The 144179-nt window shown below is 43.6% G+C and overlaps 1 protein-coding gene and 1 pseudogene across 1 annotated transcript; one reads left to right on the forward strand and one right to left on the reverse strand.

Moving 5' to 3' along the window:
* Positions 1–7424: 7424 nt before the first annotated feature.
* SWA1 (transducin family protein / WD-40 repeat family protein) lies at positions 7425–92367 on the forward strand. The gene is made up of 14 exons (XM_086516307.1): positions 7425–7696; positions 8191–8253; positions 8336–8404; positions 8588–8640; positions 87992–88088; positions 88171–88247; positions 88348–88420; positions 88676–88736; positions 88824–89023; positions 89596–89841; positions 89923–90042; positions 90187–90293; positions 90595–90700; positions 92105–92367. The coding sequence occupies exons 1-14, from the start codon at positions 7502–7504 to the stop codon at positions 92207–92209; spliced, it is 1572 nt and encodes a 523-aa protein (XP_086372433.1). The 5' UTR covers positions 7425–7501; the 3' UTR covers positions 92210–92367.
* Positions 92368–136987: 44620 nt separating this feature from the next.
* Positions 136988–137556, reverse strand: LOC147454276 (uncharacterized; annotated as a pseudogene).
* Positions 137557–144179: the final 6623 nt, after the last annotated feature.

Consider the following 144179-nt stretch of genomic DNA (forward strand, 5'->3'; position numbering starts at 1 on the left):
TGGTTGCTCAAGACTTGAATCTTGAACAAATGGATGTAAACACGATGTTCCCCCATGGTCACTTGGAGTAGGAGATTAGTATGCTTCAACCAAAGGGGTATAAAGAAAAGGGTAAGGAGAAAATGGTGTCCAGGTTGAGAAAGAGCTTCAAGATAGTGGTATCTAAAATTTAACTGATGGATGATAGATCATGGATTCAAACGATGCAACTCAGATCACACTGTATACATGAAGAATATGATTGTGCTCTTATCTAGGATTTACATCAAAAATTGTACATAAGAAGCCCATTTGAGGACTAGGCATTGTCCACTGTTTGGGTAAGACCTTCCTCGCACATCATCGGGGTGCACAATCATGGGGGGGAGATAAAAACATCGACAAATTAAACGGGCATGGCTTCCACACATGGCAAGCAAAAATGAAGGGCTACTTAATGTGAAAGAAATTATGGCATGTCATTAAGACGATAAGTGACGATGACAGAATCGAAACACGACAAAGATTAGCACAATTTGCAGCTAAGGACGAGCAAGCTCTTTGCATTTTACTCACTTCGCTTGACGACAACTTTGTGCATTATTTAGATGATTGCACCACTAGTGGGCGCACGATGCATGGATAACTTTAGAGCAACATTTTGGTCCTATTGGCAAGCATTCCAAAATTGCAACTTTATGGATTGCTTATGGAGCATGGAGAAGATGTGTCATCTCTCGTCAATAGGCTCAAAAGTATCTGCACACAATTGACATATATAAAATGCCCACCAGATGCAGATTTTGGCCAAATTGTAACAATGCTTAAAGAGAAAGACCCAATTCCTAAAATTGAAGATGTAATAAACTCTCTTCAAGAGCACAAAAAGAAACTCAAAGGCAGTCAACAACAATCAAATGGTGCATATGTGGTCTCATCCAACCGCTACAACCGCAATCACAAAAGGAACTTAAAGTGCACACACTGTGGCAGAGCAAATCACCTTTCAAAGGACTGCTATGAAATCAACCCTTGTCGCATTTGTGGCAAGAACAATCATGCTACAAAGTATTGCAGACTCAACAATAAATCTTCATACGTTACCAATCACAAAGAGCATTTCAAAGATAAAACAAAAGCAAAAATCAACCTTGCCACCTCTGGAGATTTTGACAAAGATAACGACAACAATATTGGCTTGGTTTATGACGATGTACTATGAGCATTCTCTCAATTGTACCTTACCCTCTATTTGTGCTAGGGGAGGCTTCACCCTGATGTTTTGTATGCCTACACCCTAATGTTTTGTATGCCTACACCCTTTGTTACAACTTTGTGTTCAAGGGGAGGCTTGTGAATTGTGTGCCTCACCCCTGTGTGTTTTGAGGGGAGGATTGTGTGAGTGATATGCAACCAAAACCCACATAGGGGAGGATTGTTGGGATGCGAGGTTTTGTTGCATCTCTTGTGTGAATAGTCTCTTCCACCTAGAAAAGTGTCACGTGTCAATAACCCATGTGAAGAACCCTTCCAATCCATGTGTAAAGAAAATCCACTTGTGTTTGTGCATGGGTAGCCCTCAACACTAAAGGGCACGGGCCATTTAATGAAGCCCAAGCAGAGGGATCCACGACAGCGAAGCTCGAACACGGAGATCGAGACGCGCGCAGCTCTAGGATGCCGGGGTAAACTAGGACATGGAAAAGTAAACTTGGACAAGCAGGGGGGGCTGTCCAAGTTTATTTATCATTATATGGTTTGCCCATATGTCAACTTCCCCGTCGTGGGCGTCGCGGTTAGTGCATTGGGCTCTCATGGTGGTGGCGAGGGTTCGAGTCTCCGTGCCTGCGATGGGCACCCATTTTTACCACCCTCAATCCTCCTCGAGATCCCCCTTTCAACCTGCACCGTCGATCCCATCTCTTTCTACCCGTGCCCTTTAGTGTTGAGGATAGGCAGCCACATCTTGTGCTCGTGTGTCAAAAGGCTGCCTCTTTTGTATAAGCCTATTTAGAGGCACATTCTGATGAATAAAATGTAAATCTATCATTTTGAAATTATACTCTATATTGTATTGTGCAATAGTTTCTCTCTCAAGTTCTACACTAACTTCTCCAAGCATGAATGGCATACTAACCTATCCCCCACCCATCCACCTTAACCCAATAGCAGGTCTTTGCCACTATTTGCAGCAGGCCTTAGCTTGGTAGTTTGGGGGCGGGGCTATGGCTTAACGCCTCCCCATAGGGCAACCCCTTGCCCAGAGGAGACTTAGGGGAAGAGGGCGACGACGGCGGTTGTGCTAGGGTTACAAAGAGAGAGAGAGAGAGAGAGAGAGAGAGAGAGAGAGAAGGAGAGAAGAAAAAGAGGGAGATTTGTAAATGATGGATGTTTGATTGAGGCGTGTTTGCCAAGGGAAAATTTGTGTGTGTGTGTGTGTGTGTGTGTGTGTGTGAGAGAGAGAGAGAGAGAGAGAGAGAGAGAGAGAGAGAGAGAGAGAGAGAGAGAGAGAGAGAGAACATGTGTATGAGTGTACGCAAGTGATGCAAAATATCCTCTAGTGTAGCATTGTCCGGTTGGTGGTTAAACTTGTTGCTCGACAAAGATTATGATGTTTGAAAGAGTGTGTGTGTGTAATGAACCGGGTCTCTTTATGTGTTCGTATGAGTGTGCACGAGAGAGGCAAAAAAAAGAGGGAGATTTGTAAATTATGGATGTTTGATCAAGATGTGTTCGCCAAGGGAAAATTTCTATGTGTGTGTGTGTGTGTGTGTGTGAGAGAGAGAGAGAGAGAGAGAGAGAGAGAGAGAGAGAGAGAGAGAGAGAGAGAGAGAGAGAGAGAGAGAGAGAGAGAGAGAGAGAGATTATATTAACGTCTTCAAAAGGCCAGAGTGACCTATGAGACAAAAGAGTTCACAACTGGTGAATCTGATACAATGTCTGTGTAAAAGACTGAAAATTTGAAAACTGAACTGAGCTAAAGTGAAATGGAACGAAACAAAATGGAATGAAAACGAAATGAAATGAGAGGCTGAGATGTTGGAATCAAAATTCTATCCTATGATATCCAACATCGGTCTTTAGCGAAGCTCATCAATGTCCTCTGCAGTGAGTAATCTGATTGGCCATCTCCCATGTCGTGCAAAATAGTTCGGACCCTCTAATGCAGCTTCCATTGATGTCTCAATGACCCTTGTGATCGTGGGCATATGGACTTCCCAAGATCAGTGGCCCTGTCATCTAGTGTACATCTGGTACAAGTGGACTCTGAAGTCTCTTGCGATGCCTACTCATCTGAATGTCGCACATGTAGTCTGAAAAAATGTCGCTCATGTAGTCTGAAAAAATCAATGATCTCCCTTTGTGAGTGTCTCCTACTATCTGGTCACCTCAAGAGGCTCTCCCTATGTCTGCGCAACTCCAATAAATATCCCAGGGCATCTCTGATCTTGATATCTCATAACTTTGGCCAGTGGTCCAAAACCGTCTCTAAATAGGCAGTGGAAACTGCCTCGTATCTCATAGTAGACTAGGCAATGACAAATGTGATGTAACTTTGTCTCTGGCTCTATATGGAATAGCTGACAAATCCTGGCCTGTGCTGGTACTCCTCTAAATCTACCTGTCTCATTGTCTAATTGATGTGACGATGTGCACATCTGTCCAATAACACATCGTAATCCATGGGATAGATGAGTGTTCATGTAGGCGGGTCTAATCACAAAACCATCCTCTGTAAGCTCAAGGAGATGTTCTCTATAGAACGCCATCTTCGTGCCAAGCACACACATAGGTTGTATCCATGTCCTCTTAGTGTCTATCTTGATGACCTGAGTGATCTCGGTCCGTGTGAGAGACAAGGAGAGTGCGTCCACAATGAATACTGGAAAGGGGGTAGTCTATCCATGTCAAAACCATGCAGCTTGAACAAAGCTACCATATGTGCATACCAACAACAGGTGTCTCCCTATGAGGCAAGCTATCGAGAAGACTCCAAATCTAGATGGGCATATCTGTCTCTAGGGAGATCCTTGATACTGTGCATGAAAGAAACGGATTTGTCGAGTGCCTTGATGACCAGTGGTGGAGTAGCGAGCTCTGCACGGATAATCTCATGTGGTACAGAGGGCTTGGTTCTAATCATCCAAGAAATCATAGAGACCAGAGGCCTCTCCATGCACTTCCATCCATCAGTACTGCCAGCTTGCCCGCTATGGCGGTCCACTGATGGCCCCCAAATTTGCACCCCATGAAGCATAGCTGACGTGACCAAAGTATCGAAAAGCTATTTTTTGGTTCGAGGTTCCTAAAATTGAACCTGCGAACACATCCTCATTATCTTCCCTAATGCCACATATGATCTCATTAGCCTAGTCTTTGCTACTCTCCTCAAAGAAAACATTGGGCCACTAAAGACCACACCAAGGTAAGTGTATGGATCTGTATACTCTATCGTCTCGTGACCATATGCAAAGGTAGGTGCACATCACCTTACCCACTGTGGTGTGGTGTTGAACACCCTAACCTTGGTCTTGCCAAGGTTCACCGATAAGACGCTATCACTGGCAAATGTGTGCCGTGTATCCAAATGTTGATGCATTCCCTCTGGTGAATCTGAGATCAACACAATATTATCTGCATATAGTAACAATGAGATCCAGATCCCTGTTAATTGTGCTCCTTTGTCGCCTCTCCTCTCGATGTATTCTGAAACCTCATGTACATAAATACCAAATAAAGTAGGGGAGAGTGGTCAACCCTGTTTCACCCCAATAGTGGAGTGAAAAAGGTTAGACATCGCCTCGGGGGTGCAAAACTAAACCACAATTGTCCTGTACATGGTCATAATCCCCCAAATCAGCTCTGTGGGTACACCCGTCTCTTGTAACCTGCGCACCATTTAGCTTTAGGGACCGTGTCAAATGCTTTGCGGAAGTTCACAAAAGTACAATAAATCCTCCTACCATGTGATCTCCCCTCCTCAATAATATCTTTGAGTCAATATGTGATCAAGAGTGGAAAAAACTTTCGTGAAACCTGTGTGTCTTGTTGCTCGTATGCTTGCTCTCTCTATCCATCTACTTGATTGGTGCTCAAGAATAGAAGCATACAACCTGGTCAGTGTGTGCCCAATCATTATGGTGCGATAGTTCCCAGGCATCATTGGATCTCCTGCCTTGAAAATAGGCACAACAACCGACATACTCCAAGTATCAGGAAAACCCTCACACATGGCTCGATTGAACATCAATCCTAGAAGTTCTACAAGCATATCTTGGGCATGCATAAAGTGCTCCGCTACCAATCCATCACGATCATATGCTCTCCTAGTCCTCATCCTGTCAATAGCTTTCTTCACCATCTCAGCGAGAAAGAAAATGCATGTCTCTGGACATGGCATCAGGGGGGTTTGGTAGAGGCGGCTGTCCTCGAGCTGTGTAGATGCTGCATACTCACCCCAAGTCTCAATGGATGTGATTGCTGGTGGAGGGGAGTGCTCATGAAAGAAACTCCATGCTTCACTTGAGTCTTGACTCAAAAATAGCTTATACAACTCCTTCTCTAGCTGAGCGAGATAAGCCCTTTTCTTCCGTCGCTTAAAAGGAAATATGTGATCGTCTATGAGTAATAACTCCCAAAGACACCTCTCTCTCAAGTGTGGCTCTCATTTCTCTACACTCCTCATCATACCAATTGTTCTGAGGTATGCTCCCTGAATGACGTTTGTGCTCAGGCTGACTGTGTGGGTATGCATCTGTTGCATCATGTAATGTCTTTGTCAGTATCTGGGTAAGCTCCTCTAATGGGAGTCCCGGCTCCTTAGCGTCTGTATATGCCATCCACGTAGATAGAACCAGTCTCTGTCGTGAATCTGTATCAGGTATGTGTGCATGTTTGTGTCAATCGAGCTGTGTTGAACTGAAAAGAAACGGTAAATGTGAGAAAGGCATGATCTACTACTATACCGATAGGCATGGGCCCGACTGTAAAATCCTGAATAGAGAGTACAAAATTGAGTTGAGCCAAAACATAATCCACTGTGCTAGCCCCATGTCGGTGAGGAAAACAAGAAATTTATGTATACCATTCAAAATGGCCAGTCTGTGTGTAGTCCCCATGTCTATAAAATATCCCCCATAACCTGTGTTCTCCTCATCCTACGAACGCCTGGCCAAACCCATATCACTGACATCTAGTTCTCTCAACATCGCCTCTGAGGCATCGTAGAAGACTGTCTGAGAGTGGCTCGTCTTGGCGTTGAAGTCCCCCAGAAGGATAACATCCCTATCTCTAGAGAACTTCCATATGTCCTCATCCAAAATCATATAAGGTGACGGTCCCTTGGGGGATTCAGAAAAAGAGAGAGAGAGAGAGAGAGAGAGAGAGAGAGAGAGAGAGAGAGAGAGAGAGAGAGAGAGAGAGAGAGAGAGAGAGAGAGAGAGAGAGAGAGAGAGAGAAGACAAGGCCGAGGGAGGATCAAGAGAGAGAAAAAAGGAAGGTTTGAGAGAGAAAAAGAATCTTTCTAGAATCTACTCGTCGGATTCCAAAAATGCTTGTAAAAAAATGCTCGTCAAAAAATATTCCCCGCTTGCAAAGTAGGTGCATCAATACATTTTTGTTATTCTCCTTATAGTTAATTGGACTGTTGTTCAAAGTGTGTGGTTGTTAGAGCATCAAAAGTTTGTATTCTAGACACAAACTTGGATTAACAAAGCCAACTTTTTCACATTTTATTGCCTATCAATGATGTCGCCAATAACTATTTTGATAATTGGCACTAAGGATGTGTTGCATTGAGAGAAATTTTCGCATTCATCCATCACTATGGAAAGTATCAAAAAGTGTCACACTAGGACAATTTAGAGACATCAATTCACTAAAACTGCATGCATGAGGAAATTGGCTTCCACAATGTGGCCTTTACATTCTCGTGGAAAATGATCGACACATAGGTAAGGAGGATACAACTATGTCTACCAGGAAGTCATGCATGAGGAAATTGGCTTCCACAATGTGGCCTTTACATTCTCTTGGAACATAGGTAAGTAGGATACAACTATGTCTACCAGGAAGTCATCTAACCAACATTGCACTGCCAAGTGTTTTGGGTATCATGTGCCATAAAACTGATGGAAGGATGGTTCTATGATTTGGAATCTATGTGCTGGAAGTCATTCTCATCTAAGATATGAACCATTGCTCGTTGAGATCTGAACATCCCTCGTCCCTTGGAAACATGTCGACAATTGATGAATCTGCATATAGAGCCTGTGTGTAATGTGGAGTTGGAGTGGACATTAAAATAGCAAGCATATGCTCTCTCGATTTGTCGTCATACTCTTCCCTCTCTCACGCAATTTGAACAAAAGCCCCCCCCCCCCCCCCCCCAACGAAAAAAAAAAAAGTAGAAACAACAATGAGCCGTTCATCTAAAATTGATCTTTGGAGTTCTCAGAGTTTCAAGGGTATTTAGGGGATTTCCGTCCATTCGAAGGTTTACGAGTCGAAGAAGTGTGCTGAAATGGAAGGGCAAAGCAGCAGCTACAAGCCCGTGAGGCCCAAGAAGTTTGCGGCCTCCAGGAAGCCATCTGCTGCGGAATCCAAGTACTGGAAGTCATTCTCATCTAAGCTCATTGAGCAGCAGATTGCTGCCGTCACATGCATCAATTTCTGCCCCGAACCCCCTCACGATTTTGCTGTCACTTCATCCACAAGGGTAAGCCTTCATTTGCTTCAGGCAATGACCTTTCCTTTGCTTTAGCTTCGCACTGTAGCCCATGGGCGACCTTATATGTCAATTTTCTTTGTGAGTGCGTGCATACACACTTACCTACGTGTCTGGACGCATGCTTGTGCATGTATGTTGGTGTTATGTTGCCTTTCATAAGAGCAAGAACTTTTCTTCAATGACCTTTGGGTCAAACTCATGTACCTTTTGTTTTGTGAAATCCTATAGTTGAAGCATTTGTAGTATATGAGATTTGTCAGGTCTGCGGCAATTCATTTTTGCTAGGCCTTTGTATGTCTTTGTTTATTATAGAAGGTGACCAAGTTGTTACCTGATTTCTAACCGTTGCCACCTGCAATGATCAAGGACAGAATTTCTGACTCATTTGGCTAGTTTTTTTCAGTATCTTTAGCAAGTTTCGCACTTATGTGGTAATGCCTTCTTGCATGCTTTCCCCTTATCTGACGACTGCTCACATGCAGGTTTCTGTATATGATGGGCAAACATGCAAAGTGAAAAAAACAATTTCACGGTTTTCCGATGTGGTGAGTTGACGCGTTCTGTTTTGAGACCTAAGAGCCTTTTGCCCATCAGTATGTGTGAGAATAACTACTCTCTTTTTTGTAGGCTTACTCTGGTGTCTTCCGTCCCGATGGCCAGCTAGTAGTTGCAGGTGGTGAGATGGGTGTCATACAGGTATTTTCTGCATTAACATTCTAGAGTAATCACTTGTCATACTTCCTTCTTGGTGTAAGTCTCCCATCAAACCAGTGTGGAATTATCTCTATATCATCATAAAGCCTCTTAACAGTCAATGCTTTCCATTTCAATTGTTCAAATCTTATAAGCATGTAATTGTCGGTCATTGTTTATGCACAGGTGTTTGATCTCAACAGTCGCCTTGTCCTTCGCCAACTCAAGGGTCATTCAAGGTAGATTGCCTCCTACAAGAATTTGGAGTTCTGGTGATATGTTTTCATAAAAAAATCTGTTTGTCATGCTTGTATTTTTACATGATTGTGTTGTACGGGGGCTATTGCATTCACAAAATACTCACACTTGCTAAGCATCACACTTAAATGTATATATTTTTGATTCTTAGTAATCTTTTGATTTGGTTCTAGTATATATATACATTTGTCTATGGAAGAGTAGTATACCTGGACACAATGACATTCATCATGGCATCGCCATTGTCATTAACAAGGCGTCCCAACACCAAGATATACTTGCTAACCAACATATGTCTCCATCTATTTTGTACATGTGTACGTACTTATATGTGTGCATGCGTGCATATTCTCACATATGTACATGTATGTATTAGTACGTATAGTACTGTATGCACACAATCATATTTGATGACGTGGCATGATCTTACCATACCAAATCCTATAAAAGAGTCACTTGTCCTTCAATTTTTAGGACATCAGAACCCAATATTCATAGGGGCAAATAGAACCCACATCACCTCAACACATCATCAACCTTTTGCATTAGTTCAGCCCAGCATTTTTGCATCAGTTCAGCCTAGCAGCGTTTTTTGCATGAGTTCAGCCCAACGTGCTGCATCATATCAGCCCAGCGTCATTGCACCAGATCAGCGTAGCGTTTTTGCATCAGATGAGCCTTAGCGTTTTGCAATTCATCTGCATGAAGCATCAACACTCAACATTCATCATTTAGCCATCGTATCAACATTTGTGCAAGTAATCAAAGCAAGTACTTACTCTAGCAAAAAGCAAGGGAGCCCTTGAGAGTGGTTGGGACCCGACCTGCCATGTCGTCTCTTTTCTCTCTCTGCCCTCTCTCTTTTATTGTGTTCGCTCAAGTGAAGTAAAGTAACCTTGTGTTTGTGCGAAGTACTAGATTCGAGCTAAAATCCTTAAACCCTTCCGTTGCACCTACCACAGAAACGGAAGCTTGCACTTAAATACTTTTGAGATTATTCAATATATGTCCCGTAGGAATCCACACAAAATAATATCTAGAAAATAATGTAGAGGGAACACGACACTAGGGACTAGAAGATGGGCTTGTCCCCCCTCCCCCCCTAGGAGGTTTTCTATTATCATTGAACTCTTACAAACACATGAACAAGAAAAGCTTGCACTATTCTCTGATATAGTCGTAGCTAAAAATATTACATCCCTCTGGCTTCTAAATTGTCGTCCTTAATTGTAGGGCTTCATGATACTTGTGCAGGATGTTTGGGTAATCTTTCAATTTTGTTTCTGTCATCCACTGAGTATCTAGAGGAGAGTAATTTTTGAACTGCACTAAGTACTTACGATGAGTCATTCAAGGCTTTATTGGGCTCTCTTGACGGTGTATAATCTGTTTTGGAAGAAGTATCCCTTTACTTTCATCTACTTCAAGGGATCTTCTGTAATAACTGGTTATGTAGGAGGGGTCGTCACAAACCGTTGACATGTCAAGCCATTGAACGGATTAGAGCTCCCCGAATCTAACCCTAGCCAACCAGCAAATCCTGTCACAAAATGATGACGTGGCATGTCCAATTGACAAGACCAAAAGTTATAAGTTGTTCCAACTTATAGGGTCCCGTCTGATGGGGCCCTAGGGACACTAGAGAATTAAAGAGAGAAAATCGTGAAAAACACGTTGACGTGGCAGTTGTACGGACGCTCCGCGTTTTGCCTTGACTGATGACGTGGCAAACGTATGGAATTTCGTATTTTAAGCTGGCAATCATTAGCGCTACCTTGGAGCTTTTGAGTTTGAAGCTTTTTATGTTTTGCTTTTTGAGAAGCCCCAAGGGACCTTTAAATTGAAACCCAAAGCCACTTTGGCACAGTCTTGCTGACGAGCAGCTGAGCAGAGAGGAGCCTCACACTCTGTAAATTTGCTCAGCATTAATATGAAAATAAATACCGAAAGGGGCGCTAGTCTTTGGGGCCAATCTCTCTGGGCACGAAACTATGCCGGGCCGTGTCGACTCAATTTGAACTGTGATTAAAGTTGTAAAGTGATTCTCTCGTGTGTCGTGCCAGATTCTCGACTTGAGGTGTCCAAGTTTGTTACAGTGGTATCAAAGTTGAGTTGATTTTCCTTTCACCAGAAAATCCGATCCCTTTCGTTGTGACACACATGGATTTAGGTGAAGACTCCCGCAAGAATGAGACGAACCCACTTGACAATTGTGGATCGGGTGAAAGCATGGGAAATTCGAATGGAATAGAAGATGTAGAATACGGGCCTTCTCGTCCTACGGAGTACGAACGAATGGAGACACAGCTTCAACAACAAGTTGATGCTTGCACACAGCAGATGCTTCAATTTTTGAAGGATCCCTAGTATGCAAATTTTTTGACGCGGCACCCGATCGATGAGATGCATTCTCGATGGCAAACAATCATTGACAAGAAACCTCATGTTCCACGGATGTTCACTGAAGATGAACTAGACGACGTTGTTGAAAGACGAGTCAACAAACTTCTGGGGGCCAAGAAACATCTGAGGAGACGTAGCAATGGAGCAAACTACCTAGGGTACTTGGGTCGCGAGTCTTCTTTTGCAAATGCACGAAAACCAAAGAAGCATGTATGCTTCGAGGGTTTGCCCAATTCGCCCTCATCTTCTTCTTATAGTTCTGACAGCTCTTGTAATAGACTTGGATACTCCAAGTCAAGAATCTACGGCGACAACACCAAATAACCACTTCAAAACAATTCACAGTTCACAATTTATTCGACACTGGTCCGGCGGAGTTCCGTGCCTAGAGATATTGGCCCCAAAGACTGGCACCCCTTTCGGTATTTCTTTTTGTATTAATCTGTGTTCAAAGTACAATAGTGCGGGCAGGCGCTCACACTCAGACTCTGCGTCCAAATGCTTTGAGTTGTGAGAGGCCTGCTCACATATTTAAAGGTTACAAGGGATGCCAAAAGCAGAGCCCCAAAAGCTACAAATCAAAAGCCTTGATAAAATAAAGCAGAGGCTCTTTCTTTCTCTCTAACTTTGCTTTAATAAAATAAAGCAAATTTAAGCTCTCTTTAAGCTGCCTTGCGTGGAATAAAGCATCGCCCAAAAGTTGACAAAAAAACTACCGTACAACACTGCCACGTCAGCAGTACGGAATTCCGCAATCTGCGTCGCGTTTTGCGTTGACATCCGTGTACAGCCTGCCACGTGTCAGCATTCGGGTTCTCTACAGCTAGCCAGCCACATCACCATTTAGGGTTTCGTGCATGGGGTGTGTGTGGATGTGTAATGGCACACCATGTCACCAGTTTGTGACATACCCCCCTCTTGAAAGCATTGTAATCTCCCTCGATTACGCTTGCAAAACAGACAGAAGCCATAAACTGTCTTAGCGGACACTGACTGTGAGTACCTACGTACTAGGAACACACATCTAGCACATGTACCAATCGACAGTCACATCACATGACATCACATGACATTCAACATTCATTCGGATCTTAGACCATGATTTATCGGCAATGTAGCTAGCAATCGCAGCTAGATTCACTCAAGAATCTCATAGATGTCCGATTGACTAACCCCTATTGCAACCATGTCTATTTGAGATCAATTAGACCAAAATGCTTCAGTCATTTCATCTATCAGTTCCTGCACTTAAAAACAAGTCAAGAACAAATCAGTTTCATATTCTGGAATTCCATTTCATAAAGTCATACAGCAGAATACTGTCAACTCTCAGTATCCTTGAAGCTCAAAGAGACATCAATGACTCCAGTATTCTAAAATCAAGGCATCTGTTGACAAAGGAGCGGAGTAACCATAGTCACAAGGGACGCATTCCGGGACGGGGGAACGGGGGATGGGGGACGGGGCTGAAATGGATTTTTAGTGTAAAAAAGAGAGCGGGACGGCAAGTGGGGACGGAAAAGTGGGGACGGGAAGCCCGAAAAAGAGCGTCCCCTGTTACTATGGGAGTAACTCCTCTCTTGTGCATCCCATTGCACCAGATCTGCGGCCAAGCTGAATTCTAGGTTCCATTTGGAATAGACTATGCTAAACCAAAAGCTTCAAGGTAAAGTTTCACAATCTGAGGAGTATCTGCTAGGTCCTCCTCCTCCATCCACTTTGCATCCAATGCAGGATAATTCTTGAATTTAGCCAAGAACCGCCTTCTTACTTTACCCTTATTCTTTGTGTCCTTATGTGCCAAAATCTGTTCAGGAACAAGGATCTCCTTGTTTTCTTCCACTTCGGGTTGCTCATCGGGCTCCCCATCTTCAGACACATCACCTTTGAAAGGTTTCAAGAGACTCACATGAAATGCATTGTGAATCCTCCAAGTATCAGGCAGTTTCAGTCGGAAGGAGACATCATTGATCTTTTCAGAGATCTGGAAAGGTCCGTAGTATCGCATACTAAGCTTTGGAAAAAGCCTCTCCTTTCCCTTTTTCTTTCTCAGGCGTGCCTTCTCAAAACGTAAGAGCACCCAATCATCCTCCTTCAATTTCAAATCGCGATGATTGCGATTCGCTGCCTTTTTCTGTCGTTCTTGAGATTTTTGCAAAGCCTCGCGAACCTTGGCAAAAGCCGTGTCTAAGTCGCGCGTGTACTCATCAGCTTCAAAAATCTTATCTTTCGTGCTTAGGAAGGGTGAAACCTTCGCAGCACCTTCAACAATCTCAAATGGCGCCTTCGCCGTCGAAGAGTGTATCGTGTTGTTGTAGGCGAATTCCACCAAATGTAGATACTTTTCCCATTGAGTCTTTTGATCCGAGATATAAGACTTCAATAAATCTAAAACCACTGAATTGGCAATCTCAGATTGCCCGCGAGTCTGCGGGTGGAAAGATTTTGAGAATTGCAACCGTGTGGCAATGTTCTCTCAAATTGCCTTCCAAAACAAACTCGTAAATCTAGCGTCCCTGTCGGAGACAATCGTCTTAGGCATGCCATGTAATCTGAAAATCTGGGCCACAAACAGTCTCGCTAAGTGCTTGATTGTTTTCTTCATTGGAATGAAATGAGCTTGTTTGCTAAATCTTTCAATAACAGTCCAGATACCATCGTGACCACTCTGTGTTCTCGGGAGATAAAAAATGAAATCCATTGCAATACTTTCCAAGGGTCGGGTGGGTATGAGCAAAGGTTGTAACAATCCCTGTGCTTTATGCCTGTCAAAATTGACCACCTGGCATACCAAGCAACTGCGCACAAACTCGTCCACATCCTTCCCGAGTCTTGCCCAACAGAAATATCTCTCTACCCCTTTAGAAAGTCATACTGGTTGGCTTTATAGAAATTCTTCTTCTTTGCATAAAAGTTGCTGTCGTCAGAGTCTGAACTATCTGTAGACGAGTCCTCGGTAAAACTGGCACTCACGGGGCGAGATTTAGACTTCTTTGCCTTTTTCTTACCCTTTTCGAAGCGTTGCTTCTTGCTTCGCTTTTTGCCTTTTCGGTCTTCTTTGCTCGAGTCAGATGAGCTAGAAGAACTATAAGAAGAAGAAGAAGAAGAAGAACTGGGTACTCCTGTCACAAGATGGGCACCGCGTGCCAATAGAAAAGAACAGACTTTTAGCACTTAAATAACAATTGAATTGAGAGAGAGAGAGAGAGAGAGAGAGAGAGAGAGAGAGAGAGAGAGAGAGAGAGAGAGAGAGAGAGAGAGAGAGAGAGACGACACGTGACACGGAGTGGCGGAATTCCACCCCAGAGAGTATTGGCCCCAAACCTTGGCACCCCTTTCGGTATTTCTTTATATTGCATCAAAACAGTACAAGCCGGTACTCCAGACTCTGCACCTTCTCCAGGAAGCATGCCAAAGAATGAGCCCTAACCTCATATTTAAAGGCCCTTGGCCTAAAAAGCAATTACAATGAAAAGCCTTCAAACTCAAAAGCATCTCGTCCAAAAGCAAAGCTCAAAAGCTGCCAGCGTAAAATCCAGAATTTCGTACAACTGCCACGTCAGCAGTCAGCGCAAAACGCGGAAATCCGTACAACATGCCACGTCATCAACCAACGTGATTTTCGGAAATCTGTCACGTCATCAGTTAGCTTCGCGATCTCTTGTGTGTGTGCGTGAGTCCTACTTTATTTTAATTCTTTATGTCACTTGGGGCCCCATCGGACGGGGTCTCCATAAGTTGGTAGGACTTCTTCTTCTGTTACTTGTTCTTCTTAGGGTTTAGGCCCCTCGGCCGGCATCTGCAAGTTGACTCCATTCTTCAGGGCTTTGACACGTCAACAGTTTGTTACATCTCCCCTTCTTGAAAGAGAGTAATCGTCCGCGATTATAGCATATCTGCAAAACAACTCAAGTTAGCTCAAAAATTGTCGAGGGACATTCCGAGGGACAATTAGTTTGCTCTTTTTGTTAAGGAGTTAGCTTCTCCTTTCGGCTCTTTTGATCAAGGAGTTGGCTTCTCCTTTCGGCTCTTTTGATCGGAACTCTTGATATTCCAACGTAGTAAAATTAACCATCACACCCAGATCGTACTGATCTTCCACGGGTGTCTTGATGCACTAAAATTACATACCCAGGCAATCTCATCCAATTAGGAATATTCAGTGGTTTGCACATCACAATGCAACACAAATGCTTACATATGCATGTTACAAGACACAACAAATAGCGCTGCTGAGCACTTCCCCGAGACAAATGGTCTGCGGTATGAAGCTACTCAACGACTACCTCGTCACTCCCCCCCGCAAATAACCTAAAAAGGTCCGAGCCATGAGCTCAGAGGACTGTACAACCAAACGCTCCCCAAACCGCAGTCTGCGTCGCTTGGAGGTTCAAGCATACAACCAAACGTTCCCCATGCATCGGCTTGCGTCGTTCGGAGGTTTTCTAGCATACAACAGAACGCTCGCCAAGCATCGGCCTGTGTCGTTCCAAGGTTCAAACAATACCAAAACAGTATTTCTAACTTCCCCACCCAGGAGTAAAATCACCAATCAATGAAACCAATATTAAAACCAGAGTCAAACAATTCAAATCGGCACCAAGACAGCTAGGCTTATCTTGGATTCATCTAGGTATATTTTTTAGTTGTATAGCGGACATGCAGACTTCACATTGTGAAGTTTTCGTTCGAGTTACGACCAATTGATATTGTGCTAATTCTTTCTATCTTTGTGGCGCGTATGCCCTATCAACTATCTCATTTTTTGCGCTAAGTTTTCCGATTTAATGTTTCTTTTAGTGCTAGGCTTCATTATGGCTGAGTCTGCCCTTGATCTCCGGAGTCATGACAGAAACTCAGTACGTTGAATTATGTGTTGATGTATGCTCTTGTGTGTGTGGGTGGTGTGTGTTGTGTTTGGGAGCATATGTTCTACACCCACTATTGGGCACTGATGACGTTAGTGGGGATGTCGTGGTATTTAGTCAATACTATGCATGATGAGCTGATGGTTATATTGTCTTGTGGGTGACTACCATGGGTCTATACCTTGCACTTTCCTTAATAGGTGAATCTAGGCTTATCTTGGATTCATCTAGGTATATTTTTTAGTCGTATAGTGGACATGCAGACTTGACATTGTGAAGTTTTCGTCCGAGTTACGACCAGTTGATATTGTGCTAATTCTTTCTATCTTTGTGGTGCGTATGCCCTATCAACTATCTCATTTTTTGTGCTAAGTTTTTTGATTTAATGTTTCTTTTAGTGCTAGGCTTCATTGTGGCCGAGTCTACCCTTGATCTCCGGAGTCGTGACAGAAACTCAGTATGTTGAATTATGTGTTGATGTATGCTCATGTGTGTGTGTGTGTGTGTGTGTGTGTGTGTGTGTGTGTATGTGTGGTGTGGTGTTTGGGTGCATATGTTAGTACCTAGTTCTACACCCACTATTGGGCACTGATGACGTTAGTGGAGATGTCGTGGTATTTAGTCAATACTATGCATGATGAGCTGATGGTTATATTGTCTTGTGGGTGACTTCCATGGGTCTATACCTTGCACTTTCCTGAATAGGTGAATCTAGGCTTATCTTGGATTCATCTAGGTATATAAAGTTCTCAAACAGATTTCAAACTGAAAAAGCAATCTCGACATTAGTCGAGCTCGAAAAGTCGACTGACTTTCCAACCTGAAACCTGCACCAAAAATTTAGGGTTAGGTTCATTCCATAGGGTCGTAGCCGAGCACAACATGGTCCATCAGCTCTTGGACAAACAATGTTTCTTTGGCGGCGATGGTAGTCCCAAGATAACAACCGCATTGGACCTCCAAGGTCATATAATCGTGAAGAGACATCTATTGGGAGATGTCGAGAAACTTCAAGTTATAATCTGCTAGGGTTTCCATGGCAAGCATTTCAGGATACCCCACTCTGCTAGAAGTTGCACTCCGAAGGAAGATGTCAGAAACCATATAACTTCGGGCAATTTTTTTTTTCTTGAAAGCTTGCCAAGTCCTTGGAGTATGCTGCTTGGTAGCTATCAACATCTTATGGTATTGTCTCTGAGAAAAAGAGCAGCTCGAAACAAATCTTGGATCCTTCTCTTGCAAGTGATCTTAATGGCTTATGCCCTGTAAGACATGAGCGGTGAAGACGGGAGCGCGCCCGATGCGCGATGAAGTAAGGGTGGGTGGTGGCTAATAGGTCCGTGTTGGAAAGCGAAGATACCTCGAATAAATCCAGAGGTTTAGGGTTTGCTGTGTCTGCTCTTTTGTGGGATCGGTATGCTTTCAGAAAAGCACATGCATGATGCTCTGATACCACTGTCATAAGACGGGCACCACGTGCCAATAGAAAAGAACAGACTGAACAGACTTTTAGCACTTCAATAACAATTGAACTGAGAGAGAGAGAGAGAGAGAGAGAGAGAGAGAGAGAGAGAGAGAGAGAGAGAGAGAGAGAGAGAGAGAGAGAGTGGCGGAATTCCACCCTAGAGAGTATTGGCCCCAAACCTTGGCGCCCCTTTCGGTATTTCTTTATATTGCATCAACACAGTACAAGCCGATACTCCAAACTCTGCACCTTCTCCAGGAAGCATGCCAGAGAATGAGCCCTAACCTCATATTTAAAGGCCCTTTGCCTAAAAAGCAATTACAGTGAAAAGCCTTCAAACTCAAAAGCATCTAGTCCAAAAGCAAAGCTCAAAAGCTGCCAGCGTAAAATCCAGAATTTCGTACAGCTTCCACGTCAGCAGTCAACGCAAAACGCGGAAATCCGTACAGCATGCCACGTCATCAGCCAACGTGATTTTCGAAAATCTGCCATATCATCAGCCAGCTTCGCGATTTCTTGTGTGTGTGTGTGAGTCCTACTTTATTTTAATTCTTTATGTCACTTGTTGCCCCATCGGACGGGGTCCTCATAAGTTGGTAGGACTTCTTCTTGTGTTACTTGTTCTTCTTAGGCTTTAGGCCCCTTGGCCGGCATCTGCAAGTTGACTCCATTCTTCAGGGCTTTGACACGTCAGCAGCTTGACACTCAAGTCAAGAATCTACCGCGACAACACCAAATAACCACTTCAAAATAGTTCATAGTTCACAATTTATTCGACACTGGCCAGACAGAGTTCCGTGCCTAGAGATATTGGCCCCAAAGACTGGCGCCCCTTTCGGTATTTCTTTTTGTATTAATCTATGTTCAAAGTACAGGAGTGCGGGCAGGCGCTCACACTCAGACTCTGTGTCCAGATGCTCTGAGTTGTGAGAGGCTTGCTCACATATTTAAAGGTTACAAGGGATGCCAAAAGCAGAGCCCCAAAAGTTGCAAATCAAAAGCCTTGATAAAATAAAGCAGAGGCTCTTTCTTTCTCTCTAACTTTGCTTTAATAAAATAAAGCAAATTTAAGCTCTCTCTCTTAAGCTGCCTTGTGTGGAATAAAGCATCGCCCAAAAGTTGACAAAAAAACTGTCGTACAGCGTTGCGACGTCAGCAGTACGGAATTCCGCAATCTGCGCTGACATCCGTATAGCCTGCCACGTGTCAACATTCGGGTTCTCTGTAGCCAACCAACCACGTCACCATTTAGGGTTTCCTGCAGGGTGTATGTGACAACTCTTCCTCTTTTGAGTCGAGTGATGAGGACAAAAAGGGCAAGAAGCGACGAAAGAATCAGCAGAGACATGGAAAGAACCAAGAGGCAATGAAAAGCAAATCCCATCGGAGATCCTGACAATTTTCTTACACTTTTGACGAGGATTCGTCCTCTTCTGAGAGTTCGGACTTTGAGGACAAGATGTTTTATTTAAAGACACGTGAAACGCATTATGAATCTTCCCAGTGTTAGACAATTTTAGTCCATACGCAACATCGTTGATCTTATCAAGTACTTGAAAAGGCCCATAGTAACGCACACTGAGCTTCGGAAACAACCTTTCCTTGCCCTTCATCTTCTTTAACCTTGCCTTTTCAAACCGTAAAAGTACCCAATCACCATGTGAAAACAACAATTCACGTCGGTGACGATCAGCAACCCTTTTCTGCTTTGCCCGAGTCTTCTCCAAGGCAAGCTTGCTCTTCTTACACATTTCATCCATGTTTTCTACATATCGATCTGCTTCGAAAATTTTGTCCTTTGCGTGCAAAATAGGAGGAACCTTTTTGCCACCCTCAACAATCTCTCAAAGTGCGTGGCCTGTTGACGACTGCACCGTATTGTTGTATGCATACTCAAGCATAGGTAGATACTATTCCCACTCGCCCTTGTTATCTGACATATAACATTTCAGCAGATCTAAGACAGTAGAATTAGCCTCTTCTGACTGCCCATCATTTTGTGGATTAAATGAGGATGAAAACTTGAGCGCGGTGCCCATGTTTTCAAACAAGCCTCTCCAAAACAGGCTCGTCATATGAGGATCACGATCACTGACAATAGAGTGTGGCATACCATGATACTTGTACATAAACAACCGTGCCATCTGGTCAGATTTTATCTTCTTTCTGACAGGAATACAATGGGCCTACTTGTTGAACATGCAAATAATGGTCTGTATACCATCATTCCGTGTCGACGTTCTTGGAAGTTTTTTTTTTTTTTCCTACAACAATGCTTTTGCATGACTTATCTGGAATAGGCAGTGGGTGTAACAACCTTGGTGCCTTTTGCCTGTCAAATTTGACCTTGTGGCAAATCACGCATGCTCGCACAAAGGCATCCACATCTCTCCTCAAAGTAGACCAATAAAAGAATGTCTCGATTGCTTTAGCCTTTTACTGTTGCATCTATACCACGATGCCCTGTATACGGTGGGACATGGCTTTCTACCATAACCTTATATCGCAATTGCCTAGTGACACATAGTCTGCCATGCATCATCATAAAACCGTCCTTGAGAAGGTAGTGCTCATGGCATTGCCCATCTTGCAACTTTTCAAAGATCCTTGCAAAATCTTCATCAATAGCATAGTGTTCCTTCATGTCATCAAGCTCATGATGATAAGAAATGGACACAATTGAAATTTGTGGCTTTCTTGATAAGGCATCAGCCACAACATTCTTCTTGCCTTCTACATGTAGAATCTGAAAGTGGAACATAGAAAGAATGTTTGCTCATCGCATGTGCTTTTCGGATAACTTTGAAGTATCGCAAGTTCTGATGATGTGTCTGGACATTAAAATCAACACCTAACAGGTAGTGCTCCCAACTAGAAAGCACATGAATCACGGCCAGTAGCTCTTTCTCATAGATTTGCATCGTTCATGTCATCAAGCTCATGATAATAAGGAATGGATACAACTGAAATTTGTGGCTTTCTTGATAACGCATCAGTCACAACATTCTTCTTGCCTTCCACATGCAGAATCTGAAAGTGGAACATATAAAGAATGTTTGCCCATCGCATGTGCTTTTCGGATAACTTTGACTGCGTCAAGAAGTATCGCAAGGTGTGACGATCTGTTTGGACATTAAAATCAGCACCTAACAGGTAGTGCTTCCAACTAGAAAGGGCATGAATCACTGCCGGTAGCTCTTTCGCATAGATTTGCATCGTCTTTTCTAGCCTGTGCAAGATTTTGTCCTCGTAAGCTACTACGCAACCATCTTGCATTAACACTGCCCCAATACTATTGCCACACACATCACAGTGGACCACAAATGACTTTCTGAGATGTGGTAAGACAATTACTGGATCCGAAGTCTTCTTGAACGTGACCTCTTTCTTTTGCAAAGCATGTAGGGGTGATGTCACAAAATGGTGACGTGGCATAAACTGTACGAGTAGATGTGCTGACGTGTCACGAGTCTGTGGCAACTAACTTTACTTGTTGATTTCTTTTTGGGGGAAATTTTATTTGACTTGTTTTAAAGCACTCCTCTGGAAATGCCAATGCCCGAGTTGCATGGTGTGAGGCAAGCGGTGAGAGTCTAGGCCGGAGGGCCAGAGAGCACTAAAGTTGGACAAATGGATTAAGGTCAGCCACGGTGGGGCTACGAATGTAAATCACTTGATAGGTGGCCAACATTGCATTTTTCGATGTGGTTCAAGTGGTGATTGATGGTTAGACGACCCGTGTGAGTGCCATGGAAGCATCTCCTAAAATTTAGGGAACTGCTATTTTGGACTAGAAAAAGTGTTCGCGTCATTAGCTCTGGAATGACAAGGGGAACATTTTATTACTCTGCCGTGAAGTCAACTGGGCAACCGGTCGGGAGATTTTTAGGTTGCAACCCCGAAACGGGAAAATGCGTGTAATTGTGCCAAGTGGCACATTTGTGTGCACTTTCCTCATGCAAGAGAAGGTAGCGCTGAATTTATAGCTGGGAGGCTCATTTTGGAGTTCTCTGTCACAGGTTAAGAGCTATGGAGTGCTTTCTTTCCCTCTTATGTACAGTGCGGTGCCAGGAGTGATGCCTTGCACGCTATGCACTGCTCTCTCTCTCTCCTCGACGAGCAATTATGTTATGCCCCTCGAGTGGGCTTCTCATTTGACCAATGTACGGCTGTGGGGATTTATGCTTCTGTGCCGAGGCAAGAGCCTCTTTGAACAGGAACGGGTGTAGCTAACTGCTACACCAAAGCAGGCACCGGTGAGGGTGATAACCTCACCACACAGGTGCATTTTCAGCGTTGCGTATTCGCTGAAATTGGACCGTTTTGCAGCCATCATGATGCCGGGAGCATTGGGAACAGTGCCCCACTGTTAGACGACAGTTTGGGGGCTGTTTAGGGCTGAAAACAGAGGAAAAAGCAATAATTACAGCGTGCTGAAATTACTGTTTTTGCACAAGAAACTGGATGCACATGAAAGTCTCAAGGACTTGGGTTTTGTAGCTTATTCCTCATTCTTGAAGAGTAATAAAGAAATACCGAAAGAGGCGCCAACCTTTGGGGCCTACAAGTGTCACTGTTTGCTTGGGAGCATTCTAGCTTCCTGGCCGTGCTTTTGTTTTGAAGTGTAATTTTAGTCTCAGTTATAGGTTCCTTTTAAGTCATTGCTTTGTGTCGTAAAGTCAAGTGTTAAAGAATCGGATGAAAGCTAACGTCTACCGCCCTACGGGCCGGTTTCATGGTTCTGTTGCTGGGACAAGATCACTTTTTCATTAGCAGTGAGCCTTGGTTGGTTTGCGGCGAAGACACAAAGCACAGGAACTTGCAATTACACTATGGCTAACAGACAAACGATGCTAGAGAAGAGGGTTCCTCTTCCCAGGGTAGACACGCTATTCCTTTACAGCATGAAGTTGGCGAGAGTTCACGACCGCCACTGCCTACGCCTTTTGTTCGTGTGAATACACAGCGAGAACAGGTTCATGACTGGGCACTTTGAATAGGATGCATTCAGGACACAATTAGTTGCTGCTGTGAATGTCTTCACTCAGTTGGTGCAGAATCCCAGGTTTATGGATTATCTGCAAGCACCATCAAAGTCACAACAAGCAAGGGAATGCCCTCAGCGTACAAAGCCCGTTGAGGCTCAAGCCCAGGACTATCATGCGACTCAGCAGGATAGGGAACACTAGCATGTTGCGGAGTCAGGGGCTCCAAAACAGGTTCCTCCTGTGCTTGAACAGGTGGCTAGAACGCCTATTCCACAGGTTATGCCAGTTCAGCCCGCCACCTTTCAAAGCTCGCATGCTGTCTTGAATGGACAGGGAACTGGTTACCGGGCAATGCACCCAGTTTTTCCACCACCCACGGTACATCTTGGGTATTTTGGGGGTGGTTCAGTGTTCCAAAGTATGGCTGGTTATGTGCTTGGAAGTCAACCGTACATGCCAGGAACAGTGTTTGGGGGTATGCAAGGCATCATGCCAAACCCCATGTATGGTAGTATCGGCATGCAACAGGGTTTTCAGTGCAACCAGGGCCAATTTGGGGTGCCACAGGGTCATTTTGGCATGGCTGGTTTTTTTGGACAGTAGCCAGATATTGCACCTCTGACGCAAAATGTGAATGGCCAAGATGTGCAGATCATGCCTACTACAATGCCCATGTTGTAGACTATTCCTTATGACAATTTGGGGGCACTGGAAAAGCCGAAAGCTTACAAAGAAGGTGGTGCAACTGTGAAGTTCAGCACCTTTAGTGGCTTCGAGGATAAAGCAAAGGCTCTCACCTTCCTCCAGCAGTTTGATATAGCTTATGCAGGAGGGAATTTTATAGAGGCCTCTAAAGTAAGAAAAGCTACCACTTTCTTAAAGGACAATGCGCTTACATGGTGGACGACACTACTAATGCAAGGACAGGCACCCGCCACTTGGGTTTACTTCAAGCAAATGTTTGCATCTGCTTGGTTGTCAAACGAATTTGAAGCCGATGTCATGACAGATTGGCACCAGCTTACTTAGGCTACATGCAAGAGCTTGCTGGAGTACAATAGGAGGTTTTGTAAAGCGTTACTCTCAGTGACCTCCTATAGATTTGTGCCATTGACAGAGCAGATAGAGAAGTACTGTTCTGGGCTACCAAAAGGGCTTTGGGATTACTGTACCAAGAACAGAGTGGCTACCCTCACTTAGCTTATGGAAGTTGCTAACACTGGTTTTGCCTTGTTGGAAGGAGAGGACAGTGGGTTTCCGAGCAACGAGAAAGGAGGGCAGCAAAATAAAAATTCAGCAAAGCAGCCCTTTGTGAAAGCGGCTCCTGAAGCGTCCCAGGGGCCAGCGAAGTTCAATAAAGGCAAGGGTTCATCCGAGACTTCTGGAGCGCAGGCAAAGAAGCAGAAAAGGAAGCCTTTTATGCGTAAGACGCCCGAGGAAAAGAAGGTCTTGATGGCTGAAAACAAGTGCTTTATATGCGAGCAGATTGGTCATTTTGCAACCAACTGTCCACAAAAGAAAAGGCTAGCTGACTCAGATGACAAAGAGGACAGGAAAGGAAAGAAGCCTATGTCCTCGACAGGTTTAGTGCCAGACATGTTGGACGACATGCCTAGTACAGATGCCAGTGAGTTATGTAGAGCGTGGGGTAAAGTTAGAGACCAGATGGCACTTATCTTCTTTGATCTAGGTGCCAAAGCGAACTTTATCACGCCAGAATTAGCTATGAAGCTGGGCATCAGAGCTGAAGAGATGGGGTATACTGCAGAGGCAGGATTTGCATGTCCTGGCCGCTCAGAGTGCGTTATTCCCATCATTGGAAAGCTGCGTCTGCATATTCAGTCGTATGTGGACACAAGAGAGTTCTACATCATGCCGCTGGAAGGATGTGATGTCTTGTTGGGGATCCTGTGGATGTTCTGAGTGCATGGAGTCTTGGATGCCTACAACAAAAAGATCATTGTACAACATAGGGGCAAAACTCATGTCACAAAGTGATGACGTGGCTACAGACAACAGAAACCCTAAAATTCTTGCAAACCCTAATTTTTGTCCAAAACCCTAATTTCTGGTAATCGTGGAGGTGGAATTTTTTTTTTGAAATTTTGAGCGAGGCAAATCTTAGCTTTTTGCTATGATTTGGGAGAAAGAGAGAGAAAAAGAGAACTTGCTTTTTACTGGCTCTCATTGAGAGAGAGAGAGAAAGAATTTGCTTTTGCTTTCAAGCTTTTTGGGGCTCTGCTTTTGGGCATCCCTTGTAACCTTTATATAAGTGGTGAGGGTCTCACTTCTCAGAGCATCTGGACGCAGAGTCTGAGAGCGAAACCCTAACCGCTCTCTTGTACTTTGATGATTGATTAATACAAAAAGAAATACCGAAAGGGGCGCCAATCTCTGGGGCCAATATCTCTAGGCACGGAACTCCGCCGGGCCAGTGCAAATCTATTGTGATCTGTGAATTGTTTGAAGTGGTTATTTGGTGCTGTTGCGATTGATTCTTGACTTGGAGTGTCCAAGTCTGTTACAGTGGTATCAGAGCACGGCCGATTTCTCTTCTATGGGAAATCCGATCCCCAATTTTTTTTCCCGCGGCACCTATGGCTTCACGCATGGATCACTCGACTCCCTCTGCATCTGGAGATGCGGGTTAGGATCGCAACGAAGATTCAGGCAGAGAGTATGGCTCGCCTTGGCCTACCCAGGTGGAGAGACAAGAGATGGAGCGTCGTCAATTAATCGGCGATGCAACGAAGATGATGCTCAATTTTGTGAAGGATCCCAAATTTGTAAAATATATGAGCGAGACTTCTTTTTAGGAAGTGCATGAGCAGTGGCAAAAAACCACTACACCACCCCTGAAATCTGCTTTTAAGAAACCTTCTGATCCCAAACGATATTCAGAGAAGGAACCAGAAGAGGTGGTTGATGCACAGATTGCTCAGCTTTTTGGCGCACAGAAGAGAGCCAAAAAGCATGACAAAAAGCAAAAGAAAAGCACTGAATTTCTAGGTTATTTGGGTCGTCAGTCGACTTTTGACAAGGCAAAGAAACAGAAGAAGCGTGTTCGATTTGAAGGAGTACCCAGCTCTTCTTCTTCTTCTTCTTCTTCTGATAGTTCTTCTAGCTCCTCGCATTTGAGCGAAGAAGACAGAAAAGGTAAAAAGCGAAGCAAGAAGCAACGCTTCGGAAAGGGCAAGAGAAAGGCAAAGAAGTCTAAATCTCGCCCAGAGACTGACAATTCTATTGAGGACTCGTCTACAGACAGCTCAGATTCTGATGACGGAAACTTTTATGTGAACAAGAAGAATTTTTATAAAGCCAACCAGTATGACTTTCTGGAAGATAGAAGCAAGAAAGTCCGAGAGTTTAAGGAAGGTGGACAGTCAATTAAATTTGACACCTTTTCAGGATACTTAGATGCTTCGAAGGCTTTGTCTTTTATACATTAGTTTGACATCGCTTTCGCGGGAGGACGCTATTCAGAGCACTCCAAGATTCGGAGAGCAGCCTCTTACTTTAAGGGGAATGCTCGTCCTTGGTGGTCCACGCTTCTTTTAAACAACACTGCGCCAGTTAAATGGCTGAAATTTAAGAAGCTTTTTATTTCTTCTTGGTTGACGCAAGAATATGAACGAGATGTACGAGCTGCTTGGAACCATCTTCGGATGACCAAGAAAGACACTCAATGCTTATTGTGAAAGATTCTGGAGCTCTTTTCTACCCGCCTCTTCATTCAAGAAGATCTCGTTCAGAGAACAGATTGAGCGGTTTACCTTGGGTCTACCTACAGAGATCCGAGATCATTGCTTGGAACAGAAGTCAGCTTCTATTCAGGAGTTGATGAGTCATGCGAAGCGGGGCTTTGCCATTCACTCTGGCAGTCTGACCTACCCCACAGATGAGGCCATGACACAACGAGCCGAACAGACTTCTGGGAATGAAAGTAGAAAGAACAAGTGATAAAATCACAAGGCCTGCTTATACAGGAAACAAATAAAGAACATGAAAGTGAAATAGAAAACTGTAAGGATGGTAATCATATTGATTCATAGAGAAAGTGATTTGCAGATTACATCCCAAAATGTTGACCGCGATGAAGGATAGAAGAGTATCAAAGTGGTATTTTGATAGGATAAAGGCAAGCATAATGTATGGAATGATGGTTTCTTTTTGTGGAGAGGATGAGGGAAGGGAGAGATAAAGGGAGGAAGAGAAGGAGGGGAGGGGGGGTAGGGAGGGAGGAAGGGAGTGATTAGAACGATTTAGGAATCATAAGATGAGTGGATGAATGATCCGACCAAAAGCAAAATCGTGTGCCCACTATGAATGATGCAGGGGGATTTTTAATCCAAATGTGATCGAGTTTTGAGTTGTACACAGTGGTCACATCATGAATTTGTTGTGTGTAGCCATGTGATTGGAGCTCTGTTTCCAAGTAATGATATTGATTGTTTGTCGGGTCATTGTCTACATTAAAGTCCCTCATAATAAGAGTCATTCGTCCAGGATGTGATTGTTATATCAAGGTACAGAGTTGTGACACCAACAAGGCTGATGAGGTTTTTGGAGACGCATATGATTTCCCATTCAAGGTGTTCATGGATGCCTAAGACAACTTGAATGATCTCTATTCTTGGAGCAAGCAGTGTGTTTACAGATCGCAACTTCATGCAAGTCTTGTAGTAGATTGAAATACCTATTTTGTTGTGGTGATGGACATTATTAAACTCTGGTGCAAGATCATTGGAAGGATTTTTTTGCTTTGTTTCTTGTAGGCACAAAATGTCAGAACTTGCAAAATTCAAATCCTGTTTGATATGGCAGAGATATTTTTGACTAGAAACGATGTTCAATGATTGAATGATATGATGTGTGTGCTTGTATGCGAATGGAAATTTTGTGAAGTATTCCCATTTGGCTTCATTGCTAAGGCGATTAAGCTCATCAAGGACATTCTTGTCGACTTTGATTTGAGATCGCTGGATTGGATTGAGAATGTGGAGGTTTGATGGATCTTTGATGCGAGACAGAGCTGTGTAGACTAATCCATGTGAGTTTATTGATGTTGGGGCCACTATGCTCATTGTTAAGCCTTGCGATCTATGTATAGTGCGTGCATTCGCTGCTTGGATTGGAAACTGGGTTCGAGACACAGTGTTCAATGCATTTCCCAACCTGAAATTCTTTTGTTGTTTGGAAAATTGGTGTCCATTGGGGGTTAATGGAAAACGTGTTAAGGTGTTGGTGCGCATGTCGTTGTTTGAAGCCTGTTGAGCGATCAAAAAACTCTATCCATGCAATAGGGGATGGAGGTTTTCTTTCCACTAGTTTTAGAATTCCATCTGCACCATTCACAAGACCATCTGAGATATCGATATTCCCAGCACAAATCTCTACAATCATTCCCGCTTTAAGCTCCAAGGTCGAGGCTAAACCTGCAGTGTTTTGTGGGTTGTTTGGCACTACAAGGTTTTTTGAGCAAGTTTTATAATGGTTGTCCCTTGCGTGGATAATGTATGCGTGACCATGCAATTTGTCAAAAACAAGTCGGTTATGTGAGTCTTTCAAGTTATTGGTGAAGTACAAATGGGGTGTTGTCAATTTGTTAAAGACCTTATTGCAATGGTTGGTATTCAAGAGTAACAAATCCTCGCTTGTATGTTCTGCTTTGCGTACTCTGTTGAGCACGTCAATGAAGTCATTGTCTGATTGACGCATTGTTTTTGTTAGCTCATAGCATTTTATATGGGTGTGCCAAAACGAAGGCGAGAGCAATTGCAAAGAATCTTGTGGCTCGGTAAATATCCAGCGGTCTCGAACTGGGTTTGCTTGGCATAAGTCACCGCAGAAAATGACATCTAGCCCGCCGAATGGGTTTACGTGGTTGTGCTTGATTGATCGCAGTCTTGTGTCTATGATCCGCAAGAGCCTATTTCCAATCAAAGATGCTTCATCAAACACAACAAGCTGGAGGTTTTTATAGAGTTGCGAGAGCTCGGCAAGACTTTCAGAAGAAAGAGAAGTGGTTGGTTGGAAGACAAGGGGCAAGCGCAATGCTGAGTGAATTGTTGTGCCTCCAAAGTTGAAAGCTGCTTTTCCTATATATGCCATCAGTAATGTTGAGGGTAGTTCAACATCTAATTCAAGAGAGTTATTGTAGTGGCGGATCAAGCCTTGAATGATTGCTTGCAAAGTGAAATTTTTTCCTGTCCCTGCATCCCAAGTCAAAAAGAGATGGATTGGTTGAGTTGGTCGCAAGCGTTTTCTAGTATATGTCATAAAAAAGGGAGCGTTGCTCAATGTTCAACTTGGAGATCAGCGAGTGGTATTCCTCATTGCACAATGCCAATTTTCGAAACGTTGGCAAGGATCTTGTGGTGGGCTTTCTTGTTTGAATATCGAGGGTCAACTCATATTTGTAACGCTCATTATGCTCAGATCTTGAGGATGAGGGCAATGAAAGTGTTTTAGTGCTTGTTGCCTCAAGTTCCAACTTACTATACTTCTGACGATTCCCATCTATAATTGTAAATTTTGTGGCATATTTGTCTTTCCAACATTCAACACTTGTCTCAAAGATTTTCTCATCGCCAATAAATGGGAGGAACAACAAGCATAGTTCATGGTAATGTTGTTCTTGGTCCTTCTCTACATTGAAACTAGCATACCGAATGATTCGAGGTTTCTTGGATTCATGAGTGGAGCCATGCACGTATTGGTAGTTGCTTGCGTAATCAGCCAAGTATATGTGTGCTAGCTTATCCGAGTGTAGAGTGTATTTGGTGACAAGGTTGTAAAAAAAAAATGCTTGTATCATCAGGATTCAAAGTGTTCAAAGTGGCTCTTCGTTTTAAGAGCAATGTGCGTTGGCTTTCTAAGTCTGCATTGATAAACACAAATTGTCTACTTGCACTATGTAAAGGCAATGAAAGAGAAATATATTGTTGTGATGTCATCTCTTGTATATTGATCAAAGCGTTCCCAATTTTTTTCAATCGTTCTAATGTTTGCACATTTACTTTTTTGCAATCTTGCAGTATGGTTTTGATGGTTTTGCTTGCGGTTGAGTCATTCTTAGTCATATATGATGTGCAATATGCAGCAGCGCCATGTCCATTGAAAATAAATTGAATGTCGATGTTTGCATCCCATTGAAAACACAACTCTTTGTTGAAGTTGTTTGTGTAAATGTCCTTTGGATCTCTTTTCAAGAGCAGTGTTGGCTCTGTGATGGTTACAGAAAGGGATTGGTTGTATACTTGTTCAATCATACCCAAAGAGGTCAACCATTCATCATATGACGTAGTTGAATTATGTCCAAGAGCAAGCAATTGTTCTTCAATGCATTTTTTGTTGACCAAGAGTGTTTCTTTTTCTGTTTGGGATAATGTGGGTAGATATAGCACCAATGTTTCTCGAGAGGGAGGAGGTGGGAAACCAAAGTGACACATGCTTTTGCGTTTTTTGTTGATATGTGTGTCAACAAAATGTATTGTATCATTATCCGATGCACTACCAAAGAGAGGTGCATTTTTTACCCAAAGCAATCCATGATCATGTTGACTCCCCCTATTTTGAAATTCAGTCACAAAAAAGTAATCTACTAATTCACCAAGGATTGTATTGTTGCGCTTTAACTCTTGCTTCATTGCTTGAAATCTATGCACATAGTATCGAGCTGTTGTGACAAGATCGCACCGGACAAGTGCAAGAATGAATGAAGCTTTGTTTGGGTAGTCTGACTCTTTCATACGAGGATTCAATCGACACAAACAATCTTTCAAAAGGTTCCATCTTTGCTCCGCACATGAAAATGTAACAAAGAAAGTTGGTTGGCCTAATTGACGGATCATTGCAAAGACATTTTGCTTAAGTTTCACCTTGTAATCGATTGATGTGCGCAGTGATTGAAAGTCATGGTAGCCTAGTTCAGACGAAAGTAGTTGTTCAATGTTAGTGCTCGCTTGAACATCTTTTGCCTGCAATTGTCTGCCGCGCAATTTTTCTTTGCGTAGGCGCACCCAAATGGAACCAAGGACTTTGGCAATAATAATTTTCATTGTTTTGAAGAAAAGATTTTCAATGTTGCTTGCAAACCGTCTATCTACATTCTTAAGCTCCCATTGTGCTACTTTTTGATATTTTTTCTTTGCCAATACATGATACTTTCCTCTTTGACCAAAAAACAATGTTGGGAATGACAACTCTTCACAAGATTCATCATCGAAAATTCTTAGAGGACTAAATCCCTCACAAGGGGCTATACTTGCAACTTGTGAATTATGGTCCACAACTTGTTGTGCAGAGTAGATGATTACTTTCATCGTCAACATCTTCTTGGTGTGGACTAAAAGCAAGATCAGCATTGAGAGTGAAAGAAGATGACCAAGACATATCAATTGTAACACCATGATCAATGTACAATGGAGTGGCCAAAAGGTCGGCCAAAGCCTGAAGAACATAGTTTGGACGCACAATGCCACTCAAATAAGCATGATCATATTCAAGTTTACGTTTGATCTCTACAAGGATAGAAGCTTGATCATCAGAAAAACGTGGTAACACTCTTTGAACTCGTGACAGATCTGCCATTACATTCACAGTGCTCCCACGCAAACCAAATTGACCTTCAAAGTTTAGTTCTCGAATTTGTGCGAAAGGTATGCACAAGGATACAAGACGACTCTCTATTGAATTCAATTTTTCCACAGTAGATATTTTGCTATTAAACTGAACCTCCCTTCTAAAACAGAGTAATGGTTCCTCTTGTTGCTTGAACGTAGTCTTGCACGAGTAACACACTTGCAACACTTTATTTTCACCAATGACCATTGATTTTATTTGCTTGAGAAGCAAAAATTTCACCTTCGACATGCTATGCAAACTATGGCGAAACATGAGAGAACCACACGAGGCACAAGCGAAAGCAGGGATATCTTCAATCGTCTTAACATACAGAAGAGTTCTGCTAGATGAAATAGTAGACCTTTGGTGAATTCGCGATGATTTGGACATGTTGTAAATTTTAGTCTTGACTTGTTTGGAACTAAAGGAGTTTGGAAATAATTGCAAAAACATAGAGGCAATTTCTTGGACAGCAACATCATGAGTTTCGACAAGTGTTGTTAGACATAAGGTAGCTTCTTTACTCCATATACAGCGTTTGCGTTTGGGTGACTGAACTCCACAAGGATACCATAAAAAACAGCCACGTAAATTCAACACAGCAAGAGTTGGACAAGTGGACGAAGATGCAAAATCATGCGCACCAAAAGAACGGACTTCTCTCAAAACATCACCTTGGTAAAAGTTGAGTTTGCACATTGCAAAGAACATCTTGCAAACCACACTCACCAAGTGCACACTTAGCATCATTGATGAATGTCGACTACGTAAAAGCGACGTTAAAAATTCTTTTTGATTAAAAGAGGGTGATTGTACATCTACAATCCAAGGCTCAACCCATACTTTTAGAATGTCATCATTTTTTAATTCTATTTGTTCTAGAATTTCATCCACAATTTTGGATTCAAGACATTGCAAAGAGAGGGCCAAGTGAAAAACATGTGGCAAACTTAGCAAAACATCTTTGTTCTCTAGAAAATTACAAGTAAATATAGGATCAACATATAGATTTTTACCATCTGTGTGTAAAATGAGATCATATGCCATAGCCCCTAAAAGCAAAACCTTGATATCAAGAAGACAAACTATGCGCCTTTGAATGCAGTAACCTGTCCTGCCTTGTCAATAGTGAACCAACCAGCCTTTTTGAAGTTCAAGAGTGAAGATTTTAACTCTACCAAGCTTTGATCAAAGAGATGCAGGAACGGACGAGAAAATCCAAGAACAGAATCAACTACAGCTCCTTGCAAAGTAACAGAAACAGCCTCTCCGTCCTGGGGATATAATTTAGCGGGCAACACGGGCTGCTTAGTGATTGTAGATTGTCTACCGCAAGAGTAGCAAAATGGGTTGCTGGCTTGCCGACTCACATTTACACCTGTGCACACACCGCATGAATACTCAACATCCAAGCTATTCACACTCACAATCTCCAGCGTTCCAAATACTTACGAATTTAAAAATGACCATGAAGTGAACATAAATGCATTTTTGATCAATATATGCACACACAACAATTACCTTCTTCCCAAAGCCTAAGTTCGAGACTTGTTTTAGCAAGTATTCTTGGAAGACAGCAGCCAAAGAGAGAGGAAGTAGACACAAGATAGTAGCGTCAACAACACTAAGGGTGTTTGACAGATGCTTGAAGACATTGATGTTATGAGCAACACACGAGTAGTATCCAAGTTCTTTCACTTCGCCCACCATAAGTTGATAGTCAACCCGTCGTGTTGGGACAAAAATAAGCTGCCATCAACATGCAAACATGAGCAAAGATACATTTGTCTTGCAAAAAAAACTTTGTCAACACTCACACTAGCTCGGTCGCTTGTTGAAGGTCCATCTGCTACGGTCAAACGAAAGCTAGGAGTGCCATCGCTTCTAACAGCGTTCTCTATTTTGACAACAATAAAAGCAACTGTTGAAACAAATTCAGCAGTATTTGTGCTTTGAGAGAACAACTCTTTGATTTTCTACTCAGGATAAAGTTGTAGACAGCATTCAAAAGCCTCAGCTTTGACAACCAAAGTAGTAGCATCTGCATACAAAGCCCACAAGCAAGTTCCACCGTCCTTGGCAACAGCCCTTTTTACACATGCACCCTCAAGGCGAACAAAGTCATTGACAGCAAAGGCCTCAATAAACTCTGAAAGGTAGATCTCAGTCACAACAAAAGTTATCGTATGACGAGATTGTCTGCCAGAAGATCCGCGCGTAGATATCTGCCATAGTTGGACTCGGGAATTTTGTAAGTGCCATACTTACATAGGACTTTTCCTTCTAGAGCAAACCTAAAATTTGCAGTCTCAGACAATTCAGAAATTGCCAAATTTCTCAAAGCAGGGGTTATGGTCAATTGCGAGTTGAAAGATTCAACATTAAGCTCCTCTTTCCCTTCTGAAGTATTCTTAATCAAAGAAGATGAGAATGATGAATCTGCCAAGCATCTAGAAGCTTTACCTAACAAAAAGCATTAGATAAGTAAGGGAGTGAAGTCTAACCATATAAACAAGCTGTGAATTTTACCTCTAACAGAGATCAAAGCCTTTTTTATAGCCAAAGATGAAGCTTTGTTTAGTTTTGCTCTAGGACCGAGTTTCTTGCCAAGCGGAGATTCGGATGAGTGTTTTTTATTTTGAGATAAGGGTGACGACAGTAGTTGTATTGTTCTGACCACCAAGGTTTTTGTTAATCACAGCAGGCGATTCTAAGTCGGGTGGCTGACCCAAAGTAAAATCATCAAAGTTTACATCTACATAAAATAGCTCATGTCAATGCTCTGAGTCATATGCTCATCACAGCTCATAAAACAACGAAAGAAATGCATATACTAACCATCCATAGGAATATCCATTGAGGTAGGTGAAAGCAATCTTACTTATACAGAGCTTTCAGCAAAGAAACTCAGAGCTTCAAGAACATCACAGCTAGCGTAGATAAGAGTGCCTGTTAAATAGGAGGAGGAGAAGAGAATAGATAAAGTGTGTATCTTTCTATGATGAGGAGAGTAAATGTCTCACGCTGAACATGGACAACTTTAGTAAAGAGTAATAATGATGGTAAGTAGTATACAGTTATCAAGAAAAGTGGAGCAAGTAATAACTTCACGTATCCTTTTCATTATTAGTATACAATTATCAAAGAAAGAAGAGATAACTTCACGTTTATTTTTCATGATTACGAATTTTAAATGATTTTCTCTTACTTTTTTTTAAGCTTGAAAATATTGAAAAATTGAAAACTCAAAATTTAATTATGATAATTTTTAACAATACGAGAATTATTTTCTATATTCAATTCTACTTTTAAAAAATTTCAACAATTATTAAGCTGCATTTCAGATTTTTATAAATTCTCTTACTTTTTTTCAACTTGGAAAAAATGAAAATTTGAAAACTCAAATTTTAATTATGGTAATTTTTAAAAATGAATAATGTTTTAAATTCAACACTGCTTTTAAACATTTTCAATAATTATTAAGATATTATAAATAAATCAAAATAGTTTAATCACTTACTAGCATTTTTTTGAAAATCTAATTATTATCAAAGATTTTTTTCTATCACACTCCATTCAAAAAGAGTGATATTAACACAATATACATTTTTACGTTGCCGAATGATAGAAAGAAAAAAATTCAACATCGACACAGTTTTTAACATTGCTCGACACAGTTTTTAACTCTGCTTGCAAGGCACCAAAGCGAAACACTAGTCATTTCAGTAACACAACAAAAAATCATCAAATCTTAAACATGAAAATTTTTTTAATTGCCGAAAAAAAATCGAACCTTTTTTAAACCATAAGCTCAGAGAAAATAACCAAATAATGGCATGAATTCATAATTAGCATGTATTCATCATCATAGCTTATCTTGCATACCAAATCCCATCCGTATCTAAAGCCTGCTCAGTCTACTCTATTTCTATCTGAAACATCTCAAGATGTCCAAGCAGCAAATGAGACATCATCGCAAATTTCCCATCACGAAAGAAGAACAAGCACACAAGCTTGATTTGTTTAATTGCAGTCATCAAGCATAACAGAAATCCTAAGCACTTGATAAAACTTGAGAACAATCTGAAATTTAAACCAACCCTATGCCACATCGACAAGTATACACAAAAGCAACCATTATGGTGCTCATTCTCAACTATGGGATACTCCTGCATGAAGTCTACAATCCGGATGAAGTAGAGCTGAACTAAGTTTGCAACAGTTACTGTCAAACGCACTCTTGACCCATCCCGAGCTACAACGACCACATCTGCAAAAATACCACTCCAATGTCGATGATGCTCATGAAAGAAGAACCCCACAGAAAATCAACATAACACATAGCCAAACACCGACATAACACATAGTCAAACACCTCCCAACATGTGAAAGCACTGTGGAAGCACTACAAAACCCAACTTGGCACACCCAACTTTTTACAAGTGAAGTTTTTGCCGCCATAGCCGTGGCGGTTGTAGTGTCAGCAGATGGGACGTCGCCTCTTGGAATGCACTAAATGCAGGATACCATGCCCAACAAGAGCTCTTGGAATGCACTAAATGTAGGATACCATGCCCAACAGGGGCAGGGGCAGGGGCAGGGCGCGGACAGTTCGGCAGGGGGTAGGGTCGCAGATGCAGGGCGAGGACAACCGCAGGTGTAGCAAGCCCGCAGGTGCAGGGCGCGAACACTTCGGCAAGCGGTGCTGCAGCAAGCCCGCAGGTGCAGGGCTTGAACAATCCGGCAGGGACTGGGCGCGAACAGTCCGGCAGGGACAAGGCGCAGATGGTGCTGCATCGGCAGGGCCGCAAGTGCAACTCGGCACCTGCTAAGAGGCATTAGTTGGCGGCTCTCGACGTTCTTCATCCTCCACGAAGAGCTTTGATGCAGAGCATCCCAGCCATGGCAGCTCGCTCACTCCCCCCTGCCCCTACCCGACAGTAGCTTGGAAGCTAACGACTTGAAGCCCTAAAGAATTTAATGATGGGACTCTCAACCCTAAAAGTCTTATTGACACTCCCTTTACACGGTGGCCAATCTTTATCCCTACCTCCACCAACCCTCATAGGATACCCCAACCACTGTAATCATATCACATAGTGGTGTTTGATATAAAGTCACAAAATGAACAAAATAAATAGAAAATATTTTAGTCAGCAAAAAGACATTGCATCGCTATAGCCTTTGCCCTTTGGACAGGCCAAAAAGAGCAATCCAGAGAAAAAGGATGCACGACCCAAGCTTACTCCTGAGGAGAGAGCTCGCTTCATCAGAGAGGGGAAGTGCTTTGGATGCAGGGAACATGGACATATCTCCGCAAAGTGCCCTAAACAGGCACCGAAAGAACATAATAATAAGAACGACGACAGGCTTGAGAGTTCGAGAGCAGCCAAGGAACGTGGCAGAAAAGGGAGATAAAAAGCATAACTGGTACCACATGGCGTGGGACCTGAACCGAATTAAATGAATGAAAGTACAAACTTTGTTGCTTTTTGGGGCAAAGTGAAGGATCAGGAAGCTCTTTTGAAGGAGCCAAGGCCAACTTCTTTTCAATTGGAAATGGCGGCTCGATTTGGAATTACGCTCGACAGACTGACGCCACAGGCGGAGGTAGTTTGACTGGCACCCGGATGGGATGTTGCCATTACACCAAGCATTGGCAAACTTCGTTTGCAATGACAGGGGTGTTTAGGGCACGCGAGTGATGTTCTACTCGGAATTCCTTGGTACCACCAGAACTACGCCGTGGTTGACTACCGGGCAGAGAAAGCGATTTTGACAAATGAAGGGCTCAGAGAACTGATTCTTTTGGGAGAGAATTGAACGATGGATAAAGGTTGAATATGTTTTGACCTGAACAAAAGAACGCCAAGATTTTTTGTCCACACTCATGCTGGTTGCTTTTTAGAGGGCCTGAAGATCAGACCATTGACCTGATACCTGGAAGCACGTCACCGAACCGGCCACCTTACCGTGTGAGCCGAGTACAGATTGAAAAGATTATGAACCAAGTGAAAATCCTCTTGGAAAAGGGTCTTGTCCAGCCTAGTACTTCACCGTACTGCCCTCCACTGTTGTTGGATTTGAAGAAAGACGGATCTTGGAGAATGTGCATCGATTATAGAGTTCTCAACAAAATCACCATCAAGAACAGATTTCCGATTTCTAGGATCGATGATATACTCGACAGGTTACAGGGATCCTCGTGCTTTACCAGGATTGACGTGAAGAGTGGATATCATCAGATCCGAATTGCGCCGGAAGACGTCTACAAGACAGCTTTTCGGACGACTTTTGGGTTATTTGAGTTTTTGGTGATGCCTTTTGGTTTAACCAATGTTCCTGCGACTTTTAACCGGATGATGGACATGATTTTTCAAGAGCACAGGCTATTTGTTGACACTTTCTTTGATGATATCATTCTTTTCTCCAAGAATGAGGCAGAACACAGAGATCATCTGCTTCAGAGATACACTTTTTGGGACACTTTGTCTCAGCAGCAGGAGTGCAAGTGGATTCGGCCAAGATAGAGACTATACGTGATTGGCCTGATTGGAAGAATGTCCATGAAGTTGGAAGCTTCTTGGGACTGTGTTCGTACTACAGGCGGTTCATACGAAAGTTTGCAGAGGTTGCTTCCCCTTTGCATATCTTGACACAAAAAGGAGTTCCTTTCTCGTGGGGATCCACAGAGGTGACTGGCTTTCAGACATTGAAAGAGAAATTGACTACGGGACCAGTTTTGACTTTGTCGGACTTGCAAAAGTCATTTGAAGTATATTGTGATGCTTGTGGTCGTAGTCTGGGTGCGGTCTTGATGCAAGAAGGTCATGTCATTGCTTACGAGAGGCGATTGTTCTCTAGGCCGGAGATGACAGCACATATATATGAGAAAGAGCTTTTGGCAGTGATCCATGCTCTTACTCAGTGGCGACATTACCTACTCGGAGCGGATTTTACGGTCTTTACAGACCATCAGAGTTTGTGCTACTTCTTGTCACAGAAGCAGCTTTCGGAAAAGCAGATGCGGTGGGCGAACATCTTGTCACAATTTCACTTCCAGATTGTCCATGTGCAGGGACAGAAGAATGTGGTGGCAGATGCTTTGTCTCGGAAGCCATTGGTTCTGGCTATTTCTGCGATACATCATAGGAGCTTCGAGGATATGGTCGATCAGTATGCCACAGATACAGATTTTGCAGATATTTTCACACGGATACAGGATGGGGAGACAATAGCTGGATACTCCCTTCGGGAAGGCTACTTGATTAAAAGACTATGTTGTGCGTTACACAACCGTTGAGGGAAAAGGTTATGACTGAATGCCACTGTCCACCTTTTACAAGTCACCGCGGCATTGCTACCACCATGAAGGGGGTAGAGAGATACTTCTATGGGCCGCGACTCAAAAAGGATGTAGAAGAGTTTGTGCGCAGTTGCTTAGTATGCCAGAAGGTCAATTTTGACAGGCATAAGACACAGGGATTGTTAAAGCCTTTACACATACCCACCCGCCCCTGGGAAAGTATTGAAATGGATTTCATTTTTGATCTCCCAAGAACACAGAATGATCACGATGATTTTCCGATTACATGGGACATTTGAGAGGATTGTCTCCCGACAGAGACCCCATATTTATGAGTTTGTTTTGGAAGGCAATTTGGGAGAACATTGGCACGCGGTTGCAGTTCTCGTCATCGTTCCACTTGCACACTGACGGGCAATCTCATATTGCCAATTCAGTGATTTTAGATTTATTGAAGTCTTGTATCTCAGATCAGAAGACTCAATGGGAAAAGAACTTACCTTTGGTGGAATTTGCCTACAATAACACGATACACTCTTCGACGGGGAAGACGCCATGTGAGATTGTTGAAAGTGTTGCGAAGGTTCCATCCTTCCTGACCACGAAAGATTAGATATTTGAAGCGGATGAATATTCGCGAGATTTGGATACGGCTTTTGCCAAGGTTCGCGAGACTTTGCAGGAGTCTCAAGAATGACAGAAAAAGGCAGCAGATCGCCATCGTCGCGACTTGAAATTGAAGGAGGATGATTGGGTGCTCTTACGTTTTGAGAAGGCACACCTACGAAAGAAAAAGGGAAAGGAGTTGCTTGTTTTTTTCCCAAAGCTTAGTATGCGATACTACGGAACTTTCTAGATCATTGACAAGATAAATGATGTCTCCTTCCGATTGAAACTGCTAGATACTTGGAGGATTCACAATGCATTGCATGTGAGTCTCTTGAAACCTGCTAAGGGTGATGTGCCTGATGATGGGGAGCCTGATGAGCAACCTGAAGTGGAAGAAAACAAGGAGATCCTTGTTCGTGAACAGATTTTGGCACATAACGATACGAAGAAAGGTAAAGTCCGAAGGCGGTTCTTGGTTAACTTCAAGAACTTTCCTGCATTTGATGCGAAGTGGATGGAGGAGGAGGACCTAGCAGATACTCCTCAGATTGTGAAACTTTACCTTGAAGCTTTTGGTTTAGCATAGTCTATTCCAAATGGAACCCAGAATTCAGCTTGGCCGCAGATCTGGTGCAGTGGGATGCACAAGAGGGGAGTCACTCCGCTCCTTTGTCAACAAATGCCTCGATTTTGATACTAAAGTCACTGATGTCTCTTTGAGCTTCAGGGATACTGATAGCTGACAGTATTTTGCCGGATGAGTTTATGAAATGGAATTCCTGATAATGATACTGATTTGTTTCTTCACTTCTTTTGAGTGCAGGAATTGATAGACGAAATGACTGCAGCATTTTGGTCTACTTGATCTTGAACAGACATGGTTGCAATAGGGGTTAGTCAATCGGACATCGATGAGGTCCCGATTGGACCTAGATGTGATTGCTAGCTACATTGCCAATAGATCATGGTCTAAGATCCGAATGAATGTTGAATGTCATGTGATGTCTAGTGATGTCGTGAGATGTGACTGTCGATTTTGTACATGTGCTAGACGTGTGTTCCTAGTACGTAGGTACTAACAGTCGGTGTCGCGGTTGATTCTTGACTTGGAGTGTCCAAGTCTGTTACAGTGGTATCCGATTTCTCTGCTACGGGAAATCCGATCCCAAATTTTTTTCCGCGGCACCTATGACTTTAGGCAAGGATCTGTCGACTCCCTCTGCATCCGGAGATGCAGAAAGGGATCACAACGAAGATTCACGCGCTGAGTATGACCCCTGACTTCCGCGACACCTATGACTTCAGGCAAGGATCAATCGACTCCCTTTGCATCCGGAGAGAGGGAAGGGATCACAACGAAGATTCACGCGATGAGTATGGCCCGCCTCGGCCTACTCAGGCGGAGCGTCAAGAAATGGAGCGTCGACAATTGATCGGCGATGCAACAACGACGATGCTTAATTTTGCCAAGGACCCGAAATTGGCAAAATATATGAGAAAGACCTCTTTAGAGGAGGTGCATACGGAGACGCAGAAACCTTCTGCTCACAAGAAATATACAAAGGAAGGAATTAGAAGAGGTGGTTGATGCACGAATTGCTCAGCTTTTTGACGCGCAGAACAAAGCTCAAAAACACGGCAAAAAGCAGAAGAAAGGCATTGACTTCCCGGGCTATTTGGGTCGTTAGACAACTTTTGAAAAGGCAAAGAAACAGAAGAAGCGTGTTCGATTTGAAGGAGTACCCAGTTCTTCTTCTTCTGACAGTTCTTCTAGCTCATCTGACTCGAGCTGTTAGGTGCAGCGGAATGAATGTTTGAACTTTGCTCAAGATGAGTGCTCCGAACTGTGCTCAAGGTTCCTGGGAGAGCCTTCCGTTCCTTTAGTGAGAGAGTGCAATGGACACAAACAAAGTGAATGGACATTGTGCGTGAAAGTGTATAAGACTGAGAGATAGAGAGAAGAGAATACGACACCAGAGACGTAAAACCCTCCTCCGAAGGCCCCTCTCTCTATGGCGAGAGCGGTCTACTTATGATTGCACAAATCTCTACAATGCTTGGACTTGCCGACGATGTCGACGACGACGCAGCTGAAATCTGAAAGTGCTAGGGGCTGAAATTTGCAAATCTTTATCTGCTGAATTCTGACTCTACGTCGATGACGACAATGCAACGACGACGCACTGAAAACGTAGATGCTGAAATCTGCGTTTTCCAAGCTGAATCTGCAAACTTTGCGGGATCTGACCGTGTGGCGAGGATCTGCTGCGGGAAGGTGACATCTGCGAGGTTCGGGGGGTTCTACTGCGGGTACTGAATGCTGAAAACTGAAAACGCTGGTCTAGGGCTGATTCTGTCGCGAAGATCTGCAAAAACGTTGAGGTGACTGGCAAATGAGGGCTGAAAATCTTCTGTCGTCGCCAGATGGCCTGCAATTTCAAAAACGCTATGCTGATCTGGTGTCTGCAAAAACGCCAGGCTGATCTGGGAATTCTTCAAACCCTAGATGATCTGGTGCAAAAACGCCAAAGCCTATTTGCTGCAGAAAACGCTAGCTTGGTCTTGATAGCTGAAAACGCTAAGGAGTCCTGCCGGTCTTGCTGAGAAGGTGCCTGTTGAGCCAAGCTCCTGCTGCCTCTTCTGCCATTGAGTGCTAACTTTGGTTCGCTTATATATTAACTTACCCAATTTGCTCTACTCAGTTTCTAACAAAAGTCACTTAAAATAATAAGTGAAAAATGTCAAAAATAGGGAAAATAGGCTAAAATTACTGGAAAATTCCCTTGAAGGATTCTGATGGGAATGCTTATGATCATGCTGTGTGCAACCAAGGGATATGCATCTACACTAGGTGACTGGGCATGCACGGTTTGCGAACAGACTCACAAAAGTGCCAGATCACTTATAATCTAGACCGACTCGACTAACGGAACCCTTGTTATGAAGTAGCTTGTCCATGGACACATAGGGTTGGATGTGTCACATGACATCCCCTCCTTTTCAAAGTGAGGTATTGGTACCAAACTGTATGGCGTCGAGGGAGATCGCCAATAGCATCCAGAATCCTGGAAGGGACTCTTCGTCAGCCCACTCTGAGGTGTGGGTCGTGCGATACTTGAACTTCATAAATGTCTGCAACGCTTGCTTCTTTGGGCCGTGCCGAAAGCGACACAAAGTCTGTTGTGGCTCCTTCGATGCTAACTAAAATACAAGTGTTTCATTCGTGATCACAAAAGGGATCACATAAAGACGCTGACTAAAATACAGGAAATGATCACGAATGAAACACTTGATCACTGCGTGCGTACTAATCATGCGAACACATAATACTTCCTGTAAGGGTTCTTGAGATCTAGGCTTGAGAGCCAAGATCGGTTCTTCCTGAGTGGTCGAATCTCCCTTTGTGGGTTCTTTGGACCTCGACTCGAGAGCCAAGATTGATTCTTCGTGATAGATCGAGTCTGCAATGAGGTTAGCTTCACTAGAGAAAGTATCAACTAACACATCATCCTTGTGAACAATCACATCATCTTCATGTAATTCATCATGCTTGTGAGAAATCACATCTTGATCATGCAAATCATCATGCTTATCAGTGTCATCCAAATCATCATGCTTATCATTATCATTCAATTCATCATGCAAATCTTGCGTATCATGCTTTGGAGAAGAAGAGATTGAGAGAGTCTCCTTTTCTCAAATCTCTTGCATCTATGCTTGCACTTGAGAAAAGAGTCGCAACATCTCTTTCATGTGTCGGTCGCTCTGTTCTTGTTTTGCTTTGGCTGCCTTTCTTTCTGCTTCTCTTTCTGCGTGTCTGCGTTCCATTTCTGCTTTTCTTTCTTTGCATTCACGATCAAATTCTGCCATTCTTTCTGCTTGTCGTGCTTCGTGTTCTAACTTCATGTCCATCACCATCTTGTCGAAAAACGTCATAGGATCTGGTGCAATCTTTGGTGGAGATGGGGAAGGGGGAGGGTTGGAAAAACCTCCTGGTGGGGAAAATTCTTTGTCGCCTCTCTCATGCTCATCACCTCCAAGCGAAGTATCCATTCCGCTTCGAGTGATGACCATACACTGTGATCTTGGATTCTGAAGTTCATGAGGAACTTGGGTTCTTGCAGGTCTTGGGTTCTTGGGTTCTTGAGGGTTTTGAGTTCTTGAGGTTCTTGAGGGTCTTCTTTCGCTTGCAATCTGTGTTTGAGAAGGATCTTCTCTTCACCCGAGGTCTACTCTTTTCCGCGGGTGCATCCCTTGACGGCCTTGTGTTCACACCAAGGTTGCTTTTTCCCACCTCACGTCGATTGGCAGGCCGCTAAGTGCACGGTCCGCTCTCAATGAGTGAAAAGAGACACAAGGGGAGGCTGAACAAGCCCTTCTTTCCTGGGATTCCTGTCACTCTTCAAAAACATGATTAGAAATCGACACGCCCAAGCGAACTTGGGTTCGTGCGATCTCATCAAGCAAAAAAAATTTCTTGTGATTCTTGTGGTTCTTTCCTTGAGTGATACAGAACACTGCCAAAGCTCTGATACCAATGTTAGGTGGAGTGGAGTGAATGTTTGAACTTCTTTCTTGCCCTTCTCTCCTGGGATTCCTATCACTCTTCAAAAACACGACTAGAAATCGACACGCCCAAGGGAACTTGGGTTCGTGCGTCCTCAACAAGCAAAAAAAATTTCTTGTGATTCTGGGGGTCTTTCCTTGAGTGATACAGAACACTGCCAAAGCTCTGATACCAATGTTAGGTGCAGCGGAATGAATGTTTGAACTTTGCTCAAGATGAGTGCTCCGAACTGTGCTCAAGGTTCCTTTTACTTACGAAAGGGAGAGCCTTCCATTCCTTTAGTGAGAGAGTGCAATGGACACAAACAAAGTGAATGGACACTGTGCGTGAAAGTGTATGAGATTGAGAGATAGAGAGAGAAGAGAATACTACACTAGAGACGTTGTAAAACCCTCCTCCGAAGGCCCCACTCTCTATGGCGAGAGCGGTCTACTTATGATTGCACAAATCTCTAAAATGCTTGGACTTGCCGACGATGAGGACGACGACGAGACGGCTGATGTCACGGGGACGTGGCAGCTGTTAACTACGTCACGAGGACGTGGGAACTGCTAACTTTAGTTGTTGGTTTCTTTCCAATGGGTTTTGTTTTATTTTTGAGACCCTCTTCTTGAAGTAGCAAACGGTCGGACATTGTATGGTCAATGTGAACGGTAGTTTCACCCGCAGATGGGTAGTGGTCGGCACTGGAATTCGTATGGTAAGAGGATGTCTAGGCTCAGAGCAAGAGCATATAGGTCCCCCCGTCGCACTTAGCAAGTTGGTGGATACTAGGAAGTGAACTCAGTAAAGGCCTGAAGTCAAGGTGTGACTACCAACAGAAAGTACCCGACAGCTGGGCCTCATTGCACTTTTGGATGTGGTCCCAATGAGGATAGATGGTTAGATAGTGGGAGCCCAACGGAAGCATCTCCTAAAATTTAAGGAACTGCTATTTTGGGCCGAGAAATGTGTTCGCATCATTACCTCCGGTATGATTAGGGGAACATTTTATAACTCTGTCGTGAAGTCAACCGAGCAACCAGTTGGGAGATTTTAAGGCGGCAAACCCGAAACAAGAAAATGCTTGTAAATGCGCCAAGTGTCACATTTTTGTGCACTTTCCAATGCAAAGAAGAGGTAGCGCTGAATTTATAGCTGGGAGGCTCATTTTGAAGCTCTCTGCCCACAAGTTAAGAGCTATGGAGTGCTTCCTTTTCCTCTTATGTACAGTGCAGTGCCAGGAGAGAGCTCACGGCCACGTCAGTCTGTACCTCCTGTCAAGTGAATGTCTCTCCAGTAGTACATTGCTTTATGATTGGGCAACTTGAAGATGATGTGTTCAAGACTCAATTAGTTGCCGCGGTGAATGTCTTTTCGCAACTGGTGCAGAATCCAAGGTTTATGGAGTTCTTGCAAGCGCCACCAGTGCAATAGCAAAATAGGCAACCTACGCCACGTACGGAGCTTGTTGGGGCTCAAACCCAGGTACTTCATGTGGCGCAGGAGGAAAGGGAACACTCGCATGTTGCGGAGTCGGGGGCTCCAAAACAGGTTCCTCCCGTGCTTGAACAGGTGGCTAGAACGCCAGTCCACAAGTTATGCCAGTTCAGCCCGCCACCTTTCAGAGCCAGCATGTTGTCTTGAATGGACAGGGAACTGGATATCAGGCTATGCACCCAATTTTTCCACCACCCACGGTGCATCTTGGGTATTTCGGGGGTGGATCAATGTTCCAAAGTATGGCTGGTTATGCGCCTGGAAGTGAGCCGTACATGCCAGGAACAGTGTTTGGGGGTATGCAAGGCATCATCCCAAACCCCATGTATGGTAGTATCGGCATGGAGCAGGGTTTTCAGAGCAACCACGGCCAGTTTGGGGTGCCACAGGGTCATTTTGGCATGGCTGGTTTTTCTGGACAGCAGCCAGATATCGACGCAAAATGTGAATGGCCAAGATGTGCCGATCATGCCTACTACAGTGCCCATGTTACAGACCATTCCTTATGACAACTTGGGGGCACTGGAGAAGCCGAAAGCTTACAAAGAGGGTGGTGCAACTGTGAAGTTTAGTACTTTCAGTGACTTTGAAGATAAAGCAAAGGCTCTTACCTTCCTCCAGCAGTTTGATACAGCTTATGCAGGAGGGAATTTTACAGAGGCCTCGAAGGTTAGGAAATCTGCCACTTTCTTAAAGGACAACGTACTTACATGGTGGACGACATTGTTAATGCAAGGACAGGCACCCGCCACTTGGGTTTACTTCAAGCAAATGTTTGCATCTTCTTGGCTGTCTAATGAATTTGACGCCGACGTCATGAGAGATTGGCACCAGCTTACTTAGCTTCATGCAAGAGCTTGCTGGAATACGATAGGAGGTTTTGTAAAGCGTTACTCTCAGTGACCTCCTACAGATTTGTGCCATTGACAGAGCAGATAGAGAAGTAGTGTTGTGGGCTGCCTAAAGGGCTTCGTGATTATTGTACCAAGAACAGAGTGGCTACCCTCACTCAGCTTATGGAAGTTGCGAACATTGGTCTTGCCTTGTTGAAAGGAGAAGACAGTCGGTTTCCTAGCAATGACAAAGGAGGGCAGCAAAAGAAAAATTCAGCGAAGAAGCCCTTTGTGAAAACGGCTCCTGAAGCGTCACAGGGGTCGGAAAAGGCCACCAAAGACAAGGATTCAGCCGGGACTTCTGGAGCGCACGCAAAGAAACAGAAAAGGAAGCCTTTTGTGCGTAAGTCGCTCGAGGAAAAGAAGGTCCTATGGCTGAAAACAAATGCTTTATATGCGAGCAGCCTGGTCATTTTGCTATCAATTGTCCACAAAGGAAAAGACCAGCTGACTCAGAGGATAAAGAAGACCAGGAAGGCAAGAAGCCTAAACCCACGGCAGGTTTGGTGCTAGACATGGTGAGTGACAGGCCTAGTAAAGATGCCAGTGAGTTATGCAGGACATGGGGTAAAGTTAGGGATCAGATGACACTTATCTTCTTTGATCCAGGTGCGAAAGCCAACTTTATCTCACCAGAGTTAGCTATGAAGCTGGGCATCAGAGCTGAAGAGATGGGGTACAAAGCACAGGCAGGGTTGGCATGTCCTGGCCACTCATACTGTGTTACACCCATTATTGGAAAGCTGCGTCTGCATATTCAATCGTATGTGGACACAGAAGAGTTCTATCTATATCATGCCGCTGGAAGGTTGTGACGCCTTGTTGGGGATCCCATGGATGTTCCGAGTGCATGGAGTCTTGGATGCCTACAACAAAAAGATCACTGTACAACATAGGGGCAAAACTCACATCTTGGATGTAAAGCTTAAAGGAGAGTCAGTCCCTATTGTATCTGCTTCTGCTATCACGTCTGTAATAAAGAATCATCTTTCTGTGTACTGGATTTTTGCACGTGATGTCTTAGATAGTGATCAGTCAAATTTATCTGTGTTAGATAAAGAAAGGCTAGCATTTTTGCAAAAGTTTAGTGACTGTTTTTCTGATTCATTACCGTTGCAATTGCCGCCAGAGAGACCTGAGGACCATCAGATATATTTGGTGCTCGGGTGTAGCCCACCAAATAGACCTCCCTACAGGGTTAGTGTGGCGCAGCAGAAAGAGATTATGGGCCAGGTTGAGGAGTTATTAGAGAAGGGGCTGTTTTAGCCTAGTTCTTCGCCCTTTTGCTCCCCAGTGCTCCTAGTGCAGAAGAAGGATGGCTCATGGCGTATGTGTATTGATTACCGTTCGTTGAATAAGAATACCATCAAGAATAGGTTTCCTATTCCTCGAATTGATGATATTCTAGATCGTTTAGAGGGTGATGTAATTATCAGCAGGATAGACCTTAAGAGTGGGGACCATCAGATTCGTATAAGGCAAGAGGATGTGCACAAGACTGCGTTTAGAACGACATTTGGTCTTTATGAGTTCCTAGTGATGCCGTTTGGGCTAACAAATGCTCCTGCCACGTTCAACAAAGATAGCATAGCCTCTTCACGCTTTGCAAAAGAAAGAGGTCACTTTCAGATGGACCCAAAAAGAGATTTCAGCTTTTAGTCTCTTAAAGAAAAAGTTGACTTCAGATCCAGTAATTGTTTTGCCAGATCTCAGGAAGTCATTTGTGGTCTAGTATGACGTGTGTGGCAGTAGCATCGGAGCAGTGCTAATGCAAGACGGACGGGTAGTAGCTTATGAAAGCCGAATTTTGCAAGGGCCAGAGAGGACTATGCAAGTCTATGAGAAAGAGCTCTTGGCCGTGATTCATGCGCTTTCTAGCTGGAAGCACTACCTTTTAGGTGTTGATTTTGTTGTCCAAATAGATCATCAGACCTTGCGATACTTCTTGACAGAGTCAAAGTTATCTGAAAAACATATGCGATGGGCAAACATTCTTTCCATGTTCCACTTCTAGATTATGCATGTGGAAGACAAGAAGAATGTTGTGGCTGATGCGTTATCAAGGAAGCCTCAAATTTCAGCTGTGTCAATTCCTTATCATCATGAGTTAGATGACATGAAGGAACAATATGCTACTGATGAAGATTTTGCAAGGATCTTTGAACAGTTACAAGAGGGGCAACATCACGAGCACTATCTAGACAGAGATGGTTTTATGATGATGCATGGCAGACTTTGTGTCACAAGGCCACTGCGACATAAGGTCATGGAAGAGAGTCATGTCCCACCGTATGCAGGGCATCGTGGCATTGATGCGAGAGTTAAAGCGGTAGAGACATTCTTCTATTGGCCTACCTTGAGGAGAGATGTGGATGCCTTTGTGCGAGCATGCATAGTTTGCCAAAAGGTCAAATTTGACAGGCAAAAGGCACCAGGGTTGTTACAACCATTGCCGATTCCGGATAAGCCATGGGAAAGCATTGCTATGGACTTCATCTTTGATCTTCCAAGAATGCCAACAGAGAATGATGGTATATGGACCATTATCTGCAGGTTCAGCAAGCAGGCCCATTTTATCCCTGTCAGGAAGAAGATAAAATCTGATCAGATGGCACGCTTGTTCATGTACAATGTGTTTAAGTACCATGGTATGCCACAATCGATTATCAGTGATCGTGATCCTCGCACGACCAGTTTGTTCAGGAGAGGATTGTTTGAGAACATGGGCACTACGCTCAAGTTCTCGTCTTCGTTTCATCCACAAACTGATGGACGGTCAAAAGAGGCTAATTCTACTCTCTTAGATCTGCTCAAATGCTATGTGTCAGATAATAAGGGCAAGTGGGAACAATATTTGCCTATGCTTGAGTATGCGTACAATAATACGGTGCATTCGTCTACTGGCAAAGCATTTTTTGAAGTTGTTGAAGGGGGCAAAAAGGTTCCTCCCATTTTGCATACAAAGGACAAGATCTTTGAGGCAGATCGATATGTTGAGAACATGGATGAGATGTATAAGAAAATTAAAGTTGCCTTGGAGAAGATTTAGGCAAAACAGAAAAAGGTTGCTGATCGCCACCGTCGTGAATTGCTGTTATCAGCTGGTGACTGGGTTCTGTTAAGGTTCGAAAAGGCAAGATTAAAGAAGATGAAGGGCAAGGAACGACTGTTTCCTAAGCTCAGCATGCGTTATTATGGGCCTTTTCAAGTGCTTGACAAGATCAACGATGTGGCTTACAATCTGAAATTGCATGATGTGTGAAAGATTCATAATGCGTTTCACGTGAGTCTTCTAAGACCCTTCGTGGGTGATGTGCCAGAAGATATGCCAGATGAGGATCAGCCAGAAGTTGAGGAACTTGATGAGATCCTGGTACCTGAGCAAGTTTTGGCGCATAAGGACAAAAAAGTTGAAGGACAAGTTGCAAGACGTATTTGGTGAAGTTCAAAAACTATCCGCGTATGGATGCTAAGTGGATGGAAGAGTATGAATTGTCAGAGTCACCAAATGTATTGCAGCTTTACCTTGAAGCCTTTGGGTTACAGCCTACTTATGCCCCAACCCAACGTGTGCAAAGGAGGGGTAATGATAAAGCTAGTACATCAAATGTACATATGAATTCAGTGTAATAGATGGAAATGACAAAAGTATGAAGGTCTCATTAAGTCATTTGTATCTATGCGTTACGACCTTTCTTGCGGATACATGCGATGATAAAAGAGTGTTAATAGCACAAGATCATCAGTGGCGTGTATTTATGGTATGCAACGGAGGACGTTTGCGATTTCAAGAGGGGGGTATGTCACGAGGACGTGGCAGCTGTTAACTACGTCACGAGGACGTTGCAATTGCTAACTTTAGTTGTTGGTTTCTTTCCAATGGGTTTTGTTTTATTTTTGAGACCCTCTTCTTGAAGCAGCAAACGGTCGAACATTGTATGGCAATGTGAACGGTAGTTTCACCCGCAGATGGGTAGTGGTCGGCACTGGAATTCGTATGGTAAGAGGATGTCTAGGCTCAGAGCAAGAGCATATAGGTCCCCCCGTCGCACTTAGCAAGTTGGTGGATACTAGGAAGTGAACTCAGTAAAGGCCTGAAGTCAAGGTGTGACTACCAACAGAAAGTATCCGACAGTTGGGCCACATTGCACTTTTGGATGTGGTCCCAATGAGGATAGATGGTCAGATGACCAGTGGGAGCCCAACGGAAGCATCTCCTAAAATTTAGAGAACTACTATTTTGGGCTGAGAAATGTGTTCGCGTCATTACCTCCGGTATGACTAGGGGAACATTTTATAACTCTGTCGTGAAGTCAACCGAGCAACCAGTCGGGAGATTTTTAGGCGGCAAACCCGAAACGGGAAAATGCTTGTAAATGCGCCAAGTGTCACATTTTTGTGCACTTTCCAATGCAAAGAAGAGGTAGCGCTGAGTTTATAGCTGGGAGGCTCATTTTGAAGCTCTCTGCCACAGGTTAAGATCTATGGAGTGCTTCCTTTCCCTCTTATGTACAGTGCGGTGCCAGGAGTGATGCCCTGCACGCTACGCACTGCTCTTTCTCTCCCCTATGAGCAGTATGTTATGCCCCTCTAGTGGGCTTTTCATTTGACCAATGTACAATTGTGTGGGTTCATGCGCGATTGCCGAGGCAAGAGCCTCTTGCACAGGTATTGGATTAGCTAGTGGCTAATCCCCCGCAGGTACAGGTGAATTCCGAGAGGTTTCACGTGAGAAATCTCGTCCGATTCAAAGGGCAAGTAGCCCTGCAGGTGCGGAAGCTCGAGGTCTTGCTACAAATGCGACCGGCACGCGAAACGGAGCCCAAAACAGGGAATTAGAGCCTGTTGTGTATTTTTGCAGGTTTAGGGTTTCAGCGCTTAACGGACCCTAATACCCTAGGAGGTTCGGGGATGCGAGGGGACCGTTGTGTAGGTGATATGGCGCATTTTCGGGGCAGAAAATAGAGAATTCAGTGTGCTGCAGATTCTCGCCAGGTTTTGCAAAGTGTCCGTATGCTTCGGGAAAGTCATCTATTGCGCGGGGATACTGACTGTGAAGCCTCCTAGTATAGTTATGTTGTCGAAATCGGGCCAGAATAGGTGTTTCTTAGCTTGGATTGTGCGAGGCAGCTCGTAGGAGATCACAGGTTTTATTCCCTTTGTTAATGAATAAAGAAATACCGAAAGGGGCGCCAATTTTGGGGCCTACAGGTTGTCGGCGTCTGCCCGGAGCATTCTAGCTTCCGACCCGTGTGTGTACTTAGGTTAGGTGTTAATTCCTGTTACAGGTTACCTTTGCAAAGTGCTCTGTGTGTGTCTAAATAAAGAATTTCGGGTGAAAGCCAATGCCGACTGCCCTACGGGCCGGTTTCAGCTGAAATCTGAAAGGGCTAAGGGCTGAAATCTGCAAATCTTTATCTGCTGAATTTTGACTCTACGTCGATGATGACAATGCAACGACGATGCGCTGAAAACGCAGATGCTGAAACGCAGCGGGCTGAATCTGCAAACTTTGCGAGATCTGACCGTGCGGGGAGGATCTGCTGCGGGAAGGTGAGATATGCGAGCTTCAAGGGTTCTAATGCGGGTACTGAATGCTGAAAACTCAAAACGCTGGTCTAGGGATAAATCTGTCGCGAAGATCTGCAAAAACGCTGAGGTGACTGGCAGATGCAAAAACGCTAGGGCTGAAAATCTTCTGTCATCGCCGGATGGCCTGCAATTTCAAAAATGCTATGCTGATCTACTGTCTGCAAAAACGCTAGGCTGATCTGGGAATTCTGCAAACGCTAGATGATCTGCTGCAAATACGCCAAGGCCTATTTGCTGCAGTAAACGCTAGCTTGGTCTTGATGGCTGAAAACGCTAAGGAGTCCTGCCGGTCTTGCTGAGAAGGTGCCTGTTGAGCCCAGCTCCTGTTGCCTCTTTTGCCATTTAGTGCTAACTTTGGTTCGCTTATATATTAACTTACCCAATTTGTCCTACTCAGTTTCCAACAAAAGTCACTTAAAATAATAAGTGAAAAATGTCAGAAGTAGGGAAAATAGGCTAAAATGACTGGAAAATTCCCCTGATGGGAATGCTTATGATCATGCTGTGTGCAACCAGAGGATATGCATCTACACTAAGTGACTGGGCATGCACGGTCTGCGAACCGACTCACAAAAGTGCCAGATCACTTCTAATCTTGATTGACTCGATTGACGGAACCCTTGTTATGAAGTAGCTTGTCCACGGACACATAGGGTTGGATGTGTCACGTGACACGAGTGAAGAAGATCGAAAAGGCAAAAAGCGAAGCAAGAAGCAACGCTTCCGGAAGGGCAAGAAAAAGGCAAAGAAGTCAAAATCTCGCCCAGTGAGTGACAGTTCTACAGAGGACTCGTCTACAGATAGTTCAAACTCTGATGTGAGCAACTTTTATGCAAAGAAGAAGAATTTTTATAAAGCCAACCAGTATGGCTTTCTAGAAGATAAAAGCAAGAAAGTCCGAGAGTTGAAGGAAGGTGGACAATCAATTAAATTTGACACTTTTTCAGGATATAGAGATGCTTCGAAGGCTTTGTCTTTTGTACAACAGTTTGACATTGCTTTCGCGGGAGGACGTTACTGAGAGCACGATTCGGAGATTGCGTGAGTTAAATGGTTGAAATTTAAACAAGGTGGAACCAAACGTAAAATACTGTACGTATTCAGTACATAAGGTACGCAGTCCTGTATGGATTGAGGTTTAAGGTACGTAAAAATACACACTATTGGTAAAAAACCCTTAAAAATTAGAAAAAACATTTGAAATTTCACAAAAGAAGCCTACAAATATGTAAACTATCAATCTATATGGCTAAATGAAAAGGCCTACCTGCATTAAACATCAATCAAGTGACCTACCATGGTCCATGATATGAACATGGGACACAATACTAGATTTCAGTAATAGTATGACAGACTCGATACCATAATCTTAAAAGCAACTTAGCATTGTAAGGTAAGAGACAATGTACATCAATGATCATACAAGAGTGAAGATCCAAAGATTGACTAATGATGATCAAAATACTGCAAATACAAAACTCAACACTACAATAATCCCGGCATGAAAATGACATATCAATCATGACCAATGAGAATGACATAGCAATCATGACCAATGTTTGATGCCAACTACAAAAGCTCATAGACTAGCAAGGTGCAAATGCCAAAAGTTAAAACTAATACATAGCATGAATAATACTAGAAAAAACCCAATGGAGTCCTCAGTCAAGAGACTCAAGTCTCTCTCTCTCCCAAGACAACTAGCCTAGAACTCATCACCGGATGAAGATGAGCTCTCTGCAGAGGAGAGAATATCTCCATGTGACGACATTGCCCTCGTCGTCATACTTTGGCTCCACAACCATAGACACCCGTGGTTGCTCTGCAACATCCTCAAGATCCTCGTCCTCTGTAGCGTGAATGAGACGAACAGCCTCATTTGCACGGCCTCGTGCTTTGCGGACAGGAAGCTTTCCTTTGCGGATGCTCTCACGTCGTGCAATATCTGAATCTGGAACTCGCTCTAGGAGTGGAATGCTGTATGCCCGTGCTCGCGATCCGGTCACACGCCGATCCACACTCTCCAACTCTCTATGAAGTAGTCGAAGAATCTCCTCGTGCTCATCTCTCGTCTGCTGCTCAATGTTCTCTATAGTGGGATCATGCACCATCTTAACCTGTGTGGGATCTACGTGCTCATAGAAAAAACCGAACGTACGTTACAAAGAGCTCGATCATATCATCATAGAGTAAAATCGACGAGTTAACAAAACCACATATTCAATATTACCTGCTTTGGTGCCCCCAAAGCATGGTAGTCTCGCACAAGCTTCATGTTGGCTCTATAGTAAACCAACTTCTCTAGTTGTCCAATGCTTAGCGTATTGCGTATTTTGGTGTGGATCAATGAGTAGGCACTCCAGTTGCGCTTACAAGCACCCGTAGAGCAATCCTTCAGTTGGGAAATTACAATGATTTAGGGTTTAGTAGTTACCTGCAAAAGTGGAAATGGTTTAGGTTTAGTATTTACCTGCGAAAGTAGGCGTAATGCAAGATCTGTAAGCTTTGGAAGACCTTGTCTTCCATAGCTCTGCCACCAAGTCAAAGGAAACTTGGTGGCCTCCTGTCTCAGTGCCACTGGCTGCACAAAGAAAGGGCCTAAGCTGTTGATGAAGCTCGTCATCTCAGCATCAATCTCCAGTTGTGTGTCCTCGTCATACCTCAACGAGATGTATGAATCGCGCAGTGCAAGCAAATCTCTATCATGGAATAGTTCTGGCTTTTTGTAGAGAGGATGGAGACATGCAGCCATTCCATGTATAGGACGGCTCATGAACGTCCACCGACTCTCCACAATAGCCAGTATGTCATCTCGTTTGCACAGAGCCTTAAAAAAAGAAGCATCTCAGTGTAGCAGCTCCGAGCTACCTAAAAAAAATAATTGCCAACAATTGTGAATGATGCAATCAAGGAAACATACCGCTGCTGAGACAAAGAAGGACACTCTGCAATGTGGCTCTTCATTTGCAAGAACAGATGGTAAACCAGCCCCAGTGTGGACCCCTCCATATCCGTGACACGCAACAACACGTGAACAGGCTGCAACACCACTGTGAGAGACTGCACCTCTGAGCTCTCATCAAGAACACGCCTCTGGATGTACTTAGTGTTCTCCTGCTGGGAATTGTGCATGTCTCTCCATTTGGGATTCACCACTGTTTGCATCAGGGAATCCCTTAGCTTGAAGAGCCTATGGAGCACCAAATACATATAGGCAAACCTGGTTTTTGAAGGCCGTACCATATCCAACTGGCTGTGGCTCCTGAAGATGCCAAGTGCTTGGTGCTTCTTGCAGAAGAAAGTGGTGATTTTGCTGCATCAAACACAATAGGCAGCACCCAAGGGAGTTTTCCTATCCCCTCCATGAGTAAATCAAGGCAATGTGCAGCACAGGGGGTCCAAACTATGGATGGAAACTCTGTTGAAATCAAGTCACCCATTGCTTTGCAATTTGATGCATTATCAGTGACAACCTGTACCACATTCTCTGCGCCAACGTCTTTAATGGCTTGTCGAATGTGCGTGTAAATGAATTGACCTGTGATATGTTTCCTTGCCTTCCTTGCATCCACGGCTCGCAAAAAATAAGTGCAAAGGCAAGATGACACAAGAATGTTGATGATGTGTCATCTACGTATGTCACTCCAACCATCTGAAATGATTGTGCACCCAAATTGTTTCCATCCTGCCTTCACTCGAACCAAAGCCCTGGCAATCAAAGCCTTTTGCTCATCAAGCATTGTCGTGCGCATTTTCTTGTACTCTAAGCCAGTCCATGTATCTGTGGGACCAACTTGAGCAATAGCCTTCACCATCCTTTTCCATTGGTCAATCCTCAATACATTGAAGGAGATTTTGCACTCAATAAGAGTGCGAGCAATCTCCATCTCCGCCACCTTTTGTCGCTCCCTGATCCAAGATTGAGTAGGCATACGCGAGGGCAAGGTGGTCTGTCGAGGCCTTGTGACATCCTCCGTATCATTAACATCCTCAGAAAATACATCCTCAACATCTTGCATGACATGAGCCCTCTTCCTGTGAGACTGAGCCTGTGCACTAGGTTCACCACTTCCCACCGTTTGATCTTGAGTGTCCGTGTCCCCAAGGTCTCCGAGAAGGGCATCATGAAGAGCGTCTTGCGTAAATTGTTTTCCCCTACCTTTGTTTCCTCTTGCCATTGCTTGAAATTTTTCTGCAATCAATTGATCTTTTACAGCAAGCGACACCTTCTTGCATGCTCCACAATTGGCTGTACATCCTATTCCCGTGAGGTGCGTGACGACATGAGTGACCTGCTTGTCTTCTGCATAGCCAACGTCGTGTACCTGATCCGGCTTGCCTCGGAGTCTTCACAATCTCGATGACATTAGTGTGAATGTTCCAGAGGGGGTTGGCTTCGTGAGGCATGGTGTTTTCTTCGCAAGAAAGGCGCTCACAGACCTGCTCTGCAACTTTTGCAGAGACACAAAACTCTCTATAGTGAATACAAAGAGTTTTGCCCAAAAACTAAAACACTACCCTATCGTACCATCGGACGTCGCATGTGCTGCTAATTTTTTTTTATAAAAAATATTGCACTGTATGGATGCAATCCGTACGGTGCGGATCTGTTCTGTACGGACGTACCGTACGAATGTCATCCGTACGTACGTACGGTACAACCTTGAATTTAAAAGGCCTTTTATTTCTTCTTGGCTGACTCGAGAGTATGAACGCGATATACGAATTGCTTGGAACCATCTTCGGATGACCAAGAAAGATACAGCGGACGCTTATTGCGAGAGATTCTGGAGCTCTTTTCTACCCGCCTCTTCATTTAAGAAGATCTCGTTCAAGGAACAGATTGAGCGGTTTACCTTGGGTCTACCTACAAAGATCCGAGATCACTGCTTGGAATAGAAGTCAGCTTCCATTCAGGAGTTGATGAGTCATGCGAAATGGGGTTTTGCCATTCACTCTGGCAGTTTGACCTACCCCACCGATGAGATCATGACACAAAGAGCTGAACAGACTTTGACAAATGAAAGTAGAAAGAGAAAGAGCAACCCAGAAAAGAAGGATGCACGACCCAAGCTTACTCCTCAGGAGAGAGCTCGCTACATAAAGGAGGGGAAGTGCTTTGAATGCGGGGAAACTGGGTATATCTCCGCGAAGTGCCCTAACAAGGCACCGAATGAACAAGATAAGAAAGGCCAGAAAGTTCTAAAGCAGTTGAGAGACGTGGCAGAAAAGGCAGATAAAAAGCAGAACTGGTACCACATTGCGTGGGGCTTGAACCGAATCAAATGAATGAAAGATCAGGGAGCTCTTTTGAAGGAGCCAAGGCCAACTTCTTTTCACTTGGCATTGGCGGCTTGATTTGAAATTACGCCTGACAGGTTGAGGCCAGAGACGGAGGTAGTTTGAGTGGCACCCGGACGGGATGTTGCCATTACATCGAGTATTGGCAAACTTCGTTTGCAATGACAGGGGTGTTCAGGGCACGCGAGTGACGTTCTACTCGAAATCCCTTCGTACCACAAGAACTACGCCGTGGTTGACTACCGGGCCTAGAAAGCGACTTTTACAAATGAATGGGTCAACGACTGTACTTGATGAACTTCAGTTTCTTTACTCACTTTTTGGAAGAGAACTGAACGATGGATGAAGGTCGAATATGTTTTGACCTGAACAAAAGAATGCCAAGATTTTTCTCCACACTCACGCCGATTGCTTTTTCAAAGGGCCTGCCAGGCGAGTTATGACATCAAGCAAAGAGCATAAGAGATTACTACTCATATTTCAATAGCAACTTCCAATGATACACATGCAAAGACACTTCATGAACTTATCCTCAAAAAGCGAGTGCATGGCTATCGCCATGCATATCATGCACACAACATCAATGAGAAGTGCAAGTATGGATTTGCATATAATATTCAACTAAACCTTGTTTCAATTCTATATCCTTATTGCTTTAAGTGGATGAACTATCGACCTATTACTCAACCATTCTTCTCCTTGGGGGAGCTTATATAAATACCCAACGCATCACAAACTCATCACCATGAAATTACTTTTCCAAATACATAATGAAGTCTAAAACAATTAACACATTAAATATACTTATAGAAGCGACCATAAAAATTGACGTAAAAAGATAGGACAAGAATAAACTTCACATACTATCGAGCTCTCAACAACATCACCATCAAGAACAGATTTCTGATTCCTAGGATCGATGATATACTCGACAGATTACAGGGATCCTCGTGTTTTAGCAGGATTGATCTAAAGAGTGGATATCATCAGATCAGAATCACGCCGGGATACGTCTACAAGACAGTCTTTTTGACGACTTTTGGGTTATTTGAGTTTTTGGTGATGCCTTTTGGGTTAACCAATGCTCCTGCGACATTTAACCGGATGATGGACAGGATTTTTCGAGAGAACAGGCTATTTCTTGGCACTTTCTTTGACGATATCATTGTTTTCTCCAGGAATGAGGCAGAACATAAAGATCATCTGCTTCAGGTCTTTCAGGCATTACAAGATCACAAGTTAGTGATTAATGCAAAGAAAAGTGAATTTTTCCTACTAGAGGTACACTTTTTGGGACATATTGTCTCAGCAGCGGGAGTGCAAATGGATCCGGCCAAGATAGAGACTATCCGTGATTGGCCCGATTTGAAGAATGTCCATGAAGTTAGAAGCTTCTTGGGATTGTGTTCATACTATAGGCGGTTCATTTGAAAGTTTGCAGAGGTTGCTTCCCCTTTGCATATCTTGACACACAAAGGAGTCTTTTTCTCGTGGAGACCCACATAAGTGACTGCCTTTCAGGAATTGAAGCAGAGACTACAGAACCAGTTTTTGACGTTTTTGACTTTGCCAGATTTGCAGAAGTCGTTTGAAGTATATTGTGATACTTGTGGTCGTAGTCTGGATGCGGTCTTACTGCAAGAAGGCCAATGTCATTGCCTATGAGAGCCGATTGTTTTCAAGGCCGAAATTGACAGTACAAATATGTGAGAAAGAGCTTTTGGTGGCTATCCAAGCTCTTATTGAGTGGCGATATTACCTACTCGGAGCCGATTTTACGGTTTTTCATAGATGATGGGAGTTTATGCTGCTACTTGTCATGGAAGCAGCTTTCGGAATAAGCAGATGCGGTGGGCAAACATCTTGTCACGGTTTTTACTTCCGGAGTGTTCATTTGCAGGGACAAAAGTAATTGGTGGCAGATACTTTACCCCGAAAGCCGTTGGTTCTGGCTATTTTCCGCGATACATCATAGGAACTTCGAGGATATGGTCGGTCAGAACGCCACAACACAGATTTTGCAGATGTATTCAGTTGAATACAGAGAGGGGAGATAGTAGCGGACTATTCCATTCGGATTGGCTACTTGATGAAGAAAACCATGTTATGCGTTACACAACCGTTGAGGGAAAAGGTTATGACCGAATGCCACTGTCCACCGTTTACGGGTCACCGCGGCATTGCTACCACCTTGAAAGGGGTAGAGAAATACTCCTTTTGGCCGAGACTCAAGAAGGATGTGGACGAGATTGTGCACAGTTGCTTGGTATGCCAGAAGGTCAAGTTTGACAGGCATAAAGCACAGGGATTGTTACAGCCTTTAACCCATATCCACCCGTCCTTGGGAAAGTATTGCAATGGATTTCATCTCCCGAGAACACAGCGTGGACACGATTGTTTATTGCCCAGATCTTCAAATTACATGGCATGCTTGAGACGATTGTCTCCGACAGGGACCCCAGGTTCACGAGTTCGTTTCGGACGGCTATGTGGGAGAACATACGCACGTGGTTGCAGTTCTCGTTCTACCTGCAGACTGACGAGCAATCGGAGATTGCTAATTCAGTGGTACTGACTTTGTTGAAGTCTTCTTGGTTGGATCAGAAGACTACTTGGGAAAGGTTTTTACCTTGGGTGGAATATGCCTACAGAAACACGTTTGACTCTTTGATGGGAAAGATGCCATTTGAGCCTTTTGAATTCGCTACAAAGGTTCTACCCTTCCTTAGCGCGAAAGATAAGATTTTTCTTTGAAGCCGACCAATTCACGAGGGACTTGGTCCGGAAGGCTTTGCAGAGATTTCAGAAAAGACAGAAAAAGGCAGCAGATCGCCATTGTCGCGATTTGAAATAGAAGGAGAATGATTGGGTGCTCTTACATTATGGGAAGGCACTACCAAAAAAGACAAAAAAAGGAAAAGGAGCGGCTTCTTTGAAAGCTTAGCATGAGATAGTGTTGACCTTTCCAGATTTTCCGAAAAGATGAATGATATCTCCTTTGGACTGAAGCTGCCAAAATACTTGGAGGATTCACAATGTTTTTCATGTGAGTCTCTTGAAGCCTTTTGAAGGCGATGTGCCCGATGATGGGAAGCCAGAGGTGCAACCCGAATTGGACAAAAACGAGTATATACTTGCTCCAAAACAGAAATTGGCACAGAAAGAAAGAAAGAAGGTGAAGCGAACTAAGCGAACTGATGGTTCTTGGTTAAATTCAAGACCTGCTTCGCATTGGATGCGAAGCGAATGGAGGAGGAACACCTAGCAGATATTCCCTGGAATGTGAAACTTTACCTCGAAACTTTTGGTTTAGCATAGTCTATTCCAAATGGATCCCAGAATTCAGCTTGGCCGGGGATCTGGTGTAGTGGGATGCACAAGAGGGGAGTTACTCCGCTCCTTTGTCAAGAGATGCCTGGATTTTGATACTAGAGTCATTGATGTCTCTTTGAGCTTCAGGGATAATGAGAGTTGACAGGATTTTGCTAGATGACTATATGAAATGGAATTCTTGACTATGAAACTGATTTGTTGTTGACATGATTTTAACACTAAAATCAAAAACCCTAATTCTGCCTAAAACCCTAATTTTGCCCTAGCCCTAACTCTAATCCTAACCCTAATTTGCTGACGTGGCGCGCTGACACGTGGTAGAGCTTTACGGATCCCCGCGTTTCATGGAAAAAGCAGCTAGGCTTTTTGCTTTATTCTATGTTGGGAAAAGCAGAGAGAGAGAGAGAGAGAGAGAGAGAGAGAGAGAGAGAGAGAGAGAGAGAGAGAGAGAGAGAGAGAGAGAGAGAGCTTTTCTGCTTTATTTTAAAAGGGACAGCTTTTTGGGACTTGCTTTATTTTTACAAGCAAGAGAGAGAGAGAGCCTTTGCTTTATTTTTAGGCTTTTGAGCCGGAACGATAACGGGGTCGGAACGGTCGACTAAAGTAAGGCTTGAATTACCTCCATTCAGCTTAGTGCCAAATGAACTCCAACATTGTCCCCAAATCTGCCCGCAAACCTGCCCTCAAACTGCCCCAAATATGTCTCCTAAATAGTCTCAAATCCGTCCCCAAATGCCTACTTTTTTTGCCCCGAAACACCTACTTTTGCCCGTTTCGCCCCGTTTCGGAACACTGTTTCGGTTACACCGCGTTCCGGAATGGTGTTCCGTCGTGACTCCGTTTCGGGAACGGGACTCGTCCGGAACACCGTTCCGCCTGTTCCCTGTTACACTGGTCCAAACACTTAGAATAGATGCATATCCTCTGGTTGCACACAACATGACCATCAAATTCCAGTCAGATCCCATCAGTAGCATTTTTACAGTGCGTAGACCTATTTTTCGTATTTTTGACATTTTGCACTAATTATTTTTAAGTGACTTTTGTTGGAAAGTAGGTAGGGCAAATTTACTAAGTTTGTATAAATAGAAACCTAACGCTAGCACTTTCTGGCAGAAGAGACAACAAGAGCAATCGCTCGACAGGCAACTTCTCAACAGAACCCCGAGATGCTCTAGCGTTTTTGTATCACAGCAGAAGGCTAGCGTTTTAGGACCAGATCAGCCAGCGTTTTGCATTGGCAACAACAAGAAGTAGAAGACTCCCAGCGTTAGCAGATTCTCCACAACAAGACCATTTTCAGCCCTAGCATTTTTGCATCTGCAAGACACTTCAGCGTTTTTGCAGAGCTTCGCGAAGGAATCACCACAAGCATCAGTGTTTTCAGTTTTCAACAGTCAGTACCCGCAGTAGAACCCCCAAACCTCGCAGATCTCACCTTCCCGCATCAAATCCTCGCCACACGATCAGATCCCGCGAAGTTTGTAGATTCAGCCCGGAAAACGCAGATTTCAGCATCTGCGTTTTCAGCGCGTCGTCGTCGCATCGTCACCGACATAAAGTTTGAATTCAGCATATAAAGATTTGCAGATTTCAGCCCTTAGCATTTTCAGATTTCAGCCGTCTCGTCGTCGTCCTCATCGTCGTCGACATCGTCGGAAAGTCCAAGCATTGTAGAGATTTGTGCAATCAATAGTAGATCGCTCTCGCCATAGAGAGTGGGGCCTTTGGAGGAGGGTTTCACAACATTCTGGTGTCGTATTCTCTTCTCTGTCTATCTCTCAGTCTTAGCACCTTCACTCACAGTGTTCACCACTTTGTTTGTGTCCATTGCACTGTCTCACCAAAGGAACGGAAGGCTCTCCCTTCTGTAAGTAAAAAGGAACCTTTAGCACAGTTTGGAGCACTCATCTTGAGCAAAGTTCAATATTCACTTCTGCTGCACCTTACAATATTCTTGACCGCCTAGAGGGTGCAACAATTTTCAGCAGGATCGACCTTAAAAGTGGGTACCATCAGATTCGAATTAGGCCTGAGGATGTGCACAAGACTGCGTTTAGAACGACATTTGGTCTCTACGAGTTCTTAGTGATGCCATTTGGTCTTACGAATGCTCCTGCTACGTTCAATAGGATGATGGATAGGATCTTCCCTCCATATCAGAACTTTGTTGGTACATTCTTTGATGACATGATAGTCTACTCGAAGAATGAAGAGGAGCATAGGCATCGCTTGACCATTGTGTTCGAAGAGTTGCGCAGGAACAGATCGCTCATCAATGGCAAGAAAAGCGAGTTATTCTTGGAAGAGATCCACTTTCTCGGACACAATGTGTCAAAGGATGGTGGGATGGTGTCCGAATGGATCCTACGAAGCTAGAAGCAATCAAGACATGGCCAGCTTTAAGGACTGTGCACAATGTCCGTAGCGTCTTAGGGCTATATTCTTACTACAGAAGATTCATTCGCAACTTTGCAGAGATTGCTTCACCTTTACATGCTTTGCAAAAGAAAGAGGTCACTTTCGAATGGACCCAAAAAGAGATTTCAGCTTTTAACCTCTTAAAGGAAAAGATGACTTCAGATCCAGTCATTGTTTTGCAGATCTCAGGAAGTCATTTGTGGTCCAGTGTGATGCTTGTGGCATTAGCATTGGTGCAGTAGCATTGGTGCAGTGCTAATGCAAGATGACAGGGTAGTAGCCTATGAGAGCAGAATCTTGCAAGGACCAGAGATGACCATGCAAGTCTATGAAAAAGAGATACTGGCTGTGATTCATGCGCTCTTAAGTTGGAAACACTACCTGCTAGGTGCTGATTTTGTTGTCCAAACGGATCATCAGACCTTGCTATACTTTTTGACATAGTCAAAGCTATCGGAAAAGCATATGCGATGGGCAAACATTCTTTCCATGTTGCACTTCCAGATTGTGCATGTGGAAGGCAAGAAGAATGTTGTGGCTGATGCATTATCAAGAAAGCCACAAATTTCAGCTGTGTCAATTCCTTATCATCATGAGCTTGATGACATGAAGGAACAATATGCGAATGACGAAGATTTTGCAAGGATCTTGGAACAGTTATAGGAAGGACAACGTCATGAGCACTACCTCCTCAGAGATGGTTTTATGATGATGCATGGCCGACTCTATGCCACTAGGCCATTGCGACATAAGGTTATGGTACAGAGTTATGTCTCACCGTATGCGGGGCATCGTGGTATATATGCTACAGTGAAAGTGGTTGAGACATTCTTTTATTGGCCTACCTTGAGGAGAGATGTATCCCGGATGCCTTTGTGTGAGCATGCGTGATTTGCCGAAAGGTCAAATTTGACAGGCAAAAGGCACCATGGCTGTTACAACCATTGCCGATTCCAGATAAACCATGGGAAAGCATAGCTATGGATTTTATCTTTGACGTTCCAAGAACACAGACAGGGAATGATGGAATCTGGACCATTATTTGCAGATTCAGCAAGCAAGCCCATTTCATTCCTGTTAGGAAGAAGATAAAACCAGATCAGATGGCACGCCTCTTTATGTGCAATATTTTTAAGTACCATGGTATGCCACAGTCAATTGTCAGTGACCGTGATCCACGGATGACAAGTCTATTCTGGAGAGGCATATTTGAGAATATGGGCACTACGCTTAAGTTCTCATCGTCGTTTCATCCACAGACAGATGGGCAGTCAGAAGAGGCAAATTCTACTATCTTGGAACTGCTTAAGTGCTATGTGTCAGAGCACAAGGCGAAGTGGGAGCAATATTTGCTGTTGGTTGAGTATGCGTACAATAATATAGTGCATTCTTCAACAGGCAAAGCACCTTTTGAAATTGTCGAAGGTCATGTGAAAGTTCCTCCCATTTTGCATACTAAGGAAAAGATCTTTCAGGCAGATCAATATGTACAGAATACGGATGAAATGTACCAGAAGATAAAGCATGCCCTTGAAAGGACAGATGCGAAGCAAAAGAAAGCTGCTGATCTCCATCGTCGTGAATTGCTGTTTTCACTTGGTGATTGGGTACTGTTGCGGTTTGAAAAGGCACACTTAAAGAAGCGAAAAGGTAAAGAAAGTCTCTTTACAAAGCTTAGTATTCGTTACTAAGGGCCTTTTCAAGTAACAAAGAAGATCAGTGACGTCAATTGTAGGTTGAAATTGCCTAAGAACTGGAAGATTCACAATGCTTTTCACGTGAGTCTTCTCAGATGCTTTTCTCCTGCAGAGGCTCATGCCTTCATCTGCTCCTACTCCCTCACGAAGAGGAAGTACACTTGCAATCAAATATTCAGAGATCATAACATGAAAATCGTTACCTTCAAAGTCTCGACGCTCGAAACGCAACTCGGTTCTCGAAAAGCAATTCCCCGGAAGAGATCTCTACATAGAAAATCCTCTCTTCCAATCCTACACACAAAAAAGGTGTGTTCTCTGGTTCCTTCTCGTAAATCAGCCCCATCTACGGCGTGTATGGGCTGAAAACAGAGAAAAACAGCAGCTTGTCGCGATGGAAACACGCTTCGTAGGCACTTCTTCGCGAGGGAACTCGCGCACTGGGTCTTGGCGACATCGGGTACACTTGGGACAGTCATGTGCATCATCGGCAAACGTCTGGTGAACTCTGAAGCAACATCTCGTTCTTGCAAAAACTGATCCCTTCCTCTGAGTGAGGGCATGTGATGCTTTTATAGCTCCTGGCCACAGGCACGAATAGCTGCTCGCGTAGAGATCGCGGCCGTTTTTTTTTTCTCCCATTGTTCTACCTGAAAAAGAGAGATAGAAAACATTGGCTGATCTCTTGCCTTATTTATGAGATGGCTGCCCACTTATTAAGTGGGTGGCCGGCGTATTTTAAAAATAGTTTGAATCTGCCCAAAAACTCAATAAAGCCTTATAAGTTAAAACCAATGCTTTCTCAGCACTTCCCAGGCGTTCCTGGATGCAATCACACGCACAGTTGCAATGCAGACATAGACTTCCTCGCGGGAAAGCATCTGCTTTCCGGAAAAGCAATCCCGCTTTTCTCGGAAAGCATCTGTTTTTCCTCAAAGTTTCCTCTGAACCCATCTTCATTCAAGTGCTTGCTTTCGAAACCTTGTGCACAATTCTAACACAGTTTGGAATTTCCTCTTGACTATGGATATCCCCTTTCCGATGCACCCGTCCACCTTGTGACACATCAGGAATACCCATCACCTAGTCCCTCCTACCGAACTTACGATACAATCTCCTTTGCGATGCTCTATGTTGTCACCCATCCTATGACGCATCAGAGATGTCCGTTCCCGGATGGTCGGATACTTCTTCCCGATGCTCCCTGTCACCCATCCGATGTGACGCATCAGAAGTACCCGTTCCTGGTGGACTTACATATATTCCCGTTCATTGTGCTCCCGTCATTACTTTGAATGAGGCATTAGGAATACTCTGTACTCGGATGTCTTTAGTTAGAAAAACCCTCACTTAAAATTCCAATAATTCATTTAGAATTATTTTTCCTGGTGTTCCAAGTGAGAAAATCCTCTCACTTATTAATCCAATAAATCATTTAGGATTATTTTCTTGTCAGCTAAAGCCAATTTAGCAACAATATCTATGGATTTACTGCAATAGTACTTGGCAATTGCCTTTGGGGAATAAAAGTTTTGTCCAAAAGTTTGTTCAGTGCTATAGAAGTAAGTATGTCTTGTCAGTTGTCAAGAGTACAATAATTGCTTCTAATGAGTACATGTCGACGCATTTTTAAACTGCTGGTTTACTATGCTTGAAAGGATTCAAGGTTATGGACTCTATTAAAGTCAGTGGCACAATGTGAAAGCTATCCTCTATGTCAATGGAACAGTCTCACAGGTAGACCATACATGAGTCTCACAGGTAGACCATACATGAGTTGTTGAAACCGCGGAACCGCCAACGTCAAGGCGAGATTACATTGGTCCAGTCTCCGCCCAGTGGAAGCATCTACTCAGATAGCATGGAGAGGTCGGATGACTGCGGCCACGTCAATTCGCCGCTAGCAATTGAACAAGTGTTGAATACACGAGTGTTAATTATGAGCATGTATGTCTCGTATCATGTTGACTAGGTGTGTACACACGAAAAGGTTGACAGCCGTGATACGGTGTCCTTGAAGTGCTAGCAGTACACACTAATGGATTGATATTCATGCAAACGAGGGCGTTCGCGATTTCAAGATGGGGGTATGTTACGAGTCTGTGGCAAATTTTATTTGACTTGTTTTAAAGCACTCCTCTGGGAATGCCAATGCTCGAGTTGCATGGTGTGAGGCGGACAGTGAGAGTATAGGCCGGAGGGCTAGTGAGCACTAAAGTTGGACAAATGGATTAAGGTTAGGGCTACGAATGTAAATCACTTGATAGCTGGCCGACGTTGCATTTTTCGATGTGGTTCAAGTGGTGATTGATGGTCAGACGACCTGTGTGAGTGCCATGGAAGCATCTCCTAAAATTTAGAGAACTGCTATTTTGGACCAGAAAAAGTGTTCACGTCATTAGCTCTGGAATGACAAGGGGAACATTTTATTACTCTGCCGCAAAGTCAACTAGGGAACCGATCGGGAGATTTTTAGGCGGCAACCCCGAAACGAGAAAATGCGTGTCATTGTGCCAAGTGGCACATTTGTGTGCACTTTCCTCATGCAAGAGAAGGTAGCGCTGAATTTATAGCTGGGAGGCTCATTTTGGAGTTCTTTGTCACAGTTTAAGAGCTATGGAGTGCTTTCTTTCCCTCTTATGTACAATGCGGTGCTAGGAGTGATGCCCTGCACGCTACGCATTGCTCTCTCTCCCCCCTACGAGCAGTTATGTTTTGCCCCTCGAGTGGGCTTCTCATTTGACCAATGTACAGTTGTGGGGATTTATGCTTCTGTGCCGAGGCAAGAGCCTCTCTAAATAGGAATGTGTGTAGCTAACTGCTACACCAAAGCAGGCACCGGTGAGGGTGATAACCTCACCACACAGGTGCATTTTGAGCGCTGCGTATTTGCTGAAATTTGACTGTTCTGCAGTCGTCATGATGCCGGGAGCATTGGGAAGAATGCCCCACTGTTAGACGACAGTTTGGGGGTTGTTTAGGGCTGAAAACAGAGGAAAAACCAGTAATTACAGCGTGCTGAAATTATTGTTTTTGCGCAGGAAACAGGGGGTCTATGCTATTGGAAACGAGTCGGAGCTTGGGAAACTGTTCAGGGCATGTTTTGGCGCCGTTATGTTGCCAAAATTTTACCTGCACAGTTGCCATGTAGCTGGATGCACATGAAAGTCTCAAGGACTTGGGTTTTGTAGGTTCTTCCTCATTCATGAAGAGTAATAAAAAATACCGAAAGGGGTGCCAACCTTTGGGACCTACAAGTGTCACTGTCTGCTTGGGAGCATTCTAGCTTCCTTGCCGTGCTTTTGTTTTGAAGTGTAATTCCAGTCTCAGTTACAGGTTCCTCTTAAGTCATTGCTTTGTGTCGTAAAGTCAAGTGTTAAAGAATCAGTTGAAAGCTAACGTCTACCGCCCTACGGGCCGGTTTCATGACGTGGCATTACGGACAGGTGCTGACGTGGTAGAAACTGTACGGATAGCATTACGGATCTCCACATATCGCGTTGACATGTTGACGTGGTTGCTGTACGGATTTCCGCAAATTGTGCCGATGCTTGTTTCTGGCCAAATTTTTGGGATTTTTGGAACAAATTGCTTTAGGGACTCTTTGCTTTTGAGTTTAATAGCTTTTGGGGCTCTGCTTTTGGCATCCCTTGAAAGAATAAAAGAGCCCTAAGGGCCTCACTTCTCAGGGCATCTGGATGGAGAGTCTGAGAGCAGAAGACCCTGCGGGAGTTGTACTTAAGTCATTGCTTTGTGTTGTAAAGTCAAGTGTTAAAGAATCGGGTGAAAGCTAACGTCTACAACCCTACGGGCCGGTTTCATGACGTGGCATTACGGACAGGTGCTGATGTGGCAGAAACTGTACGGATAGCAGTATGGATCTCCGCATATCGCGTTGACATGTTGACGTGGTTGTTGTACGGATTTTCGCAAATTGTGCTGATGCTTGTTTTTGGGCAGATTTTTGGGATCAATTGCTTTTTGAACAATTGCTTTAGGAACTCTTTGCTTTTGAGTTTAATAGCTTTTGGGACTCTGCTTTTGGCATCCCTTGAAAGAATAAAAGAGCCCTAAGGGCCTTACTTCTCGGGCATCTGGATGCAGAGTCTGAGAACAAAGGACCCTACGGGAGTTGTACTTTGCTCAAAGATTAATATCAAAGAAATTTTGAAAGGGGCGTGAGTCTTTGGGGCCAATCTCTCTTGGCACGGAAATACGCCGGGCCGTGTCGACCAAATTGAACTGTGATTTTAAAGTTGTGAAGTATTTGAAGTGATTCTCTCTTGTGTCGTGACAAAATCTAGACTTGGGGTGCCCAAGTTTGTTACAGTGGTATTAGAGCATGACGACGAAGAGATAGATGACCTTCTCTCACAGAAGACCAAAGAGATGAATATTTCAAAGCAGGAATGTGTTTTGAATGTGGAGAACAAGGACATATCGCTACACGGTGCCCCAAAAGGGCACTAGAATCAGGATGACTGGTAGATTGAAAGAACAACAGGACGAGGCGATACTCGTTCCAGAACAAATTTTTGAATTAGCATTATTTTGCTTTATGAATTTATGAAACTTGGAAGATGATTTTAAATTTTGAATAAAACTAATGTTTTATGAAAGAATCTGATAATTCTGGAAAAAGAGCAGAATTACGAATGAGATGGAGCAGTGGCAGCTCCTGAATGAACCAAATAACGAATCATGAATCACGACTGATTCAATGGAATGAATGACTGGACCACTCTGTTCAGTATGAACTTAGTGATAAATTGGGATCCCTGGAAACGATTCTTGCACATGACAGTGCTTGAGGCGACAGATTCTCGCACACGACAGTGCTTGAGGTGAAAGATTTATCGCACACGACAATGCTCGAGGTGAATGACAGCTTGCACATGACAATGCTTGAGTCGGGAAAAAATCTCTATAGACATGATCGCAATATGGGATTAGTTGACCCAACATCAATGAGGTCGGGAATGGATCTAGATGTGGTTACTAAATACGTTGCTGGCAGTCATTGTCTGAGATTTGAATTGAATGTTTCTGTGATTGATTGTGTAACAGATTTGGACACGCCAAGTCAAGAATCAATCACGACAACACCAAGTAACCACTTCAAACAACTCACAGATCACAATAGATTTGCACTGGCCCGGCGGAGTTCCGTGCCTAGAGATAATTGGCCCCAAAGATTGGCGCCCCTTTTCGTATTTCTTTATGTATTAAAATCAATGTCAGAGTACAAAGAGCGGTTAGGGTTTCACTCTCAGACTCTACGTCGAGATGCTCTGCAGAGTGAGCCCAAAAGTGCGTATTTAAAGTTTTACAAGGGTTGCCAAAAGCAGAGCCCCAAAAGCTTCAAATCAAAAGCAAAATCCCTCTCTCTCAAGCTCTCTTGGGCTTTAATAAAATAAAGCAGATATTCTTTCTCTTTCTATCTCAAATTGCGTAGAGTCCAAAAAGCAACCCACGCCCGCTTGCTTTTAGGGTTTCCAGGCATTTTAGGGTTTCAGCCAGCAGTTAGGGTTAGGGTTTCTAGAAATTAGGATATCTGCAAAAATAGGGTTTTTGTCAAAAATTAGGGTTTGCAAGATTTTTAGGGTTTATGGCAGAAATTAGGGTTTTTGCTGTACGTAGCCACGTCATCACTTTGTGACATACCCCCTCTTGAAAGCATTGTAATCGACCGCGATTACGCCTGCAAAACCAACAAAAGCCATAAACCGTCTTAGCAGACACTGACAGTTAGTACCTACGTACTAGGAACACACATCTAGCACATGTACCAAATCGACAGTTACATCACACGACATCACATGATATTCAATATTCATTCAGATCTTAGACCATGATTTATCGGCAATGTAGCTAGCAATCACATCTAGGTCCAATCGAGACCTCATCGATGTCCGATTGACTAACCCCTATTGCAACCATGTCTGTTCGAGATCAATCAGACCAAAATGTTGCAGTCATTTCGTCGATCAGTTCCTGCACTTAAAAAGAAGTGAAGAACAAATCAGTATCATAATCAGGAATTCCATTTCATAAAGTCATATAGCAGAATACTGTCAGCTTTCAGTATCCCTGAAGCTCAAAGAGACATCAATGACTTTAGTATCTAAATCAAGGCATCTGTTGACAAAGGAGCGGAGTGACTCCCCTCTTGTGCGTAGAGTATATCATCGATCCTAGGAATCGGAAATCTGTTCTTCATGGTGATTTATTGAGAGCTCTATAATCGATGCACATTCTCCAAGATCCGTCTTTCTTCAAAACCAACAACACTGGAGAGCAAAACGGTGAAGTAGTAGGTTGGATAAGACCCTTTTCCAAAAGGTCTTTCACTTGGTTCATAATCTCTTCATTCTGTGCGCGGCTCACACGGTAAGGTTGCCGGTTCGGTGGTGTGCTTCCTGGTCAAAGGTATGATCTTCTGGACGAGCAGGTGGTTACTCTCCTGGTAGGCCTTCTGAGAAGCAATCGGCGTGAGAGTGGAGGAAATCTTGGCGTTCTTTATCAAGTTTAGACATATTTGTCCTATCCTTATCGCTCAATTCTTTCATAAAGATCCAGTAAACAAACAGACTGGATTTCATTAATTTGAAATGGCTGAAGCCGATACAATAGGGACAGGCTCATTCTTCAGTTTAATATCAAGTACAATTGTTTTGCCCTTCTCTATAGTCAAAGTCGCTTTATTCGCCCGATAATCGACCACGGCGTTGTTCTTGTGCTACCTGGGAATCCCTAAGAGAACATCACAACCTTCTAAAGGCCATATGTAAAAGTCCTCATGCCCCAAATACCCTTGACAATGCAACCGAAGTTTGCCAATGACAAGTGTAATGGCTACGTCCCTGTCGGGTGCCGCTGCAACTGCCTCTGCAAGTGGTCCCGTCCGATTGGGAGCGATCTCGAGCCGTGCCACCAATTCAGGTGAAATGAAGTTGGCCTTGGCTCCCCCATCAAAGAAGATCAGGGCCTATTGATCTTTCACTTTGCCCCAAGCTCGGCAAAGTTTTGTACTTTCGTCCATAGTGTCGGGATCGATACCCACACAATCTGGAACCAGTCCTGTTTTCATCTTGCCTTTTCGTCCACGTTCCTCAGCTGCTCTCGAACTCTCAGGCCTGTCGTCGTCCTTATCATTCTGTTCTTTCTATGCCTTTTTAGGGCACTTCACGGAGATGTGTCCATGTTCCCCGCATCCAAAGCACTTTCCCTCCTTGATGAATTGAGGTCGCTCTTGAGGAGTAAGCTTGGGTCGTGCGTCCTTTTTCTCTGGGTTGCTCTTTTTCTTTCTACTTTCATTCCCAGAAGTCTGTTCGGCTCGTTGTGTGATGTTCTCGTCTGTGGGGTAGGTTAGACTGCCAGAGGGAATGGCAAAGCCCCACTTCGCATGACTCATCAACTTCTGAATAGAAGCTGACTTTTGCTCCAAGCAATGATCTCGGATCTCTGTAGGTAGACCCAAGGTGAACCGATCAATGTGTTCTTTGAACGAGATCTTCTTTAATGAAGAGGCGGGTAGAAAAGAGCTCCAGAATCTCCACCTTCCTTAAACTCTCGGACTTTCTTGCTTTTATCTTCCAGAAAGTCATACTGGTTGGCTTTATAAAAATTCTTCTTGTTCGCATAAAAGTGTTTCCGTCATCGGAATCTGAGCTGTCTGTAGACGAGTCCTCAGCAGAACTGTCAGTCTTTGGGTGAGATTTAGACTTCTTTGCCTTTCTCTTTCGCAAAACCGCGTATTTAAAGTTTTACAAGGGTTGCCAAAAGCAAAGCCCCAAAAGCTTCAAATCAAAAGCAAAATCCCTCTCTCAAGCTCTCTTGGGCTTTAATAAAATAAAGTAGATATTCTCTCTCTCTTTCTATCTCAAATTGCATAGAGTACAAAAAGCAACCCACGCAATTCAGTTGCTTTTCTCAGCGCTTTTTCCGCCGCCATTTTCGGAAGCGCCGTACACTGCTGCCACGTGGCATGGCCACGTGCTTTTAGGATTTCCAGCCATTTTAGGGGTTCAGCCAGCAGCTAAGGTTAGGGTTTCCAGAAATTATGGTTTTTGTAGAATCAGGGTTTGCAGGATTTTTAGGGTTTCTGGCAGAAATTAGGGTTTCTGTTGTTGGTAGCTACGTCATCACTTTGTGACAGATTGTCATGTGATGTCTTGTGATGTCATGTGCAGTTATGTGACTGTTGTCTTTATACATGTGCTGCTTGTGTCTAGTGCGTCGATACTAACAGTCAGTGTCTATTAAGACAATTTACGGCCTTTGTCTGTTTTGCATGCGTAATAGAGGGCGATTATTATTCTTTCAAGAGGAGGGTATGTCACAAAATGGTGATGTGGCAAAAATTGTACAAGCAGATGTGCTGATGTGGCAGTACAGACAGGTGCTGACGTGGCAGAAACAATACGGACAACCGCATATCGCGCTGACATGCTGGCGTGGTTGCTGTATGGATTTCCGCGAAATTGCGTTGATTCTTTTTTCTGGGAAGATTTTTTGGGATCAGTAACAAATTGCTTTAGGGACTATTTGCTTTTGAGTTTAATAGCTTTTGGGGCTCTGCTCTTGGCATTCCTTGTAAGAATAAAAGAGTCCTAAGGTCCTCACTTCTCAGGGCATCTAGACGCAGAGGACCCTGCGGGAACTTTGCTCAAAGATTGATATAAAAGAAATACCGAAAGGGGCGCTAGTCTTGTAGGCTTGAGGCCTATGCTCCTCTTCATTAGACTATGATGTTGTCAAAGAATGGTTTTGACCCTAATTGATCCCTAATACCCCGAGGAGCTTTGAGGAAGTGATGTGATCATTGTACAGGTGATTTGGTGCATTTGCAGGGCAGAAAACAGAGAATTCCGCGTGCTGCAGATTCTTGCCAGGTTTGGGAAAGTGTTCGTATGCGCCGGTAGAGTCACCCTTGGCATGGGGATTTTGTCTGTGAAGCATCCTACTGCGGTTATGCTGTCGAAATTGGGCTAGAGTAGGCCATTTTCGACTCGGTAAAAGTGGGACAGCTCGTAGGAATTTGCAGGTTAAGAAATACTGAAAGGGACGCCAGTCTTTGGGGCCTACAGGGTGTCATTGTCTGCTTGGTAGCATTCTAGTTGCCAAGCCGTGGTTTGTTTGAAGTGTTAATTCTAGTCTCAGATTTATTTGTGAAGTTCCTCTATGTCATAAAGTCAAGTAAAGTTTATAAAGTAAAGATTCGGGTGAAAGCTAAAGTCTACTGCCCTACAAGCCGGTTCCAGATACACTGTCGATTGGGCTAGTTACACACAACGGTCATCCTGGGGTGACATTAAAAGCTTGTGCATATGGATACACTGATCGGCGAAATGGCGTTCAAAGCTTGGGTGAGAATTGGCGAGTTGGGCATCTCTGATGGCGGAGTCAGTCTAACGGATGTGCCGTGGCATTCTACCTCACATTTAAATTTTGCCCACCACCGATTGTGACACAAAAGCAGATGGGAAAGGTTTGATCAGTCCCGCTATGTTTTGTCTAGATTAATACGATTGAGGCATTATGTCACAAAATGATGACGTGACAGGATTACCGGGACAACAGTACGGACAAATGGCGTGGTAGCATGGTGATGTGGCAGGCTCTATAGCGTGATGACGTGGCAGAACCATACAGACACCTAGATTTCGCGTTGACATGATGACGTGGGAGAACTGTACGGACACCCGGATTTCGCGTTGGCATGATGACCTGGTAGAATCGTACGGATTTTCGCGTTTTGCGTTGACTGCTGACGTGGCAGTTATATCGATTTTCGTAAATCACGTTGGTGCTTTTTGTTGACAGATTTTGGGATTTGTTGCTTTTGGAACAGTTTTCTTTTGAGTTTAATTTCTTTTGGGCATCGCTTGTAAGAATAAATAAGCCCTAAGGGCCTTACTCTACAGAGCATATGGACGTAGAGTCTGAGAGCGAGGACCTTGCGGGAGTTGTACTTTGCTCAAAGATTAATATAAAAGAAATACCGAAAGGGGCGCCAGTCTTTGGGGCCAATCTCTCTGGGCACGGAACTACGCCGAGCCGTGTCGACCAAATTGAACCGTGATTTTAAAGTTGTGAAGTATTTTAAGTGATTCTCTCTCGTGTTGCAACAGATTCTAGACTTGGGGTGTTCAAGTTTGTTATAGTGGTATCAGAGCACAAAAAGATTCTTCTTCTACGGAGGATTCGATCCTTTTTGGAGCACACAGAGCCTTTTGTGAAAGAATCTTCGTGCCCCGACCTCGGACTGATTAGCAAATGCCACCCTTCATACATCGCGCATCTGGCGCGCTCCCGTGTTCCTCGCTGTCTTACAGGGCATAAAGCCATTAAGAATTCCAGATTACACATGGGTTCTCGTGGAGAATGTGACAGAGATAACACCTCCCAATTGAAATCAAGCGCGGGAGCTGAAGAAAAGAATGAAGATTTGGGCAAATTTTTGGTGGAGAAGTTTGTCAAAGCAAAATAGAAGTGTCAACTACAGGTTGACATGTGCGAAAAGATTGATAAAAAACCCTAGAAACCCGAGATTTACAAAACACGTGAAGATTACCCGATTGATGTGATTCACTCGAGATGGCGTGGGGCCGTTGAATTTCCTCTAAGGACGAGACGAAAACTGAAAGGACAGACGATTGCAGAAAAGCGGAAGCTTTACTCGCAGGAAGAGTTGGAAGATGAACCAGATACTAGAAGGACACTGAAAGGGATACTGTTGAACAAAATTGTGATGAACCAGATATTGGAAAGGACATTGAAAGGGATACTGTTGTCCTGACAATCTGGTTGTTGGTGACAGATAACTGGAAATAGGAGCGAGGAACTCGTATCTGTATGGATTGGGAAGCATGGAGTTGGACATCCACTCTTTTGCAACGAGGTAAGCCATCTCCTTGCCTGTTTTGCAAGTGAAATCGAGGATGAGATGGTGACATCGAAAGCGACGGAAGCTCATGAACGAATCGAATATCCTTTCGATTTGAGATAAGAATGATGAATTTGAATGAACGAATGATGATGCATGTTGAATGATTCTAGTATATCAAGATTGCCATATGAATGAGATGATTGGATACTGTGGCGAGGGCATCAAGAGTTTCTGGGGGATATGGCTACACAAGGATCTAGGTGCATCAAGACTTCTGGATGGATGAGATGACTAGATGATTCAAATACTGTGTTCAATATGAACTAAGTGTGTGAATGAAGAACTTTGAAATAGGAATTTTCGAAGATGATTTTGATTTATGTATGAGATTATGTCACAAAGTGATGACGTGGCTATCGAGAGCAGAAACTGCCAAAAACCCTAATTTTTGCCAGAAATCCTAATCTGTAGAAACCCTAATATTTGGAAACCCTAACCCTAAACGCTCGCTGAAACCCTAACGTGACTTGAAACCCTAAAACAGGCGGCAAAAATGCCACGTGGCAGCAGTACGGATTTCCGTGATTCGCGCCGAAAATTGCGGGGGTGGGCAGCTTTTGCTTTATTTGTCTCTACGCAAATTGAGTTAAAGAGAGAGAGAGAGAGAGAATTGGAATGCTTTATTTTATTGAAAGCTCTAGAGAGCTTGTGAGAGAGAGATTTAGCTTTTGATTTAGAAGCTTTTGGGGCTTTGCTTTTGGACATCCCTTGTAATCTTTAAATTGGCGGTTTAGGGCTCACTCTGCGGAGCATCTGGACGCAGAGTCTGAGAGTGAAACCCTAACCGCTCTCTTGTACTTTGAACTGATTAATACAAAAAGAAATACCGAAAGGGGCGCCAGTCTTTGGGGCCAATATCTCTAGGCACGGAACTCCGCCGGGCCAGTGTCGAATCTATTGTGTACTGTGAATTGTTTTGAAGTGGTTATTTGGTGCTGTCGCGATTGATTCTTGACTTGGAGTGTCCAAGTCTGTTAGAGTGGTATCAGAGCACGGCCGATTTCTCTTCTACGGGAAATCTGATCCCCACTTTTTTTTCCACGGCACCTATGGCTTCACGCAAGGATCAGTCGACTCCCTTTGCATGTGGAGATGCGGGCTGGGATCACAACGAAGATTCCGGCAGAGAGTATGGCCCGCCTCGGCCTACTCAGGCGGAGAGACAAGAGATGGAGCATCGTCAATTGATCGGCGATGCAACACAGATGATACTAAAATTTGCAAAGGACCCAAACTTTGCAAAATATATGAGCGAGAAGTGCATGAGCAGTGGCAGAAAATCACAACCCCACTCTCGAAACCCGCTCTCAAGAAATCTTCTGATCACAAGCAATATTCAGAGAAGGAATTAGAAGAAGTGGTTGATGCACGGATTGCTCAGCTTTTTGATGCGCAGAAGAAAGCCTAAAAGCACGGCAAAAAGCAGAAGAAAGGCACTGACTTCCTGGGTTATTTGGGTCGTCAGTCAACATTTTATAAGGCAAAGAAACAGAAGAAGCGTGTTCGATTTGAAGGAGTGCCCAGTTCTTCTTCTTCTTCTGATAGTTCTTCTAGCTCTTCTGATTCGAGCGAATAAGACAGAAAGGTAAAAAGCGAAGCAAGAAACAATGCTTCGGAAAGGGCAAGAAAAAGGCAAAGAAGTCTAAATCTCACCCAGTGAGTGACAGTTATACAGAGGACTCGTCTACAGACAATTTAGACTCTGATGACGGCAACTTTTATGCGAACAAGAAGAATTTTTATAAAGCCAACGAGTATGACTTTCTAGAAGATAAAAGCAAGATAGTCCGAGAGTTTAAGGAAGGTGGACAATCAATTAAATTTGACACTTTTTCAGGATACAAAGATGCTTGGAAGGCTTTGTCTTTTATACAGCAGTTTGGCATCGCTTTCGCGGGAGGACGCTACTAAGAGCACTCCAAGATTCGGAGAGCTGCCTCTTATTTTAAGGGGAATGCTCCAACTTGGTGGTCCACACTTCTTTTGAACAAGACTGCGCCAGTTAAATGGTTGAAATTTAAGAAGCTTTTTATTTCTTCTTGGTTGACGCAAGAGTATGAACGGGATATACGAGCTGCTTGGAATCATCTTCGGATGACCAAGAGAGATACAATGGATGCTTACTGTGAGAGATTTTGGAGCTCTTTTCTACCCGCCTCTTCATTCACAAAGATCTCGTTCAAAGAACAGATTGAGCGGTTCACCTTGGGTCTACCTACAGAGATCCGAGATCACTGCTTGAAACAGAAGTCAGCTTCTATTCAGGAGTTGATGAGTCATGCAAAGCGGGGCTTTGCCATTCACTCTGGTAGTCTGACCTACCCCACCGATGAGGTCATGACACAACGAGCCGAACAGACTCTTGGGAATGAAAGTAGAAAGAGAAAGAGCAACCGAGAGAAGAAGGATGCACGACCCAAGCTTACTCCTTAGGAGAGAGCTCGCTTCATCAGAGAGGGGAAGTGTTATTGGTTTTAAAGAAAGACGGATCTTGGAGAATCTGCATCGATTATAGAGCTCTCAACAAAATCACCATCAAGAACAGATTTTCGATTCCTAGGATCGATGATATACTCGACAGGTTACATGGATCCTCGTGCTTTAGCAGGATTGATCTGAAGACTGGATATTATCAGATCAGAATTGCGCCGGGAGACGTCTACAAGACAACTTTTCGGACGACTTTTGGGTTATTTGAGTTTTTGGTGATGCCTTTTGGCTTAACCAATGCTCCTGCGACATTTAATCGGATGATGGATAGGATTTTTCGAGAGCACAGGCTATTTGTTGGCACTTTGTTTGATGATAGTTTTCTATAAGAATGATGCAGAATAGAGAGATCACCTGTTTCAGGTCTTATAGGCATTACGAGATCACAAGTTAGTGATTAATGCAAAGAAAAGTGAATTTTTCCTACCAGAGATACACTTTTTGGGACACATTGTCTCAGCAGCAGGAGTGCAAATGGATCCGGCCAAGATAGAGACTATCCGTGATTGGCCCGATTTGAAGAATGTCCATGAAGTTAGAAGCTTCTTGGGACTGTGTTCGTACTACAGGCGGTTCATTCAAAAGTTTGCAGAGGTCGCCTCCCCTTTGCATATCTTGACACAAAAAGGAGTCCCTTTGCCTTTCAGACATTGAAAGAGAAATTGACTACGGGACCAGTTTTGACTTTGCTGGACTTGTAGAAGTCATTTGAAGTATATTGTGATGCTTGTGGTCATAGTCTGGGTGTGGTCTTAATGCAAGAAGGCCATGTCATTGCTTATGAGAGCCGATTGTTCTCAAGGTCGGAAATGATAGCATAAATTTATGAGAAAGAGCTTTTGGTAGTGATCCATGCTCTTACTCAGTGGCGACATTACCTACTCGGAGTGGATTTTACTGTCTTTACGGACCATCAGAATTTGCGCTACTTCTTGTCACAGAAGCAACTTTCGGAAAAGCAGATGCGGTGGGCGAACATCTTGTCACAGTTTCACTTCCAGATTGTCCATGTGCAGGGACAGAAGAATGTGGTGGCAGATGCTTTGTCTCGGAAGACGTTGGTTCTGGCTATTTTCGCGATACATCATAGGAGCTTTGAGGATATGGTCGATCAGTATGCCACAGATATAGATTTTGCAGATATTTTCACACGGATACGGGATGGGGAGATAGTAGCAGGATATTCCATTTGGGATGGCTACTTGACTCATTTCATTCTAGTGAAGAAAAGAGTCAAGCCGGATCACTTAGCGAGACTGTTTGTGGCCTAGATTTTCAGATTACATGGCATGCCTAAGACGATTGTCTGTGACAGAGACCCCCGATTTACGAGTTTGTTTTGGAAGGCATGCGGTTGCAGTTCTCGTCATCGTTCTACCCGCAGATTGACGGGAAATCTGAGATTGCCAATTTTAGATTTATTGAAGTCTTATATCTCGGATGAGAAGACTCAATGGGAAAAGTACTTACCTTTGGTGGAATTTGCCTACAATAACACGATACACTCTTCGACGGGAAAGGCGCCATTTGAGATTGTTGAAGGTCCTGCGAAGGTTCCACCCTTCCTAAGCACGAAAGATAAGATTTTCGAAGCGGATGAATATACGCGAGACTTAGATACGGCTTTTGCCAAGGTTTGCGAGACTTTGCTGAAGTCTCGAGAACGACAGAAAAAGGCAGCGGATCGCCATCGTCGCGACTTGAAATTGAAGGAGGATGATTGGGTGCTCTTACGTTTTGAGAAGGCACGCCTGAGAAAGAAAAAGTGAAAGGAGAGGCTTTTTCCAAAGCTTAGTATGCGATACTATGGCCCTACTGAAAAGATAAATGATGTCTCCTTCCGATTGAAACTGCCAGATACTTAGAGGATTCAAAATGCATTTCATGTGAGTCTTTTGAAAACTTTTAAAGGGGATGTGCCTGATGATGGGGAGCTTGATAAGCAACCCGAAGTGGAAGAAAACGAGGAGAGCCTTGTTCCTGACAGATTTTGGCACATAAGGATACGAAGAATAAAGGTAAAGTCCGAAGGCGGTTCTTGGTTAAGTTCAAGAACTATCCTGCATTAGATGCGAAGTGGATGGGGGAGGACCTGGCAAATACCCCTCAGATTGTGAAACTTTACCTCGATGCTTTTGGTTTAGCATAGTCTATTCCAAACAGAACCCAGAATTCAGCTTGATCTCGTGCAGTGGGATGCAGAAGAGGGGAGTAACTCCGCTCCATTGCCAACAGATGCCTTGATTTAGAACTAAAGTCACTGATGTCTCTTTGAGCTTCAGGGATACTGAAAGCTGACAGTATTCTGCTGTATGACTTTATGAAATGGAATTCTTGATTATGATACTGATTTGTTCTTCACTTATTTTGAAGTGCGTGTCTAGTGTCTAGTGCGTCGGTACTTAGAGGCGTGTCTAGTGAATTGGTTTATGGCCTCTGTTTGTTTTGCAAGTGTAATCGAGGGCGATTACAATTCTTTCAAGAGGGGGGTATGTCACAAAATGATGATGTGGTAGGACTACCCGAACATCAATACGGACATATGGTGTGGCAGCATGGTGACCGGGTAGGTTGTACAGCGTGATGACATGACAAAACTGTACGGACACCTGGATTTCACGCTTACATGATGATGTGGCATAACTGTACGGATTCCACGTTTTGCGCTGATTGCTGACGTGGCAGTTGTACGGATTTTCGTAAATCACGTTGGTGCTTTTTGCTGGCAGATTTTGGGAACAGTTGCTTTTGGAACAATTTGCTTTTGAGTTTAGCTGCTTTTGGGGCTTTGCTTTTGGGCATCCCTTGTAAGAATAAATAAGCCCTAAGGGCCTCACTCTATAGAGCATTTGGACGCAGAGTGAGCGAGGACCCTGCTCAAAGATTAATATAAAAGAAATACCGAAAGGGGTGCAAGTCTTTGGGGCCAATCTCTCTGGGCACGGAACTACACTGCTCCGTGTCGACCAAATTGAACGGTGATTTTAAAGTTGTGAAGTATTTTAAAGTACTAGAGGTGTCGTGTCTAGTGCGTCGGTACTTAGAGTGAGTGTCTACTAAATTGGTTTATGGTCTCTGTTTGTTTTGCAAGTGTAATCGAGGGCGATTACAATTCTTTCAAGAGGGGGGTATGTCACAAAATGATGATGTGGCAGGACTACCCGAACATCAATACGGACATATGGTGTGGCAGCATGGTGACCGGGTAGGTTGTACAGCGTGATGACATGACAAAACTGTACGGACACGTGGATTTCACGCTGACATGATGATGTGGCATAACTGTACGGATTCCACGTTTTGCGCTGATTGCTGATGTGGCAGTTGTACGGATTTCCGTAAATCACGTTGGTGCTTTTTGCTGGCAGATTTTGGGAACAGTTGCTTCTGGAACAATTTGCTTTTGAGTTTAGTTGCTTTTGGGGCTCTGCTTTTGGGCATCCCTTGTAAGAATAAATAAGCCCTAAGGGCCTCATTCTATAGAGCATTTGGACGCAGAGTGAGAGCGAGGACCCTTCTCAAAGATTAATATAAAAGAAATACCGAAAGGGGTGTAACAAAATTTGGACACTCCAAGTCAAGAATCAACCGCGACAGCACCAAATAACCACTTCAAAACAATTCACAGATCACAATAGATTTGCACTGGCCCGGCGGAGTTCCGTGCCTAGAGATATTGGCCCCAAAGACTGGCGCCCCTTTCGGTATTTCTTTTTGTATTAATCAATCATCAAAGTACAAGAGAGCGGTTAGGGTTTCACTCTCAGACTTTGCGTCGAGATGCTCTGAGAAGTGAGGCCCTCACCACTAATTTAAAGGTTACAAGGGATGCCCAAAAGCAGAGCCCCAAAAGCTTTTAAAATCAAAAGCATCAGTTCTCTCTCTCTCTTAGAGAGTCTTTTCTCTTTTTTTTTAATAAAAAAAAAGCAAAAGCAAAATTCGCGTCGCTCATCATTTTCCAAAAAAAAAAAAAAATTTTTTTTTTTAATAATAATCCGCCTCCGCGATTTCCGGAATTTAGGGTTTTTGGCAAAAATTAGGGTTTGCAGGAATTTTAGGGTTTCTGCTGTCCGCCACGTCATCACTTTGTGACATACCCCCCTCTTGAAAGCATTGTAATCGACCGCGATTACGTCTGCAAAACCGACAAAAAGCCATAAACCGTCTTAGCAGACACTGACTGTTAGTACCTACGTACTAGGAACACACATCTAGCACATGTACAAAATCGACAGTCACATCACATGACATCACAGGACATCACCAGACATCACAGGACATCACATGACATTCAACATTCATTCGGATCTTAGACCATGATTTATCGGCAATGTAGCTAGCAATCACATCTAGGTCCAATCGGGACCTCATCGATGTCCGATTGACTAACCCCTATTGCAACCATGTCTATTCGAGATCAATCAGACCAAAATGCTGCAGTCATTTCGGCTATCAGTTCCTGCACTCACAAGAAGTCAAGAACAAATCAGTATCATAATCAGGAATTCCATTTCATAAAGTCATCCAGCAGAATACTGTCAGCTCTCAGTATCCCTGAAGCTCAAAGAGACATCAGTGACTTTAGTATCAAAATCGAGGCATCTGTTGACAAAGGAGTGGAGCGACTCCCCTCTTGTGCATCCCACTGCACCAGATCTTCGGCCAAGCTGAGTTTCTGGGTTCCGTTTGGAGTAGACTATGCTAAACCAAAACATCGAGGTAAAGTTTCACAATCCGAGGAGTATCTGCTAGGTCCTCCTCCTCCATCCACTTCGCATCAAATGTAGGAAAGTTCTTGAACTTAACCAAGAACCGCCTTCGGACTTTACCTTTCTTCGTATCATTATGTGCCAAAATCTGTTCAGGAACAAGGATCTCCTCGTTTTCTTCCACTTCGGGTTGCTCATCAGGCTCCCCATCATCAGGCACATCACCCTTAACAGGGTTCAAGAGACTCACATGCAATGCATTATGAATCCTCCAAGTATCTGGCAGGTCCAATCGGAAGGAGACATCATTTATCTTGTCAGTAATCTGGAAAGGTCCGTAGTATCACATACTAAGCTTTGGAAAAAGCCTCTCCTTTCCCTTTTTTTTTTCTTAGGCGTGCCTTCTCAAAAGTAAGAGCACCCAATCATCCTCCTTCAGTTTCCAGTCGCGACGATGGCGATCCGCTGCCTTTTTCTGTCGTTCTTGAGACTTCTGTAAAGTCTCGTGAACCTTGGCAAAAGCCGTATCCAAATCTCGCGAATATTCATCCGCTTCAAATTTCTAATCTTTCGTACTCAGGAAGGATGGAACCTTCGCAGCAGTTTCAACAATCTCTCATGGCGTCTTCCCCGTCGAAGAGTGTATCGTGTTATTGTAGGCAAATTCCACCAAAGATAAGTTCTTTTCCCATTGAGTCTTCTGATGCGAGATACAAGACTTCAATAAATCTAAAATCACTGAATTGGCAATCTCAAATTGCCCGTCAGTCTGCAAGTGGAACGATGACGAGAACTGCAACCGCGTCCCAATGTTCTCCCAAATTGCCTTCCAAAACAAACTCATAAATCTGGGGTCTCTGTCGGAGACAATCGTCTCAGGCGTGCCATGTAATCGGAAAATCATCGTGATCATTCTGTATTCTCGGGAGATAAAAAAAAATGAAATCCATTTCAATATTTTCCCAGGGTCGGGTGGGTGGGTATGGGTAAAGGCTGTAACAATCCCTGTGCCTTATGCCTGTCAAACTTGACCTTCTAGCATACCAAGCAACTGCGCACAAACTCTTCCACATCCTTCTTCAGTCTCCGCCAAAAGAAATCTCTCTCTACCCCTTTCATGGTGGTAGCAATGCTGCGGTGACCCGTAAAAGGTGGACAGTGGCAATCAGTCATAACCTTTTCCCTCAACGGCTGTGTAACGCACAACATAGTCTTTTTCATCAAGTAGCCTTCCCGAAGGGAGTATCCAGCTACTGTCTCCCCATCCCGTATCCGTGTGAAAATATCTGCAAAATCTGCTGTGGCACACTGATCGACCATATCCTCGAAGCTCCTATGATGTATCGCGGAAATAGCCAGAACCAACGGTTTCCGAGACAAAGCATCTGCCACCACATTCTTCTGTCCCTGCACATGGACAATCTGGAAGTGAAATTGTGACAAGATGTTCGCCCACCGCATCTGCTTTTCCGAAAGCTGCTTCTGTGACAAGAAGTAGCACAAACTCTGATGGTCTGTAAAGACCGTAAAATCCGCTCCGAGTAGGTAATGTCGCCACTGAGTAAGAGCATGGATCACTGCCAAAAGCTCTTTCTCATATATATGTGCTGTCATCTCCGGCCTAGAGAACAATCGCCTCTCGTAAGCTATGACATGGCCTTCTTGCATCAAGACCGCACCCAGACTACGACCACAAGCATCACAATATACTTCGAATGACTTCTGCAAGTCCGTCAAAGTCAAAATAGGTCCCGTAGTCAATTTCTCTTTCAATGTCTGAAAGGCAGTCACCTCTGTGGGTCCCCACGAAAAAGGTACTCCTTTCTGTGTCAAGATATGCAAAGGGGAAGCAACCTCTGCAAACTTTCGTATGAACCGCCTGTAGTATGAACATAGTCCCAAGAAGCTTCTAACTTCATGGACATTCCTCAAATCGGGCCAATCACGGATAGTCTCTATCTTGGCCGGGTCCATTTGCACTCCTGCTGCTGACACAAAGTGTCCCAAAAAGTGTATCTTTGGTAGGAAAAATTCACTTTTCTTTGCATTAATTACTAACTTGTGATCTCGTAATGCCTGAAAGACTTGAAGCAGATGATCTCTGTGTTCTGCCTCATTCTTGGAGAAAACAATGATGTCGTCAAAGAAAGTGCCAACAAATAGCCTGTACTCTCGAAAAATCCTGTCCATCATCCGGTTAAATGTCGCACGAGCATTGGTTAAGCCAAAAGGCATCACCAAAAACTCAAATAACCCAAAAGTCATCCGAAAAGCTGTCTTGTAGACATCTCCTGGCGCTATCCTGATCTGATGATATCCACTCTTCAAGTCAATCCTGCTAAAGCACGAGGATCCCTGTAACCTGTCGAGTATATCATCGATCGTAGGAATCGGAAATCTGTTCTTGATGGTGATTTCGTTGAGAGTGCTATAATCGATGCACATTCTCCAAGATCTGTCTTTCTTCAAAATCAACAACACTGGAGAGCAATACGGTGAAGTACTAAGCTGGACAAGACCCTTTTCCAAGGGGTCTTTCACTGAGTTCATAATCTTTTCATTCTGTACTTGGCTCACACAATAAGGTGGCCGATTCCGTGGTGTGCTTCCAGATATCAGATCAATGGTATGATCTTCAGGCCCTCTCAAAAGCAATCGGCATGAGTGTGGAGAAAAAAAAATCTTGGCGTTCTTTTCTTCAGGTCAAAACATATTCAACTTTTATCCATGGTTCAGTTCTCCCAAAAGAATGAGTAAGAAAACTGAAGTTCATCAAGTACAATCTCTAAGCCCTTCATTTATCAAAGTCGCTTTCTCGGCCCGGTAGTCAACCACGGCGTAGTTCTTGTGGTACCAAGGGATCCCGAGTAGAACGTCACTCACGTGCCCTGAACACCCTTGTCATTGCAAACGAAGTTTGCCAATGCTCGGTGTAATGGCAACATCCCATCCGGGTGCCAGTCGAACTACCTCCGCCAGTGGCGTCAGTCTGTCGGGCGCAGTTCCAAATCGAGCCGCCAATTCCAAGTGAAAAGAAGTTGGCCTTGGCTCCTTCAAAAGAGCTTCTACATCCTTCACTTTGCCCCAAAAAAAAAACGGCAAAGTTTGTACTTTCATTCATTTGATTCGGTGCAAGTCCCACGCCATGTGGTACCAGTTCTGCTTTTCTATCTGCCTTTTCTGCCACATTCCTCAGCTGCTCTCGAACTCTCAGACCTGTCGTCGTCTTTATCATTCTGTTCTTTCTGTGCCTTATCAGGGCACTTTGCGGAAATATGTCCATGTTTCCCGCATCCAAAGCACTTCCCCTCTCTGATGAAGCGAGCTCTCTCCTCAGGAGTAAGCTTGGGTCGTGCATCCTTTTTTTTTCTCTGGGTTGCTCTTTTTTATTCTACTTTCATTCCCAGAAGTCTGTTTGGCTCGTTGTGTCATGGCCTCATCTGTGGGGTAAGTCAGACTGCCAGAGTGAATGGCAAAGCCCCGCTTCGCATTACTCATCAACTCCTGAATAGAAGCTGACTTCTGTTTCAAGCAGTGATCTCTGATCTCTGTAGGTAGACCCAAGGTAAACCGCTCAATTTGTTCTCTGAACGAGATCTTCTTGAATGAAGAGGCGGGTAGAAAAGAGCTCCAGAATCTTTCACAATAAGAATTCACTGTATCGCTCTTGGTCATCCGGAGATGGTTCCAAGCAGCTCGTATATCTCGCTCAAACTCTTGAGTCAACCAAGAAGAAATAAAAAGCCTCTTGAATTTCAGCCATGTAACTGGCACAGTCTTGCTTAATAGAAGCGTGGACCACCAAGTAGGAGCATTCCCCTCAGAGTAAGAGGCAGCTCTCCGAATCTTGGAGTGCTCTGAATAGCGTCCTCCCGCGAAAGCGATGTCAAACTGTTGTATAAGAGACAAAGCCATCGAAGCATCTGAGTATCCTGAAAAGTATCAAACTTGATCGAGTGGCCACCTTCCTTAAACTCTCGGACTTTCTTGCTGTTATCTTCGAGAAAGTCATACTGGTTGGCTTTGTAAAAATTCTTCTTGTTCGCATAAAACTTTTCGTCATCGGAATCTGAGCTGTCTGTAGACGAGTCCTCAGTAGAACTGTCAGTCTCTGGGCGAGATGTAGCCTTCTTTGCCTTTTTCTTGCCCGTTCCGAAGCTTTGTGTCTTGCTTCGCTTTTTGCTTTTCTTTTGCACGTCGAAAAGCTGAGCAATCCGTGCATCAACCACGTTCTCCAGTTCCTTCTCCGTATATTTCTTGGAGGTAGAAGGTTTCTTGAGAGCGGGTTTCGGGAGTGGTGTTGTGGTTCTCTGCCACTCCATCTGTACCTCTTTCAAAGAGGTCTGGTTCATATATTTTACCATCTTCGGGTCCTTGGCAAAATTGAGCATCATCTTTGTTGCATCGCCAATCAATTGACGACGCTCCATCTCTGTTTGCTCCGCCTGAGTAGGCCGAGGCGGGCCATACTCTCTGTCTGAATCTTCGTTGTGATCCCAGCCCGCATCTCCAGATGCAGAGGGAGTCGATTGATCATTGCCTGAAGCCATAGGTGCCGCGGAAAAAAAAAATTCGGGGATCGGATTTCCTGTAGAAGAGAAATCGGCCGTGCTCTGATACCACTGTAACAAAATTTGGACACTCCAAGTCAAGAATCAACCGCGACAGCACCAAATAACCACTTCAAAACAATTCACAGATCACAATAGATTTGCACTGGCCCGGCGGAGTTCCGTGCCTAGAGATATTGGCCCCAAAGACTGGCGCCCCTTTCGGTATTTCTTTTTGTATTAATCAATCATCAAAGTACAAGAGAGCGGTTAGGGTTTCACTCTCAGACTCTGCGTCCAGATGCTCTGAGAAGTGAGGCCCTCACCACTAATTTAAAGGTTACAAGGGATGCCCAAAAGCAGAGCCCCAAAAGCTTTTAAAATCAAAAGCATCAGTTCTCTCTTTTCTTAGAGAGTCTTTTCTCTTTTTTTTTTAATAAAAAAAAAAGCAAAAGCAAAATTCGCGTCGCTCATCATTTTCCCAAATTTTTTTTTTTTTTTTTTTTTTAATAATCCGTCTCCGCGATTTCCGGAATTTAGGGTTTTTGGCAAAAATTAGGGTTTGCAGGAATTTTAGGGTTTCTGCTGTCCGCCACGTCATCAGTTTGTGACAAGGGGTGCTAGTCTTTGGGGCCAATCTCTCTGGGCACGGAACTACACTACTCCGTGTCGACCAAATTGAACGGTGATTTTAAAGTTGTGAAGTATTTTAAAGTGACTCTCTCGTGTCGCGACAGATTCTAGACTTGGGTTGTCCAAGTTTGTTACACATTACATTGCTTGTTTCTGCCAAAGAGACCATAGGGCAATGTATCTTTTTGTAAAAAATGTGTCCCTTATGCCAGCCAAGTGTGTTTATGCATGCATTGGGCCTGTTGACATGATGCAAGTCAAATGTGCTTCAAATTAGTCTTACCACTTGAAGATCTCTTTATCGAATACAGGTGTCTTTGTTAAACTCTTTTCTTATGATATTGTCAAAAATGCATTTAGGGCAGCGCTTGTGTACATTCTTTTCTTTCAAATCTCATCGAGTGCTGCCTGACAAGTTCTCGTGTTGATAATTGTTTCAATGTGAAAAACAGAGCCGTCCATTGGGTTAGATACTCTCCTTCAGACAAGCTGCAAGTACTTTCTGGAAGCGATGACACTACGGTCCGATGGTGGGATGTTCCGACAGAGGTGATATGTGGCATGCATGTCGGTCCTGGCATGATTGTAGTGCTTAGACGCTGTGTTATACGCAAAATGTGTTTTTTGACAGTCTGAGGTTTTGAGGCTGGAGGGCCATGCTGATTATGTCCGAAGTGGATCTGCAAACCCTTCTTCTGGAGATGTTTGGTATGCTTTTCTGCAGCTTGAGAACTATTTATTTGCAAAACATGATAACTTGAGGATGGTTGTTGAATTGTGCATGTACCTTCATATTTGTGTCATCCAGGGCCACAGGCTCGTATGATCATACAGTAAATTTGTGGGATCTTCGAACATCAAATGTGGTCCTAAAGCTGCAGGTTTTAGGCTCTCTTTATGTGTCTTTATATTCGTAGGGTTGTGTATGTATACGGGTGTTTTAATATATTGCTAACATGTGTTTGTGCATGTCTTTTTATATTTTGTCTACACGTGTTCGTGCCTTCGCCCTCTTGTACTCTTTGCCTTGATGTGCTCTCATTCTCTACTGCTTGTTATTTTCAGTTAAGCAGTGAGCTTAACATTGTAACAAAAAAGTACTTACAGGTATATGTTTTGGGTCATTGGCACGTCAGCATGGGAAGCCTTTGGAAGATGTTCTGTTTTTTCCCTCTGGAGGGCTGTTGGCAACAGCTGGTATAGTGAAATGGATACTATGCTTTGCTAATCATTCCTCAATTTTCGGAGTTGTTGAAAGTAGCTACTTGTTTTTCGATTGTTCAGGTGGCAATGTTGTGAAGATCTGGGATATATTAGGAGGTGGACGGTTGCTGCATGCGCTTGGCAGCCACCAGAAAACAGTAACTTCCCTTTGCATAACACCACCGATCAGAGTGAACTCTAATGACCTTGTTACTTCCAAACGGCTTTTAACAGGGTCCTTGGATGGCCATGTCAGGGTCTTTGATATCAGTGACTTCAAGGTGGGTGCTTGTTCCTTGATCATATATATATATATATATATATTTTGTACTTACTCTTGCTCATTTGAATTGAACCTGCCACTTTTACCTTCAATTTTTTAGTTTCAATAGAACTTTGTCATAGGTTTGCTAGTGCGTATGCCTCATTTTTGTGCTAATTTCTCCGATTTAATGCTTCTTTTAGTGCTAGGCTTCATTATGGCTGAGTCTGCCGTTGATCTCCGGAGGCATGATAGAAACTCAGTATGCTGAACTTTGTGTTGATGCATGCTCATGTATGCGTGCGTGTGGTGTGTGTTGTGTTTGGGAGCTTATGTGAGTACCTCGTTCTACACCCACTATTGGAAATAGTCCACAGTCGATTCTCATTTATTATAATCATAAGAGTGTTTGTTGTAAAGTCGGCTTTATGTTTAGAATTTCATACATTGTGGTATCAAGCTTGGTTCATGGTTAACAAATTGAGACCTGTGTTGTCGTAGTAAGAGCAAAGGAGGAGAGTTAACGGTTTTATATAACAGTTTTGAAGTTGAGGATTGTAGTTTCCATTGGTTCCTTATGTATTGTTGCAGGTTGTCCATGCATCAAAATATGACTCTCCAATAATGTCAATGGACCTTTCACAGTCAATGTCCACTATGGCTGTTGGGACATCAGAAGGAAAACTTTTCATTCGTCAGAAAAAGAAGGTTGCTGCAGCTGAAGGAGCCAATAAAAAAAGTATTTCTAATGTAATATACGAAGAGCCAAAAATAGAGACTGTCCTGCGACCCAGCAATTATCGGTACTTTTTACGAGGTCGCTCTGAGAAGGCCACGGTATAGAATTATTGAAATTGCTCTTGAGATTCAACATTTGATTTTATGTTTAGTCGACCTGGTTGATGTGAATCCTCACAGGAGGAGGATTTTTATGTGGCCCAACAACGAAGGCTGAAGCTTGCAGAATACGACAGACACCTTCGCAAGTTTCGATACAAAGAGGCGCTTGTGTCATCACTCAAGACTTTCAATCCAACAGTGGGTGCTCTAAATACATGATCGTAATTTTGGTCTATGGCTTGTACACCAGCACATTTAAAGTTCCTTAACATTTCTATCGCATTTGGCAGAATGTCTCTATTACGCTGATACTTTTTTTTGTTCTGTGTACTATTGTATCAGGTTGTTCTAGCTGTCATGGAAGAATTGATCTGCCGGCGGGGTTTGATCTCAGCAGTATCTAATCTTGATACTACATCGCTGGAGCTCCTCTTAGACTTTTTGAGAAGGTAAAATTATACTCTTGGAAATAGCCTGGAGGGAAGAGGGGGTAAGGAGTACGCACTGGCAGCATACAATGTGGGCAGTTCAGTTGCTTCTTGAAATTGTATTTCTTGATCATTGAAGTCTATGTTTCATATCTTTTGATATGTATTTAAGCTTCTGGAAGTCTTACTTGGCGGAAACAAATTACTGTCAGTTGTTCTCTTGCGATGGTTTTTATGGTTTGAGAAAGAGTTGGGAGGGGCAAATTTTGTATGTGATTTGGGTTTGGGTTGCTCAAAAATAAATTTGACAACTTGTATGCAGAAATGTGACGCTCCCCCAATATTCAAGGATATTAATTCCTTTTGCTCATAAGGTGCTTGACAAATGTGCTGGCGATTTTTGTCTCTCTCCATCAATTCTACATCAGGTATCGAGCCATACATTAGTTAGTTATTCTACTCTTACAAATTTTTTAGGGCGAGCTCCTGCTTATTTTTTGCTGCACTTAACGGCATCAGTGTTATGACAAGATCCAGCTTGCCAAAGCCTTAGTTCAGTTAAAGTTGAGATGTCTTATCAGTTCAGCTATAATAGAATGCCTTTTCTCTATGAGGCTGTGGCTCGTGTAAGTTTGTAGCTATACACAAAATTAAGGAATGCTTTGTAAGAGTCGAGAGCTGATAGCATCATCAGTAATAGGGAAGTCCATCGCACAGAGCAGTCTCTGTCAATTATTAGAAGCCTTTATATTTCAGATCAATATGGTGTAGAAATAAGTCAAGGATAGATTCAGGTAGAACTCATTTTCCAAGGTTTCTGGTTTTCATTGAACCATCAGGCAGCTTTTGAGGAGGTCCATCCACTTATACCCAAGAGTGGGCATGAGTCGTCCTTTTATAGGCTTGAAAGAGAGGATTAGAGAGACTGATTTGGCCCAAACATATTTAACTTTTTCAATGCATAAGGGCCCAAGCACATGGCCATGATCCCACTGTCTTGACCCTTGCTTTGGCTTATTGCTTGTGAATGATGGGAGGCTCAGATGCTCCCTAGCCCATGGGAGGCTACAATGGCTAGAGAAATGAAAATGAAATGAAATGTTATATTAACGTCTTCAAAAGGCCATAGGAACCTATGAGACCAGAAAGTTACAAGGTGGTGGATCTGATACGAAGTCAGAGTAACAAAATAACAACAATACAAAACAAAGATATATACTACGGGATCCTAGACTGGTCGATGTGAACTAAGCAAAAATGGGCAGCTTGCTGGGATAGCTGAATCACAGGAGATCTAGCATTGGTCGTTGGCGGATCTCATCAATCTCCTCCATGGATAGTAGTCTGACTGGGCGTCGTGTATGCCTGGCCAGAGTGCTCCGAATCTTCTGACGCAGCCTCTGTCGATGCTGTGTAGTCCTCCGCAGTCGTGGGCGCCTGGATTTCCCCAGCTCAGTCGCTCGGTCGATCAGTGTGCCTCTGGTGTGAGACGAGGGGGAGCTCTGCTGTGGGAGTGGCTCTTGCGGCTATACACTTTGTTTACAAACAAGCTTGTGTGAGTGAACTTATTCTTGCAGTGAGATGTCTTTCATTAACGATGATCTTTCAACCGAGCCTTTCTTTGTAGAAAGCATTAGCGAGAGTACTCTTCTTTTAATTTAAACTAAGGAGCCTAGCTCTTTTATTCTTCATGGATACGAGACCTTTCTTACCATTTCAGTGAATATGAGGTGCTAAATTTGCTCTCCTGATAGGCTCCATTGTGCAGCACTCCAGCATTTCAGTTACTCTTATGTACAAATTTCGCCGTGATTTACTCTTTTTATATGCAGGTAGCAATATTGAGGGATAAAGTTGAGGACGAAGTTCGGCTGCAGGAATCTTTACAGTCATTGCAAGGCTTGATTCAGCCGTTGATTCAGGCATCTATTCGGTAGTGCAAGTAGGTACCTGAATTGTGAAAGCTGCTCACTTGGTATCCAGCCCGTTGGGTTGCTGCTTTCTTAGTGGCTGGGTAGCAGAAGAGACCATCCAAGTCTTTATAAAGAGGGAGCAAAAGCTGTTGCAGAGTGGCGTTCTTGATCTTGTTTGTCACATAGAGTCTCTGTGGAGAAGGCGAGGTCGAGGTCGAGGTCTGGGCCTAAACAAACTTCAAATGATTGACATTTGATGAAAGTGCAGGACGCATTAGTGACACTAATGATGATGCTTGGTTAGTGAAATTGATCATAACCAGCAAGTTTTGTGCTCTGTAGTGAGTTAGTTTTTGAAGTGTGCAGTCATCAAGCTTAGTTTTTGATGCGCGAGAAGAGGTTTTTGGTGGAAAAGGATGCTCCTCAAGCGAACCGGAGTGCAGTTTATACGAAGGATTAGCATGATATTCAAGGCAAAATGGGAACATTTAAGCATTAGAGATGCAGCTGCGTCAGAACAGCTTTAACAATTCACCAGGATTGAACACTGGGTCTAGCCAATCAGAGCTCAACACTCCAGCTCCCATCAGCCATCTACTCACGGATGCTTGTGTGATTAGAAGGGGTTAGTGTTTCTTGTTACTGGAGCATGTCTCATTACTGGCTACTCTACCTTACGTATGTTCACTTTGTTGTGTTTGCATGACCAAGAGTCTCTTGTCCTCCAAACATTTTGAGCATTTAATCTAATTTGGCTGAATCTCCTTGCACTATGGGTGAGTGCGACAACCTGTTATTCAGAAGCTGCACTTTGACATTGCATTAAACAGAAGATTGGAATTTGAAGCTTGCACGAGACTACCAGAAGTGGGCAGTCTCTTTTATCAGTGAAGATGTATGAAGGAAAGAAAGAATGGTAGATGCTGCATTGACAATAAGGCCAGTGGGTCTTGGCAGCGAAGTGATGGATGATTCGGTGCCATGGATTATGCATGGTTACGTGGAGAATTTTAACGTCATAGGAGCAATCCCAAAAGACGACAATTCAAATAAGTAATCAATTAGGCACAAATAAAGTAGGAGACAATAGGAGGTTTGGAACTTGCTCAGTTCTAAGTGCTCATGTTTAAAATCTTGAGATTGACCTCTACCTCAAGTGGATGATGTTCATATGAATGGCATGGTTGTGTGCAAGAGACTTGTCATTTCATCTCCCTAAGCTCCAAGTAGAGGTCATGGAATGTATGTTGCGCTTGTGGTTTCCAATCATTGTTGACACTTAAGGGTGGTGATTGAAAGCTTTCATGCTCAGCTATTTGTAAGAGTGTAGTTAACAAATGCTTGGTTAGCATTGAGCCAATTGTTGATCGATGAAGACTCGTTATGAGCGTGTCGAGCTAGGGAACAACAAGAGAATGTACTCACAATATACAAGAGCTTGGAACACTTGATCTCAATTACAAGACCTAAATACTCGAGTAAGAGAACTTGATACAAGACTAGAGTACAAGGCAAGACTTGATTACAAGAACATCGTTAGATAACAAGACAAGAACTACAAGATGGACTTCACATGAACCTCACAAGTGGTGTTGGCAAGATTGAGGTCTTTATTTATACTAGTGCTTAGGGAGGTTAAGAGGGACACATGTCAATACAAGAATGTGCCACACATGCATGTTAATACATGGCGCACATGCATGGTGACAAATGACACGACACATGGATGTTGACATAAGTGATGATGTTGATATAAGCGATGACATAAGTGATGATGTAGACAATCCTCTAGAGGCTTCTAGTACGAACTTCTAAAATCTTCCAAGATCTTGCTTTTAGAACCTTCCAAATTTTCTTTGGGAGCTTGCATTTGTGACAATACTCCCTCCTCTAGCAACGAGTTCCACAAAGAGCGGTTTTGTCTCTTGAGGTCGGGGTTGGCTTCAATGTATGTTGTTGATGAAACCCACGAACCTTGGGCAATGCTCTGTGGAGGTCAGATGTAGGCTCCATGTTCGTTTGCTTGCATCATAACCTTTCCAATGTACAAGGTACACAAGTCTTCTAGGATAGATTTTGGAGTCCATGATTTTCTCGACATCATGTTCTTCACGCCCATCGACCTCTATGGGTGGTGGTCGTTGTGAGCCTCTCAAGAATCTTGGACTCATGTTAAAGCTCTCACAGTAAAACATGGAAGATGGTTTGATTATGGCCATGGTTAACTTCACCTAGCTCTTGGATTTGGCATTGGAGCTCTTGCACAAAAGGAGTTAAGGAGTGTGATGGCTCTTCTTGTAATCGTGCATTGCTCTCATGTAGCTCTTGAATTTGTTGCTACAAGTTTTGTAAGGTGGACACTACACCTTCCAATATAGACTCCATGTCTACAAGAATGTTATGAATGCATCTTGAGCTAGTGAAGAGCGAGAGAAAGCGCTCACAACGTGGCTAGATAACAAGACAAGAACTAGAAGAGGAATTACCTCGCACAACCCTCACAATTGGTGTTGGCAAGAGTGAGGATCTTGTAGCCCAAGACCTCTATTTATAGTAGTGCTTGCGGAATTTAAGAGAGACACATGTCAATACAAGAGTGTGCCAGATGGCATGATATGCATGTCAACATATGATGCACGTGCATGTGACAAATGGCATGACACATGGATGTTGACATAATTAACGACAAGCGTGATAATTGTGAGACCGTAGGAACTAAGGAATTTTGTTCTTCTCCCAACCTCTCTGTATATAGCCCTTGGCCTAGAGACCACTGAATCACATGCTTAGCTTCGGCCGTGTCCATTGGTCCTACCATTGCCCTTATATTACTCCCCCCTTGGAGAAGCGTTTTCGTCCTCGAAAACCAAAAGTGACATATCTCAAGAAAGAGGTTGAGTGGCAGGTTGAAGGAAATCAACAAGAACATCTTGAGTGATTAGATCGTTGTCCCTACATAGTGTTTATGTAATCATTTGGATGAATACGAGTGTTCAGTAATCGACTAGCCTATAAAGTCCGGGCAGGTTGGGTGGAGTATTGAGTTCCCGTCTCCCTTGGGTATTATGATGATGTTGATATAAACGATGATGTAGACAATCGTCTAAAAGCTTCTAGTATGATTAATAAACTACAAAATGAGAGGCATCTACCTCTTCAAGAATGTTCATTTCCACGCTTTGGAGCGGGGAGTAATGGTGAGCAAAAGGCTCCCACCAAAAGAGAGGCTTCACAAGGGATCCCCTAATCCAACATGGGGTGAAAGCAAAGGTTGTACCCCTTTGGTCATTGCAGTTGGATGAGTACTTTGGTGGAGGTCCAATTTTGGAGGTAATCTTCTCTCTTGTGTTGTTCATTACAGATCATGGCTTTATATTAACACTCATGAATAGTTTGGACTTTGAACAAGGCTTTGCCTATTTTGGAGTTGGTATTTTTTCTTTTTGATGTCTACACAACAAGAATAGAACACAAACCCAGTCATGAGTAGAAAGTTAGAGCAATTGAGGCACACACAGATGCTAGAGGCACATTGTAAAACATAATGTCTCATGGACATATTTGTCGATATCATGAATCAATAAGCACCTCATTCTCTGGGTTCATTAGGGATGTAGGTGGAAAGAGTTAAGGCTCAAGGGGTAGCTCTCTTAGGGCAAGCCATCCAAGCGGTAGATTCTTACATGAGATGGATATGTTGCCAGTCTCTTGATGCAAAAGGTGTGGCAAAATTTTCTTAATTCCTCTTAAATAGACTTCTCTCTTGGTGCAGATCTTGTTCTTGATCTCAAATTTTGACTTAATGCAAAATTTAAATGTGCACTATAGCAATAGGATATTGTTCTAAAGTGACCTTCACTGCCTCTCTAAAACATTGGCAACCTAAAACTGGTATCAACATTGTAAGAATTCTCTAGCTTGACTCGATGCATAGTTGATTCCAAATGACCACCAATTCCTTCTTTGTTTTTGTGGGACTTTTTGTTTAATCTTTTGTAGTATCTCTAGTACTACAAGATCTAGGAGGAACTCATTTAAAAAGTGCTCCTCTTTCTCTCTTCAGTTTTATATTTATAAAACTCCCAAACCCACATGCTCATATATAACTATTATAAAATCAGCTCCATCCATCTATTTTTTACCCTTGTTAGATGTGGTTGGTGAGACATAGATGCTCAACATGGTTGGCTATTTGTTTTCGTTTACGAATCCGGTAGGAATCCTTCTCACTTTCTTGGAGTTCTGGATTTGAACTTTTACTAGGGCATAACACCTAGGAAAGGGAGGGAAGTTTCTTTGACACCAATGCAATCAGAAACGATCATGATCAACCCATTGTCGGCAAGCAGGATCTGACGGGCTTGCAAGGCCAACGACGGATGCCTCTCTTGTTGGAACCACCTAATGCCAAATCACTCCACGAGTATTGATGGTCATCGATTGGCCTCCTCATGTTGGTGGTCATAGCACAGCGCACAACCCACCGACATAATGTCAATCCGGTGGATTGGAACCCGGCTAGTGCATGGAGGCATGGATGCACCTAATGTGATGGAATGAGGACTCTAGGAAGAGGGGTAAAGCAAGAGAAGAGAAGAGCGAAAGCCGATGAAGCAAGATCTATGCACACACTCAATCTACACTCTAACTCTCTAATCATGCAGACAATGGTGTATCCCTTTGCTATAATCTCAAGCACACACACTCTAATGACACATTAAGCATACACAAAGAAGCCTAATGAGAGAAATGTATGCAACCCACGTACACACACACTCTAATCTAGCACACATGTGAAGCAAGAATGCTCAAACCAGAGGGAAAACTTGAGAGAGAAGAGAAGATTAACACTAATCATACACCATTAACACACATAAGCTTGAAAGACAAGAGAAAGTAGAGAGAACTTAGCTTCCATTAATCCCAATGACTACTACATATGATGTGCAAGATCCAAGCTCCATAGCCACTCCTTTTGTTCTTCTCCACACTCCCTCACACTCTCTTCTCTAAGAATGCCCTTTCACATCTTGTGAATTGACTTATATACAAGGGCTTTTAAAAATGGACGGACGGCCAAAAAATGTATAACATGCTGCAGGTATCTAGGCTCATCTAATCATCAATGTACAACTTGGAACCCACTGTGGAACCCATAAATACAAAAAATATATGCATACACATATGTGTACACACCAATGGATGCATAATGCATGTTGTTGACGCTCTCCCGTCAACACTCTCCCCTTCCAAAGCTTTGTCGTCCCTAACAAAGCCATGTCGTGGTAGATGCTTGAGAAAGAATGTGCCTGCAAAAAGGAAAAAGGTGGATGAGGTAGCAAGCTCAAATATATGTATAAGGAAAAGGCAAAGCACATGTAGTAATGAGTAAATGCAAAGAATTATAAAATGTTACACTGCCATTAAGGAAAAATAAATTGCACTTGCTAAAATTAATTAATCAAGAGTTTTGGGCTTATGAATGAGTCTATCAATTAGTTAGCTACAACTAAGGGTTAAAACATTTACTCTAGTACTAGCTAAGTTAGTAAATTTATCCCAATGCAAGATTCCCTAATTATGTATGTCATAGATTAGCTAACTAACTCTCACAAATTGAAACAAAAGCTTGAATTTTGTTTACTTGAAGCTCAATGGAAGTCTTTCTCATTTCATTTTTCTTGCTTTTCATTTATTATTTTTTACATTTTGCAAAATCATTTGACGTGTGTGCTTATTTGTATACCCGGGGTTTTTTGCTTCTCAAAGAAAAGCATCCACACTGGGAACCTCTAGGGCTCTAGTACCATAGGCAATACATGTGCGTGAAGTACCAAATCAAGCCAGGATTTTTCTTCCAGCTTAAGCTTTTACACTTGTGGCACTTTTGTTTTTCTTCCATTTCTTTTGTATTTTCACTAGTTTTCTTTGTTGTTTGGGTGAGAAAGCCTCTATATGCTTAAAACACTCATAAGGTTTCAAACACTCAAATAATTTTACCAACTAGTAGTAGTAGTCAAGTAAATGAGTTAACCTAAAGTCACGGCCTCCTAAGCTCAAGGCTCATCAATAAAACTAAACTCTAAGTCAATTAACTAAAGAAAGGACAAGTTTATACATCTTTAATGGTAAATAACAAAACATAATTGAATGCACTTAATCAAACCAAGAAGAAGCCACAATCAACAAATATAAATGTACAAAACCATATAGCATAGGAAGGAGTATACCTGTGCATGGGCTCGATGAAGAGGTCGATGTCATGGAAGCTCCTCGTGTCTGGAGATACATCATGTCTACATGGTCGTCCAATCTCCATGGGCAAGCTAATGTCTGTCTATGTGCTGCATCAAAAGATCAACAAAAGCACTGTACCTCCAAGAGGTATGTCAACAGCAAGATAAAATAACAAAAGTAACAGAATAATAAAATAAAACATCTAAGCTAGGGTCTAAAACCTGGATCCAGAGGGAAAAAATCCAAAAGGGAAAAAAGTGCCTCTGGTATATGCACATAAATCTAGTGCACATATCAATGTGTACAAATCTCAAATCTCGTGCAACTAGGAGTCAAGAGAGAGCTCTCACCATGAAGCATGATCTGCAATCTCTTAGCTCGATCTCTAATAGTCAAGGGCCGGGTAACACCTAGCTCCATATGTAAAGTCTCCTCAACAGCACAAGGAATGGGCGTAGGGGGGGCATCAGCCTCTACTCGAATAGTCTGTGGAAGGCTCTTCAATAGCCAAATCTGCAATGCTCGCGCTCTCGTAGGGATGTCAGTATGAGCTCTCCTAGCGTGTCTACGTGTGCATCTAGCTCTAGGACATACTATCTGCTGTGAAGGTACCGACCTCTCTAGGGGTAGTCTCATCTCTCGAAATCTGGCTCGTGGAGGTCTCGCTCTAGGGTATGATCTTGTATGCGCTGGGTGTGCTACCGCTCATGGCCTAGGTACCCAAACATGTCTTTGTCCCTCAAAGTAATCATGTGCCTCAAGTGACCGTCTAGATGTGCGCCAACCATGTGAAAGTCCGTCGTCGATCATATGGCTCTTTAGAAATATGATCGTGTCATCACAAGGTAAAAATCTAGCATGTATCTCGTCACGGGGAACAAATACCTGTGGGGTTGTCCTGGAAGCTCTGCGTGGAGAGCTACGTGCTTGATCTATCGTGTGTCGCTCCTCAGTGGCACTACTCATCGTCACAGAGCCTCTGCCTAGAGAAGGCTCTACACATGGCTGAGATGCTTGTGTACGTGGTCTCCAAACAAGTCTAGCAGGCGCTATCATATCCCTACATAGGGTGTTAGTAGAGGTCACTCTAGTCCGTGTACGTCCATGTATCTGTGGTGTAACCTCTATCTCTGTGGTGTCAGTAATGTGGTCTCTAGGATCCTGATCTAGAAAAGTACGGCTCGTGGCTGGTCTCCGCTCAATCGGGTGATCCGATCATGAATCCGCACTCGTAGATGGCACTAGGGCAACATCTATATGGGGTGGCTGCTCTCTTTGTGACTCACTGGCTATGACATCGCTATGCAAGCTAAAAGAGTGGGATAGCGATGCTGTCGGCTTTGCATCTTCTCTCATAGGGGGATCTACTCTCGTAGATGGCTCTAGCTCGACAGCTATCTCTAAGGGCCTCTGTGAGGTCAGCAGATCTAAACAAGGATGCTCAAGGGCAGCTAGAATGTGTGGAGTGGTCTCATCTTTAAGAAAGCCATCGGAGTCATTCACTCTATGACTCTATGAGATCTCTCGCTGTGTGCTGGAAGTCTCGTGGATAAGTGTGGTAGGTGGTGTAGGCTCCCTAACAATACTTTGACTGGGCACTAGTCTCAGGGGCTCTACCTATGGCAGGCTAGGTGCTGGAGCTATCTCTCGTGGCACACTATCATCCTCATCTGGTATCTCCCAAGGTGGTAGAATACGACGTGACAAAAGAAGCCTAGGAGGTGATCTCTCTAGAGGTGTCTCTCGAGGACTTGGAGCTCTCGGTAGCTGTGGAGCTAGCGTGGTCGTCGTGGGTAAACATAAATCATCATGTCTAAGTCGAGGGGAGTAGGGTAGACCTATAGTCAAAACATATACTGCATGATCGACATCCCTATAAAATTGCTCACGTGGATCTCCTATCAAATGTGCAAGAAGGCGGGCTGAAGGATCTTTGGATCCACCACTCGTCAGACGTCTGTACCTACGACCAAGCTCATCTAGATAGGTCACGGTCTGCTCAACTCTCTGAAGCTCCACTAGCCTAGGATGTGTCTGTGTGTCTAGGCTGTTATCTGGGTGTGCTCGCTCAATGTCATCAAAATCAAGGGTCTCAATCAAGAGATACTGCTCTCCGAGCTCATCAATAAAAACTGCTCTATCGGCCTCTGGGTAGGCTCTCACAATCTGCCTAGGTGTAGACATCATGCGCTGCGGGGTGGATAGGCTCACAAAGGGGTGATCATAGGTGTCAACATAATATGCAACCCCTCGTGGAGATCGGCCTACTATATGTTAGATCTGACCGTCTATATCTCTCATGCTATCCCTAGTCTCTCTGGTTTCGGACAGTGTCTGAAGGGTGGGGGTCATTGGTCTAGGGGCACTCATATCTACAATGGGTGATCTACCGGGCCCTACCTCTGGTGCTCTCAAATGGGGTGATGTGGTCGTCACATAGACTCTCTCGTATGCTCTCTAATCTGTGTCATCAAAGGCTGGCATGGGTCTCTAGATGGTGCAAGGTGTCGAGGTTGAGACTCTCTAAAGTACGTGTCTCGAAGGCTCTGGGTCTCTATCTGTGGCTCACTCTTAGTGGTACGCAAAGTGCTAGAAATCGCCGTGTACATCGCTCTAGACTCGTGATAGCTCGAAACGCTTGGCGGAAAATCAAGTCTAGGTGAGGAGAATCCTGGCGGTGGTTTCGTGAGTGATGTGGGTGGTGACACTGTGTCTAAAGGAGGTGAGACACTCCTACTCAAAGTAGGGCGCTGGGTCGGTCGAGGATCGTATGGCAATCCACAAGTCAAAAAGTAAAGCTCAGTGCCTGTGGTGCTCATGTAGCATCTGTCTTTAGGCTCGCCAACTAGTGTCACAACATCTGTGGATAGGCGTCTACTAGAAGTGCGACACTCTAATCGATATATGCGCTAGGCACTATCTATATAGATCACTCGAGGACCTACCCGCTGTAATGTAACCTGCACGGGAATGTGAAAGGCCTCAAGGCAATCATCTGCGTGTACTAGCTCTATCTCATCTAGCCTAATCAAATGGTCGACCACATACGTGGCGAGATAGTCATCTCTAAATGTACCATCCCGCGTGTCGTCGGGAAGGACTCGCACCACCTGAAGGGTCTGTGTGGGGCCAAAGGAGGTGCGGCACTGGACAAAGAAATGTCCATATGTGTCCGTGTAAATGGGCCGGCCTCTGTGCTCGCCTACAAGTGAGCATAATCAATCAATGGTTTTGCATCGAACACATTAGCATCAAAATTGCCAAAAAACAAGCACCAATTTGTACACATTTGCCCTCTCGTTGGCATACACTAGTCCACATAGATTTGCACCGATTAAGTGCACCTAATCAATTCTCAAACCTGCAATTTAATTTCAGATTTTAAAGTGGGTTAATGCACTCACATTACAACAAGAATCGCGTCGATTTCTCCACTCCAATTGACGATTACACACGTATGTGTGTAGGTAACCGCTTCACCGCATCTACACCTACAAGCACCAATCACAAAGCATCATGTGTAGCATCATTTTACTTCAAATCAAACACATAATCATGAAGGCAAAACATCCAATTCGAGATTCATTCATGTGTAGCACCAAAAACACACAAGATTAGTGAGTAATTAGACATCAAAATTAGCATAAATCACACATAATTACACACTTTCTAATCACTCAAATCATGAAAAATTGATGAAATTTCAACCCATAAGAGTGATGCACAAGCCTCTAATTAGGCACATAAACATGTAAAACACTCCAATTGTTAGCGGATTAGTAGTAAATTAGTGATCAATTAGTGAAAATGAAGAGAAAACATGAAAATTACACAACTTTTTTTAACAAAATCTCATCACAAATCAACCATTCACCATCACCAATATCTAATCCTAATGAAAATTAGAAAATCAAACCATCACATGAGTGATACTCTAGCTTAGGCGCTCGATCCCCGGCAACGGCGCCAATGTCGGTGGTCATAGCACATTGCACAACTCACCGACATAATGTCAATCTGGTGGATCGGAATCCGGCTAGTGCATGAAGGCATGGATGCACCTAATGTGACGGAATGAGGACTCTAGGAAGAGGGGTAAAGCAAGAGAGGAAAAGAGGGAAAGCCGATGAAGCAAGATCTATGCACACACACTCTCAATCTACACTCTAACTCCTAATCATGCAGACAATGGTGTATCCCTTTGCTCTAATCTCAAGCACACACACTCTAATCACACATTAAGCATACACAAAGAAGCCTAATGAGAGAAATGTATGTAGCCCATGTATACACATACTCTAATCTAGCACACATGTGAAGCAAGAATGCTCAAACAAGAGGGAAAACTTGAGAGAGAAGAGAAGATTAACACTAATCATACACCATTAACACACATAAGCTTGAAAGACAAGAGAAAATAGAGAGAACTTAGCTTCCATTAATCCCAATGACTACGACATATGATGTGGAAGACCATTTCCATTACATTGGTATCAAAGCATTTGGTTTCTCTTTTCTTGCTTAAGAAGAGAGGTCCTAAAGTAGGCTATTAATGGTTGATTTTGTTAATTATATTAGGGTAAGTGCGGTTGGGATCTATTGTCGGTTTTGTTGAGCCCACTATGTGGGATATGGTGCACACCTCGGGAGCTTTGGTCTTAATAATGGGGTCTTTTTAGACTTGCCTACAGATTTACCATTATTGAGCCATAAGAAGTCCAAAAGGAGCTATCCCTCGACGATTCTACTATGCTAGACCCACCCCACTACTCTCTATAATTAACCAATTTGAATCGTGGGTGTAGATACTTAAGTGCAAAGGCTAAGAGGAGTAGCAACTAAGGTTTTGAATTGCCAAAGAATACACTAAGTAAACACATAAGTATAATTAGTCTGGTTGACAAAAACCAAGAGAGTAGAATGAACATTGATAACTTTGATTTTTCACATAAAGGTGCTAATGATGATGCCCCCATGTTTATCAATTATCTTGTTACTAGGTTGCATCAAGCTATGGGAAACCCTACTTTGCAAGCCGAAGTTAGTCAACAAATTCATACTTATGGGATTTTCCTTCCTCTCCAAGAGGAGAGAGAGCTTAGGAGGCGTCTTGATGAGACTCCCAAAAGAAGACTCTCTCCCATACGAGAGGAGGAATCCAAAGAACAAGAAAGCAATGAATCACTAAGTTCCTTTGATGGTGTGGCTCCACGAAGACGATGGTCTAGACGATCGCCAACTCCTCCCATGAGGAAATGGTCAACACACAATCCTTCTCATTGTCGCTCCAAAAGGGAAGAGAGGAAACAAAGGAAGAAAAGTTCAATAAAGAGGTCATCCTCTTCTCCTTCTTCTTCAGCTTCCTCCTCTCACGACGATAGCTATGGCTATTCTCCTTGAGAATACAAGAGGAGAGGACATCGCAAATCATACCCTGCATGGAGAAGATCACAAAATCTCAAGAAGTTCAAAGAGGGAGGAAAGAGTATCTCTTTTGTCACCTATGATGGCACCTTCGGTGCCACTGACAAAGTATTGGACTTCATCCAACAATTTGATGCGGCCTTTGGAGACGAGGGGTTCACGGAGTCCTCCATGCTACACCATGTAGATATGCACTTCCAAAAATCGGCTCGTCAATGGTCGGCTAGCCTTTGTGGCAATGGTGAATCCCCAAACACATGGAAACCTCTACGAGTTTCCATCATGAAGCAATTCCTTGCAAGCGATGCAAAGGACAAAGTACTTACCGAAAGACGCAGTTTGAAGCTTCTTTCACATGAGTCTATTCACAAGTATGTAAACAAGTTTTAGGATTTACATCTCAAGGCTATTGTCTTCGAAAATATAGACTTTTTCAAGCAAAAGCAACAATTGTGTGTGGGATTACCTGAAGAAATGGCCGAGTATGTCAACTCCCAATGGCCTGGTTCTATCACCGAAGTAATCCACCACACCATGGCTGCTTCCCGCATCAATTTCCAACAAGGTGCTAGACGAAATGTCAAACCCATGGAAAACAAAGACAAAAATGATGCAAAGGAGAAACCAATGTCCAAAATTCTTTTGAAGGCACTTCCTACAACAACAACTACAATAACAATAGGTCCAAGGGGAAGGGAGTTCACAAAGGTAAAAACAAACTCTCTCATGAAGAGCTTGAATCTTTTCGCAAGGACCATAAGTGTTTTAAGTGTGGGGAGCAAGGACATGGTTATCATTCTTGCCCCAATAAAAATTCTCGCAATGAGACTCCTAGGGCATTGCGAAGAGGATGCTCATTGCAAAGGATCATCTCTCTCCTAGGCTTGGGGAAAGGTAAGGGAGCATGATGCCTTCATCTTGTTTGACCCTGGTGTAGCAGGCTACAATGTCACTTCCATAGGACACAGTTACAGTTAGTACAGTTGGTCTGGTCTGCTCACACTGGACAAACACTCTAGGCAGTGACACGTGGCAGGGATACGGATGGTGGCCTAGTGGACATGTGGCCAGGTCACACTTAGCTGGTTGGCATTTATGAGCCGTTGGTGGCTCTTTATGATTGTATCTATGAGTAGTAGCCGTTGGTTCATTATCATTATCTTTTATGGTTGGTCTAGTAGTCGTGGTCTAGTAGCGTGTCCTACACAAAGCATAGTATCACCATCCCTGCACATCTGAGCCTCGACACCCCCATTGTACCTGTGAGTCCTGGGCTGGAGCTGAGTGTGCTGCCACGCCAGAGTCTGTACACGGTTCTTTGAGCTAGTCGAGTCCACATGTTCGAGTCCACTGTTGTGTCTCTATTGTTATCCATTGTTTCTGTGCTTCATTCTATTTGAGAGAGTTTCCATTTGTTTGAGTGAGATTGTCTCGCACATTGCACTGAGGGGCACCCACACTGTAGAGAGAACGACACATTATCCGCGCTACAGGTGCTCTCATTTTGGCGATCACGGTGGGACCTCAATTGAAATCTCACTCGGTGAGGTGCAAATCTTGAAGCTTCGCCTACTTTGCCTAGCTTCGCCGACCTTGCCTAGCACTGTTCTCCTCTCGCTTGGTCCAGATGGTCTAGTCCTCTCTCGCCCTGGTCCAACCTGTCTTCGTCTTGGTCTAGACCTCCTCGACCTTGGTCTAGTCCTCCTCGTCCCTGGTCTCGTCCCTGGTCCAGTCGGGTCTAGTCACTTACCTGGTCTGGTCTGGTGGAGTCTAGACCATTACAAGTTTTCTTGCCCAAGCTTGGTTGGACTGGTGGTCACTGCATGACACACACAAGGCGGTTAGTCGAGCGTCAAAGCGCACTACTGAGCCCTCTGAAGTACTATCACAAAAGACGACCTTTGACACCTTGTAGAAATCCTTCAACCTCATCACCTATACCTCCACATACCACATCACCCAGTCCTTCATCCGGTTCCCCATCTTCCTGATCACCCTCTCTAGTAAAGCTCTCTCCTATTCTGTTACAAGCTACTGGGCAACAGGCTCAGCAAGGAATCATGGAGCCACTACCTAGTGTTTTGGCCAAGGTAAACATCAAGTTCCCTACCTTCAAAGGGCTTTCTTCAGAATATGCTGACGACCATGCAAGAAGGTTTGTATCTCTCTGTAGGGGCCGTGGTCTGAACAGAGAAGATGCTTATTTGGTACTATTTCCATCCACCTTGGATGGCCTAGCAGATAAATGGTACAGCCAATTTGTAGAGAACCATTTTGCAACCTGGGCAGCCTTAAGACAACAGTTCTGTGCAGCTTTTAGGCTGGGTGACTACCAGGAGAAGGTGTTGGATGAGTTGGCCAACATGGTGCTCAAGCCAGAGGAGACTTTTGCAGAGCTTATGACTAAAACTAAGTCACTGGTGGCCAAGCTTCCCCAACAACCCGATGAATTCATGGTTAAAAAGTGGGTGGAGAAGGCGCTTCCCAAAACTTCTCAGCAAAAACTCCGAGAGAGTCTGCGACCCGACGCCACTCTCGAGGAGTTTATCGCAGGTGCTACAAGGATAGAGGGGGCTAGGAAGCTGTTCAACAACTCTCCTCGAATAGATACTCACTCTGTGTTCTCGGAAGGTAGTCCTGATGATCCTTTAACTTCTTTACGCAGGGAACTGGAAGCCCTAAAGTTACAGCGAGCTCTTCAAGAGGAGAGGTCCTTCTCTCTTAGACAAGAGAAGCCTCCACATCATGAGGCATTGGAACAGATTAAGCGCAAGCTAGAAGAGCTCAAGTGTCAGCAAGAGACTAAGGCTACGGTTTGGTGTAGCTCATGCCGCTCTCCAGGGCACCCTCCACAGGAATGCCCCTTTCGGGTTTACTGCCACTTCTGTGAAAAATCTGGACATGAGGACAAGGATTGTTACTACCTCAAGGGATTGCGATAAATACAACAAAGTCTTGGTCCTTCTCTCCAACAAGGGCTAACACCTGCATCCAACATGGTATGACCCTACGGCCATCAAAACCAGTTGCCTCCTCTGCTGACAACACCCCCTATGCAGCAAGGTATGCACCCCATAGCTTTTATCATGCCGGTACTACCTCAGTTCCCCAAAGTTTCTACACCTCAGCCTCCAACTCCATGCAGCAACCACCTCGTCCCCCATTTCGTCTTTCCAATCGGCCCATACTCTGCTACAGATGTGGAGAATATGGGCATTATCAGAGCAAGTGTCCTTTACCTGAGGGATCCCCCCCTTGTCGTCATTGCCCTGATTCAAAGGATCACTACAGTAAGGATTGTCCCACTCAAAGGGCATCCACGTCTTTAGGCTCGACTCGTAACAAGCAAGATTTCACCTTCCCGAAGATAAACTTGATTATTGTGAACATCGTGCCTCAACCATCACCTGCTACTCATGTGGTTAAGCCACCACAAGTAGAGGAGCCTGCTGGTGTCCTTACTGGGGCACAAAGAGCAGCTCTTGGTCTCAGTCTACCTACACGTCCACCTCGCCAGTCCCCACTTCCTCAATCTGGTCTACCTGACCCAAAGGACAAGTCCTTCACAATTGCTCAGAGCGAACCAACTTCCTTGTTATCTGACATTGATGGAGCCTTCTTAGAAGCAATGGCTAACTTGGAACAGATTAAGGTCCCAAAGGGAGCCCAGTTCGAAGGCGCCAAGCCCACAGCAGAAGCCATCTTGAAAAATACTTTTCAGCAGGTGTCACTATACGACATGCTAAAGCTCGACGCAACACTTAGAAGTGACACCCTGAGAGTCATTCAGTCTCTGTACCCGAGGGCTGGGCCTAGTGGCGGGCACCTCCCTGTACAACCCTCAGAGTCTTATTTGATTTCCTATCCAGCTGCTCCCCTCACCGATTATAAAAGTCCTCGTCTCACTGTATCTATTCTTGGCCACTATCTTTCCGGCGTCATCGTCGATGGTGGATCTGGAATCAATTTGATGCCTGAATTCACTATGATGGCCTTAGGTCTACAGCCTACCCGATCTGCTCCTTTCACTGTTACATTGGCAGAGCAGAGAACAGTCTACCCAGTGGGCATAGTCGAATAAGGTGCCTCTGAAGGTACAAGATTTCAACTTTAACTTGGATTTTGTGGTAGTTAATCTTCCCCAGGTAAAGGGAGGTTATCCCTTGCTGATTGGTAGGCCATGGTTGCGACATACGAAAGCACTTCACGACTGGGGCAACGACGCCATGTGGATACATACTCCTGGCTCTCCAATGCAACAAATTCGTCTCGAAGGCGGCATGGATCCGGTTGTTCAGCATAGCTCTTTGTCAGTAGAGTCCCACCCTGACTTGGAGCAGCCGGTCCCTCTTGATGGGTCTGATGAAGACTTACTGCAGTGGTTAGAAGCTACATCTTCGATGCCATGCTATGTAGTATCCTTCAACCCTTTCCAACACAGTCAACCTCTTCCCCTGATCCTACACCTGAAGCCAGTAACCCCAGTCAGCCAAGTGAGCCAGAACCAAGTGCACCAGTCTCTGATGACCATCTTTCAGAGGGTCCTTTGATAGAAACAATCGGCTTGGGAGAGCCTATAACCCACCATAGAAGGGAGAAAAAGTCTCCCTTGCAAGAGTTGGCCAACACCTCAGCTCCTTCCTTAGCCTCCACTCCATCTGACTCTCCACCCATGCCGGAGCACTTTGGGGTATCTGAGGATTTAACATTCGCAGAGCTTCTGTCAGGATGGTTGAAGGAAGAGTATGATGATTTCAACATTGATCAGACGCCAGCTCATAATGTCCAGAAGCTCACAGAGGCGGCACGGTCTTCTATCCCTGATGCAGCCTCGCCCACTGCACCGCCTGACCCAGTCAGAGAGGTCAACCTAGGTGGGCCTGACAACCATCAACCCATCTTGTTAGCCGCTTGGTTATGGGATCATCCCGCTATACTCGACCAAGTAATCTCTTTTATGCACTCTTTCAAGGATGTGTTTGCCTGGTCTTACCACAATTTGGAGGGAATTCCAGCAGAGCTAGGAGTCCACACAATTCCTCTGGTTGAGGGGGCTAAGCCAATCAGAGGAAGGGCTTACAAACTGAATCCCAAGTATGCAGAAGCAATCAAAATTGAGTTGGAAAAAATGCAAGAAGCAGGTATTATTGTACCAGTAGAGCACTCAAAATGGTTGTCCCCTATGGTTATTGCCCCAAAGAAGCAGTCCAACAAAATTCGAGTTTGCGTCGACTACCGGGCTCTGAATAAGGTCACAATACCGAATGGATTTCCAACCCCTTTCACTGAGAGAGTCCTTGAAGATGTCGCTGGCCATGTACTGTATAGTTTTATGGACGGGTTCAGTGGCTACAATCAGTTAGGAATACATCCTGACAACCAAGTCATAACAGCTTTTGTGACTCCCTGGGGTATTTTCATCTATACTAGAATGTCTTTTGGGCTTAAAAATGCACCGCCTTCTTTCAATCGCATAATATATCTCATCTTTTGTCCTCTGCTTACTGATCACCTTCGCATATTCATGGACGACTTTTCCACCTTCTCGGGTGCTCAATGTTCAACCCCAGTAGAAAATCTAAAGGAGCATCTTGCTCAGCACTCTGCAATCTTCCTCAGGTGCAGAGAGGCACGTTTGAAGCTCAATCCGAACAAGTGTCATTTTTGGTCACCGAGGGCACACTGTTGGGCCATGTGGTGTCTGCTCAAGGTTTAGCACATGTTGGGGTATGGGCTCGATGTTCTCAAAATTTCATTATGAGGTCATCTCGGCCACCGTTCGGCTTCGACAAAGTTCTGCGCATGCCATTTTCGACTACGTGGTCTCGGCGGGTGCAGATCCAACTCTACAAATTTGGGGTTTCGGCCTACGACTGCAGGTGCTGAGGATATCGGCACTCCCAGAGTGCTGATTTGTGGCTATCTACACATCGAAGGACGGCTCACAGTTCTTGGAGGCGTGTCACATACGACACTGGCGCATCTACACACAGACTGTAGGCGACATCCACTAGTTCATCAAGTAGCTTGTGTTTGCTGCTTGATATTCCAGATTTCATCCTGACATTGCAGGTACTTCCACATGGGATGTATTGTCAGAGATGATGTATGTCTGTTGAGGGTTTGCTAGCTGTGAGTCACGCAGCAAACAACCGCCGCAGCGATTACAACATATAGTGGGAAATTTGTGGATGTATGACTTTGTGGGAAGTCTATGTACTGTCAGATTTACTGCAGCCATTGTTGAGCGTCGAGTGAGGTTTTATTGAGCTGGGGGATTCTCGAATGTTGAGATCCTTTCGGTGATACAAGTCTTGGAGCGATCCCTCGAGCACCCTTAGATAGGCAGCTAGGATGTATTGACTGTAAGTTAAATAGTTGGGATTGCATCTTTTCTTTATTGCCGTTGAGGCATTTTCGCAGTCTATGCTTACAGGACAGTGACAAGAGAGTGAGAGACAGTATAGGTGCAGGACAGGTTTACCCACAGCTTACAGTGTTAGAGAGACAGTGTTTTTTGAGCTGTTTTTTGTTCTGTTTTTGAGTACACCAGAGCCATTTTACAAAGGAGACTGTCAAAATTTCTGCAGAATATGAAGCTTTCTTGGTTCATTTGACAGGTTGATATTGGTTCAGAGGTCAGTTTATAGGGGAAACTCTGCCGAATTTTTCTCAGGAAAGTAAACTACTGTGAAGCGTAGCTATGGCTGGATCACAGAACACTGCTCTTTACAATATCAAGAAGCTGGATGGAACCAATTTCCCATTGTGGAAGAAGCAGATTTGGCATGTGTTGGTACAAAAGAAGCAGATAAAAACTATAAAGCTCAAGGGGATAAAACCACAAGATATGGACGAAGATGAATGGAGTGAAATGGATGGATTGGCACTTTCTACCATTATGCTGACTTTGGCAGAAAGCGTTTACTTCAATGTAGTAGACGAGATGTTGGCTTATGAAGCATGGACAAAGCTGAGTGATCTTTATGAGAAGCAGAGTGTAGCTTCACATGTATATTGGCTTAAGAAGCTTGTTGACTTGAAGATGAAAGAAGGGACACCTATGTCCAATCATCTAAATGAATTCAACACCATCTATAGTCAGTTGTGAGCCCAAGGTGTCAATTCTGATGAACCTGTTAGAGCTATGTTCCTGTTGATCACATTGCCGAAAAGTTGGGACACTTTTCGCACAGCTTTGAGTAATTCTGCACCTCCAGATGGTTTGAACATAGCAGGTGTAGAAGGAAGTCTGCTTATTGAAGAAACCAATAGAAAGACAATGGACAAAGGCAAAGGAACAACCTTAGTTGTCAGGGGAAGGACCAAAGAAAAGTACAAAGGTGGAAAGAGGAATCAGTCTCGTAGCAAGTCCCGCAGTGCTAAAGGCAAGAGTGACATAGAATGCTACCATTGTGGCAAGAAGGGTCACATGAAAAGAGACTGCAGAGAATGGAAAGCAGAAAAAGGCAAAGAGAAAGATGAAGACCATGGTGAGAAGAACAAGTCCTCAGTGAAGATTCAAGAAATAAATGTGACAAACAGTGTTGCAGTGGATGAGAGTCTAGTGTCAGGAGACATCTACTTCTTGAAGAATACAATGGACTCAGCTCTTCTTACAGCATCTGATGGAAATGCACTGAGTGACTGGATTATAGACTCAGGGGCATCACTTCATGTGTCTCCAAACAAGGAGTGGTTCACCTCTTATGTGACCACTAAAGATCATGTTCGGCTAGGCAATGGGCAGACATGTGAGATCTTAGGTGTTGGAAATGTTCAATTGAAGTTTCAGAATGGATCTTCTTTCACGGTGAAGAATGTGAGACATGTTCCCGCAATTACAAAGAGCTTGATAAGCATAGGTTTACTTGATGATGTTGGCTACGTCACCACTTTTGGACAGAACATGTGGAAGATATCCAAGGGTTCTATGACAGTAGCACATGGAGTAAAGTCTGGAGGACTTTACATGATTTATGTATCAAATGTCTCTAAAAATGTAATCAATGTAACCGAGCAGCCGAACGTTTCTTTGTGGCATAGCCGGTTAGGACATATGTCCAAGAAGGGAATGCAAATCTTGTCTGGTTCTGGTTATTTGCCTGGCTTTTCATTTAATGATTTTGAACTTTTCTGTAAGCATTGTCTGTATGGTAAGCAAACACAGCAACCACATAAGCATAGAAGCAGTAGAAGAGATACACAGTTGGCACTTGTTCATAGTGATTTGTGTGGACCTATGCCTAACCTATCTGTAGGGGGAGCTTCTTACTTTATGACATTTATAGATGATTACTCGAGGAAAGTATGGGTTTACTTTCTCAAGCACAAGGATGAAGCGTTTAGTGTTTTCAAAACGTTTGTGACACATGTGGAGAATCAGAGTGGCAAGAAGCTTAAATGCTTACGCACTGACAATGGTGGAGTGTATGTTTCAAAGGCCTTTCATGACTTTTGTGAGTCAAAACGTATAAAACGTGAACTTACTGATCCTTACAATCCTCCTCAAAATGGTGTTGCTGAGAGGATGAATAGGACCATACAAGAGAAGGTTAGAAGTATGTTGTCTAATGCACAGCTGCCAAATGGGTTTTGGGCTGAAGCTGTATGAACAGCTGTTCATCTTGTAAATAGATCTCCTAGCAAGGTTTTACAGAAGGATTCAGTGCCAGAGATGGTATGGTCAGGCAAAATGCCCTCATACAAGCATCTCAGAGTCTTTGGCTGTGAGGCATATACTCACGTTCCAAAGGAATTTAGGAACAAACTTGAGCCAAAGAGTAGAAAGTGCATCTTTCTAGGCTATGGTAATTCTGGTGAGATGGGGTACAGACTTTGGGATCCCGAATCCAGAAAGGTTGTCCGCAGCAATGATGTTCACTTTAATGAATCCAAATATCATTCTAAACCAGAAAGGGTTGAGGAGATTAGAAGAGTTGTCTTCCAAGAAGATGGACCTGCACGTGCAAGACAAAATGTCAGGGCTCAAGAGGAGCAAGGACAGGATAGAGTGGAACCACAGGTTGTGGCTGAGCCTGAGCCACCTATTGTGCATAGATCTGGACGTGTCACGCGACCTGCTGATAGGTTTGTTCCATCTATGAACTATGTCATGTTGACTGATTGCAATGAGCCTTCATGTTACAAGGAAGCAGTGCAAATGAAGGACTCCGGAAATTGCCAATTGGCCATGCAGTCAGAGACGACAGCTCTGCATAAAAACCAGAAATGGAAGCTAGTTAAATTACCACAGGGAAAAAAGGCTCTACCTTGTAAATGGGTTTATAGGTATAAGATCACCGCTCATGATAGTCAGCCAAAGTACAAAGCAAGGCTTGTTGCCAAGGGCTTTAAGCAAGAACAAGAAGGCATTGACTTTGATGAAGTCTTCTCTCCGGTGGTCAAGATGACTACATTGAGATGCTTTTTTGCATTGGTTGCCATATTAGATTTGGTGTTGCACCAAATGGATGTCAAGACAGCGCTCTTGCATGGTGATTTAGATGTGGAAATTTACATGCATTAGCTAGAAGGGTTTGTTGAGAAAGGCAAGGAAGATTTTGTATGCCAGTTGTTAAAGAGTCTTTATGGCTTAAAACAATCACCGAGGGCATGGTACCATAAGTTCCACAAGTTTATGCTTTCTCAAGGCTACAAACGTAGTGAGTTCGATTACTGTCTATATACAAAGAAGGCTAAGGATGGCAGTTGGCTGATCCTTATTTTGTATGTGGATGACATGTTGATTGTTGGCAAGCACTTGGAAGAAATTTCAGCTTTGAAGTCAAAGATGGCAAAATCGTTTGACATGAAAGACATGGGTGAGGCAAGTCATATACTTGGTATGCGCATTGAGAGAGACAGATCAAAGAAGCTGATTTGGTTATCTCAAACAGAGTATATTGACAAGGTTTTGCAACGTTTCAATATGGAGAAGGGAAAGGCATTGAGTGTTCCATTGCCACCATATGTGAAACTTAGCAAACAAGATTGTCCTGTGTCTGAGGAAGAACAGGCTGAAATGGATAAGATTCCATATGCGTCTGCAGTGGGTAGTTTGATGTATGCAATGATTGCTACTCGCCCAGACATTGCATTTGCAGTGGGAGTAGTAAGTCGATACATGTCAAACCCAGGCAAGAAACATTGGGAGGCAGTGAAAGGAATATTGAGATACCTGAAAGCTACAAAGACCGAGCATTGGAGCTAGGGAGATCTAGACCGAGCATTGGAGCTAGGGAGATCTAGACGACCCCGATGGAGAAGAGGAGCTACACAGTTTCGAAGGAGGCTACGGCAAAGGATTCAAGCCATACTCTTTCGTCGTCCACAGTGCATATGAAGATGGATCTCTACTCCCCTCCCATATTGTCTCCACATTGTACTGCTTAGTTTAGGATCCCACAGTATTTATATTTTGTTATCCTAGTTTAAATTATTTTGTTAATCTGACTTTGTATCAGATACACCGCATTGTAACTTTTGGGTCTCATAGGTCACTTTGGCCTTTTGAAGACGTTAATATAACATTTCATTTCTCTCTCTCTCTCTCTCTCTCTCTCTCTCTCTACTATCATTAATTAGACACTAGAGGAGGAGCAAAGAAGACGGGTGTGCGCTTTACATGTGAGAATTTGCGGTCTTAAAGACAAAGGCAATGTGGACGAAGAAGTAAAAGAACTCACAGCCTTGATGGGGGTTCATGAGCTGACGCACACAAGGGCATGGAGAGTGGGCAACATAAAGAAAAATGGAAGCAGTGGAGAAACCTCAAAAGAAAGAGCACTCATCCTCCGTTTTCCCTCCATGGAAGCGAAGAAGTCCTTCTTGAAGAAAAGACCTACTCTTAAAGAGACTGGCATCTTTCTCGCGGATGATCTCACCCTCTCGCAGATCGCTCATATGCAGGAAATAATGCCGGAGATTAGAGCGGCAAGGGGAAAAGGCAAGATTGCCTTTTAGCGAGATGGAAAAGTGGTAATACTAGAGCGACCACATAACGGTGCGAAACTTATGGGACCACACTCAAAGTGGCTGCCTGGAACTGTAATGGATCTATGCGTCTTGATGTGGGTGCTTTTGAGGATAGCTTTAATGGAAGAGACATCATCTTTTACTCTGAGACACACCACGCCCCTGGGCAATCCATGCCTCACATCAGTGGATACAGGTGGGAGACAGCTTACAGACAGGAGACGCTCAGAGCACAGAGGGCGGGGCTCGGGGGGAGTGGCAGTGTTATTTAGAGAGGATCTGCAACCACTGATACATATAGCCTGCAGGGATGAGCAGGCTAGGTACATGTGGGTGAGATTGAAAGCAGAGACAGGCAGATATCTCTACCTAGCTATTTGCTACTTTCCCCCAAGTACATCAGTTTATGCATCACCTAGAGGACAGTCCCCTTTCCCTATTTTGGATGATGACATATGGCAGTTCTCTAGGGATGGTGACATTATCATCCTAGGGGACTTCAATGCTAGGACTGCCCATCACCAGGCAGTGTTTTATGATACTTCAGAGGAGATGCTAAGAGAGCTAGATGTTGTAGAGAGGGGCCTGTCCAGACTATCACACGATGTGGAATATACTGAGTATGGGCGACACCTGATAGACATGGGCACCGCACATGGATTAGCCATCTTGAACGGCCTACAGATATTTCTTGTTGCGGGAGATTTTACATGCTTCCCACACAGACATGGAGCAGCACAGTGGACTATGTCATGGCACATCCGAATCTCATCTCTAGTATCCAGGATCTCACAGTTGGGACCAGACCGGTCCGGGTGGCAGTGGATCATGCTCTGGTGTCGATGACTATCTCCTTCCAATTCAGTGTAGCACAAAGGCCACGGGTAGCAGCCCCTACTCGCTACACATTCACACGGGAGACGGATTCTGTTTACATGGACGGGATCTACAAACGCCTATGCACTGAGGACCCGGGGCGACCTCCGGAGGAGCTAACTACTATACTAACACAGACATTACATGATGCAGCAGCAGAAGCATACCCACACACCCAGCCTGAGCAGAGCCGCCGATCAAGGAGCATGCCTCAGAACAGCTGGTACGATGAGGAGTGCCGCCAAACTAGAGCCGACTTCAAAGGGAGGTGCTTTTTGGGGACGTCACTCACAAACAGTCACAGATTGACTTCCAATGCCTGCTGCAGCGAAAGAAGAGGGCTTTTTTGGCTCAACTCGAGCAAGATCTATATCAGCTATTCTTGAGTCAGGACTCGCGTGAGGCGTGAGGCGGCTCTTTCATGAGCAGTCCCCCCCCCCTCTTCTATTTCCTCCACAGAGACCTGGGGTCAGTACGCATCATCTTTGTACACAGTACCTGGACAGCCGCCCCTCCCCAACCCCCCCGATCCATACCCACACACATGTGTTTTTTTCACCGTTGAGATGGTGAAGAAAGCTATTGACAGGATGAGGACTGGGAGAGCATATGATCATGATGTCTTAGTCGCTGAGCATTTCATGCATGCCAAAGACATACTAGCAGTTATGTTTAACCGTGCCATGTGTGAGGGCCTACTGGACACTTGGAGCCTATCTACGATCGTACCACGAGACTGTGGAGTACACAGATGCTTACACTTACCTTGGAGTGGTTTTTAGCGGACCTGCATTCTCACTCAGAAGAGCAGCAGAGACCAGACTGACTAGAGCCCACGCAGCATTGGGTAGATTGGAGAAGATGTGTTCGCACGTTCAGTTTCAGAAGCCCCGGATGAAGCTCTGGCTCTTTGACACTTTGGTGGCTTCAGCATTGCTCTATGAAGCTGAGATATGGGGACCTTCACTAGATCACCGCGGGAGGCCGGGTCGTACAGACGGATGGGGGAACATGGAGAAACCTCTCGTCTCTATGATCTCGCGGCTCATTAGAGCCAAGGCATCAGTACCACGGGCCATTATCCGAGCAGAGCTAGCGGCCCCCCCACTAGTGGTGGAGGCGCTCACAAGATCAGTCTCCTTCATAAACCGCACATGGGAACTTCCTAGAGACAGATATGCTCGCATAGCACTCGAGTCCTCTCGACAGTTAGCCATACAAGGAGATACAACATGCTGGTATGGGGAGATGACATCATGGTTTCAGGCGCATGGGTTCAGCATAGACAGGCTGCCACCATTCCAGTACTCATTGGATGCACCATCTCTCACTCTCACACAGTCAGAGATCACCAAGCTCATCTGCCAAGACCTGACCCAGCTAGACACCAGGAGGACATGGATACAACCAACACAGGAATTGGGCACGAAGATGGTGTTGGGGTATAAAGCCCAATGTGGTCGCCCAGGTAAGTGGGCGGGCCGCCAGGTATGTACACATATTCTTTTGTAAAAACCTAATAAGAACTCACTATGCTCTACACATTACAGTAGAGCGAGTTCACCATATCATCGTGCTCTTCTTCTCGCACTCTCTCTCGCGTCGCACTTCTGCTCGTACTCCTTCAACTGGTATCAGAGCTCAGATCGAGGCTCGGGGCAGCACTGCAGGAGGCTAAGGACACCAGCTCAGATTGGAGTGAAATTCGACAGGCGAAGACACGGCCCCAAATCCTGTGGGCGAGCCCGAAGGGCTCGGTGTTCTCAGAATTTCATTCTGAGGTCATCTCGGCCACCGTTCGGCTTCGACAAAGGTCTGCGCAGGCCATTCTCGACTATGTGGTCTCGGCGGGTGCAAATCCGACTCTGCAAATTTGGGGTTTTTAGCCTACGACTGCAGGTGCTAAGGATATCGACACTCCTAGAGTGTTGATTTGTGGCTGTCAACACATCGAAGGACGGCTCACCGTTCTTGGAGGCGTGTCACATACGACACGGGCGCATCTACACACAGACTGTAGGCGACATCCACTAGTTCATCAGGTAGCTTGTGTTTGCTGCTTGATATTCCAGATTTCATCCTGACATTGCAGGTACTTCCACATGGGATGTATTGTCAGAGATGATGTATGTCTGTTGAGGGTTTGCTGGCTGTGAATCACGCAGCAAACAACCGCCGCAGCGGTTACAACATACAGTGGGAAATTTGTGGATGTATGACTTTGTGGGAAGTCTATGTACTGTCAGATTTACTGCAGCCTTTGTTGAGGGTCGAGTGAGGTTTTATTGAGCTGGGGGATTCTCAAATGTTGAGATCCTTTCGGTGATACAGGTCTTGGAGCGATCCCTCGAGCACCCTTAGATAGGCAGCTAGGATGTATTGACTGTGAGTTAGACAGTTGGGATTGCATCTTTGCTTTACTGCCGTTGAGGCATTGTCGCAGTCTATGCTTACAGGACAGTGACAGGACAGTCAGAGACAGTACAGGTGCAAGACAGGTTTACATACAGCTTACAGTGTCAGAGAGACAGTGTTTTTTGAGCTGTTTTTGGTCTGTTTTTTGAGTACACCAGAGCCATTTTACAAAGGAGACTCTGCCGAAATTTATGCAGAATCTGAAGCTTTCTTGGTTCATTTGACAGGTTGATATTGGTTCAAAGGTCAGTTTACAGGGGAAACTCTGCCGAATTTTTCTCAGGAAAGTAAACCACTGTGAAGCGTAGCTATGGCTGGATCACAGGACACTGCTCTTTACAATATCAAGAAGCTGGATGGAACCAATTTCCCATTGTGGAAGAAGCAGATTTGGCACGTGTTGTTACAAAAGAAGCAAATAAAACCTATAAAGCTCAAGGGGATAAAACCAGAAGATATGGACGAAGATGAATGGAGCAAAATGGATGAATTGGCACTTTCTACCATTATGCTGACTTTGGCAGAAAGCGTTTACTTCAATGTAGCAGACGAGGTGTCGGCTTATCAAGCATGGTTAAAGCTGAGTGATCTTTATGAGAAGCAGAGTGCAGCTTCACAGGTATACTGGCTTAAGAAGCTTGTTGACTTGAAGATGAAAGAAGGGACACCTATGTCCAATCATCTGAATGAATTCAACACAATCTACAGTCAATTGTCAGCTCAAGGTGTCAAGTTTGATGAACCTGTTAGAGCTATGTTCCTGTTGATCACATTGCCGGAAAGTTGGGACACTTTTCGCACAGCTTTGAGTAATTCTACACCTCCAGATGGTTTGAACATAGCAGGTGTAGAAGGAAGTCTGCTTACTGAAGAAACCAATAGAAAGACAATGGACAAAGGCAAAGGAACAGCCTTAGTTGTCAGGGGAAGGACCAAAGAAAAGTACAAAGGTGGAAAGAGGAATCAATCTCGTAGCAAGTCCCGCAGTGCTAAAGGCAAGAGTGACATAGAATGCTACCATTGTGGCAAGAAGGGTCACATGAAAAGAGACTGCAGAGAATGGAAAGCAGAAAAAGGCAAAGAGAAAGCTGAAGACCATGGTGAGAAGAACAAGTCCTCAGTGAAGATTCAAGAAATAAATGTGACAAACACTGTTGCAGAGGATGACAGTCTAGTGTCAGGAGACATCTACTTCTTGAAGAATATAATGGACTCAGCTCTTCTTACAGCATCTGATGGAAATGCAATGAGTGACTGGATTATAGACTCAGGGGCATCACTTCATGTGTCTCCAAACAAGGAGTGGTTTACCTCTTATGTGACCACTAAAGATCATGTTCGGCTAGGCAATGGGCAGACATGTGAGATCTTAGGTGTTGGAGATGTTCAATTGAAGTTTCAGAATGGCTCTTCTTTCACGCTGAAGAATGTGAGACATGTTCCCCCAATTACAAAGAGCTTGATCAGCACAGGTTTACTTGATGATGCTGGCTACGTCACCACTTTTGGACAGAACATGTGGAAGATATCCAAGGGTTCTATGACAGTAGCACATGGAGTAAAGTCTGGAGGACTTTACATGATTTATGTATCAAATGTCTCTAAAAATGTAATCAATGTAACCGAGCAGCCGAACGTTTCTTTGTGGCATAGCCGGTTAGGACATATGTCCAAGAAGGGAATGGAAATCTTGTCTCGTTCTGGTTATTTGCCTGGATTTTCATTTAATGATTTTGAATTCTGTGAACATTGTCTGTATGGTAAGCAAACACAGCAGCCACATAAGCATAGAAGCAGTAGAAGAGATACACAGTTGGCACTTGTTCATAGTGATTTGTGTGGACCTATGCCTAACCTATCTGTAGGGGGAGCTTCTTACTTTATGACATTTATAGATGATTACTCGAGGAAAGTATGGGTTTACTTTCTCAAGCACAAGGATGAAGCGTTTATTGTTTTCAAAACGTTTGTGACACTTGTGGAGAATCAGAGTGGCAAGAAGCTTAAATGCTTACGCACTGACAATGGTGGAGAGTATGTTTCAAAGGCCTTTCAGGACTTTTGTGAGTCAAAAGGTATAAAACGTGAACTTACTGCTCCTTACAATCCTCCTCAAAATGGTGTTGCTGAGAGGATGAATAGGACCATACAAGAGAAGGTTAGAAGTATGTTGTCTAATGCACAGCTGCCAAATGGGTTTTGGGCTGAAGCTGTATCAACAGCTGTTCATCTTGTAAATAGATCTCCTAGCAAGGTTTTGCAGAAGGATTCAGTGCCAGAGATGGTATGGTCAGGCAAAATGCCCTCATACAAGCATCTCAGAGTCTTTGGCTGTGAGGCATATACTCACGTTCCAAAGGAATTTAGGAACAAACTTGAGCCAAAGAGTAGAAAGTGCATCTTTCTAGGCTATGGTAATTCTGGTGAGATGGGGTACAGACTTTGGGATCCCGAATCCAGAAAGGTTGTCCACAGCAATGATGTTCACTTTAATGAATCCAAATATCATTCTAAACCAGAGAGGGTTGAGGAGATTAGAAGAGTTGTCTTCCAAGAAGATGGACCTGCACGTGCAAGACAAAATGTCAGGGCTCAACAGGAGCAAGGACAGGATAGATTGGAACCACAGGTTGTGGCTGAGCCTGAGCCACCTATTGTGCGTAGATCTGGACGTGTCACGCGACCTCCTGATAGGTTTGTTCCATCTTTGAACTATGTCATGTTGACTGATTGCAATGAGCCTTCATGTTACAAGGAAGCAGTGCAAATGAAGGACTCCGGGAATTGGCAATTGGCCATGCAGTCAGAGATGACAGCTCTGCATAAAAACCAGACATGGAAGCTAGTTAAATTACCACGGGGCAAAAAGGCTCTACCCTGTAAATGGGTTTACAGGTATAAGATCACCGCTCATGATAGTCAGCCAAAGTACAAAGCAAGGCTTGTTGCCAAGGGCTTTAAGCAAGAACAAGGCATTGACTTTGATGAAGTCTTCTCTCCGGTGGTCAAGATGACTACATTGAGATGCTTTCTTGCATTGGTTGCCATATTAGATTTGGTGTTGCACCAAATGGATGTCAAGACAGCGTTCTTGCATGGTGATTTAGATGTGGAAATTTACATGCAGCAGCCAGAAGGGTTTGTTGAGAAAGGCAAGGAAGATTGGGTATGCCAGTTGTTAAAGAGTCTTTATGGCTTAAAAGAATCACCGAGGGCATGGTACCATAAATTCCACAAGTTTATGCTTTCTCAAGGCTACAAACGTAGTGAGTTCGATTACTGTCTATATACAAAGAAGGCTAAGGATGGCAGTTGGCTGATCCTTATTTTGTATGTGGATGACATGTTGATTGCTGGCAAGCACTTGGAAGAAATTTCAGCTTTGAAGTCAAAGATGGCAAAATCGTTTGACATGAAAGACATGGGTGAGGCAAGTCATATACTTGGTATGCGCATTGAGAGAGACAGATCAAAGAAGTTGATTTGGTTATCTCAAACAGAGTTTATTGACAAGGTTTTGCAACGTTTCAATATGGAGAAGGGAAAGGCATTGAGTGTTCCATTGCCACCATATGTGAAACTTAGCAAACAAGATTGTCCTGTGTCTGAGTAAGAACAGGATGAAATGGATAAGATTCCATATGCGTCTGCAGTGGGTAGTTTGATGTATGCAATGATTGCTACTCGCCCAGACATTGCATTTGCAGTGGGAGTAGTAAGTCGATACATGTCAAACCCAGGCAAGAAACATTGGGAGGCAGTGAAAGGAATATTGAGATAGCTGAAAGCTACAAAGAGTATGCATATATGCTATGGGAGTCAGGAGCTAAGTGTAAAGGGTTTTACAGACTCAGATTATGCAGGTGACTTAGACAACCGAAGGTCTACGTCAGGGTATGTCTTTACATTGGCTGGTGGAGCAGTATCATGGCGTTCTAGATTACAAGATTGTGTTACTCAGTCTACTACAGAGGCTGAATATGTTGCAGCATCAGAGACATGCAAAGAATCAATTTGGCTTAATCGACTAGTAACAGATTTGGGAATCAAAGAAGAGATGCCTGTGTTATATTGTGATAGTCAAAGTGCTATACAATTGGCTCGCAATCCAGTTTATCACTCAAAGACAAAGCATGTGGATGTGAAGTATCATTTCATCAGGGAAATGCTCGAGGATAAGCAACTTCAGCTTGTCAAAGTTCACACCATAGAAAATCCTGCTGATCTACTTACAAAAGGACTTCCCTCAGAGAGCTTTGCGCATTTTCGCAAGCAGTTAGGTGTAGGGTAGTACATCACTTCTCTACATCTCTTGTATATTAGCTTGTATAGTAGCTTCTCTCACACTTAAAGTACCACATTGGACTTTAAGTGGGAGGTTGTTGGGGTATAAAGCCCAATGTGGTCGCCCAGGTAAGTGGGCGGGCCGCCAGGTATGTACACATATTCTTTTGTAAAAACCTAATAAGAACTCACTATGCTCTACACATTACAGTAGAGCGAGTTCACCATATCCTCGTGCTCTTCTTCTCGCACTCTCTCTCGCGTCGCACTTCCGCTCGTACTCCTTCAACAGTCGATACATGTGAAACCCAGGCAAGAAACATTGGGAGGCAGTGAAAGGAATATTGAGATACCTGAAAGCTACAAAGAGTATGCGTATATGCTATGGGAGTCAGGAGCTAAGTGTAAAGGGTTTTACAGACTCAGATTATGCAGGTGACTTAGACAACCGAAGGTCTACGTCAGGGTATGTCTTTACATTGGCTAGTGGAGCAATATCATGGCGTTCTAGATTACAAGATTGTGTTACTCAGTCTACTACAGAGGCTGAATATGTTGCAGCATCAGAGGCATGCAAAGAATCAATTTGGCTTAATCGACTAGTAACAGATTTGGGAATCAAAGAAGAGATGCCTGTGTTATATTGTGATAGTCAAAGTGCTATACAATTGGCTCGTAATCCAGTTTATCACTCAAAGACAAAGCATGTGGATGTGAAGTATCATTTCATCAGGGAAATGCTCGAGGATAAGCAACTTCAGCTTGTCAAAGTTCACACCACAGAAAATCCTGCTGATCTACTTACAAAAGGACTTCCCTTAGAGAGCTTTGCGCATTTTCGCAAGCAGTTAGGTGTAGGGTAGTACATCACTTCTCTACATCTCTTGTATATTAGCTTGTATAGTAGCTTCTCTCACACTTAAAGTACCACATTGGACTTTAAGTGGGAGGTTGTTGGGGTATAAAGCCCAATGTGGTCGCCGAGGTAAGTGGGCGGGCCGCCAGGTATGTACACATATTATTTTGTAAAAACCTAATAAGAACTCACTACGCTCTACAAATTACAGTAGAGTGAGTTCACCATATCCTCGTGCTCTTCTTCTCGCACTCTCTCTCGCGTCGCACTTCCGCTCGTACTCCTTCATAGCGATCTCCTCGACCACGTGAACCAAGAGGTGAATTTAACTAAGAAGGACCGATTGAGGAAATGCATCCTCAATGCCACACACGGTTTTTGTTGCAAGTGTTTGAGCAGCAAGGATAGCATCTATTTCAATTTTCTTGGAGCTCATAGATCTACAAGAAAACACACAAGGATACACTAAGTGCTAGTTGAGATTATTGTGTACATAAAAAAAAGTGTAGTTGAGTGGAGTCTTGTGGTGTACCTTACTAGCGCTCCAAGTTTGAAAATAGCATCCCTAACTTTCTTGTCCCTACATATACACATACTCACCGGAAGAATGAACTACAATTTAAATTAGGGGACGAAAAAGTGAGAGAAAGTCATACACACAAACTGTAGATAGAATAGGGAGAGGGACATTACATGAAGCATCTTGTGCCAGTCATGGGACTTCATCCCATACAATTGAACGCTTACAGTCTTCTTCGCTTTTGTGAAAGCTCCCTTTATCTACCTCATGTATCCTGTTGGTGTGCAAATAGAAGCAATGGTATCCTTCACTTTATCTAAATCTTCTTTGGCTAGCATCCATGGTACTTTAGGAAGAACAATATTTCCATTGGGGGATCGATGTGGAGTAGCAGAGGCGGGGAGACGTTTCAAAAGCCTCAAATCCTCTCTCGCACCCAAAGTGTCCTTCTTTCCAATAATGTGGTGCCATAGTGTTTGGGCTACATTCTTGAATATGTGCATGGGATCCAAGAGGTGTTGTATTTTTAAGTCCTTCCAATATAGAAGCCTTAAAGATATGAAATACCTTGACATACCTTTTGATGGAGGACACGGAGCCGAATTGTTGTTGTAGTGCTCTTCCCAAATGGTTTCCCAATTCTTCCATTGTGAGCTTTAGAGGGGGCTTCCCATCTCTTGGAGCCTTGTGCTTGCTATGCCCTTGGGGTAAGACTTGATGGTTGTTTTGATCAATTACCTTGTGCAACGCATCGGGTCTCTCTGTCACCAACGATGGCCCACAAGTAGGACATGCATTGTGCCCCAATGTGGACAACCATGCATACTTATCATATCATTAGAGAGATGAGTGAACTAAAGGGAGAGAGAGGAAAAGGGAGATGCCAGAAATCTCTCCAAGACCAGGATAGTTGTGCATAATCCACATAAGGATTTCTGTCACAATGGCTTCTCTCCCCCCCCCCCCTTTGCAAGTGAGATATCGACATGAATGTCTCTCCATAACTCCCCGATGAGGGGCTCGAGGTAGACGTCAATATTTGACACTTTGTCCTTCCCTGGCACAAGCAAGGAAAGAAGTATATTGTCCTTGGGTTGACACCATCACTTGCTAACCCAAGCCTCAAGTGTCGAGGCTCCAACCCAAAATCTGGCCATTGAGTTTCGATGTGCCTCCATGCAGGTGAATCGACAGGGACACACATCATTCCATCATTTGAGCAGTGGTTGGTGTGCCACACAAGAAGCTCCACTGTAGACCTACTTTTAAACGTGTGTTGAATGCGAGAAATTAATGAAAAATGTATCAATACCTTGCAGGGTAGGTGCACCCCACTCACTTTGGTCTTGTATCATGCCTCCCCACACACACGACATGAGGTAGCATGTGTGCGCTCATTGCGATATAGCACATAATCGTTGACACACGCATGGATGCGCTCATACTCCATGCCAAGTGCAGTGACATACAATCTAGCTTGTCGATGATCTGGAGGCATGTGGTGATCTTTGGGAAACATTTTTTCCATCAAACTACAACAAACAAGCGTATTGGTACAAATACTAGGAGACGGCACCATAAAGCGAGTGAAGATTATATAAAAGTCTATATTTCAAACTTACCCAAGGAGTGCATCGACACTGCATTGCTCCAGCCGAATTTGACTTGCAAGTTGAGGACTTCCAACGATTCCTGAAGCACTGAGTACTGTGCATCGCCATAAAGAGGTGTTCGGGCACTCGCCATCAATCTATCCTCCAATACCACTACGTGTTGAGTGCAAGGCTGACAATCCTCCTTGCACATGTCGCGTTCATGATCTAGTAACTCATCACACATGTCAAACATGTGCTCATCCTTTGCCTCAAAGTGCGACTGAGATGCCACAGCGAAGTAGAGCCAATGGGAGGATCACCATGCGGTGCACCCAAATTGTCCAATAGCTCTTGCCTTTGATGTTCGGCCTTGTGCGTCGGTCCACCACCACCGAACACAGAGCAATGGGGCACCTCCTCAAGGGATGGGTGAGTGGCGCTCTCATCTCTTCGAGCCGTTTTTCGAGGATGCCAAAGCCCTTCGCTCTCCACGTGTTCCAATGCAATGTACCTCAAGCGAAGGATTGCCCTTTTGCACTTGACGCAAGGACAAGGGAGTTTTTCCTTGAGCCATTGATCGCGCTCAGGGCCTCCAAAAGGGCCACGATCATTGTAGTCGATGTTGTGCAGACACGATAATTTTTTTATTTAGTCATGTGCCATAAAAATTACATTAATAATTATAAAAGTTCTAAATTTTAATAAATAAAAGAAATGAAGTTAAATTCAAAGAGAATAAATTGCAATGAGTGCTAGTATTGTTTTTAAATAAAAGTGGGCTTAAAAAATGCAATTAATAAACATCTAAAAGTACTACAAAATAAAGTACTCATAAAAAATTTAAAATGTTCATAAAAAAACTCAAAACGCTAAGAAATGAAATAATTGATATCTAAGGATAGAGGGGGTGGTTTGTACCCCTCCGCAACCTCGGATACCCTTGTATTCGTTTGAAATGACATTACATGATAATATCCACGGTAATGGTTGCGGTAATTACCGCGGTAAATCCTGATGCCTTAAATAGGAAGGAAGGTAGAGTATGCCGCGTTTTTGTTGCATACCCTGCCCTCCTTCCTCTCCGCCATCGCTACATCTTCAAGATCCCCCCCCCCTTCCACCTCCCACACCATCACTCCCTCTCTCCCTACTCCATCTCAAACACAACAACAACACACACAAACACACACGCACGTTGGGTCGAGAAGGAGCACGTTGAAGGGGCTTTTCCATGCTCGTCCTTGGAATCTCAACCTAACTGGAAACCGCGCTACAGTCAAAGGTAATCATAAAACACCGCTGATCCCCTCCTCTTTCCCTATTGTATTCTACTTCACAAACACACGCACACGCACACACACACACACACACACACACACACACACATACATGCATAAATGATAAAACAAAACAAGAAAGATAGAGACAGAATGACATACCTCGTTCATGTGATATAGGTTGCGTTCTGATGTAGATGAAATCTCTTTGTGCGTGGTAGGAAATGTTAGGTTTTTTTGCAAATGTTAGATTTGTTAGAATATCTTTGTGTTAGATTTATTTGTTTGTTTGTGTGTGTGTGAGTGAGTGAGAGTGTGAGTGAGTGTGTGTGTGTGTGTGTGTGTGTGTGAGAGAGAGAGAGAGAGAGAGAGAGAGAGAGAGGGAGAGAGAGAGAAATAGATAGAGATAGAGAGGGGAAAGATGGAGAGAAATAGAGAGAGAGAGAGAGAGAGAGAGAGAGAAAGAGAGGGAAAGAGGGAGAGAGAGAGACAGAGAGAAAGAGATAGGCACTACAAGAGGTTATGTGCACTTGTGACGCTTTTAGCGGTGGAAATATACTGGGTTTTTTTACACCCCAGCGTAGCTACCACCGTCGTTAAAAGCGTCGCTACGAGAACGTTGCTATAGGCATCGCTATCCACGTTGCTATACGTGTCGCTATATGCCTTGCTATTTAACGATGCCTATAGCAACGATTGCAGTCCATCCATAGAGACGCTTATAGCGACATTGCAGAACCTTATATAACGACGCTTATAGCGGCACCCAAAAATTAAAAAAATTGGGTGGGAGGGCATTCAACGCCCATCAACCATATTGAATGTTTCTAGAATAAGGTATACGTAAATGAATCCAAGATAAGCACAAATTCACCTTTGAAAGAAAGTGCAAGGTAGAGACCCAAAATAGTCATCCACATGACAATATAGCCATTTACTCCATCATGTATAGTATTGTTTGCAAAATAAAGATACAAAATTGACAAAAGTAATTGAACGAAAGTGAATTGACAAAAGTAAATCAATGATAAAATTATACACATCATAGACAGAATCACTTGATTGTTAAGCTTTGCAAATATAATAATTACAAGACAATTGTCATTATTGAGAAAATACATCGTTTTTCAATAGTTACAAAAAGACGTACACACGTCATCTCACTATACATGCTATGACTAGTGCTATTTGGCTACGGCTAAATTGACGTTGTCTAATCAGACATCTCATCACGTCCAAGCGGCGTATATGTCGAATTTTGCAGAAAAAACCAATAGGACTTTCTGTAAGTATAAAAATATAATTACAAAACAATCTATTTTCTTAACTTATCATTAAAATACAGCACAAAAGTACTCATAGAAAATTAAAAGTCTTCATCAAAAAACTCAAAAGGCTAAGAAATAAAATCATTGATATCTAAGGGTAGAGGGGTTGGTTTGTAGCCCCCCCCCCCCCCCCCCCCCCCCCCCCCCCCCTCTCTCAACCTCGGATACGGTTGTATCCGTTTGAAATGATGATGCGGCAATAAGCGCGGTAATTCCTGAAGTAATGGTCGTGATAATATTTGCGATAATAGCTGTGGTAAAGCTTGGCGTCTAAAAAGGGAAGAAGGGTAGAGCATGCCGCATCTTCCTCTTCGTCATCACGCCTACTTCAAGCTCCCCCCCCCCCCCCCCCCCCCCCCCCCCCCCCCCCCCCCACCTCCCACACCCTCACTCCCTCTCTCCCTTGTCTGTCTCTCTCCACCTTCTCCCTCACACAAACACAACAACACACACATACACACGCACAAACACACACGCACGTTTGGGTCAAGGAGGAGCTTCGGTTCGTTTGCGATGAGTTCATCGAAGGGGTTTACCGCGTTCGTCTTTGGAAGCACAACCTAACGAGCAACCTTTCTACAACCTAAGGTAATCACAAAACCCCCCCCCCCCCCCCCCCCCCCCCCCCCCCCCCCCCCCCCCCCCCCCCCCCTTTTTTTTTTCCCTATTGTATTCTACTCTACACACACACACACACACACACACACACACACACACACACACATATTTACATGCATAAAGGAAAAAACAAAGCGAGAAAGAGAGAGATAGAGAGACATACCTCATTCATTTGATATAGGTTGCTTAGTGACGTAGATGCAATCTTCATGCGCGTTGTTTCAATATGTAAGCTTTGTTTGCAAATGAATGTACATGGTAGATTTGTTAGGAAATGGATTATGAGAGAGAGAGAGAGAGAGAGAGAGAGAGAGAGAGGGGGGGGGGGGAGATAGAGAGATAGATAGAGAGGGGAAAGAGGGAGAGAAATAGAGAGGGAGAGATAGAGGGAAAGAGAAAGAGAGATAGAGATAGAGAGGGATAGATAGAGAGAGGGGAAAAAGGGAGATAGAGAGATAGAGATAGAGAGGGGAAAGAGGGAGAGAAATAGAGAAAGAGATAGAGAGAGGGAGAGATAGATAGATAGAGAGAGAGGAAAGAGAGAGAGAGAGAGAGAGAGAGAGAGAGAGAGAGAGAGAGAGAGAGAGAGAGAGAGAGAGGGGGGGGAGAGAGAGAGATAGATAGAGATAGAAAGAGGGAGAGAAAGAGAGATGGAGATAGAGAGAGAAAGGGAGAGAGATAGAGATAGAGAGGGGAAAGAGGGAGAAAAGAGAGAGAGAGAGAGAGAGAGAGAGAGAGAGAGAGAGGGAAGAGGGAGAGAAAGACAAAGAGATAGAGGGAGAGAGAAATAGAGAAAGAGGGGGAGAGATAGATAGAGAGAGGAAAAGAGAGAGAGAGAGAGAGAGAGAGAGAGAGGAAAAGAAAGAGAGAGAGAGAGAGAGAGAGAGAGAGAGAGAGAGAGAGAGAGAGAGATAGATAGATTTTATTATCGTCCTCGGAGGTCAAATATGACCAATGGGACCAAAGTTACATGTGATGTAGTATGTGTATGGCTGATGAGTGACTCTCGATGCTCCAAAATTGTGGTGATGAGAGTCGCAATGGAGAGCCCACACTGTGGCTGGGAGAGGAAAGTGTGTAGGTCTAAGTTATGGCTGAAAATGTGAGAGAAGCAAGTTCGGATGGTTGTAGGTGAAGCAACCATTTTGTGGTGTGCATAGTGTGGGTATGCTTCTGTTTCTGTAGAGTGCTTTGAAAAAGACCTTCTTTACGTGAAGCCGATCAAATTCAAAAATTACTTTCTACTCTCTTCTCCTTACCTTCTCTATCTTTCTCTCTCTCTCTTCCTATCTCTTTCTCCCCATAGACGTGGCATTAGGTTGGACTGCTTTCAACGGTACCATACCCCAGAATAGACAGTAATTCCTCGAACAAGGAGCTTTTGTGAAGAGATGTTGTGCAAGAAGCACAATAAAGAATCTCTTCTTCATAGCACTCTACAGAAGCACAAGCACTCTCGCACTGGACACAACACAAAACGATGGCTACATTTACAACCATATCTCTTTATTTCTACTCAAAACGATGGCTACATTTACATAATTGTATATATATTTGTGTGTACATATATATTTGTTTATGCATGTACGTAGGCACTAAGTACGGGAGCATAGCACCCGAAGGTTAGACGCTTCCTCTTAGGTATAGTCCTTTTTTAATCATGGCGTTGTGGTCATTGATCCACTCACGCATGGATTACCACAACGTACCTTTGGCTTTACCACGGTTGAGACTGTGATGATATCTAAAGAGGTGTCACTTGACCTTTGGAATTACTCGCCTCTACATAGGTCTACTATGTATCTACGTGCTTATGTCTCAATATACTTGTGTATGTATGTATAGATGAGTGAGTAGGGAGAAAAGCTAAATCTCATATTTCTCTTTGTAATGTAGATGGCAGACAAGAGACCACCTGGTGGGGAGCAGCCATCTGGCTCTTCCTTTGGTTGGTTTCACATCCTAGGGTGGGCTCCCACCTGGCGTGGACATTGCCTCTAGTGGACCAGCAAGCAAAGAAATAAAAATTATTTCTGGCTAGTTAAACCTAAACCATGAGTGTCATAAGTTTATTTTTGTTAATTGCAGGCATGGCCATCCTACACCTACTCTACTTAGGTTCCTCCACCAGTCGTAGATCCAGACCTACAATGGGCTCTCTCTTTGCGAGACCAGTAACTCCGTTCGACTAAGAGATTGATTGGCCGCTACACTCCGCAGCAGCTTGCGACCTACGATCTTTGTCCGAAGTCCACACCATGGGGGATTCAGGGAGGGATTCCTTACATCGAGAGCCTTGCACCAACAGCACCTCAGTCTATGCCCCTTCTTATCATCCTACTCCCCTTTCATCGCAAGGTCCCACTCCCATGGCATCACAGGGTCCCACGCCACTCCATTCCACTCCTGCATTGTAGGGTCCTAGTCCCATGGCATCGCAAGGTCCCACTCCCATGGTATTACAGGGTCCCACGCCACTCCATTCCACTCCTGCTTTTCCAGAACACTGTTGACACACTTTTTCTAGTGGCACGCATTGGCGCTCATCCTAAGGCAGCGAGCACCGAGCGAGATGAAGCGGCAGGGGGATCTTATGGCTTCGCTTGTTTTGGTAGTTGTGGGGGAACGGAGTCCCCTATTTTAGAGCGTGCCGCCCCTGATGCAGAGGATGAGGATACTGACGCACCCATGAGAGATACACATGGGTGTTACTACAAGGTAAAATATGGCGGGGAGGTGGACTTCGGTATAGCACAGGGCGGGGCGTTCTGACACCATCTTCATATTCTTATATATTTGACGTATAAGAATTGTTTTGTAAAATTTAGAGACCAACTGTCCGATCATGCTTGCTACATTGTGGACGTGCTGTATGCTAGATTTCCAAATGCCTCCGATCAACGTTTTTCACAACTGTGGTTGGAGGGCTACATAAAAACATTTTTGAAAAACAAGCAATCCAGTGTACAACGTGCAGCAACCAACCAGGTTAGAGATCGAGACAGGAGCTATCGTGGTGGCAACATGGTAGATACAGAGTGGATGCAAGAGAAGAGCGATTAGGCTGCAACAGGCTCATACTACAGACAACAACGCAAAGCTCTCACTAGACAAACTCCCATGCACTCTGGCTCGATAGGCAAAGCAGCCTTGAAGGAAAAATATGATGGTTGTTGGGGAGAATCATTACATCTCTCGTGAGAAATTTCACTCAGCAATCGGATCTCTACAAGCGGTAAGTGTGGACAAATCATATTATATGATTGTTTTGAGTTATTAATTTGTTTAATTTGATTTTAGTTAATGTAGAAGTTAGGGTGATCAAACGTATATACATGTGGATGAGGAGGAGGAGGAGGAGGAGGAGGAGGAGGACTTGGACAAATAGATAATTTTTTGTAGTTTTCTTCATTTTTTGGCTCACAAGGTTGTTAGACCCCTCATATAGATAGCCTAGAAAGTTTAAAGTCATTTGGACACTATTTACTGCTCAAATTTGAGATTTTTGGATTTTAAGATTGTAGATTGGTCCTTTGGCTACTTTGGCAGGATTGAAGCTCAAAATTTTGACTAAGATTCCTTGTATATATTTGTCAATCAATAAGCATCCACTCAATGGCTTTAGTACTTCAAACTAGAAGTAGGTTACAAAGGGATTATACCCTTAATGGAGTTCCTACCTTGCTTCACTCTCACCACCTCACATACACCTCGTTTCATCAACTTCACAATGAAAAATGTGTGTAGAAAAAACCTCCTTTTATCGGCCAAAAGAGATTCCCTATCTCATGAGAGGCAACCGTGTGTAGCCACCCTTATGTAGACAAGTCCAAGTTGGGACTCTCCAATGCGCCTATGTGTGGCCACCCTTGAGAAGATAAGTTCGCCTAGAAATCGGCCACGGCCATTGACTTTCTTTTTACCACTTTTCGGGTGTCATCTGGCCATAATATTTTGGCAAAAAGGGAATATTCCGGTGAGTGCGTGAATTTTTGATTTTTTGGCGAGTGATTTTTATGGCTTCTCCTCATAATTGGGGCCTTACAAATGTGCATTTTAAAGACTAAAAATTACAAGGGGTAAATTAGGCTCCATACTTAACAACAATAGTACGAAGGAGTCAATCAAGGTGACCGTACTTTGGTACATGGTTGATGAGAAAGACACTCTAAATATGATCTCTAATCCCACACATGCCACATTGCAAGCAACAATCCCTTCAAAAACTACTATTGAAGGATTTTTAGAGTATCATTCCCCCTGTGACATGCTTATAATACGCGATTCAATCGGCATCAATGATAAGGGTTACAGAGCATTGTATACATGCATAATAGGGCATCTGTACAGAAAGGGAATGGCTTGGTCAATGTTACCAACCCCATACAGTATGCATATGGCAAGAAAAACCACAAACAACAACGTTTCAACCCTGCTAGGTGAGTAAAAGTGGGTGGATGGCAACATGCCAATGTCCTCAGAGAGTTTTGTTTACAACAGGTTCAACAATGTTTATTTGAAGTAGAAGCTTTGCAACAATCTATGATCCAATATTACGATATTATAATAGAGGAGACAGGTGGAAAAGTTGTATTTGTGTTAAAATTAGATGAATGTCAAGTTGTCAAAGGCCAAAGGGCGAAGCGCACAAGCCTCACACTCATCAAGAAGGAATTGGTGCGAAAGAGGTTAGAATGTGAAAATGCAACCGAGTCACTTGGCAGGAAGCGGCAAAGGAAAGATTTTTATGGGGTGCGATCAAAGAAGAACGTATGGTGGAAACTATTGTGGGCACTCCCACATGAGGACCATGATAGTTTGAGGTGGTATTTCAACCGTTCAGGTATTCAAGAGGAAATAAATAGATCAACAATGCAATGGGGAAGTCCTCAATGTCCTTGGCATTGGCAACTTTGAAATAGAGTGGCACCTTGGTGGAGACTTAAAGACCTAAAATGCATGTTGGTGGGCACTAAGGGTGGTGCAAATACTTTATCTCCATGCATTTTTTGCTGCCATGTGAACATGCCTAGGGATGCATTGGGGACGGGAACAAGGGTCAGAAGATCAAAAGTATGTAAGCAAGCAGGTGCTAGGACCCCAAACAAGAATCAAAAGGTAAGTGGGGGGCACGTGTGGTTCAATCGCATCATGACTTGCAACTAAAGCAAGCCACCATCTCATGCACAAGAGGATCCAGACTGGCATCCCATTCTTTCAATTCCCCTTAATCAAGTGCATGTGTGTTCCTTGCATTTGACACTTAATATGCTCCACATAAACTATTCACGGAACATGGATCCAAAGTCACGGCGAGAGGAGTGCATTCGCGTGCTTGAAACAACTTTGTCACCGGTGGGGCTTCACTCCGATGCAATAACCCTCTCAAAAGACCGCAAGAACCCAAAAATCACACAAAATAACCCTAATAAGATATGTATGGGTGCGGCAAAGGCAAGACACTTGCTTTTAAACTATGGTGAGGATCAAAGACATAGTCCTTTTCAGATATGGAAGCAGGTTTGTGACATAAAAACGTACCTTAGCAATAAGGCAGCACTAGGGCTAAAGGGATCACGTGTGTGGGAAGCATGCAATGAGATGATGAGGCTTCTTGAGTAGCTACACCTTAGTGAAGATGAGATACAATCATTCAAGGTATTTATTAATAAATTCACAAAGCTAATGGTCAATGCATAGGGCAAAACCCATATCACACATTACATGCATATCTTGTTTGCCCACGGTCCATACTTTCATGAAGAGTATGGATCCCTTGCGAGCTAGAGCAATCAAGGGATGGAAAGGTCAAACTATCAAGCAAAGGCTGCCTATTCTAAGAGCACTCATCATGGTGGTGGAAAGACCCACAGCAACGCATTTCATGAGATGTTCAATTGGTTCTACAGTGCATAAACCGATAGAAAGAAGCAAATGGTAGTGGGGAGCTTGTCTCTTAGGTGACATATTATGAAAGTGGTGAGTGTTCAAAGAATTCAAGGATACCATGGGTCAAATGCACACAAGAGAGGATTGGTGTGGAAAAGAAACTAGCAAAGAGTAGGGTGTGCGTGGCTTCTCACGCAGTAACGATTGTAATTTTCACTTTTTGCAACATATTAATGATAAATTGTAATTTTTTTAAAGTCGGGCCCTATAAATATCAAAGTGAGATTTTAAAGTCTTTTATAAGTTTGTGAGCTCTCTCTCTCTCTCTCTCTCTCTCTCTCTCTCTCTCTCTCTCTCATGTCTCCTCCTTCCTACTCTCACCTCGTGCCATGGAAACCAACAACCTAGAAACAACAAACAAGGAAAAAACCAACCAAGAAACAACCAACCAAAAAACCATTAACCAGGAAACCAACAATCATGCCACCAACAACGTCTCGGAGAACTTATCCACCATCACAATTGAGCTTTTTTTTTTTTTTTTTGGTCTTGATCCACTTGGACATGCTCAGAGGTCAGCGATACGAAACATCGAGCAACAACAACAGTTGAACAAAGAAGCAGAGTGCTTGCTGGCCGAGAGCAAGCTCCACAAGAAAACAAACTTTGATCGTTGGGATCAACAAGATATTCAGAGGGCAAGAGAGAAAGAGTTTTACAAAGAGGAAGAGAAATATTTGATCGTTGAAGCAAAGAGGACTTACAAGGCACTTCAAGAGCGACAATATCCACATGACAAGATTATTGAGGTCCTAAGCACAGAGGTTAGTACAAAGTACAAGAGATGTTGGGAGAAAATGCATAACATAGATTCACAACTACTCACAGATGAGCATGTGGCTGATCTCATAGTAGAGAAGGTTTATAATAGCACAATTCAAGATGCCTATGAGAAGCTCTTGAGCAACTCAAGGAGGACAGAAGAAGAACGACAGAGGGCAAGGATGGAAGAGGCAATCCACCTTGCAAGGGAGAGAGAATAAGAAAAAAAAATCAGAGGAGGAAAGGTCCAAGAAGGACACCCAAAATATCCCCAAGAAACCGCCCCTAAAGAGTCTAAAGAAGGCCAAACAACCCCCAACTAAAGCAGCAGGTGAAAGTAGTCATGTAGCAAAAGGGAAGATGGTGAAGAAGAGAAAGAATCCTCCGCAAGCTACAGAGGAGTCTAGCTAGTGTGATGAGACGCGCAAGAAGTACCATAATGATAATGCCCCCTGGGCTCGCATTATCGAGCCTCCACCACCACAACCACCTCTCAAGAAAAAGCATCACTGGAGACCTAGAAACTGTGCATTGCGTGAAATCCGCAAGTACCAGAAGAGTACAGAGCTTATAATCCCTAAGGCCCCATTTTCTCGGCTCGTGAAAGAGATTATGGATGATTACTAAGACACTGTATTCAAGGTGCAAGCAGCATCACTAGGTGCATTGTAAGAAGGAGTGGAGGATATCATTGTATCCCTCTTTCAAGACACCGTTTTGGAAATGGTCCATGCTAAGCATGTGACTATTAAGCCCACAGATATTTCCTTATCACTTTTCCTTTGTGGTGATGATTTCTTTTGTAAAACATAGAAAGGAAAGACGTTGTAACTTCTCAAGCGGCATCTTTGACAGCTTTATCATGTAATTGTTTTGAGAATGAAATTATCATATCTATGTTTAGAAATTGTAATGTATTGTTTGAAGGTTTAATCTTGTGTTGGTTATGGATTTGAATGTGGTTATTTGGGTCAATATATCTAATCAACCCGTTTGCGGGGTCCATGTTAACTAGCAAGTAGCAATAAGCGCTCAAGGGGTGCCCATCACGATGCCCATGGGCTGTATAAACCTCTGTTTGTGCACACGGTAGCATAAGGAGCCATTCTGGTGCACGGGGCCATAGAATGTCTCCTTATGCTGCCATGTGCACAATAAAGGGGTGCATACGACCCATGGGGCTCAATTAGGGCAAGAAGACATCATGTTTGTATGCAAATGGCTTGTGATGCACAATCAATCTGCAAGGTGCTTAGAACAAATGTTTCTATGCTTGCGAGATCCATGTTAGCTGGCAAGTAGCAAGTAGAGCTCATGTGGTGCCCATCCCAGTGCCCATCAACCGTTTGAACCCCGTCATCATGCAAATGGTAGCATAAGGAGTTGTTTTGTGGCCCCATGCGCCACGGAGCAACTTTTGGTAGTTTGACCCTAGTACATGGCTAAGATAGCCTTCTTATAAGCTCATTGAAGGAATCTTGACCTAGGCTCCTTAAAGATGTTAATCCACCAAGGCGTGATACAATATCTTCCTTGCTTGTTATCCCTTGCCCAAGGCAAAGGCCGCAATACCCTAAAAGGTTTTCGGCCCCTTTCTCACCAAAACTATGGATTGTTGCCTCTCTGTTTACAAGAATACATTTGTGGGCATTTAGGGCTGTAGGAAACTTGGCCAAAATAGAGCTTAGCACTCTACACTTGTACATCTTTGCTGATGTAAAATTTGTATACTCATTGTGGATGACTTGGATCATCTCTTCATTGAAGCTTGGGAGATAATGGCACAAGGTGGCATCCTTTGAGTCACCCTCCGTGTGAGATCCACCTTTTCATTGGGCAAACCAATCCATCTCCAAAGTAGATTGCAAGGAAACAACATTGGATTATGATTCTAAGATTTTTTTTTTTTTTGAGAAGAATGAAGTACTTACTAGTGTTGCATCATCTTGCTCGCAAAGGTTCTTGTTGATTATGTCGATTGTGCCAAGATCAGTGTTCTCCAAGCACATGAGACATTTGTAGGGACCGAAGCTACTCTCCAACACACTCTCAAAGAAATATTTCTCCTCATCAATTTTGTAGAGCTACCACCATGAGGGAATCCATGGAATTATGTCCCTCTGGCAAGGTGAGCGTGTTGATGAGGAGAGCAGAGGAGTAGTCCAATTGGACATGAGTCTTCTAATTGGGGTTCTCTGTATCACAAACCTCATCATATATTGCAAGAACAAAGAGATCTTTGTCTTGATGCATTTCAAGGGAGTGGATAATGTCATCAAGAAAGAGAAATTCTTGACCGTCCACTATAATTGGATGCAAGGTATGCAAGAGTAGCTCTGGGATCTCATCTTTGACATACTTCCTTTCTAGGTCTTGGTCAACATCTTGCAAAGGAGTCTCACCTTGGAGTCAAAGGAGGCCAATGAAGCATTTTCCAAGCTAGAAATCTTCTCCTCTTTGGGCTTTGCCTCCTTCACAAGAGTCCTTGGAGATGGCTTTTTATGGTCACTTGCTTTACATTTATCCTTGTTGTTTTCAATTGCCTCCATCACCATCACAACAAGAGCCACATCCCACCTCAAAACTCATGTGACAATTTTCCCCATGCCCAAGTCTATGAGGTTGTCCTCCTCTTCCTCTCTGTAGTGTTCCTTGGTGAGCCCTTTGATCACCCTACCCAATATAAAGTGGACTAGTATAGTGCCAGTTATCGGTTACTGTATGTATCCGTTAGCGAGTTTTTTGAAGTGAGACTTGTATATAGCTAGAACTCATGTACAAAATTAAAAAAGTTCAAAAAAACTCAGGTTTTATCTCGTTGTACCTCCTTGATGGTTTCTGATGCAGTTTTTTGCCTCGCCATGCCCTCTCTACGTGTAGTCGTGTCAGGATAGCTCTTTGTTCGCCTCAATTTTGCATGTAGCGGCGTGTAGATTCAATTTTGGTCATCTTCAGATTTTTTTCTAGTAATTTTTCAATATTTCTCTCAAGCTTTAAAGTGCCCCAATTGGAGTTGTGCTCTTCAAGTTATGATTAGTTCTACAGGGTTATGGCTATGGCAGCCTAGTGTGGCAAATTGTGTGCAGACAGATTGGGAGGGCATGTATCTATGAATTGTGAAAATGATGTTGAAATTTTGGGTTTGTGATGTTCAATTGTGAAAGGGAAGGCCCTTATCTTCATATGTATTGGTCGGCGTGTGCTAGAAATCCATGCTTTGACAAGGTTTTGCTCCTATGTGCCATGGTCCGTTGGTGGCGAGTGCTTGTAAATTCCCAAGGGAGCATAGGCCTTTTGGTTGGGGTTTACTATAAGATTTGGGTTGGTATAATTTTTGGTGCTTAGGTTGAAGTTTAAACTCTCTTGGGCTATATAGCTATAGAGGTGTCCCACTTTTTCTTTTGCCCAACAATGTTTTGGTGCCTGCCATCGAGGAATTGCTTCAAGTTACCTTCGGTTTACAGAGTTTAAAAGACATGGCATTTAGTTTTCGGAGTTTAGTGGGAAATCAAATGAAAGTTCCAAAGGTTTCAATGAGCAAATGGAGTTTGATTGCCTTCTTGCTGACAAGCAAGACCCAACGTTCGTGGTGCAAATCTTCTACTTCTATTTGAAGGGAGATGGTAGGGAATGGTTGGAAGGCTGCAAGAAGGAGATACAATCAGCTCAAACTCCTCAAGTTATGACTTATGAAATGGTAAGACACGATTTTATTACACACTTTCAACAGGTGGAAGACCCACAAAAGGTATGGCAGCCTATTCAAGGTTTGGTACATAGTGAAGGTCAGACCATAGAAGACTTTGTGAAGGCATTCAATGCGTTATGGACAAAGTGGTGTACATCTTCGGGGGCTGAAATTCCTCTAGCCATGTTGAAGAAGGATAGGTTTCTGGCAAGCTTGAGGAGTAGTCTGCGCTTGAAGGTAGAGCTTAAGCAGCCAAGGACCTTTGAGGAACCAATTGAAATTGCAAAGAATAAAGAGTGGAAAGCAAAGAGTCTTCATCAACTTGGAATCAATGTCAAGCCAAAGGTTGAAGTGAAAGTTGTAGAGAAACCAAGGGTTCTCGTCACGGAGCCAGGTTATGATCAACATGCTTCTCACGATGTGAATGCTTTTTGCAAGCAGATGCACAAAGTTGTAGGTCTTATGAAGAACCTTAGTGTATATATGATGGGAGGTGGAAGAGGTCAGAGCTATGGATATGAGTGTAGCTATGAAAGCAATGAGGGGTATATAAGTGGTAGAGGAAAAGGCATGACTGGAAGAGGGGATATGTTTCAATGTTATAATTGTGGTGAATGGGGTCATTAAAGACCTCAATGTGACAAGCCATAGAGAATGGGTGGTGACATGTTTCCTCTTCCTTCACAAATTCCTTCTCGAGATCAAGATTATGGTATTGAGATTAAAGGGCAAGCAGGGTCAAGTGGTTCAACAACTGAAGAGAAGGTTAAAACAAAGGTGGTAAGCATAATCCATTTGGAGAAGAAAGAGGATGATTCGGGAGCTATGGTTATGCCGGTAGGTAAGAGGCTTACAAGAGATCATGACATGAGTGATGCAATTCCCAACCATAAAAGAGGAAAACAAGTTGAAACAAGTACATGTAAAGAGAAGAACCCAAGCAACATTACAATGCATCCAACTTTCCTTTGGGAGAAGGGGAGCAAGTTATAGTCTAATGGCTAATTTTTTGAGTAGAAAAGCTGATGTTACCTTTGGGAAACTCATGGAGATGTGTCCTAAGTTCAAGAGACAGTGGAAGTATGTAGTGAACCCCATGAAGAAAGAGCCTGCAAGGGGGTCTGCGAGAGTCATGTTTTTGAATGAGCTACTTGATATATGACCTACTATGGATGCATGGTATAATAGAAACTACATTGGAGAGGCATATATTGATGGAGGTGCACATGTATGTGTTATTACTCAAGCTTGTGTATCAAAGTTGGGACTCAACATGGTGAAGAATTCAAGTTTTTGTATAAATCTTGTCAACCAATCAAGGGTGAAGTGCTTGGGAGTTATAAAGGACTTGGAGGTGGATGTATTTGATATTAAAATGCTCGTGAATTCTCATGTTATGCCCACAGGTATTGGTGCTTTCCTTCTCATCCTTGGAAGACCATGGTTATAGGAAACCAAAGCTGTACAGGATTGGGGACATGATACCATCACTCTCTACAATAGCAGGGGTGCTAAGAAAAGGTTTGATATTGCTTGCAAGAAATATTTGGACACTGATTTTGATGAGAAAAGTGATGAAGAAGAGTACTCAAGTGAAGAAGAAGACAACGGGGATGATGGGAGTGAGGTGGACGATAACAATGATAATGATCTAGATGTTTCCTCTTTGTTTCTTGAAGAGGAGTATGATGAGAAACAAAGGTTTCTTGGACTTATGGAGAATGAGGATATCTCAGGTCCTTATGAGAAAACTGAAGAGTTGATGCAACCCAAAGTTTAACCTAATGTCAAACATGAGCTGATACAAGGTATGATGTCTCCCAACTTGACTAGTCATGAGAAGGGTGAGTACCTACATATGATACAATATTTATCCAATTTATTCATCACTTCTTATGAGGAAATTAGAGGCTTTAAAGGAGAGTAAATACACATTACAATCAAGGAAGGAGCTCATCCTGTGCGTCAAAAGCTAAGGAGAATGGGACATGTACAACTTAATGCTTTAAAGGAAGAGGTAGACAAGCTTTTCAAAGCAGGTTTCATATGTCCTATGAGTACTACAAAATGGGTGAGTCCGGTTGTTTTGTCACACCCAGGAAAATTGGAAATTGGAGAATATGTGTTGATTTTAAGCCTCTAAATGCAGCCATGAAGAGAGATCCATACTCTCTTCCTTTCAGAGATGGTGTAGGGCATGAGAGGTATGGTGTATGTGATGGATTCTCTGGATATTTTCAGCTCACCTTGGGTTTAGAAGATTTAAAGAATAACATATTTATCACACCACGGGGATGCTTTTGTTATTGTGTGCTTACTTTTGGTCTTATGAATGGTTGTGCGTGGTACCAGAAGCGCGTCAATAAGGTGTTCTCTCCCTTTCTTGGAAAGTTTGTGAAGGATCTTATTGATGAATTTTGTGTTTAAAGCTCTAGAAAGGATCATTGTGCAAAGCTTGGGATGGCATTGAAGAAATATGATGAAAGTGAAGATCAACTCAACCCAAAGAAGTGTATTCTTGCTCAACCAAGTGTGAAGTTTTTGGGGCATTATGATCTTAGAGAATGGGATTGAAGCAGATCCTGAAAAATTGAAGGCTTTGGTGCTCCTCCCATCACCTAAGGATACAAAGGAACTTGCTACTTTCATTAAAAAGGTGAAGTATATGTCAAGGTTCATTCCTTTGTCCTCTCAACTTCTTTATCCTCAAAAGCAAGTAGCAAGGTTGGATCCTCTACAATAGACAAATGAATGTGAAGAGGTTTTTAAAGGTGTCAAAGAGGTTCTTGTTTCTCTTCCTACTATGAAAGCTCCTAATTGCAACAAGGAGTTTAATGTGAATCCATCAGTAGGTGAGGATGCTATTGGAGCTATGCTTCTTCAACGAGGTAACAACTACCACTACATGAAGCCTATCTATTGTGCTAGAAGGGTGAAGCTAGAGGTGGAAAGAGTCTATACTGAGGTGGAGCTCATCATGGTGAGTGTGATTTATGCATGTAGAATGTTTAGGAACTACCTTCTCCCCCAAACCATTCACTTTTCTCACTAGCTACACTCTTCTACCTCAATTGGTGAATATCCCCACTTTGTCAAAGAGGCTTATGAAGTGGATTGTGGAGCTACAAGAATTCCAATTCTCTTTTCTTGTTGAGGAGAGTACAAGGGATACATTGGTTGATCTTACTTATAAGGAAATCCCTCTTCTTCTTAGGAGGACACAATGAAGAAGCAACACATGAAAGCTCCTGACATAGACAATGTCTATCTGTTCTTTTTTTATGGATCTTACAAGAAAGAGCATGGTGAAACTTTAAGAGGTGTTGTTATTTATGATCCTCAATGTTCTTTGGTAACTAAAAGGAGTTTGAAGCTTACGGCACAAAGCAACAAGGAAGTTGAGTATGCTACTTTGGAGAAACCGCATTTTTGGTCCACATCAAAGAATGCACATCATATTTGTCAAATCCAAGAATTTGTTGCACATCATGCTCCCATGTTTTGACAAGAAGTATCACATCGGAGTCATTGGTAAGCTCATCAATGGCAATTCCCGCATTCCATGGATAGCCGTTACAATTCTAAAAGCTTATTCGCAAGCGTGAGTTGGTCTCATAGATCATGTGTCCCTATTTGTTGGGTGCACTTGCATCCTCCTCAAGTGAATTTTCTTCTTGAGATGACACCTTGACCTTCTTGGTTCTTTCTCATATGCTTTGCGACGTACATTTTGCTGCATAAGAGTGCGATCCTGTGAGCTTGTCATCCATCATCTGAGGATAAGAGGTGATTCTCTTTTGGTGGTTAAGCAAGTACTTGCGGTGTGGCAAAGTAAGAATCCAAGGCTGAAAAATATGTGTTTTCAAGTGAAAACATTTTGAAGCTTGGAGTTTAAGGCATGTGGACAAGTCTCAAAATGAAGAAGCACATGGTGCAACACAAGCTTCAATTGGCCAATTGTATGTGATAAGGGATGATTCTCCTCTTTATTTGGGAAGGGAAGATTTGGAGAGAGAGTAAGGGTTTTTACAAATAGGTATGCTTCCATCCCTGTTTGAGAAGTCAAAGAAGTATGCCTTCCTTCGTCGTGCCAAAAGGTATGCGCTACTTGGTGATACCTTATTTATGAAGGGGACTAATCTTGTGATGAGAAAAGTCCCTTGGAAAGTGGAAATTTATAAATTTTAAAGGAGAATCATGAGGGTTCTTGTGGTGGTCACTTTTCTTCAAATATCACTTTGCATAAAGTCTTGTAGGAAGGGTATGTCTGGCCAAGCATTCAACGTGTTTTTCATCATTGGTGCAAATCTTGTAAAGAGTGTCAATGTGTTCACGGCGAAAACAAAAGAAGTTTCCCCCAGCTTGTTGTATCATTATTTTGGAAACAGAATGACATTTTTTGTAATATTTGAGCAACCAATAGACTTGGTGGGAACATGACTCTAAGGAGGAATTGTATATAAGTTAAATTTTGTAACCCTGAGACTAAATTTTGAATTAATCAAATTTGTGTTTCACTAAGCGTTGTGTCTGAGAGAGAGAGAGAGAGAGAGAGAGAGAGAGAGAGAGAGAGAGAGAGAGAGAGAGAGAGAGAGAGAGAGAGAGTGAGAGAGAGAGTGTGTGATTTATTCTCTTTCCTACGTGCTCTATGGAAGGTCCATTGCAAAAGCAAAATTGCCAACATGTTAGCAACAACGAGGGCTTCCATTGCCAAGAGTGTGTGATTCTGACGACGTCGCGAGTTGAGCTCCTACAAGTTTCAGGGTGAGTTTTCTTGCAAACTGGGTATCCATTTGGTGAGTTCTCTGTACCTATGGGTTTGCGGAGAGTAGAGCTACGCGCTAAGACCATGCGCAACAAAAAATGGTTACGTGTATTTTTTTGCCTGTCTTTATGCGTGATTTTCGCAAGAGGTAGTTAGAGGTTGGATACCAAGTCATAGTCCATAGGGTATTAATCTTGTGATAAGGAGAGTATGTCTTGTGAGTTTTGTGATACTTCGAATGCATTTGGCCTAGTTTTCCTTGCATGTACATGTGCTTGCTAAATCAAGCTGAAAATCCCCCAAAAAGAAATCCCACACACCCTTTGACATCGAACGTCATGTCCGTGTGTATAAATTTACAAAAAAATGGGGTGTCAAAAATGCACCCAACAACGTGTAGTCACAAACCTCAACAAAACTAAC

Source organism: Adiantum capillus-veneris, chromosome 7 (assembly GCF_014529385.1).
Source record: "Adiantum capillus-veneris isolate H3 chromosome 7, ASM1452938v2, whole genome shotgun sequence".
NCBI lineage: Eukaryota > Viridiplantae > Streptophyta > Polypodiopsida > Polypodiales > Pteridaceae > Adiantum > Adiantum capillus-veneris.

Excerpts from the sequence above, each read along its gene's own strand:
- SWA1 (XM_086516307.1), top strand. The coding sequence starts at position 7,502 with ATGGAAGGGCAAAGCAGCAGCTACAAGCCCGTGAGGCCCAAGAAGTTT. Across the intron at positions 88,421-88,675 it reads ATGTGGTCCTAAAGCTGCAG|CATGGGAAGCCTTTGGAAGA; the intron begins GTTTTAGGCTCT and ends TTGGCACGTCAG. Across the intron at positions 89,024-89,595 it reads TTGATATCAGTGACTTCAAG|GTTGTCCATGCATCAAAATA; the intron begins GTGGGTGCTTGT and ends GTATTGTTGCAG.